We start from the raw sequence: 137,133 nt of genomic DNA, 5'->3' as shown, positions 1-137,133 counted from the left end.
AGATAGGCAGGAATTGTTTCTGTTAACGAGCGATTGACACTAGGTAAATGACGACCGTGGGATCGCATCTTCCTAGTGCACATCAAAGACGGACATCTGCTTTGGATCCATCACCTCTTCACGGGAGGACAGGTCATAAAACGGACCCGGACCTGTATCTTCTGATTGGATGAACGGCCATAAGATGTTACGTCATTTTCCTATAAAGCTGCACTCATGTTGGTAAACATTAAGTTCTCACTGAAGGAATTATTCCTGACGTGGGGCTTCCGAGCGGCTTGATTAAAGTTCTATTTGCTTTATCTCCACGATTTCTCCACTGATTTCCGAGACGGTTCTACATCTATGTATTCATATCTTCACCATATTTTACTGTTTCCTCAGATTCCCATTTCAGAAATTAGCTCAAATTCAATTTTCAACATTTTATTTTGTATTTCTGGGTTGTAAAATAGTATTTTATTTTTATTTTCTCCTTTAAATGGTTCAATGTTAATTTAGCTCACTTCTTCAATGCTTGTCATTTTATATTTCTATAGTATCCTTCAAATTCGTACCCTTTGACTACTTCACTCATCTTAAATCCAAGGTCTAATTTATTTCAGGTATTTTATGCTGGCCCCAAACATTTTCTGAAAATAAGACTATAATATATCACTATTCTGTTTACATTCTCCTGCCTGGATTTTACATCAGGCTGTCAGGGCTGCACCAGAGTGCTGCTCCTGTGGATGTCAGCCTTTCATTTCCGTTTAATTTGACTTTATAGAATTTGTCCATAATATGATTTTTAACAAACAAATCCTTGTCCTTCTGGGTCTTAGACGACACCATTACTATTTATTTACTTTATTATTACTTTATTTTTATTATTTAGTGTATATTGTGTATTACTTTAACATTATTCTCATAATAGAATATATAATTTATTTATAATTTGTGATGCCTTATGCACTCTATATGCACTCTATATACAGTTAAATGTTTAGATCCAGCCTGGAGCTGAACCTCTGGAGCCACTGGGGAGCTGTTCAGTTGACGGGAGCTCTCTGACTCTATTTTAAATCTATATGTGTTTGTTTGTGGGATTATGTGTATTTGATTACATGTTTTCATTGTTTAAACTTGGTTTTATACAAGTCCTTGCCAATAGTAACAATGTCTTTGCTTTAATTTATGAATTTATGGTTAGACTTAAACATACTGCTATTAATCAGTCTGTGTAACAGGGCCAAGTGAGTGATTGATTGATTGGATTTTGCTGATCCTATTAGCTATATTCCAATCAATTGATCTAAAACAGCAATTAACCCGTTTTTTTTTTTTTTTTTTGGCTTGTTGTGAATTTTGGCTTTACATTGAAGAGTTTGTATTGTGTTCTTTTTTTAGTTGAAATTGCTGTTGGAAGATCGTATTTTTTTTTCGCCACACTGCTCGGCCGCACCACTCGCACTGACTGAATGTTGTGTTGAGGTGTGTGTGCTGCACCAAACGGGAGCACCGGGACAATGTCATCATACGCAGCACATCAACACAACATTCATACTTTTATTCTGTCTTTTTTTTTTTTTTGGCTTGTTGTGAATTTTGGCTTTACATTGAAGAGTTTGTATTGTGTCCTTTTTTAGTTGAAATTGCTGTTGTAATTGTGGTAACTTATATTGGTGTGTTTATTGTATGGTTTATCTGATGTTTATATTGTGGTTTCTTTTCACTTACATTGGTGTTTATTGTATGTTTTTTTTTAGTATTTCTTTAATGAAGGTCAATTGCGGTTTTATTATAATAATTGGTCGTATGTATTTGAGGGAGAAATTAACTTAACTGTTTAATGGATATTGACTTTTTATGGATTGTTTAGTGATACTGTGATTGTTATTCTATTTGCCTAAATTGCACATTGTGTACCCAGCGTATTAAATTGGTTATTAAAAAGACTTGGTTATATACTTCCTCTTGGCTTTTCACTCTCCCTTTACATCACTAATTTTAGCTTCCAGGGTTATTCGACCGGACCGTCCGGTAAACCAAAGGTGGTGGCAGCTACACGCTCCTCTGTCAAATCCAGTTAGGACACGACCTTACTAGGACAGGTTTCGTTTCAGTACATATTGATGATCCTGTACTGTTATCCTAACCAACAAAGGCAGATGTGACAAATTAATGCATAACAATAATATTAGTAAATTGGGTTTGATGTATAAGGTGTTGTAGATTATGCAATAGATCTCAACGTAATTTACTGACAGACATCACTCTTTATCACTTTCACTTTTGAAGGAACTGCTTTGTATTCTGTGTATTGTTTTATTGTAGTGCTGCTTCCTTTCTTGGCCAGGTTTTACTTGCAAACGTGATTTTATTCTCAATGTAAGCTCAAAGTCAAATAGTTTAAATAAGAAAACAATGTATTGAAATGAGAACATCATGAACCTGTGTAATTGTGCTGAAGGACAAGCACTGAAAGCAGAGAGAATTTTGTGTTTGGCATTGAATAGCCTTAAAGAAAACTATGCCGTTTTTGGAAACTTTCATATTTAAGTTGAATGTAGGCAAAAACATTCCAGTCACTCTGAAGAGAGAATACAGTTTACTGTTCGAATAAGTAGCCCCTGAATTGAAGATAAAAATCAAAAGTGCTGTTCGTAATTAGTTTACACTTTTACATCAGATGTCTTGTTTTTGCGTTCCAAATTGAGGAGTTGTGGCATATAATGTAAATGAAGTTACTACACAAGTAGTGCGATTTCTACGTTGTGTATGTGTGTTTGTATATATGAACTCATACATTTTTTAAAGATTGTATTTGGAAAACAAATTCAGGTATAGCACGTGTCCCCCTTTTGAATGGGTTCTATATATAACATTTTAAAACGAATGGTTCTGTGTAGAACGCTATGTTTGGGGGTTCTTCATGTAACCCCTTTGAAGGGGTTCTACATAGAACCATAAAGGGATCCACCAGAGCGATTACTCGAGGAACCCTTTATGGTTCTGTGCAGAACAATATCTTCTAAGAGTGTGGAGTGTCGCCACACAATTTCTCTCAGAGGGCTTTTGACCAATGGCAATCCAATCCTGAATGACATCACCACTATCCTGTTGTACTTTATGCGAGAGATGTATTAAGTAGTTTATAATGAGAAGAATAACAATAATCACCTGTTTTTCATAGTTGCCTATAGGTTTTGTATCCATTGTCTCCTTCATATTAGGAAAGGAAGTTGATCCATAGCCTACTCAGAGACAACTGAGAGTTGGTCTCTGAGCAGCAGCACAAAGGGGTCGAGTCTCTCAATGTCCGTGTGTTGGAGATATTCCACCATATTGGTCCCAGCCTTTAAAACAATGTTAATGAAAGGTACTCACAGTCATTTTAAATATTACATCCTGTAGTGTTTCCTTTCAAAATATAATCTTATTATGACTTGAACTAAATAAATCCTTTGACCCACTAATACCAAATTACAGTTAGGGGGGCCACAGGTGTGATTTGAAAATACGATCTTCCATGTCTTTCTGTTGTGTTTTGACCTGGGGATCTGTAATTGTCCAAGTGGCTACTGCACATGTACTTATTTTATATTAAATGTGTTATTTAATTAGGCTTGGTTCTGGTGAGCATGTACAAGACGTCAGCTTTTTAAATAACTGTGTGTATTGGATCATACACATTTTAGAAATACTCTCTCAAACTTCCCGCATTGGTACCTCACCAGGGAGGTAGAAAAAAGCAATAGCATTGAAAAAGTGTGATTGTAGTTCTGCTCTTCTGCAATATATTTCTACAAGATCAAGAACGGGCTCTGAAAACACTGAGGGTACAGGACGAGGACAGCGAAGCAATGAGCAACACTTGATACAGGATAAGAGCAACGGATACTTAGAATTTATAGGTGTAGGCCCCGTAGTAAAATATTCCCATCCGTTTTCATGGTACAATACTTTGATAATGACCCCCAATAGTCTTTCAAATGCCTGAATATCTGAAAAACATTTTTTTTTTCTGAATTGAAAACCCTAGCTGGCTATGCATTCGTTTGGCACCATCTAACATTTCGGAATCTGTGCATTCTTTACCCTTCCACAGGCGGTACACACTGGCAGCAAAACATAAATTGTTACCTTGGTTTATGTCTATTATTTTACAAAATAAAATACCTTTTAAGCGCCTCCGCGCACCACCACCACCTTGCATATTTCTAATCACAGTGACCGTTATTCGCAAACTCAAATGTGATAGAATTTTGTTGTGACTTTGTAGTAAATTAGCTATGCTCTCTAAGAAATCTGCAGCGTCCAGCTCCCCCACATTTCGACTCCTCGATTAGAAAGGATTATGTAATGACCCCGAGCTCGGTCTCAGCTGTACAAAATCATTAGGACCCACATTGTGTGATATTTCATTTAGCAATCCTTGCACAGCTCCATGCACAATACGGACAGCATTCATATAAGATTGTACCAGATCCAGGTTCACAAACCTGAATTCTTCATAAAACTCCATACCCCGAAACCTATTAATTTCTCGGTCATAGCGACGAATAATCTCCAAAAACCCCCGAGGAGGGTCCCCGCCAACGCCACCCTCAGCCATTTGTTCATCATTTTCATTATTCATCTCTAACATTGCAGCATCACCACCCCCGATCTGATTATCATTGTTATTAGCTACCGATGCTAGTTCCTTAGATACATCCTGATCTATATATTCCTGAATTTCCAAGTTTACCGGATGGCCTCCCGTCTGGAGAGTGTGCAACAGTGTCTGTGACCGTGCTAATTGTGACACATTTGTTCTAAATTTAAGCCTACGCAGCATTCTTTTCGCAGCATTAATTTTATTTCGCATTACCCCCCTAATTACACAAGCAGACTGACAGATTTTGTGCTTCTCCTTTTTCATTGTTTGTCAATTGTTGTTTTCAGAATTGGTTGTTTTTTGTAACAACCCTTCTCGATCTTGCAGAGACTGATTGATTCACAGTGTGAATTACAGATTCATCAAACTCTCATCAGAAACGGGGCAATTCCCTATTTGTTTTAACAAATTTGTCAAAACATGTATTATGCACTGAGCGGTGTTTAACGCCTCCACAAGCTGACTGCATATCTTGCTAAACACCAGGGCCCTACAATCACCAGGGGTCTGTATGTCAACACAGGGTGATTGATCACATTTCATCTCAGTATCCCCACTAGTGGTGGCTTTAACCGTGCTTTTACCCCGTTTACCTCTTTTTACAGTAGCGGAGCTCGGTCGGTTCACTTTCACACATTGCACCCCCACATCGGTGGTGTCGTGTGCCACCCGGTTTGTCTTACTCAGGGCTTTTCTGGGCGCTGTGTTTCCCCTTTGTGTGACTGGTGGCTGTCTCCCCCGCTGTAGAACGGACCTCCCTTTATCAGCACGATCGGATCTCTTCACCTGTTTTCCACTTGACAAGCCTCTCAAGCAGGGCAATGCAGGCTGTGCCGCATTTTTAGCTATAATAAAACAAACATGTCAATTACACTTTATACAGTGACTTTTCACTACATTTCGAACAAATACAAAATATATTATTATTATTATTATTATTATTATTATTATTAATAACATTGGTAAAAACGGTGAATGTTACACACCTCCATTCAAAGTTTGCTCTGTGACTTGGGGTGGGTGGGGGAGTGCTTAGTTATGTGGGTTAAACAACTGTCAAATCAAAAAACAAACATTGGTCCCATAAATGTACACAATATAATGTTTTAGAAGATGTAATTAATTTATAATATGTAACAACTTGTTCTATGGCATACCATGAAATCTGAATAAAACTGGCCATTAAACACATTGCTTTGGCCCACCTTCAGAACACGTGTCTCCTGCGGTTTGGAAGGCGCTGTTCGGGACGTAGGCATTGGGGGTTGCGAGTTCCACTCTCCGTGGTCCCCTGCGGGGTGCTCGGCCCGACAGTCTCGGCTCTGTTATTCTGTGCTGTAATATCTCGGTTCTCTCTCACCTTAAATTATACAAACCATGAACTATGCATGATATACTAACACTTTTAAACCCAACTCTATTACTATAAAAAACATTCTTACCATCAATACATGATAACGCATTTACTAGCTCTTCCTCATCAAATGGACCCCAGTCAGATGCCATTATGAAGAGTGTGTCCCTTCATATATTATATTGGATGTGTAAAATTAACTGCTTGGAGCGGCTTATTTATGGGGGGGCAAAATGGTATTTCATAATTTTTCTAAGAATCACACAAAATTGTATTCCACATAACATACCAGGAAACCGCCAAAAATGTTGTTCTTATTACAGAATTCAGTTGGGGCGGTATGTTGGGGTGTCTATTTCACTCCGATAAAGTTGATCTCCAACAGACATCTGTATCTATGCGTGCTATGGTCATGGTCTCACGTTCAAAACAACGTGTACACACTGGGTGAGGTGACCATTTGGAGAGATAAATTGTTATCACATATTTGTTATGGACACGAGCCTAATGGGTACAAATGACTGTACCCACGTGGCACCCATACACGCACCCAACTCCGCCCACACTCCTCCTCCTCTGTAGAGCCACTGCCCCCCATTTACCCACGTGTCCCCACACACGCCCCCAACCCCACCCACACCACGCCTCCTCTGTAGAGCCGCCGGCCACCATTTACAGTATAAAGAGCATGCTGGTAAACACAGAAAACATGTCACCCGTTCGGGACAGAACAGGTCTGCGGTAACTGGTGGAAACCCCCATAGCGCACTATGGCTACACCAGCTAAGAAGACACCCCCTAGCGACCACGCTGCTGATGAAGATGCGGGGGCACCTAACACAAAATTAAGATGGTCGGAAGACAGGGACCCAAAAGAGGTAACACTTTATTTTACTTTAAAAACGTGTTTAGAATATTATTATTAATTTTAAACGTATGCCGGTGTTTACATGCTGTTAGGCCGTATGTGTGTATATATAAATTTCAATGCAAAGTGAATTTAAATGCATGTTTTCTTCTTTGTATGTTTATCAAAAGAATAGTGTCAGCGCTCCTCCTCCGAGCCCCAGGGATGCTCTCCCAATGTCTGATGAAGACGAAGGTGTCAACACTGGTGATGAGTCTGAAGATGATGACAAGGACCATGAACATGGCAGGGAGGATAAAACCTCAGACACTGATGATGGAGTTGGACCATCAATGGAAAGAGAGGTAAATATAGAGGTCCTACAACTGTGTATAGTTGTGTACTTCTTTACTGACCGACACACATTACAGTTTTAAGTGTTATTTTCTTTTCTCTTCATTAGAATAGTGGAGTACCAGACACCAGTGATATGGATTCCTCTGTCAACTCTTTAAGACCCCGAACAAGATTGAACATTGCATGCTTCTGTTCTTGCCTTGCTAGAACCCACAAGAGTTTTGATTCAGACAGGGAAGTTCCGAGATATAATTGTAAAAACTATGATGATCATGTAACACTAGTGATGACACACACCATAAAGGGCATTATTGCGCTAGTGTTACAACATTGTATTGGCCGTGAATTAGTTGATAAGTGTGAGGCCTGTCTGATAGGTGACCCCAGCCAAGCACAGCATCTCTGTCTAACTTTAGATCACGAGCAAGGGAGTGTCTGGAGTAGTGTCGCTCTTATATGTAACAAAATAAGTGTCACCCACTTTCTAAATGTTGTGTTATGTGTTGCACGTGCCCTATGTGGGCTATGCATCACCAGACAGACTGAGAAAGAAGTGAAATCTCTTTTGCATAGCTTAGAAACATGCACAACGGAATTAATGTTTAGTTCCCCCCCCCCGCTGTACCGAACCCATAACGAACCGAGACTTCAAAACCGAGGTACGTACCGAACTGTCAGTTTTGTGTACCGTAACGTTACACCCCTAACAAATGCTGTTAAACGGCATATTTGAAACAATACATTTTTGGGAAACAGTCGCGGCTATCTAAGTTTATTTATTCAACGTTGCAGAACCTGAAGGGCAGGGAGTCATATCTCAAAGGAGATCTGATAACACTTTATTTTAAGGGGCCAGAAGTATGCATTAGTTAAGCACAAACACACTCGTAATTAATTTTTAACTTTACATATTAGTCATTATTTATTAAACATTTGAAGGATCCACATTCATGCAATGAATAAACATAAACCTAGTAATTAATGATTAACCGAATGCACAGTAAATGCATTTTAGCCATTATTTACAACTTAGCAAACCATATATTATTGTAGTGTTATGTTGGGTGTATTTTGATAAGAGCATTTTAGCTCTGAGCTGAAGCACTGATCTAAAGAAGACTTCTCCCCCCACCAAAAGTTATCAGAGTTCCTTAACTCATCAGCTTGGAACTGGTTTACATCAAAGTGACAGTTTTGGGGAGGATGGCACCGAGAATAGGCCAAATAGTTTGGAATCCTGCTATGAGATAGGAGAAAGGGGCCTGTAGGTAATAAAAACTCTTTGAAGTGGACGAGAGCCGAAATCCCGACATAGAGCTACGAACCCGGGCCAACCGGCATTTCCAAAAGATGGCATGGATTGACATCAGTCATAAATCAAGCCCCCCTCCAATAGGACACTGGGGGCTGAAACCGAAATCCAATCTAAAAAAATCAAGAACCAATCACCTATTGATCTGACAGACTATAAAGAACAGCGCACGGTCTCTCTCTCTTACTCTCTCTCTCACCTGAACCAGAAACTCGCAACCTGTAGCTCTGTTGCCAGAACCGGAACCAGAAACCAACCAAGTCTTTGCCGGCAACAGAAGAATTAAACTGGGAGAAGGAGATTGAGCCGTACGAAGAATTCTTTTAAAGGACTTTATTAAATAAATAACTTTACAGACCCACCTGATCAGTGGAGTTTTACAGCTGGACAATTGACTAAGTCGACTGAATACGAAAGTGTCAGTCATTTAAATAGCTATTTGAGTCTTAAGAAACTTGACCCTTGGAACGAACAGGGCCCTGCTTTCCTCAAAGACTTTGTCTTCAAGTAACTACGGTGGAAACCTGCTTACAAAGAAGATTTTGTGCACAACCTTGGAGCCTTCAAACCAGTGGAAAATCTGTTTGGAAAAGACTCTACATTCGCGAAACCCCAACTTCCAGGTGCATCGACTGAGTGGAAGTTCTTGGACAAAGCCGAACCGGACTGCCTTTGTTCCAAACCACACGGACCTCGTGCCGTGTGCTGTTATCTGAGCCCGAAGCCAGAGAGGCCTCTCTGCGACGAAGTTCAGATAAGTTTAACAGTTTGGAGTTCGTGATTCATGACATTTGAGAAATCAATTAGAAATGTTAATCTGTGATTCATAACTCTAGAATGTGTAATATCATTTAGTTTTCTTAAATATAAATGTGTGTTGCATTCAACTGTTTTGTTGATAATTTTAGAAATAAAATCTGTCAACGCCGAGAAATATCTTCTCATTCCTGTTTAACTGTTTAGTCTGAAATTGACACAAGTTAATAGACACCAGATTATAGGTGGCCCTGGCTATCCTTAATCATTGAATAATAATCAGTTAAGGGAAATTGTGGTAACAAGTAATGATAGGATCTTTCTCTCCACCTAAACGTTAATGAGACTGATATATATATAACGAGAAGTTACCTGACATAAATACTAACCTGCGTAGTTATTTAATGTCTGACTAATAATACTAACGAGAGACTCACCTTCGTCTTACTAACCGGTATTGTAGTCAATGTGTTTATAACCTTTTTTGTTTAACGATTTGTTAAACGGAATGTACGTGCTCTGTGCTGTCATAGCAGTAAGCTGAGAGAGGCTCGTCATGTCATCACTGAGCTGGCTGGCTGGCTGGCTGGCTCTCTGTGTGTGTGTGTGTGTGTGTGTGTGTATGTGTGTCTCTCTGTCTGTCTGTCTGTCTGTCTGTCTCTCTCTCTCTCTCTCTCCCTCTCAATTCAATTCATTTGTATTGTCAAAGCAATTGGACATGCATACATACATACATACATATATATGGAAAATAAACAATATGTGTACATCTCTTTCGGCATTAGTGGTGCCCTCACAGATGTGCAAGTTACATGACAGACAGACAGACAGACACACACACACTTTCACACACAGACAGACAGACAGACACAGACACACACAGACACACACACACATACTTTGACAGACAGACAGACAGACAGACACACGCATATTATGGGTCTTTGTTGGGTAGTGAAATGGGTAGCATCAGTCGCAGTGTGGGTAATGTCAGGGAGCCAATCATAGTCCCCGTTATTTGCATATCGCAAAGCATTCTGGGAAAAGCAACTAAACACGTTTAGTCATGTATTTGTCCATAGTTTACACATGAGATGAAAGAGACAGTATGACGTATTGAGCACCTGGGATTCCTCATGTGTATGTGAGGGGCAGAGGAACCGGATCCCAAGTGTGCGTCCCAGGTGCTATAGGTTTCAAAGCATGCAGGGGAATAGGCACCCCACCCTGACACCTATAGAAGACTGGATAGGGAGATATAAATAGCAATGGGGAGACTCTTGTACTTGGTGTGGCTCTATCCATATAGTGGGGCCAGCAGCCACTTAGCAGGTGTAGCAATAGAAGCTCAGCCTGGGGAGACTGGATTTAGCATTTCCTCTCCATTTTGATAACTATCCATAATCATTTCTGCAAAATACTTCTATGATACCTATGTATGTTTTTTACTTGTACTATATTATACTATCAAGTATCAGTGTACACATACAATGTGACCTGTTACATTAATACAGAGGCCACGGAAGGCCAGATCACTAATAGCCACTGTCCCCTGATATTACACTTTTTTACAATCACTTTGGCACTCATTTCAGAACCTTGATGTCATTTTTCAAAACTCTAGACACTAAACTCACACCCGATGATCAAAATGCACATTTTTCAAAACTCTAACACTTTTTTACAATTGCTTGGATACAATACACATCAACCTCAGATCATTTGTTCATTGAACTAAAATGACACAACTTAACATCAAAGTATTACCATTTCAAAATGCAATTCACACATTACATCTGAGATCACTGTCTATTCATTTCATTACAAAGATCTAACTATCAATTGATACAGCTGCTCAAAATGATAAGTGACTGTTGCATTACTCTTAATGCATAGTTTTATGGAAACTGACAAACAGTATTCCATGTTTCGATCATGAAAGTTTCAGGATAATGAGATCCATTGACACCAATAACCGAGGAGCATGGTTTCTTAGGGTTACCATAGACTTGACTGTGTCTTCTTGTTTGTGAAGGAACAGGACTGTGTTTTCCTGTCTGGGTTCCCGCAGGCTTAAGTGTGTTTGTAAACTGCAGCGTAGGTTTGACCTACTATTAGAAAAAAAAAAAAAAAGGAGCGCTAATTAATTGTTCAATATCTGATACGCCGGTGATAATATAAAATAACGTGTTTATAGTTTATAGAAGTTTATAGTGTTTATGGTAAATGAAGAAAAGTCATTAAGTTATATACAAGTTCTATAAATGCAAACATTGAAAAGCATGTTTGTTGTTATTCCTATATAGGATTTAGTATTATTTGTGTTTTCTTGTTTTTTGCTATGTTTTCTCCCCTGTCGTTTATTGTTATTTTGCGGGCTTGCACGCCTTGGTTGTTGTGTACAAAACGATACATAGAAAATGGGAAAACGTGTTACTGTGTGGGAACAGCTCTAGTAAGACGGGCGACCCGCCACTTAAAGGTACACATGTAAGGTACATGTATGATAACTATGGAGTGAAGCGGTGCGTTTGACTGGACAATAGGTGACAGAAAATTAAGGTTTCCAGAAGATGGGACTTTTGATTCAGATAGACTTGAGCACCTAAAAACGGTTTTGCAAAATAGGAATACAAAGCATTAAGAAATGAGAAACCAAAGCTAGCTATCTTAAAACATTTGTTAGAGAAAAGAAAGAAAAGACAACAGGCATAATTCAATCTGAATGCCCCGAAGACAAATTAAAAATATATATATATGTTTTTCAGTATAAATGACAGTCCTCAAGATACTGAAGGAAAATTACTAGATAAGTAATAAATAAGGGTAGTTTGAGACACTGCAGGTCAATATAACATGCCAACCAAAACCATGGTATCTGAATTTACTATGGATATAAATTAATATGTGTCTCTTTGTATGTTTGTACGTTTTCAGTTTGCGCAAGGTAAATGTCCATATTTTGACTTTTTCATGTACTGTATAGTCCAGAATATGACTAAGAGAGTCATAAGTCACAAATAGTTACAGAATGATAGCTAAAAAACGCCAGTTAAATATGTTGTAATAACAGACCTACAAGAAAGTCAGCATTTAACTGTACACAGAATGCTATTGCAAACAGAAATAATAATACAAAATTAAGTTATTTAAATAGGTCTTACGAATACAGAAGTTAAAAGTAACATGTTAGAAATGGAATTAGAGCCAAATTTAGAAATAGGAATCCGAGGCAACCACAAACATTCGGTGAAGGTTTCTTACATATTGATAAATAGATAACCAGATACTCCAGGAAATTAACGATGTGCTCATTTGGAAGCTATGAGTTCCACAATGAAGAGTTTTTAAATCCCTAGAAATAGATCCCTAAATACAATGTGTAGGTAAGAAATTAACTATTGATCAGTTCAATCTGGATTCGGGAACAGTTCTTCTGAACCTGTACTGGTGTAGATTGGACTTCAATAGGAGGAAGTGACACAATAAAGACATGAGCCGTGCAGGAGGACAGTCTTAGTGCCCACGCAGGTTCTTAGTTGGGGAAATCATTGACTGGACACATTTTTTGAAAATGTGCTTTCCTGAAGTACCTGGACATCATTATTGAGATCAATGAAAAGGCTTATTTTCCAAAGATTAAATACATTCATTAACTACAATAATGTAGTGAAATGTATATAAATAGTAATAATACAAATCGATCAAATATAACTTGCATTTTCTTGTAAGAAATTAGGAATAGGAGAAAGAACAGCTGTTGGGATGCAGTGCGATGTTATCCAAAATTGAAAGCGGTTGAGAAAGGAGAGTTTGTTCTGTGTGAGACAAATGTACTGCCACGAGAGACTCTGATGGTGATTGACTGGAATATGAGGGAAAATAATGAAGTTACTACAGGTATAACTAAAGGTGTAACATAACTAATTTAATGAAACATAGTCATGGCAAGTTATAAAACTGTTTGGAAATAGTCCTTTCACAAACAGAAATACCCTATCAATTAGGAAGAGGGGGGCAGGGGGCAAGGGCCGTATGTGCTCCTCTGCTCCCCCTGTTCGCCTGAGCAGACAAGCAGCCTGAGATGAGAGAGAGAGAGAGAGAGAGAGAGAGAGAGAGAGAAGTCAGAGACAAGGCAGAGACTGTAAGTACGTGTAAGGGTTCATAACTTATTACAAACAGAGCAAGAGTGTAATGAATGGTAATTTACACTGCTTGTATTAATAATGATAATAATATTGATGTTGATACAGACGAATACATCCCATACTAGATGACAACCGCATAAAACTAATAATAATGAAAATAGGAATAATAGGAGTATGGAAATAATTTCAAATTATGGTTTATTGGTAAAAAATGAATTGAGAAACAAAGATTAATAACTGCCATCATTTACCCAACTACTATTAACTATGGTGTTGAAGGAGCTGCTGTAATAGTTATTGTAATGTTCTCAGGTATTTAAGTTAGATAAAAGGACAAAGATAAGCACATTGTTTTGAAACTTTGACAACTCCACACAAAAAGAGTATCTACACTAGGAAGTAAAGCTGATTCAATAAACACAGGAGATATGATGCTGCTGACGACAGCTGAGTGCTGTACTGAAATAATTTGATAAATGAGATAAATTGGAATCAAGATTATTATTATTTTGAATTGTCCCTTTACTAGAAACCTTATAGATTGTGCGAATGTCAACTAATGTGATAGAGATGCCTTTTATAAGGACGATCTCTGATGTTGTGTGAACCACACATTGTGTCTTCAGACTGATTTATTCCACATGGCAGATATGCATATTATGAATCGTGTCCTGAAGGAACCGATGTCTGACCCATATGGAGAAGATGCTGGTGTTCTTGTTGAGACACAGTAGGCCGAGGGCGCGGCTTTAAAGACAGCCTCACAGCAACTTGAACAGACCAATGCTGAGGTCCACTACGCTGAAGTGATGCTTGACTCAGTGGAGAAATAAGTTAAAATACTATAATTAAAGGTTTTCCAGATTATAGGAATCTACAATATATTGTGAAACTGCTCAGATGACGTCCGCAGTAGCACATATTCTTCTATTGATAGTTTAATTTATAATGTACTATTAGTGGAGATGTCACATTATTCAAATGAATAGAATGACAGCCATGAAGTCAGAATCAGTCCATTGCCCTTCACTTAAGATTTGTACAATGTATAATGTTTATAAATCAAAACGCAACAAATATATGTACAATACAGTTTACAAACTGAATTTGTAAAAAAGAATGTTTTGCTGACTTTTGTATTCTCTTTGAAGCAACAAAATGTATGTGTTATGTATGTCGTAACTAGGGTTTGACTTTTATGACCTGGGGCTGGATGAAATTTAATTTGAGATGCACTGTAAAAGCTCCAGGAAATTGCAACTGGCCACTGCACCTTCCATAAGAGAGCTCAAACATTTGCTAATGCATTGGTTGCCTCACAGGCACTCTTTCCCTGGTTTGCCCATGTGGCGCATGGTGTTGGCCACACGGGCAAAGGGGGGATGTGTGCATCAGTCTTTTAAATTGGTTTGCCCCAGGTTTTATAGTAACAGCTTAGCAATATTGTAGAACTTGCCACATTTGTCAAGCTCATAATCCTGCAATATGCAAATAGATTGTGTTCAAAAGCTTAAATGTTGTGGATATGAATATATACTTGTAATAATATATAGGTGTTCTAAATGGGTTGAAGCCTATCCCGTAGGAAGGCTGAAGTAGTAAAAGTAGCAAAAATACAGTTAAGGGATGTTATATGTAGATTTCGCATTCCAGGGAAATTTCCAGTGATAGGAACACTCACTTCACTGGGACAATAGTGCAGGAACTATGCAAAGCCCTGCGAGGTAAACAACATTTTCACTGCCCCATCAGGCTCAGTCAGCTGGAGCAGTGGAGAAACAAAATGGGATATTAAAGAATAAGCTGTCTAATATATGCAAACAAACAGGACTCAAACGTCCAGATCCCCTTCCTATAGTCCTAATGACAATGAAATCGTCAGCAAATTGAGAAAAACAGGTCTTTCTCCGTGTGAGATTATTATGGGATGACTTATGAGACTCTCCATCACTCCTCCATTGTCTGTAAGGGAAATGGACATCCACTTGATGGATGATGCTATGTTGTCTTTTTGTATGGGACTAACACGTGCTTTCGAAGCTGTCCATTCACAGATGAAAGCCGCCCAGACTGAACCATCCCAGCAGGTTTACCACCCCTTCCAGCAAGGTGACTGTGTATATCAAAGCACACAAGAGAAAGTCCTCCCAACAGCCCAGGTGGACAGGGCCCTACCAGGTGCTCCTGACCACCCACACAGCTGTGAAGTGCCTAGGAACGACGACATGGATCCACTCCTCACACTGCAAACTTGCCAATCGAGGCGAACAGCACAACCCTGGTGGAGAACAGAGGGATAAAGGAATTGTTCTTCCACATCAGATTTGACATTACTGTATGTATGCAGGCCCTTGTAATTGCTTTTCCAATACTGCCAACTGGTTATTGATGATTGATTTCACATTGTGGTACGAGTATCGAGTGAAATGAGTGCTATCCACCTCAACAACACAGCGATAACATGGAGCCGGCAGGTGATCCAGGTCACAATAGAGGTCAAGCAGTGGGAGGAGGAAGACGTGGTGGTCAAAGGTGTAGCGTAAGGTACACTTATAAAATTCAATTAAAGAAGTGAATTTATAGTATCACCTTATCACGAATCCTGGAATCTTGTAGAACTCAATTTCTGTAATAATTGGACGCAGACACCAATTCCAAAGATATAAATTGTCAAATTTATTCAAAAACAAAGACTAAATGTAGCACTACATTAATTATACAAAAGGGAAAAACTAATTAAAATTCAACTCTAGATCAACAAATCAAAGACAAATCACTTCCGTGACCAAATCAAAGACCATGGGATCGCATATGATAACACACAAATCATTAAACAAAAAAGGTTATAAACACATTGACTACAATACCGGTTAGTAAGACGAAGGTGAGTCTCTCATTAGTATTGTTAGTCAGACATTCAATAACTATGCAGGTTAGTATTTATGTCAGGTAACTTCTCGTTATATATATATCAGTCTCATTAACGTTTAGGTGGAGAGAAAGATCCTATCATTACTTGTTACCACAATTTCCCTTAACTGATTATTATTCAATGATTAAGGATAGCCAGGGCCACCTATAATCTGGTGTCTATTAACTTGTGTCAATTTCAGACTAAACAGTTAAACAGGAATGAGAAGATATTTCTCGGCGTTGACAGATTTTATTTCTAAAATTATCAACAAAACAGTTGAATGCAACACACATTTATATTTAAGAAAACTAAATGATATAACACATTCTAGAGTTATGAATCACAGATTAACATTTCTAATTGATTTCTCAAATGTCATGAATCACAAACTCCAAACTGTTAAACTTATGTGAACTTCGTCACAGAGAGGCCTCTCTGGCTTCGGGCTCAGATAACAGCACACGGCACGAGGTCCGTGTGGTTTGGAACAAAGGCAGTCCGGTTCGGCTTTGTCCAAGAACTTCCACTCAGTCGATGCACCTGGAAGTTGGGGTTTCGCGAATGTAGAGTCTTTTCCAAACAGATTTTCCACTGGTTTGAAGGCTCCAAGGTTGTGCACAAAATCTTCTTTGTAAGCAGGGTTCCACCGTAGTTACTTGAAGACAAAGTCTTTGAGGAAAGCAGGGCCCTGTTCGTTCCAAGGGTCAAGTTTCTTAAGACTCAAATAGCTATTTAAATGACTTTCGTATTCAGTCGACTTAGTCAATTGTCCAGCTGGATGGCTGGGCACAGGCGGGCAGCGCAGTCTGTAAAGTTCTTTATTTAATAAAGTCCTTTAAAAGAATTCTTCGTACGGCTCAATCTCCTTCTCCCAGTTTAACACCTTCTGTTGCTGGTAAAGACTTAGTTGGTTTCTGGTTCCGGTTCTGGCAACAGAGATACAAGTTGAGCTGTGGCAGCGAGTTACTGGTTTAGGTGAGAGAGAGAGAGAGATGCCGTGCGTTACCCTTTATACGCCTGTCAGATCAATAGGTGATTGGTTCTTTAGTTTGTGAGATTGGATTTCGGCTTCAGCCCCCAGTGTCCTATTGGAGGGGGGCTTGATTTATGACTGATGTCAATCCATGCCATCTTTTGGAAATGCCGGTTGGCACGGGTTCGTAGCTCTGTGTCGGGATTTCGGCTCTCGTCCATTTCAAAGAGTTTTTATTTCCTACAGGCCCCCTTCCCCAGACATCTCACAGCAGGGATTCCAAGCTATTTGGCCCATTCTTGGTGCCATCCTCCCAAGACTGTCACTTTGATGTAAACCAGTTCACATGCTGATGAGTTAAGGAAATCTGATAAATTTGGGGGGGAGAGGTCTTCTTTAGATCAGTGCTTCAGCTCAGAGCTAAAATGCTCTTATCAGAATACACCCAACATAACGCTACACTGGTTAATTCTGTTCTGGGAAAACCACAATCCTGCAGGTTTAATAAGTCTCTCTACACATCAGTCCCTGAGTACCTTCAACCAATGGTCATTTTGACCAATTAAGCCCAAGAATTGAGTCAATTAAGTTGTCATGGACTACCCAGTGAAGACGTGAACTCACGACTAGGTCACACTGTGAGCTCACCAGAGCAGACATTACACTGAGCTCACTGTGAGCTCACTTAGCGCTTTTCCAGCGACATGGTGCCGGTGCTGGAGCCGGAGCTGCTGCTCGGCCTGGGATCCAGCTGATCTTTTTTGAACCGGCCCGCTTTTCCACCGGTTTTGACGTCACTGGATGTGGGCGTTCCCAAGCATGGAGTAGAAGTGGAGAAACACAGCAATAGTAATCAGCACCGAGGCGACTGCGTCTTTAAACCCCATTTAACATCACAATCAAACTCATTCCGCGTCTATGGCAAATCGTAACCCTAATGTTACAAATGTTCCCTAAACACCTATTTTGCAGGATCAATAAAAAATTATTAGGATTTTTTTAACTTTTACTGACACACATAGTTAATAGCAATGTGTTATAACTTTACCGAAAATAATAATCTGTATATCTTTAATTGTTTAGACGTTATTAAGATATAATGCATCTTTCACATAGGGAACATTTGTAACATGTTAGGAAAAACAAACAAATGATTTGAAAATATTCATAATTACAGCATACAATTTGTCAGGCTTCATAACAATGGTATTTATAACATACTCTGTAAAAATCAAGCAAATAGCATTTGTGGTTCACGAGAAAATATGTATATATAATCAAAGCTATCAGACTATAGCAGCCGGTGTATGAAGACACATACGATTATACAGCATTATTTGGCAGCTTCGCAAGACCTAATTTGAAACGTTGTTGGTAAGTTAGATAATTAGTGGGGACCCGCTATTTGCAGTTCTTCCCCTCCATAATTGCTAAAATAAAGTTTTACTGACATTTTATTGACCCTACCACTGCATAGGGCACATCTGTAACATGAACGCTACTGAATGGCACATACATTGAAAACTACGGAGAACTGAGACAAATCCACTTTACACTTCATAAATAATCTTAAAACGTTTCCAACCAAGGCAACACCCACTTGAAATACGTTCATTCTCATTTTTGGTAAACAAAAAGAGAGATTGTTACATATGTTCCCTATGATGCATCTACAGAGAGAGAGAGACAGACAGACACTAACTCTCTCTCTCTCTCAGCTGGGAGTGTGTGGGAGGGGTCTGCAGTGAGCGGGAGTGCTGCTGAGAGCTCTGTCCTTTGGCTGCGTTTTTTTGTTGCTTTACTTTTTTCAGTTTGTTTATTTTGTCTTCTGTTTTCAGTGCTTTTCTTATTGTGGGGGAACAGGGGAGGGGAGGGGGGAGTACCGGTAGTTCTTCCCGGGTCGGGGGGTCGGACCCCCTGAATGCGTCTTTTGAAAAACTGACCCGACGCCATGGAGTCAAGATCGCTCCGGTGCAGTTCTGCCCCCTAGAGCAGTGTGTGTTAGCGGTTGGGGAGGTAGCAGGGTGTGAAAATATCAAGTCTGCTGCCATTGTTATCTTCTTAAAAACCACTGATCTGCTCAATCAGCTAGTGGCTAATGGCACAGTGTTAGACGACACTTTCACCCCGGTGTTGCCGCTCGCTGCTCCTGCCCGGAAGGTAACGCTGTCTAACGTCCCTCCGTTCATCCGCACCGGCTCGGGCAGCTGATGTCCGGCATTAAGAGGGTCCCGCTGGGCTGCAAAGCCCCGCAACTGAAACACGTCGTGTCCTTCCGAAGGCAGCTGTATATGATCCTCAATAACATCAATGAGGATCTTAATGTCTCCGAAGTTGGATCTCTCTTGCTGCCACCACCACGAAGATTGCTCTTTAGTAATGTTGGAAAGTCAAAGACAGCAACCGTCAGGGTTCTTGCATATGACGTATTCGTGCTGCACCTCTCTGCAAGGATCCAGGACAGTTTGTCAATGTAAACTCCAGTGCCTGGGAATATTTCCACCTAAAAGACAATGGTAAATAAAAAACAAGTTTATCCCCAAACTATTCTTATATTATGTTAAGTGGAATACATTATCAGTAAGGCTGTGATTTTGTTACAGAAATGTGTTATTAAAGACCACAGTATGTCTCAATTCTAAGTTTATTAATTTACAGACATAATAAAGTCAGTGAATCTGTGACACCCATAATTCAATTACATTCTTATTATCAACTATAACTATGAATATAACTGATAATGTAGCATCATTAGATTGTTTACAACCAATATTTGTTTTCAATATATATATTTTTACCTTGTCTTTGTAATATTGTAGACCAAGAGTGTTATACCTGTTTTGGTGATTCTTTGTCAGATTCAGAACAATTTGCTGTGGGGCTGTCAGAACCACTTGATGGTGACACACTTTTGTCTTCATTGCTGATAAATGTGGCTTTTGTTACAATTTTTTTCAGATTGTCCAAAAGGTCTGGAATCTCTGGAGAAAAAAACCTTAGTATTAAATGATAATAATTTCTAGTAATATATTTAATACAAAGTGAAAACAAAACCATCAATGCCTGCAATTATACTTGAGAGACTTGCTCTATGTTATTGGCAAACTGACCTTTTTGTGGGTCATTAACATTAGCTACGAAAAAAATAAAAAAGATAAAATACAAGAATTACCAGGTCTAATGTAATGCATATAGTCATTAATGTAGGATTATGAAGTTATGTTGAAAAACTTTATTTAATAATCAGTATTATTAAACTATTAGACAGTGCACATTAAGAGTCTGTATTGTGGTTCTAGATTACTTCAGTATGATCAACTATAATACATTACTCTGGAATCTAAATTACTGAAGAATAACATTTATCAAGGTAAGGAATTATTTGCTATAAATAAAAAAACTTACCATCAACCATACGGTTTCGAAGACATTGGTTTTCATTTTTAAGTCTTGTGTTTTCCTTTTCGAGCTGCTTAACTTTTTGCTGTAGCTCAACTTCACTGGACTCTTTAAATGTCTGTAGAATATGACGGGATCTAATTCTTGAAGCTCCATCGGTTTTCTTTCTTATTTTGTGCTGTATTCAGAGAGGAAAAGAGTTTAAAATGAAAATATATATATATATGAATATGATTAAAAAAAAACAATCCTGCAATACATTTATTTAATATTTGCAGTAATTATCTCACCGGTAACTGTGGTTCATCAAGGTCACTATCATCTGAAATTTGAAGTTTTTTGTTTGGTTTAGGTACTCTCTTCATTTTAGGACAGGGCATTTTTGTTAGGTCATTAAGTTTTCTTCTTAGTTCGCCTTCTTTTCCTAAAATAAAAATAAAATAAATAAAACCCTGCATTATGTCCACAGATATTTGGGGATTATATTTATTTGTCATAAAAATACTGTGCTTTGACCATACAAATTAAGATGAACAGCCAACACTGAATCAAAACTGAAGTTAAATTATATCTGGTTTAATTTATTTTGTGATTTGGGGGATTTTATTGTAAAGCACAACACACAATAAATCGTTCTTACAAATGCCAGTCAAGTATGACGAGTTTTTAGCGCCCTCACCACCACCTACCATGTTATAAGAGTATGTTAGAAGTACAACACATTAATAACTTAAACATTCATTTCAAATATACTGTGATTGTATATATCAAATAGCATGTAAAGACTTTAATGTTTTTTTTTTAAATAAACATTGTTACCAGTCATAATGATCTGCGCTTCATGGACAGGCCATCCACCTTTTGGAGGTTTGTTCGTGTCTCTCCACTCTGCTCTGAAGTTTCGAGTCGTCTCTTCGTCATCATCAGCAATGCTGAATAAATCAAAATTGCGAAAGCAAGCAGTGGGAATCACGCTGTAAGAGTCTTTGTCGACCCCGCTTTCCCACTTCACCAACGCGTGCATCACCGCCATACTACCTTCACCTTCTCGTCCGTTTTTTCTGCGCCTTTTTCCCCCGACAAGTCACGGCACAAAAAACAGTCCCGCTCTGCATTCTGGTACTTGGCGTTCTTAATTACACCCTGTTGGTGTTATCGCATAGACCACTCGAGTATAAAGTACTACATATCCCATCAGTTACAGTTTTTTTTCATCTTCTGAAACTGCAATTTAGCACTTTCAACTGTTTCTTAGTGATTCCTAGAATTACTAACCGGTATTGTAGTCAATGTGTTTATAACCTTTTTTGTTTAACGATTTGTGTGTTATCCTATGGGATCCCATGGTCTTTGATTTGGTCACGGAAGTGATTTGTCTTTGATTTGTTGATCTAGAGTTGAATTTTAATTAGTTTTTCCCTTTTGTATAATTAGTGTAGTGCTACATTTAGTCTTTGTTTTTAAATAAATTTGACAATTTATATCTTTGGAATTGGTGTCTGCGTCCAATTATTACAGAAATTGAGTTCTACAAGATTCCAGGATTCGTGATAAGGTGATACTATAAATTCACTTCTTTAATTGAATTTTATAAGTGTACCTTACGCTACACCTTTGACCACCACGTCTTCCTCCTCCCACTGCTTGACCTCTATTGTGACCTGGATCACCTGCCGGCTCCATGTTATCGCTGTGTTGTTGAGGTGGATAGCTCCAGGATTCGTGATAAGGTGATACTATGAATTCACTTCTTTAATTGAAATGTATAAGTGTACCTTACGCTACATATATGTATGTATGTATGTATGTATGTCCAATTGCTTTGACAATACAAATGAATTGAATTGAGAGGGAGAGAGAGAGAGAGAGAGAGAGAGAGAGAGAGAGAGAGACAGACAGACAGACAGACTGACAAACAGAAAAACAGACAGACACAGACACACACACACACAGAGCCAGCCAGCCAGCCAGCTCAGCGATGACATCACGAGCCTCTCTCAGCTGACTGCTATGACATCACAGAGCACGTACATTCCGTTGCTTGCCGTCTGTCAACCACTCAGTCACTGCCAGCCAGACTGGCTGGCTGGCTGGATGGGGGGGCTGCTTGCTGCTGCTGCGTACCTTAGCAAGCTTATTTGCTTGACCGGCCTTCCTACTCCTCTGCCCACATGCCCACCTATGCCCGATCTGCTGTTCACCTGGATCACAGCTCCGCCCCAACAAGGCAGAGCCCCCCAAGAATGGTACAAACTCACCCACGATCCCCTCCACAGAAAGCTTTAGCAAAAGGCAAAAGCGTTATACGTAATGAAGAGGAACCCGAGTCCAAGACGCATCCGACCAGCCATACATATTTGTGTGTATTAAAGATCACATTTTCTTACATTTAGTTTTTCTGTACTTTATTACATCTTATTGTGATTTATAAAAGTATTGTTTCTTTTCCATATGTATGTATGTATGTGTGTGTGTCTGTACGTGTGTGTGCCTGTCTCTGTGTGAAAGTGTGTGTGTGTGTGTGTGTGTGTGTATATGTCTCTCTGTGAAAGTGTGTGTGTGGGTGTGACAGTGTGTGTGAGTGTCTGTCTGTCTGTCTGTCATGTAACTCGCACATCTGTGAGGGCACCATTTTTGCAGAAGAGATGTACACATTTTGGAGCAACATATGCTGCCATCCAGACATCGTCTTTTCCAGGGACGTACCTGCATTTTTCAGCAGGATAACGCCAAACCACATTCTGCCCAGATTTCAAGCGCATGGTTGCATAGGCAGAGAGTGCGGGTGCTAGCATGGCCTGCCTGCAGTCCTGACCTGTCTCCGAATTGAGAATGTGTGGCGCACTATGAAGTGCAAATTAAGACAACGAAGGCCCTGTGCAGTTGCGCAGCTGAGGAAATGCATAATGGATGAATGGGGGAAAATCCCGCTTGCTAAACTTAACCAAGTGGTGTCTTCAGTGCCCAAGTGCTTAATAAGTGTTATTAAAAGAAAAGGTGATGTTACATAGTGGTAAACAGTCGACTGTCCCAACTTTCTTGGTTTCTTTTCACTGCTAATGAGATGCTGTAGAGTGAGTTAGTTATATTGCTTTCAGGAGCTCTAATCGTATTGATGAGTTCATGCAGCATTTGTAATTGAATTTCAAAAAGAAATCTTTGCTGTCTGGCCTGTGTGTATGAGATGTACTCTGTCAATCTTTGGCTAACAACTGAAACATTGGTAGAACAGAAATGGCAACATAAAAAAGAAAAGTACATTTTAAAAGAGCACATTAAATAGGATGAATATACAGTTTTTTACAATCACTTTGTCACTAATTTCAGAACCTTGATGTCATTTTTCAAAACTCTAGACACAAAACTCAAAACGGTCATCACTTGTAACACAGGCTGTCCAATGTTCAAAACATTGCATTGTGCATTCATATCTTTAAAGAAACCTAGCACTTGCAGACTTGTTGGTTCAAATAACTCATTTATCATGAAATACCATAGTAACATAGTAACACAGAAGATACCGATAGTTTCACTGTGTAGTTGTTCGTACAATCATTAAATATTGTAGTACAAAATATGTGATACATGTTTCATTATGGTACTACACATAAATACATCACTGTAAAAGGACTAGTAGAGAGAATACTACAGACACAGTGGAATCATTGAACAAAATCTGAAATGTATTGATGCAATACAATCAAATCACACCATAGGTTTCTTTGAATCCATGCAAAAATAATTAGCTACAAAAACGAACAAAACTACAGTAAAATGTCAACTGCAGTGTTCCTCACCTGGCTTAGTGTAAAAAGCAAAACAAAGGATTGATTACTGTACTTCTAAATTTCCATCAGCCCTGTGTTCAGGTTCAGGTTCTCACAACCATTTTTCACAAGAGGCATCTTGAAACTGAACATACCTGAACATACTCAGTCATCAGCTGCTTCACTCTGTCTGCATTTCTTTCAAAAGGCACACTATACTCTGTGCTACACATTGGTATGCAGTATACAGTCATTTGACAATTGAGAGTAGCCTAATGTTTAGTGCATGCTGAAGACTTGCCGCTTCTCAGTACGGACATTTCTGATGATTGAGGCCACAGTTGATCCTGAGTTGATTCTGAGGTTTGATTGAATCATTGTAGCTGCCTCAGTCATGGTCATGCCATGATTTACAACATGTTCTACAACTATTTCTCGGATTTCACTGGACACTATTTGCTGTTGCTGCCGCTGTCTGGTCCGTGGCCTTGTCCTCTACCACGTTCCCCCAACACCTCTCAAATGAGGCCCATGGCTGCCTCTCTGGTGAGGCCTAAGCCCTCCTCTATGACGAGGCCCACGACCACCTCTCAGAAGGGGTGCATGTCCCCTTCCATTCCTTTGACCACCACGTCTTCCTCCTCCCACTGCTTGACCTCTATTGTGACCTGGATGACCTGCCGGCTCCATGTTATCACTGTGTTGCTCGGGTGGATAGCACTCATTTCACTCGATACTCGTACCACAATGTGAAATCAATCATCAATAACCAGTTGGCAGTATTGGAAAAGCAATTACAAGGGCCTGCATACATACAGTAATGTCAAATCTGATGTGGAAGAACAATCATCTTCAACCAGGTTGGAGCGTTAGTTGCAATGCCTTTAATACACGCAGCGTGGAGAGGAACAGTGACTCAAGAAGATCCCAAAGTCGCTCTGCCTTCATTTTAACAGTCAGAGCTTTTATACACAAAAATCAAAGAGCTGGTTATAATCAGAAAGTCATTACTATGTTATCTTAAAAGTTAGCTAAGCAGAATTTATATCATTATAGGACAGAGTTCATAGATCAACACATGGATTAGGGAGCAGGCACTTCAATCATACTGTTTGACATTGTCTCCAAGATTCTCATCGTAAATAACAAGCAGAAATCAAACTACCTTCTGGCCTGACCTTCTAGCTTGACCTTATCTTTCTTAAGTATACAAGAGAGAAAAACAGGTATTAGAGAAAGAATTTCTAACTTTCCTTCCACACTGAAAACATGGTGTGGAAAAGTGCTACATGATGATGAATGATGATGAAATATTACATCCATAGATAATGTAGTCCAACTGGTTCATGCTCCTCGGTTATTGGTGTCAATGGATCTCATTATCCTGAAACTTTCATGATCGAAACATGGAATACTGTTCGTCAGTTTCCATAAAACTATGAATTAAGAGTAATGCAACAGTCACTTATCATTTGGGCAGCTGTATCAATTGATAGTTAGATCTTTGTAATGAAATGAATAGACAGTGATCTCAGATGTAATGTGTGAATTGCATTTTGAAATGGTAATACTTTGATGTTAAGTTGTATCATTTTAGTTCAATGAACAAATGATCTGAGGTTGATGTGTATTGTATCCAAGCAATTGAAAAATGTGCATTTTGATCATCGGGTGTGAGTTTTGTGTCTAGAGTTTTGAAAAATGACATCAAGGTTCTGAAATGAGTGCCAAAGTGATTGTAAAAAAGTGTAATATCAGGGGACAGTGGCTATTAGTGATCTGGCCTTCCGTGGCCTCTGTATTAATGTAACAGGTCACATTGTATGTGTACACTGATACTTGATAGTATAATATAGTACAAGTAAAAAACATACATAGGTATCATAGAAGTATTTTGCAGAAATGATTAAGGATACTTATCAAAATGGAGAGGAAATGCTAAATCCAGTCTCCCCAGGCTGAGCTTCTATTGCTACACCTGCTAAGTGGCTGCTGGCCCCACTATATGGATAGAGCCACACCAAGTACAAGAGTCTCCCCATTGCTATTTATATCTCCCTATCCAGTCTTCTATACGTGTCAGGTATACAAGTGTGTGTGTGTGTGTGTGTGTGTGTGTCTGTCTGTCTGTCTGTCTGTGAAAGTGTGTGTGTGTGTGTGTGTGTGAAAGTGTGTGTGAGTGTCTGTCTGTCTGTCTGTCATGTAACTTGCACATCTGTTAGGGCACCATTAATGCAGAGATGTACACATATTGTTTATTTTCCATATATATGTATGTATGTATGTATGCATGTCCAATTGCTTTGACAATACAAATGCACTGAATTGAGACAGAGAGAGAGAGAGAGAGAGAGAGAGAGGTGCTAAGGCACATTTGTAACATAAATTAGGGAACATTTGAAACATGCTTAGGGAACATTCATAAGAACATAAGAACATAAGAACATAAGAAAGTTTACAAACGAGAGGAGGCCATTCGACCCATCATGCTCGTTTGGTGTCCATTAATATCTAAGTGATCCATGGATCCTATCCAGTCTATTTTTAAATGTTCCCAAACTTTCAGCTTCTACCACTTTCCATCTTGAATGCCTTGAAGCCCAATTTCCATTTGTTGTCCCCTGGTGCGTGTGTCCCTGCTGATCTGGAAAAGCTCCTCTGGTTTGAGGAACCTTTCATGATTTTGAAGACTTGGATCAAGTCCCCACGTAATCTCCTCTGTTCCAGGGTGAAAAGGTTCAGTTCCCTCAGTCTCTCCGAGTAGGACTTTCCCTTCAGACCTGGAATAGGTCTGGTTGCTCTCCTCTGAACTGTCTCTAAAGCAGCAATATCCTTCTTGAAGTGTGGTGCCCAGAACTGTACACAGTATTCCAGATGAGGTCTAGCGCATTGTACAGTCTTAACATTACTTAAATTCTACACTTTTGACGATATACCCTAGCATTCTGTATGCCTTTTGTATTGCTTCCCCACATTGTTTGGATGGAGAAAGTGAATCCACATAGATTCCTAGGTCTTTCTCATGCATTACTTCATCTAGATCTGTACCTCCCATAGTGTAATTATAGTGGACATTTTTGTTTTACTGCATGTATTACCTTGCACTTGTCCACATTGAATTTCATTTGCCAGGTGTCAGCCCACAACTGAATTTATCTAAGTTCCTCTGAATAGCATGTGCTGCCAAGATTGTATCTGCTAAGCCACCTATTTTAGTATCATCTGCAAATTTGACAAGGTTGCTAAGTATCCCAGAGTCCAGATCATTAATATAGATTAGTAAAAGCAAAGGCCCTAGTACTGATCCCTGTGGAACTCCACTAACAACCTCACTCCAGTTAGAAGTGACTCCTCTAATCTGTTTCCTATACATCAACAAGTTCATAATCCATCTACTTACATGACCCTGAATGCCTACAGCTTCCAATTTGAGGATCAGTCTTTGGTGTGGAACCTTATCAAAAGCTTTTTGGAAATCTAAGTATATCATATCATATGCTTTCACGTGATCTACAGCTGCAGTTGCATGTTCAAAAAAATGTATTAAGTTAGTAAGACATGATCTGCCTCGTCTAAACCCATGTTGACTATCTCCAAGAATATGGTTTTCATTGAGATGCTCCTCTATTTTCTGTCTAATCATTTTTTCCAACATTTTACAGGTGATGCAGGTGAGACTGATTGGTCTGTAATTTCCTGGCTCAGTTTTGTCCCCTTTCTTGTGGATTGGTATGAAATTTGCTGTCTTCCAGTCAGTGGGAACATCCCCTGTTCTAAGTGTCATTTGAAATAATCGAGTTAACGGCCTATACATAATTTCCCTCATTTCTTTAAGTACTGTTGGAAATATCCCATCTGGCCCAGGTGATTTGTTTGATTTTAATTCTGCTAGTCCCTTTAGTACCTCCTCCTCATTTATCCTGATCTCTCTTAGGGTTTGACTGGATTGATTGTCAACCTGTGGCATGTCATCTGTTTTTTCTTTTGTAAAAACCTCTGTGAAATACTCATTTAGAATATTTGCCACATCTTGTTCGTTTTCCAAGATACCTCCATTTTTGCCCTTTATCTGTTTCACCTCCTCCTTAATTGACCGCTTGCTGTTGTAATTTTGAAAAAAGCTCATTGCATTGGTTGTAGCTCCAAGAGCTATGTTTCTTTCTATTTCCCTCTTTGCTTTCCTGATCCCTTTCTTAAGATCTCTTTGCAGCTCAACATATTCTATGTATTTTGTTTCATCACCATCCCTTTTGTATGTGCTATACAACATTTTCTTCCTCTTTATATTTTTTTGCATGCCTCTGGTTTGTATGTATGTATGTATGTATGTATGTATGTATGTGTGGAAGGAAAGTTAGAAATTCTTTTCTCACAACTGTTTTTCTCTCTTGTATACTTAAGAAAGATAAGGTCAAGCTAGAAGGTCAGGAGGCCATAAGGTAGTTTGATTTCTCTTTGTTATTTACAATGAGAACCTTGGAGACAATGTCAAACAGAATGACCTACGTGCCTGTTCCCTAATACCATGTATAGACCTATGAACTCTGTTCGATAATGATATATGTTCTGCTTAGTTAGCCTTTAAGATAACATAGTAATGACTTTCTAGCATGTATGTATGTATGTATGTATATATATATATATATATATATATATATATATATATATATGTATGAATGTATGTATGTATGTCCAATTGCTTTTGACAATACAAATGAATTGAGAGGGAGAGAGAGAGAGAGACAGACAGACAGACAGACTGACAAACAGAAAAACAGACACACACACAAACACACACACACACAGAGCCAGCCAGCACGCCAGCCAGCCAGCCAGCCAGCCAGCTCAGCGATGACATCACGAGCCTCTCTCAGCTGACTGCTATGACATCACAGAGCACGTACATTCCGTTGCTTGCCGTCTGTCAACCACTCAGTCACTGCCAGCCAGACTGGCTGGCTGGCTGGATGTGGGGGCTGCTTGCTGCTGCTGCGTACCTTAGCAAGCTTATTTGCTTGACCGGCCTTCCTACTCCTCTGCCCACATGCCCACCTATGCCTCTACTCCAAGATACTTATACAATAGAAAAACTATGGTAATAATAATATAGCCCAAGACAAAAAATATTAATCTTTCTAGACTGTATTAAAGTTCAGCACTTCGGAAAAATAGAATTATTTTGTATTTCAATAAAACAAAAATTATTACTGGTATCCACACACCCAACCAATGTAAATGTCACGGACGGTGTTAATTAGCTCCTTAATCACCATTACTTATTATATTTATATTTCACTTCACTTTATGCAATATGGCTTGTGTATTTTGTTTGGTTCTATATTGCCATTATTTTGTGTGTTGATTATCTTTCACTTTATTGTTTAATTTGTTATTCACTTAGTATTATTTTGATTGTTTGCACGCGTGCCTTATTATTTTTGTTTCTTCTTTCTTTCACAACTCACCTGGGTCCACCTGCACTCTTCACACGCGTCCCCACTTAATCACCCTGCCCTGGGAGAGGAGAGGATTATCTGCTGTAGTCCACTTTCCAATGTGGGAGGTCTCTGCGGCTCATATCTCATTCAATTATTTATTCATTTATCCTACATCAAGTTTATTTATTTTCCCACGTTTCATTCAATCACCATCAGAAGCTCTCTGTGCTAAAAGTGGCAGCACATTTGTCTCACACACATCAAACTCACCTTTTCCTGCTTCCCAAGCCTTATCAACTTACTCAGACCCTCGTCAACTTACTCAAACCCTCTTCAACTTTGGTTAACATTGCTCTGCATTCTAACAGCTATTCTTTCTCCTATTCTTAATTTCTTACAAGAAATGTATTCAGGTTTTTTTATCAATATGTTTTATTTATATTTATACAGATGTCACTCCATTATTCGTTTATTGAAGTCATATATGTACCTAACAAAATATTAGCCAATAGGCCATTGATCTCAATAATGATTCCCATAATCCTAGGACACCTTCTCTTTTACTCTTCCTTTCCATTCTTACTTTTCTCCTGTAAAGCATTTTATATTACTTGAGCTTACTTATTCTATAGTTGTAATCTTATACTTCTGCGGTATCTTACCCTTTTCCTACATCACTCATCTTAAAACCATGGTCTACTTTGACTTTCATTTCAGGTATTATATGCTAGGCACCAATAACCAAACATTTTCTGAAAGACTGTAACATGTCACCAGACTGTTTACATTCTCCTGCTTTCACAGGCTGTCAGGGCTGCACCAGGCTCTCTTCTAGCCTTTCGTTTCCTTGAATTTGACTTTTGACAGAGCTTGTCCATAACATGATGTTTAACAAACAAATTCTGGTTCTTCTTGTGGAGACACCATGACTATTTATGTATTACTATTATTATCCATCTGTTTATTCAATGTATATTTTGGATTACTTTTCTTATAATAGTCTTTCTCTCTGATTTCTGATGCTTGAGGCACTCTGTATAGAGCCAAAGATCCTCATGAATATGATAAATCTGTTGTTACATTTTTAAATATAATTCTAAAATGATTGCCAAAACATAGACATTTACCTTATATCACCTTCAAACTATACATATACATAAACACACAAAGCACATACACATTGATATCTAAAGATAATTCAGATATCCGATCTGTGGCATGTTTTATTGACCCTGCAGTGTCTCAAACAGCCCTTATAACTTATTATTTAAGCTTATGATTATTTAGAATAAAATGTCAAATAATCCCACTCGATTATTTCATTATTTCACTATCTCAGTTTTCTTGATCCATTGTGAAAAAGTTCTGTTATTTCCTCCTCATCTGTAGAGGCTACATTAGCCCACTCCCCGGTCTGATATTCTCGTAGTAACTGTATCCAAATGTTGGGCGGACATTTAGCCTTCACGATGATGTGTACATCGTGCGGGTGAAGGAGGTGAATAACCATCTTTTCATCTAGAATATCCCAAAAAGTTGTGTTACCCTGGTTTGGTTTTAATTTTGGGAGGGACGCCCATATCATTTCTTTTTCTCCTGGGGAGAAGGGGACATGGGTTTTAGTCGTATAGACTATTGATTGACCTTCCTCTTTACTCTGTCTAGTTTTGACTTGCATGGGTGCAGCTGGGACCGTTTTCAGAGCGGTCAGATCTGGATACAATGTATTATTATAACCAAAATCAGTGATTGATTTATATTCCGGATTATATGGCGGAGGAGCGCTAGCAAAACCTCCTTTTTCATATTCCCATGCTTTGCGATCTAAATCATCCCAATCGGGCCTGTCGTCCTCGGAGTGATCTGTGTCGCGATGCGCTCCTAACACGGCAGCACATCGCGCACCTACACCTTCACCTTTTCTGACCACTTTTCTTGCCCTTCTAATTTGCCTTGTAGTTCTATTAATTCTATCGTATTTTTCACAACTTCTTCTCTCAATTCACATTACTGTTTATGATGATCTTCCATTTCTGTTATTTTCTTTTCTTGATTCTCACCAACCTGACACAATATCACAATTCCTTTCTCTGTCTTATCTGGTTGTTGTTGCTTCCACCAGTCCCGGTGCTCCTTCGGAGACCAGTCTTTCTCCCAACTTCCTTCCAACATTTTCTTCTCTACATTCTGTTTTTTTATTTCTCAAAAAACCAATAATGCTGGTGTCACTCACTGTGACGATTTATCTGAAATATTACATTATTATATATTATATTATGTATATATATTATAATAAAAACAAACACTCCAGTAAGGTACGGACACCCGTACATGACACTGGCTAAGGTAAGGGAACCCATAAACAACCATAAGCACCCCCGGACCTAGGACAGACTGTAACTTGCTAACTTGCTAACTTGCTAACTGTTTTGTTTGCTTCACATCGTTTGCTGCTAGTTGCATGCCAAACGAGTTCGTTCTGTCCAAAATATAAGCTTTTTTTCTTCTAATAAACTCAATAAAAATACAGTGCACTAGCAACTATTTCCCTTTCAAAAGTTGTAGTCCCGTTTCAGTTAAAACAAAATGTGTTCTTCAAACAAAGAAAATACTTGTGTTTCTTTTCCCTCTTTACCTGCTCTTATCACAAAGCTTCTCAACACAATCTCAGGTGCAGGTGCACTCTGCGCTATCCTTTGCCCGAGCTTTGTCCAGGAAAACTCACTGTAGCCATCTTAGTTCAACACGGGCTCTCCTTACCTGCGAGTCACACGGGTCCAGTTCACTTTGCAAGTGAACAGTCTCTTCTCAGAAACAATAAGGAAACTTGGAAAGAAACACAATCCCAGGTCGGTGTTAAAAAAAAGTTCTTTGTTTTCATATTAAAAGAAAACATTTGTATTTTCTCTGCACACTTCACAGCTCCAATTAGCACACTCAACTAATCCCTGCCCCCCTCAGAACCGTCACTAAAGAAAGGTACTCACAGTCATTTTAAATATGACATCCTGTAGTGTTTGTTTTCAAAATATGATCTTATTATCACTTGAACCAAATAAATCCTTTGACCCACTAATACCAAATTACAGTTAGGGGGGCCACAGATGTGATTTGAAAATACGATCTTCCATGTCTTTCTGTTGTGTTTTGACCTGGGGATCTGTAATTGTCCAAGTGGCTACTGCACATGTACTTATTTAATATTAAATGTGTTATTTAATTAGGCTTGGTTCTGGTGAGCATGTACAAGACGTCAGCTTTTTAAATAACTGTGTGTATTGGATCATACACATTTTAGAAATACTCTCTCAAACTTCCCGCATTGGTACCTCACCAGGGAGGTAGAAAACAGCAATAGCATTGAAAAAGTGTGATTGTAGTTCTGCTCTTCTGCAATATATTTCTACAATATCTTTAACATCTTCTTTAACATTGTTTTAAAGGCTGGGACCAATATGGTGGAATATCTCCAACACACGGACATTGAGAGACTCGACCCCTTTGTGCTGCTGCTCAGAGACCAACTCTCAGTTGTCTCTGAGTAGGCTATGGATCAACTTCCTTTCCTAATATGAAGGAGACCATGGATACAAAACCTATGAAAAACAGGTGATTATTGTTATTCTTCTCATTATAAACTACTTAATACATCTCTCCCATAAAGTACAACAGGATAGTGGTGACGTCATTCAGGATTGGATTGCCATTGGTCAAAAGCCCTCTGAGAGAAATTGTGTGGCAACACTCCACACTCTTAGAAGAAATTGTTCTGCACAGAACCATAAAGGGTTCCTCGAGTAATCGCTCTGGTGGATCCCTTTATGGTTCTATGTAGAACCCCTTCAAAGGGGTTACATGAAGAACCCCCAAACATAGCGTTCTACACAGAACCATTCGTTTTAAAATGTTATATATAGAACCCATTCAAAAGGGGGACACGTGCTATACCTGAATTTGTTTTCCAAATACAATCTTTAAAAAATGTATGAGTTCATATATACAAACACACATACACAACGTAGAAATCGCACTACTAGTGAAGTAACTTCATTTACATTATATGCCACAACTCCTCAATTTGGAACGCAAAAACAAGACATCTGATGTAAAAGTGTAAACTAATTACGAACAGCACTTTTGATTTTTATCTTCAATTCAGGGGCTACTTATTCGCACAGTAAACTGTATTCTCTCTTCAGAGTGACTGGAATGTTTTTGCCTACATTCAACTTAAATATGAAAGTTTCCAAAAACGGCATAGTTTTCTTTAAGGCTATTCAATGCCAAACACAAAATTCTCTCTGCTTTCAGTGCTTGTCCTTCAGCACAATTACACAGGTTCATGATGTTCTCATTTCAATACATTGTTTTCTTATTTAAACTATTTGACTTTGAGCTTACATTGAGAATAAAATCACTTTTGCAAGTAAAACCTGGCCAAGAAAGGAAGCAGCACTACAATAAAACAATACACAGAATACAAAGCAGTTCCTTCAAAAGTGAAAGTGATAAAGAGTGATGTCTGTCAGTAAATTACGTTGAGATACATATTGGTTATTTTGAATTAGGAGTCCAACTTCAATAACTTCTATTAACAAGCCAAAATACAGATCAGAATTACGGCTAATTGAAAATAATATGTAGCGCCTAGGTAAGCTTGGATGTGTTCAGAGAAACACTAAAAACGGACCTTCCTCACACCCGTCTTGTTGAGGTGGACGTGGTCATACAGGTGATGTGGCTGGATGTCTCAGTGGTGTGCCAGGTGGACGTTGGGGAGGAGGGCACATCTTCGGGATACTTCTGCGTTGATGGCCTGGATGATGTGCAGGGGCACGTCTGTGCGGGGCAGCAGTGTGGAGATGGTGATTTTGGCAGTTTGGAATTCCTCTGTGGCTTTCTTTGCCACCTGTCTCAGGGCTGAGGCCACATCGCCCCTGCGGGCACTCAGGTCGTTAGTGCCGGTGTGGATGAGGATGTGTTTGACCTGGCACAGCCTCCTCTTGGAGAGCAGCTCCAGGGCTCTCTGTGCTGTCGGGCACCAAAGCTTTTTCACTTTTCGCCCAGGGAAGAGGCGCCTCTCATCCAGGAACTTCCCATTGGAGTCGCTCAGAATGATCACCTCTGTGTTGACCTGCCACTCCGGGTTTTGCGTCGGGAGTGGTGGGGGCAGCGGGTGTGTTTTAGGGGAGTGGCGTTTCAGGGGTTTGTGTATTAGTGGCAGGTCTGGTGATAGTGGGGGTGTCAGGAGTGGTGGGGAGTGTGGGTGGATCAGTGGGTGCGTCAGTGGGTGCGTCAGGGGTTGTAGGTGTTGTGGGGTCAGTGCAGTGCAGTCTCTGTGCTCCTCTCTTAGCTTCTCCAGCTGGCTCTGCAGGCTCCTCAGCTGGCTGTGCTGGGGTGTCCTGGTCAGCTCCTCCCTCGCTCTGTGCAGCTCCGTCCTCAGGGTTTGGCTCTGCTCCTCCTGGTCTCTCACTGCTGCTCTCAGCTTATGGATCTTAGCCTTGTGGTGCATCTTTAGTCCCTGAACTCCGCAAACTTCAGCTCCAGCACTGATAGGCATTCCTTTAGTGTTTTAATGTTGCTGGAGAGTTTTGGGGAGACAGGGGGGCAGTCTGTGGGAGATGGGGCACTGTCTGGCTCCGTGTGGCTGGGGGCAGACTGCAGGGTGGCCGGCTCTGGCTCGTGTTTCTCTACCTCAGTCTGCTGCTTTGAGGTGTGGAAGCCGAGAGATAATTGGTCCAGGCTGCTCTCGCTGTCCTGCACCATGATGGTCCCGTTGTGGTATACATTAAAAGTGAGCATCACACTGTCTGTGTCTTTCTCTACCAGCACTGAGATCTGCCTGCCTCTGCTAATGCCCCTCTTGTTGTTATTGGGGTATGTCTGGCACAGGGTTTTGTGAAAGGCGGTGGGGTACTGAGTGTAGAACAGTAGATTGTTCTTGACCCTGTTTTCTCCTTTACCGGTGTAGTCTAGGATGAGGGTCTCAGGAGATGCTCTCATCACAGCTTGTTTGTAGTCCTTCTTAGCCTGTGCAGAGCGAATGTCTTCAGGGTATCGGATTTCAAAAGGCAGCTCTGCAGTCAGACTGCTGTTCGATAGATTTCTATCAGTCTCAGTGGCAGTTGGGCTCTCTCCTACTGTCACTCTATTCAAATCGGAGCTCTGCATTTTCATTGGCTGAGTCAACTACTGAGAATGCTTATTTATTTTATTAATACATATTTTTTTGTTTAATTATTTGTCTCTTACCTCCAATTCTTGTCTTCAGCTTTTCTTTTCTGACTTTTCTTCCTGAACTGTCTCTCTGCTTTCTTCTTTTTGTGTTTCTCTTAAAATTATTATTTTTTGAATACTTTTTCTTCTGAATTTCTATTCCATGTCTTCTGTGTATGTTTATAGTGCTATATATTCATTTGTAAATCACAAATTAAATCCGCTTATGTATAAAAACAAATGTTTTTTAGGAGCTCATATTCCTCTCTCTCTCTCTCTCTCTCTCTCTCTCTCTCTCTCTCTCTCTCTATCTCTCTCTCTTTCTCTCTCTCCCTCTCAATTCAATTCATTTGTATTGTCAAAGCAATTGGACATACATACATATACATACATACATACATACATACATACATACATACATACATCTACACGGAAAATAAATAATAGAATTATGAATCACAATAAGATGTAATGAAGTACAGAAAAAGAAAATGTAATAAAATGTGATCTTTAATACATACAAATAAAGAAAATAGGTATACCATTTCCAGATTCCTTTTTTGAAATACAATGACATGCATTACAAACGAGTATTTACATTATATTTACAGCCGGTGCTCGTGTGTCACTGTGTCCCTCAGGCTGTGGTTGGCGCTGACATATTGGGCAGAATGTGTCCCTTATTTTGGGCTAAAGCTTTCTGTGGAGGGGAACGTGGATCAGTTTGTACCATTTTTGGGAGGATCTGCCTTGTTGGGGCGGAGCTGTGATCCAGGTGAACAGCAGATCGGGCTTAGGTGGGCATGTGGGCAGAGGAGTAGGAAGGCCGGTCAAGCAAATAAGCTTGCTAAGGTACACAGCAGCAGCAAGCAGCCCCCCCATCCAGCCAGCCAGCCAGTCTGGCTGGCAGTGACTGAGTGGTTGACAGACGGCAAGCAACGGAATGTTCATGCTCTGTGATGTCATAGCAGTCAGCTGAGAGAGGCTTGTGATGTCATTGCTGAGCTGGCTGGCTGGCTGGCTGGCTGGCTGTGTGTGTGTCTGTGTGTGTGTGTGTGTGTGTGTGTGTGTGTGTCTGTTTGTGTTTGTCAGTCTGTCTGTCTGTCTGTCTGTCTCTCTCTCTCTCTCTCTCTCTCTCTCTCTCCCTCTCAATTCAATTCATTTGTATTGTCAAAGCAATTGGACATACATACATACATACATACATGCTAGAAAATCATTACTATGTTATCTTAAAGGCTAACTAAGCAGAACATATTTCATTATAGAACAGAGTTCATAGATCTACACATGGTTTTAAGGAACAGGCACGTAGGTCATACCGTTTGACATTGTCTCCAAGGTTCTCATCGTAAATAACAAACAGAAATCAAACTACCTTATGGCCTCCTGACCTTCTAGCTTGACCTTATCTTTCTTAAGTATACAAGAGAGAAAAACATGTTTGAGAAAATCATTTCTAACTTTCCTTCCATACAATAATACATACATACATACATACGGAAAATAAATAATAGAATTATGAATCTCAATATAATGTAATGAAGTACAGAAAAAGAAAATGTAATAAAATGTGATCTTTAATACATTCAAATAAAGAAAATAGGTTTACTATTTCCAGATTCCTTTTTGAAATACAATGACATGCATTACAAACGAGGCTTAGGTGGGCATTTGGGTATAGGAGTAGGAAGGCCGGTCAGGCAAATTAGCTTGCTAAGATACGCAGCAGCAGCAAGCAGCCCCCCCATCCAGCCAGCCAGCCAGTCTGGCTGGCAGTGACTGAGTGGTTGACAGACGGCAAGCAACGGAATGTACGTGCTCTGTGATGTCATAGCAGTCAGCTGAGAGAGGCTCGTGATGTCATGGCTGAGCTGGCTGGCTGTCTGGCTGGCTGGCTCTGTGTGTGTGTGTGTGTGTGTGTGTGTGTGCGTGTGTCTGTCTGTCTGTCAATTCATTTCAATTCAATTCAAAGGTGCTTTATTGGCATGATCTATCACAATATTGCCAAAGCAGATACAAATGTTCTATCAATCAAGACAAAACATTGCAATACAAGATTCAGTGGAACAAATATAGTACACATTGAAATAAAATTAAGTAGGATATAAACCATATTTGTTGTTTGTATCAAAATTTGTGTCATGACATCAGATAAATCACTGTTTTTATTTTGTTTTGCTAATGGAGTGCCACAGGCTGGTGTCTACACACTGTCTCGCAGGCTGTGGCAGGTGGATACATATTGCGCTGCTAAGAAGGCAGTGCGCTCCTCCTCTCCCAGCAGGACGGGGAGTTTGCAGCAATCGGGGATCATGCTGAACTCAGGGATATGCATTTTTAATATTTTAAAGTATGTCTCCCTGATTTTTGTGTATTTAGGGCAGGACAGCAGGAAATGTGCCTGTGTTTCGACCTCCCCTAGGTCACACTGGCTGCACAGCCGCTCTTCTCTGGCAACCCAGAATTTTCTGTAGCGGCCTTTTTCAATGGCGAGGCTGTGGTCACTGAGCCTGTATTTAGTTAGATTTTGTCTCTCTTTTATATTTTGGATTTTTAAGTATTCAGCCAATGTAATGTTTCTATTCAGGGCCCGGTAGCATTCCAATTTGTTTTGTAATTCTAATTCGTGTCTCTAATCTTTTGTGTATTTGCTTTTCAGGTACATGTCAATTTTCCCAATTGTTGTTGTTTTGGTCATTGTGTGTTCGGGCTCTGTGAGCCTCAGAGCCGTGGGGGCGTTTCTGTGTACGTGTAAGATGTTTTTATTAAATTCTAGGTGGAATATTTCCATGGGGCTTTTGTCCCAATTGTTGTTATTGAGGTTCATGAGGGGACCCCACACTTCGCTCCCATATAGCAGGATTGGTTGGATGATGGAGTTTAATATTTTAATCCAAATAGTTATTGGTATTGTTGTTTTCCCAAATTGTGTCTTTATGGCATAAAATGCCCGGCGTGCCTTGTCTTTTAATGCGTTTATAGCCAGGCTGAAGCTCCCTGACGCACTGATGGTCAGGCCAAGGTAGTTGTATCTGGTGCAGTGCTCTAATCCAGTGCTGCCCAGAGTGAAGCGGTACCTGTTTCCCTGAGATGGGGCTTTTTTCTGGAAAACCATAACTCTGGTCTTGTCCAGATTGACTGCCAGGGCCCATTTCTGACAGTACTGCTCTAGCAGCGCCAGGTTCTGCTGAAGCCCCTGCTCTGTGGGCGACAGCAGCACCAGGTCGTCTGCATAGAGCAGGAACTTGATCTCTGTGTCATGGAGAGTTAGGCTGCGGGCGTCAGACTGCTCCAACACTGTGGCCAACTCGATGATGTAGATGTTGAACAGTGTTGGACTCAGACTGCAGCCCTGTCTCACTCCCCGCCCCTGAGTGAAGAACTCTGTTCTTGAGTTGCCAATTTGAACTCCGCATTTGTTTTCAGAATACATTGATTTAATGATGTCATAAACTTTACCCCCTACACCACTCTGTAGAAGTTTATAAAATAATCCCTTGTGCCAGATTGAGTCAAATGCCTTTCTAAAGTCTACAAAACAGGCAAATATTTTTCCTTTATTGTTTTGGGTATATTTATTTATGAGGGTGTGTAGAGTGTAAATATGATCGGTTGTGCGGTGTTTTGGTAGGAAGCCAATCTGACTCTTTTTCAGGACACTGTGCTTGGTAAGGAAGGCCAGTATCTGGGCGTTGATGATACTGCAGAACACCTTCCCCAGGTTACTGCTCACACAGCTGCCCCAGTAGTTATTGGGGTCTAATTTGTCTCCACTTTTAAAAATCGGGGTGATCAATCCTTGATTCCCGACCTCAGGGAAACACCCGGCTCTCAGCACCAGGTTAAAGAGTTTGAGCAGAGCCTCCTGCAGCTGCGGGCTGCTGTGCTTCAGCATCTCAGGGCTGATGCTGTCGGGGCCGCTGGCTTTCCTGGGTTTGAGGATTTTGAGTTGATGTTTTAGTTCCTGTATTGTAAATGGGTTATCTAAGGGATTTTGGTTATTCTTAATGATTTCTTCCAATTTATTTAGGTTTTTTAATATTTTAACCTGTTCTGGCTTTGGATTGTTTTCAACATTTTGGTAAAGTTTTTCAAAGTGTGTTTTCCAGATTTCTCCATTTTGAATTGGTATTTCATTTTTTGTTTTTGGGGTATTTATTCTGCCCATATAGTGGTCTTTTTTCTTCCTGAGGAGTTGCTTGTAGTGCCGCAGGGCCTGGCAGTAGCTGAGGCGAGCCTCCTGGTTGTCGGGCTCTCTGTGTTTAGTGTTGGAGAGATGTCTCAGGTGTTTCCTAGAAGTTTCACACTCCTGGTCACACCACTGTTCTTTTTTTCTTTTAGACGATTTCATATTTTGGTTTTTAATTGTTTTAATGTTTGATTTTAAAGCCAGTCTCTCAAATATTTCATTCAGTGTTTTGGTGGCTGAGTTTATTCCGTTTTGGTTTATTTGATAGTGTGAGGATTGATATCTGTCTAACATGTTTTCAATCTCATCACTATTCAGGGCTCTTGTGTAGTTCTCTGTCCTGGGCTCTGACCATCTCTAACTGGGTGGCAGGGAGACCTGTTTTGTGGGAAGTTTGGCTCTGACTTGTGGCTGCGCTGATCTTTTTAGGTAAAGTGTTATTTGGCTGTGGTCTGATAGTGGAGATTGTTGTCTGACTATAAACGCATTGTTGGCTTGTGGGTCCAGGTCAGTTATGGCGTAGTCCACCACACTGCTGCCCAGAGCCGAGCAGTATGTGAATCTCCCCAGAGAGTACCCCCTGGTCCTGCCATTGATGATATATAGACCCAGGCTTTTACATAGGCGCACTACCTGCTTCCTGCTCTTGTTTACCACGCTGTCGTGGCTGTGTCAGTGTGGAGGTGTGTGTGTGGCACAGCGGGGAGTCTCCGAACAGGTGTGTGTTCCCCTCTGTATTGATGTAGTCCATCTCTCTGCCAGTCCTGGCATTGAGATCGCCACACAGCAGTACAGAGCCCAGGGTCTGGAAGTGGCAGATTTCGTTTTGAAGCTCATGAAAGCCTTCCTCATTATAGTAGGGGGAGTCTGCGGGTGGCATATAAATTGCACATAGGTATATATCTGTGTTATTTTGTAGGGTGTCTTTTCTGATTTTCATCCACAGGTGTGTGTCTCCTCTCTGTACTGGGCATAGGGCTGCTCGGAGCTCCTCCCTGTACCACACGATAATCCCCCACGAGGCCCTGCCACACCTGACTTTGGGTTTTTTATAGGAGGGCACAATCAGCTCCCTGTATCCATTGTATCCATCCAGTGTATAGACATATCTGCACAGCACCAAGTCTCTACAAGAATGAAAACATCTGAACTATTTACAGTGTTGATCAGTTCAGGGCCTGTGCTCTTCATTCCAAAAGTTGAGGAGCGTAAACCCTGCATATTCCAACTGCTTATTTTAAAGGACATGTTAATATATTTTATTATACTTGTCTCTTCTACATAAGAAAGTTTAATTTGTGGTCTACAACTGATATTATATTACTATTAATAATTATATATGGATATACATAATAATCACTCAAAGATTTTATCTTTGCATCAAAATATCAGAATAATTAAATCACATTTTTTCTTACTCTCCATCTCCACAACCATATATATGTGTGTTGAGGCTCAGTTAACTCAGCAGTGTGGTACAGATGACACTGAGGAGTTGCCTTATCTGGGCCAGCTGGGCAGCATCGGGCCTCCAGGCTCTGGAAGCCGCTGCTGCGTGGCTGTGTGGCTGTGCTGGTCCCCGGCTGTCCGCTCTGCTGTGCTGGACGGGCCCTCTGGGGATGGGGGGGTGGGGAATGGGGCCGCGGGGTCTCAGGGGCTGGGGCTGGGGTGGAGCCGGTGGCTGGGGATGTGGCCGGGGGCTGGGGGGTTTGCTCCTGGTCTCGAGGTGGGGGTGTGTGGGGTTTCGGCCCAGGGTTGTGTCCTTGAGGACCTTTGAGATGATCCTCACACCCGTCTTGTTGAGGTGGACGTGGTCATACAGGTGATGTGGCTGGATGTCTCAGTGGTGTGCCAGGTGGACGTTGGGGAGGAGGGCACATCTTCGGGACACTTCTGCGTTGATGGCCTGGATGATGTGCAGGGGCACGTCTGTGCGGGGCAGCAGTGTGGAGATGGAAATTTTGGCAGTTGGGAATTCCTCTGTGGCTTTCGTTGCTACCTGTCTCAGGGCTGAGGCCACATCGCCCCTGCGGGCACTCAGGTCGTTAGTGCCGGTGTGGATGAGGATGTGTTTGACTTGGCAAAGCCTCCTCTTGGAGAGCAGCTCCAGGGCTCTCTGTGCTGTGGAGCACCAAAGCTTTTTCACTTTTCGCCCAGGGAAGAGGCGCCTCTCAACCAGGAACTTCCCATTGGATTCGCTCAGAATGACCACCTCTGCGTTGACCTGCCACTCCGGGTTTGCGTCGGGAGTGGTGGGGGCAGCGGGTGTGTTTTGGGGGAGTGGCGTTTCAGGGGGTTGTGTATTAGTGGCAGGTCTGGTGATAGTGGGTGTGTCAGGAGTGGTGGGGAGTGTGGGTGGATCAGTGGGTGCGTCAGGGGTTGGAGGTGTTGTGGGGTCAGTGCAGTGCAGTCTCTGTGCTCCAGTGATGTGTAGCTCCTCTCTTAGCTCCTCCAGCTGGCTCTGCAGGCTCCTCAGCTAGCTGTGCTGGGGTGTCCAGGTCAGCTCCTCCCTCGCTCTGCGCAGCTCCGTCCTCAGGGTTTGGCTCTGCTCCTCCAGGTCTCTCACTGCTGCTCTCAGCTCATGGATCTCAGCCTTGTGCTGCATCTTTAGTCTGTGCATCTCATCCCGGAGCTGATCGCACAAGGAGGTCTGGGCCAGGGTGCTCAAGGTCTGCTCCCTGAACTCCGCAAACTCCAGCTCCAGCACTGATAGGCATTCCTTTAGTGTTTTAATGTTGCTGGAGAGTTTTGGGGAGACAGGGGGGCAGTCTGTGGGAGATGGGGCACTGTCTGGCTCCGTGTGGCTGGGGGCAGACTGCAGGGTGGCCGGCTCTGGCTCTTGTTTCTCTACCTCAGTCTGCTGCTTTGAGGTGTGGAAGCCGAGAGCTAATTGGTCCAGGCTGCTCTCGCTGCCCTGCACCATGATGGTCCCGTTGTGGTATACATTAAAAGTGAGCATCACACTGTCTGTGTCTTTCTCTACCAGCACTGAGATCTGCCTGCCTCTGCTAATGCCCCTCTTGTTGTTATTGGGGTATGTCTGGCACAGGGTTTTGTGAAAGGCGCTGTAGAACAGTAGATTGTTCTTGACCCTGTTTTCTCCTTTACCGGTGTAGTCTAGGATGAGGGTCTCAGGAGATGCTCTCATCACAGCTTGTTTGTAGTCCTTCTTAGCCTGTGCAGGGCGAATGTCTTCAGGGTATCGGATTTCAAAAGGCAGCTCTGCAGTCAGACTGCTGTTCGATAGATTTCTATCAGTCTCAGTGGCAGTTGGGCTCTCTCCTACTGTCACTCTATTCAAATCGGAGCTCTGCATTTTCATTGGCTGAGTCAACTACTGAGAATGCTTATTTATTTTATTAATACATATTTTTTTGTTTAATTATTTGTCTCTTACCTCCAATTCTTGTCTTCAGCTTTTCTTTTCTGACTTTTCTTCCTGAACTGTCTCTCTGCTTTCTTCTTTTTGTGTTTCTCTTAAAATTATTATTTTTTGAATACTTTTTCTTCTGAATTTCTATTCCATGTCTTCTGTGTATGTTTATAGTGCTATATATTCATTTGTAAATGACAAATTAAATTCGCTTATGTATAAAAACAAATGTTTTTTAGGAGCTCATATTCCTCTCTCTCTCTCTCTCTCTCTCTCTCTCTCTCTCTCTCTCTCTCTCTCTCTTTCTCTCTCTCCCTCTCAATTCAATTCATTTGTATTGTCAAAGCAATTGGACATACATACATATACATACATACATACATACATACATACATACATCTACACGGAAAATAAATAATTGAATTATGAATCACAATAAGATGTAATGAAGTACAGAAAATGAAAATGTAAAAAAATTTCCAGATTCCTTTTTTGAAATACAATGACATGCATAGCAAACGAGTATTTACATTATATTTACAGCCGGTGCTCGTGTGTCACTGTGTCCCTCAGGCTGTGGTAGGCGCTGACATATTGGGCAGCCAGGGTGGCTGTGTGTCCCTCCCCCAGGAGGACTGGCGTTTTTCTTTTTTCTCAGTTTTGTCACAGGTTGGGTGGGCATCCATTATGTTGTTACAGAATTTGTCCATTATTTTGGGCTAAAGCTCTCCGTGGAGGGGAACGTGGATCAGTTTGTACCATTTTTGGGAGAATCTGCCTTGTTGGGGCGGAGCTGTGACCAGGTGAACAGCAGATCGGGCATAGGTGGGCATGTGGGCAGAGGAGTTGGAAGGCCGGTCAAGCAAATAAGCTTGCTAAGGTACGCAGCAGCAGCAAGCATCCCCCACATCCAGCCAGCCAGCCAGTCTGGCTGGCAGTGACTGAGTGGTTGTCAGACGGCAAGCAACGGAATGTACGTGCTCTGTGATGTCATAGCAGTCAGCTGAGAGAGGCTCGTGATGTCATCGCTGAGCTGGCTGGCTGGCTGGCTCTGTGTGTGTGTGTGTATGTCTGTGTGTGTGTGTGTGTGTCTGTTTGTCTGTTTTTCAGTCTGTCTGTCTCTCTCTCTCTCTCTCTCTCTCTCTCTCTCTCCCTCTCAATTCAATTCATTTGTATTGTCAAAGCAATTGGACATACATACATTCATACATACAAATATATATATATATATATATATATATATATATATATATATATATATATACATACATACATGCATACATGCTAGAAAGTCATTACTATGTTATCTTAAAGGCTAACTAAGCAGAACATATATCATTATAGAACAGAGTTCATAGATCTACACATGGTTTTAGGTAACAGGCACGTAGGTCATACCGTTTGACATTGTTTCCAAGGTTCTCATTGTAAATAACAAACAGAAATCAAACTAGCTTCTGGCCTGACCTTCTAGCTTGACTCTATCTTTCCGCCTTATATACTTGGTGAATAATTGAGGAAGTAGCACCAAGTGACCACATTAGGCTGCCTGAGGGTTTCTGGGGAGTGTAGTTGTCTAGGGTCGGTTTTCTTCCCTAGAGTGCAGACCTTGCAGCAGACCTGGCCTGACATATCTGCCATGTATGACCCTGCCCCTTGGTTTGTCCCACATCCTCCCCCCCAGCTGCGACCCCATAGGTCGAGCGACAGCCGCAAAAAAGCATGCACCCGGGACAGCCCATCAACATTCCCCATGGCCTTCCCTGGCCTGTGCTGCAGGGTGAAATGAAAATGTTGGAGACTCAAAAACCACCTCATCACACGGGCATTCCTGTCTTTCGAACGATGCATCCAAGTGAGGGGGGCATGGTCAGTGATCAGGGTGAAGTGCCTGCCCAACAAATAGTATCGAAGACTGTCCAAAGCCCACTTCACTGCCAAACATTCTTTTTCAACTACCAAATAATTTATTTCATTGGATTCCAACTTTCTGCTAAGGAACAACACCGGGTGTTCGTGATCACCCATTCTTTGGGACAAAACCACTCCGATCCCCACCTCAGAGGCGTCCGTCTGGACTATAAATTCTTTCTGAAAGTCAGGTACCATTAAAACGGGGTTGCGGCAGAGCGCCTCCTGTAGGCTCCGGAAAGCCCGGTTTGCTGTATCACCCCATCTAACCATATTGGGTTCTGTAGCCTTAGTCATATCAGTCAGAGGGGCCGCTAAGGTAGCATAGTTGGGAATAAACCTCCGGTAATACCCAGTTAACCCTAAAAATGCCCTAACCTGCTTTCTATTGACAGGCCTAGGCCAAGAGTTTATGGCTTCAACCTTGGATATTTGGGGTTTCACCATACCCCTCCCTACTGTATAGCCCAAGTATTTGGCCTCTTCCAACCCCAAATTGCATTTGGTTGGATTAGCCATCAGGCCTGCTGCATGTATTGAATCCAATACCGCTTGGAGCTGAGACAAATGTGATTCCCAATCTGGACTGTGAATGACCACATCATCTAAATATGCTGCCGCATACGTCCTGTGTGGTCTAAGTATGTGGTCCATCAACCTTTGAAAGGTGGCAGGAGCACCATGCAGGCCAAAGGGCATCACTGTGTAGTGAAACAGACCATCTGGGGTTGCAAAGGCTGTTTTTTCTTTGGCACTCGGGGTCAAGGGAATCTGCCAGTAGCCCTTGGCTAAGTCAATAGTTGAAATATAGCGAGCATTCCCAATATTCTCTAACAATTCATCTACTCGGGGCATTGGGTATGCATCAAACTTTGAAATTTCATTAACCTTTCTAAAATCATTACAGAATCTCCAGGAGCCATCAGGTTTGGAAACCATGACTATAGGGCTGGACCACTCACTGTGGGATTCTTCAATAACCCCTGCCTCCAGCATTTCCTTAACCTCATTTCTAATAGTGTTCCTGCGAGCTTCTGGTACCCTGTAAGGCCTCATATTTACCTTCTTTCCTGGGAGAGACACAATGTTGTGAGAGACTAAATGGGTACGCCCCGGTATGCCTGAGAAAACTTCCCTATTACGTATTATCAAGTCGTTCACCTCCTTCAACTGGTCAGGTGACAAGGCAGCTGCAATATTCACCTTCGGTGTCCCTAGTGGCTGAGGGGGGTAAGTCAACATCAACACTTCCCTGTCCTTCCAGGCTTTTATTAAGTTGACATGATATATTTGTTCTGGGGGTCGGCGGCCGGGTTGCTGAACCTTATAGTTCACTTCCCGTATTCGCTCTATAATCTCATAAGGTCCCATCCACGTAGCCAGAAATTTACATTCTACAGTGGGAACCAACACCAACACCCTATCACCAGGCTGGAACACCCTCAGTGTAGCCTGACGATTATAGGCGAATTGTTGGTGTTCCTGTGCCTGCCTTAGGTGCTCTCTCACAATGGGAGTGACTGTGGCTATTCTCTCTTGCATAGCATTGATGTGCTCGACTACACTCCGGAAAGGAGTGGACTCGTGTTCCCACGTTTCACGGGCTATGTCTAATATCCCCCTGGGGTGCCTCCCATATAACAGTTCAAAAGGCGAAAAGCCCAGGGAAGCCTGTGGGACTTCCCTAATGGCAGACATCAAGTAGGGCAGCATGAATTCCCAATTTTTCCCATCCTTATCGATTACCTTTCTTAGCATGGACTTCAGGGTCCTATTAAATCTCTCAACCAACCCATCTGTTTGTGGGTGGTAGACTGATGTTCTCAACTGCTTAACCTGCAACAATTTACACAGATCGGTCATAACCTTAGACATAAAGGGTGTGCCCTGATCTGTTAATATCTCCCTCGGTATCCCCACCCTACTACACATCAACATTAGCTCTTTTGCAATACCTTTTGAAGCCATGGTCCGCAGTGGAATGGCTTCTGGGTACCTGGTGGCATAATCCAAAATAACCAGTATATACTGATGCCCTCTGGCTGATTTCGGGAGAGGTCCCACCACATCCATAGCTATCCTAGCAAAGGGGGTCTCTATGATGGGCAAAGGGACCAGTGGGCTTCTGAAGGCTGGTTTAGGAGCATGTAGTTGACATTCAGGACATGAGCTACAATGTTCTGTCACGTCTGCATGTAAGCCTGGCCAGTAAAACCTCCTCAGGAGTTTATCCTTGGTTTTGTCCATCCCCAGATGTCCCCCCAGGATATGCCCATGTGCCAGATTGAGAACTGTTCGTCTGAATGGGGTGGGAACTAGCAATTGCTCCACAATGTCCACCCCTATCTTATTTACACGGTACAATAGGTCATTTTTTACCATAAAATAAGGATAAGCTGTTGGCGGGTCTGCAGTAGTCATAGGGGTCCCATTTACTACCTTCACATTTTCTTTAGCATAGTGTAGAGTGAGATCTCGCACCTGTGCGCTGCCAAAATCAGTGGGGAGTCCCTCTAACACTGACACTTCTACATTGTCAGCTTCAGGGGTCTCTATGAATGGATTCTCACCCACCCTGCTAGTGCTGGGTTCCTCACCCTCCATAGGGTCATCTACGTCACTACATTCCACCCCTATGTTTTCAGTTTAATTTTCCCCAACCAAAACCTTCACTGTCGACTCAACTGGAACCAGGTCTACTTTTAGCTCTAGTTGTGGGATCGAGGCAACTTCTGGCTTACAGTTTTCAGTGTGCATTTCCAATTTACTATGTTTTCTATCTAGTTTTCCAAAATTAGGAAAATATCGTCCCAGTATCACATCATATGGCATGTTGGGTACCACACCGACTTCGTAATCTAGTTTCCCGGCCTCTGTCTGTATGTTTACAAGGGCTGTGGGATAGGGGCGTGTGTCACCATGTGTGCATGTGATACTGAGCTCCTGATGTCTATCCAGCTTGTTGGTCGCTACTAATTTTTCTGTGACCAGTGTAACCATACTGCCAGAGTCGAGTAGAGCAGCCACTTCTTTCTCATCGACTATCACTGTACACATGTGTTTTGGATTAGGTACTCCGCCTATGAAAACATCCGTCCCAACAGGGCAGGCATAAAATACCGGTTTCTCTTTCCCCATATCACACACATTACATTGCATTGGTTCCTCTCTACCTGGGCAGTGGGCCGCAATATGTCCTACTTTGTCACAATTGTAGCAGACAATTGGTTGTGATGGTGACCCCCTATAACCCTTAGTCTCGGCTTTAGGCCCCACCTTTGCCCCCCCCAGTCTTGCTCTTTTCTTCCAACCCAGCGCGTCATGTTTCCCAGAGTACTTTGGAACCATCTTACCCGGTCCGCTGGTTCGTCATGGCCTGGGGAACGAGTTTTTAACCTCCGGTACATGCTCTGCTGCTCCGGCTGTATAGAACCGCTCTACAATGGCCACCAAGGTGTCAGCGGACAGCACCTCATTCTGGCCAACCCAGCGTCGAACGTCCTTGGGCAAACAGCGTTGGTAGTTGTCAAGGACTATGGCCTCCACCACCTCGGCTGATGAATGGACCTCTGGCTGTAGCCATTTCCTGGCCAGATGGATCAGATCAAACATCTGCGTTCGGATTGGTTGTCCTGGTTGGTAGGCCCACTGCTGAAACCGATGTGCCCTCACTGCGGTGGTCACGCCCAATCGGGTCATTATCTCCGCTTTCAATTTATCATAGTCCTGGGCGTCCTTCAGCTCCAGATCAAAGTACGCTTTCTGTGCATCCCCTGCCAGATAAGGTGCCACAAGCCCTGCCCAGGAATCTTTTGGCCATCCCTCTCTCCGCTGTCCTCTCAAAGGTCATAAGGAAGGCCTCAACATCGTCCTGTTTTGTCATTTTCTGCAGAAAGTGATTGGTGCGGGGAGTGGAATGGGTTGCAGCCCCCTGTGGCCCAATCCTGGTTGCAAGTGCTTCAACACTCTCTTTCAGCTCTTTAGTCACCTTTTCCTGCTGTTCTCTAAACATTTTATTTGTATCATGCTGGACCTGCAGTGCTTCCTGATGCATCCGCATAGCATCCTGGTGAGCCACCTGCTGCACCCTGGTCGCTTCCTGTTGGGCTATTACAGCCTGTAGTTTTTTTTTTTTTGGATAAAAAAATTCACTCAGCCAGTCTGGGTTTCATGAGGTGCTGCCCGCATTCTACACCAAATGTGACAAAACGCCTTGGCTATAAACATGTGCGGGTCTTCTCTGTGATCTTCTTAGGAGTAAAAACCAGTCATGACCCAGGGAGGAGGTTGCAAATACAGGGCTGTGCCTGTATGTTTACTTCAAACAAAACAAATCTGAAAACAAAACCTAACTCACACTGGAGTTGTAACTAATCTTACATAATCATTCTATTTTAAACAAAGTCTGGAATAAATAAGTCTTGGCTTTCTCCTTATGAGCTACCTCTGTTTTCCAGATAACTCACCCTATTGTCTCTCACTTCTCTCTCTCTCAGGCCCGCCTTATATACCTGGTGAATAATTGAGGAAGTAACACCAAGTGACCACATTAGGTGCTAGAATGGCTGCCTGAGGGTTTCTGGGGAGTGTAGTTGCCTAGGGTCGGTATTCTACCCTAGAGTACACACCTTGCAGCAGACCTGGCCTGACATATCTGCCATGTATGACCCTGCCCCTTGGTTTGTCACAATACATACATACATACATATACACGGAAAATAAATAATAGAATTATGAATCACAATAAGATGTAATGAAGTACAGAAAAAGAAAATGTAATAAAATGTGATCTTTAATACATACAAATAAAGAAAATAGGTATACCATTTCCAGATTCCTTTTTTGAAATACAATGACATGCATTACAAACGAGTATTTACATTATATTTACAGCCGGTGCTCGTGTGTCACTGTGTCCCTCAGGCTGTGGTTGGCGCTGACATATTGGGCAGAATGTGTCCCTTATTTTGGGCTAAAGCTTTCTGTGGAGGGGAACGTGGATCAGTTTGTACCATTTTTGGGAGGATCTGCCTTGTTGGGGCGGAGCTGTGATCCAGGTGAACAGCAGATCGGGCATAGGTGGGCATGTGGGCAGAGGAGTAGGAAGGCCGGTCAAGCAAATAAGCTTGCTAAGGTACACAGCAGCAGCAAGCAGCCCCCCCATCCAGCCAGCCAGCCAGTCTGGCTGGCAGTGACTGAGTGGTTGACAGACGGCAAGCAACGGAATGTTCATGCTCTGTGATGTCATAGCAGTCAGCTGAGAGAGGCTTGTGATGTCATCGCTGAGCTGGCTGGCTGGCTGGCTGGCTGGCTGTGTGTGTGTCTGTGTGTGTGTGTGTGTGTGTGTCTGTTTGTGTTTGTCAGTCTGTCTGTCTGTCTGTCTCTCTCTCTCTCTCTCTCTCTCTCTCTCTCTCTCCCTCTCAATTCAATTCATTTGTATTGTCAAAGCAATTGGACATACATACATACATACATACATGCTAGAAAATCATTACTATGTTATCTTAAAGGCTAACTAAGCAGAACATATTTCATTATAGAACAGAGTTCATAGATCTACACATGGTTTTAAGGAACAGGCACGTAGGTCATACCGTTTGACATTGTCTCCAAGGTTCTCATCGTAAATAACAAACAGAAATCAAACTACCTTATGGCCTCCTGACCTTCTAGCTTGACCTTATCTTTCTTAAGTATACAAGAGAGAAAAACAGGTTTGAGAAAATCATTTCTAACTTTCCTTCCATACAATAATACATACATACATACATACGGAAAATAAATAATAGAATTATGAATCTCAATATAATGTAATGAAGTACAGAAAAAGAAAATGTAATAAAATGTGATCTTTAATACATTCAAATAAAGAAAATAGGTTTACTATTTCCAGATTCCTTTTTGAAATACAATGACATGCATTACAAACGAGTATTTACATTATATTTACAGCCGGTGCTCGTGTGTCACTGTGTCCCTCAGGCTGTGGTAGGCGCTGACATATTGGGCAGCCAGGGTGGCTGTGTGTCCCTCCACCAGGAGGACTGAGCGTTTTTCTTTTTTCTCAGTTTTGTCACAGGTTGGGTGGGCATTCGTTATGTTGTTACAGAATGTGTCCCTTATTTTGGGCTAAAGCTTTCCGTGGAGGGGAACGTGGATCAGTTTGTACCATTTTTGGGAGGATCTGCCTTGTTGGGGCGGAGCTGTGATCCAGGTGAACAGCAGATCGGGCTTAGGTGGGCATTTGGGCATAGGAGTAGGAAGGCCGGTCAGGAAAATTAGCTTGCTAAGATACGCAGCAGCAGCAAGCAGCCCCCCCATCCAGCCAGCCAGCCAGTCTGGCTGGCAGTGACTGAGTGGTTGACAGACGGCAAGCAACGGAATGTACGTGCTCTGTGATGTCATAGCAGTCAGCTGAGAGAGGCTCGTGATGTCATGGCTGAGCTGGCTGGCTGTCTGGCTGGCTGGCTCTGTGTGTGTGTGTGTGTGTGTGTGTGTGTGCGTGTGTGCGTGTGTCTGTCTGTCTGTCAATTCATTTCAATTCAATTCAAAGGTGCTTTATTGGCATGATCTATCACAATATTGCCAAAGCAGATACAAATGTTCTATCAATCAAGACAAAACATTGCAATACAAGATTCAGTGGAACAAATATAGTACACATTGAAATAATATTAAGTAGGATATAAACCATATTTGTTGTTTGTATCAAAATTTGTGTCATGACATCAGAAAAATCACTGTTTTTATTTTGTTTTGCAAATGGAGTGCCACAGGCTGGTGTCTACACACTGTCTCGCAGGCTGTGGCAGGTGGATACATATTGCGCTGCTAAGAAGGCAGTGCGCTCCTCCTCTCCCAGCAGGACGGGGAGTTTGCAGCAATCGGGGATCATGCTGAACTCAGGGATATGCATTTTTAATATTTTAAAGTATGTCTCCCTGATTTTTGTGTATTTAGGGCAGGACAGCAGGAAATGCGCCTGTGTTTCGACCTCCCCTAGGTCACACTGGCTGCACAGCCGCTCTTCTCTGGCAACCCAGAATTTTCTGTAGCGGCCTTTTTCAATGGCGAGGCTGTGGTCACTGAGCCTGTATTTAGTTAGATTTTGTCTCTCTTTTATATTTTGGATTTTTAAGTATTCAGCCAATGTAATGTTTCTATTCAGGGCCCGGTAGCATTCCAATTTGTTTTGTAATTCTAATTCGTGTCTCTAATCTTTTGTGTATTTGCTTTTCAGGTACATGTCAATTTTCCCAATTGTTGTTGTTTTGGTCATTGTGTGTTCGGGCTCTGTGAGCCTCAGAGCCGTGGGGGCGTTTCTGTGTACGTGTAAGATGTTTTTATTAAATTCTAGGTGGAATATTTCCATGGGGCTTTTGTCCCAATTGTTGTTATTGAGGTTCATGAGGGGACCCCACACTTCGCTCCCATATAGCAGGATTGGTTGGATGATGGAGTTTAATATTTTAATCCAAATAGTTATTGGTATTGTTGTTTTCCCAAATTGTGTCTTTATGGCATAAAATGCCCGGCGTGCCTTGTCTTTTAATGCGTTTATAGCCAGGCTGAAGCTCCCTGACGCACTGATGGTCAGGCCAAGGTAGTTGTATCTGGTGCAGTGCTCTAATCCAGTGCTGCCCAGAGTGAAGCGGTACCTGTTTCCCTGAGATGGGGCTTTTTTCTGGAAAACCATAACTCTGGTCTTGTCCAGATTGACTGCCAGGGCCCATTTCTGACAGTACTGCTCTAGCAGCGCCAGGTTCTGCTGAAGCCCCTGCTCTGTGGGCGACAGCAGCACCAGGTCGTCTGCATAGAGCAGGAACTTGATCTCTGTGTCATGGAGAGTTAGGCTGCGGGCGTCAGACTGCTCCAACACTGTGGCCAACTCGATGATGTAGATGTTGAACAGTGTTGGACTCAGACTGCAGCCCTGTCTCACTCCCCGCCCCTGAGTGAAGAACTCTGTTCTTGAGTTGCCAATTTGAACTCCGCATTTGTTTTCAGAATACATTGATTTAATGATGTCATAAACTTTACCCCCTACACCACTCTGTAGAAGTTTATAAAATAATCCCTTGTGCCAGATTGAGTCAAATGCCTTTCTAAAGTCTACAAAACAGGCAAATATTTTTCCTTTATTGTTTTGGGTATATTTATTTATGAGGGTGTGTAGAGTGTAAATATGATCGGTTGTGCTGTGTTTTGGTAGGAAGCCAATCTGACTCTTATTCAGGACACTGTGCTTGGTAAGGAAGGCCAGTATCTAGGCGTTGATGATACTGCAGAACACCTTCCCCAGGTTACTGCTCACACAGCTGCCCCAGTAGTTATTGGGGTCTAATTTGTCTCCACTTTTAAAAATCGGGGTGATCAATCCTTGATTCCCGACCTCAGGGAAACACCCGGCTCTCAGCACCAGGTTAAAGAGTTTGAGCAGAGCCTCCTGCAGCTGCGGGCTGCTGTGCTTCAGCATCTCAGGGCTGATGCTGTCGGGGCCGCTGGCTTTCCTGGGTTTGAGGATTTTGAGTTGATGTTTTAGTTCCTGTATTGTAAATGGGTTATCTAAGGGATTTTGGTTATTCTTAATGATTTCTTCCAATTTATTTAGGTTTTTTAATATTTTAACCTGTTCTGGCTTTGGATTGTTTTCAACATTTTGGTAAAGTTTTTCAAAGTGTGTTTTCCAGATTTCTCCATTTTGAATTGGTATTTCATTTTTTGTTTTTGGGGTATTTATTCTGCCCATATAGTGGTCTTTTTTCTTCCTGAGGAGTTGCTTGTAGTGCCGCAGGGCCTGGCAGTAGCTGAGGCGAGCCTCCTGGTTGTCGGGCTCTCTGTGTTTAGTGTTGGAGAGATGTCTCAGGTGTTTCCTAGAAGTTTCACACTCCTGGTCACACCACTGTTCTTTTTTTCTTTTAGACGATTTCATATTTTGGTTTTTAATTGTTTTAATGTTTGATTTTAAAGCCAGTCTCTCAAATATTTCATTCAGTGTTTTGGTGGCTGAGTTTATTCCGTTTTGGTTTATTTGATAGTGTGAGGATTGATATCTGTCTAACATGTTTTCAATCTCATCACTATTCAGGGCTCTTGTGTAGTTCTCTGTCCTGGGCTCTGACCATCTCTAACTGGGTGGCAGGGAGACCTGTTTTGTGGGAAGTTTGGCTCTGACTTGTGGCTGCGCTGATCTTTTTAGGTAAAGTGTTATTTGGCTGTGGTCTGATAGTGGAGATTGTTGTCTGACTATAAACGCATTGTTGGCTTGTGGGTCCAGGTCAGTTATGGCGTAGTCCACCACACTGCTGCCCAGAGCCGAGCAGTATGTGAATCTCCCCAGAGAGTACCCCCTGGTCCTGCCATTGATGATATATAGACCCAGGCTTTTACATAGGCGCACTACCTGCTTCCTGCTCTTGTTTACCACGCTGTCGTGGCTGTGTCAGTGTGGAGGTGTGTGTGTGGCACAGCGGGGAGTCTCCGAACAGGTGTGTGTTCCCCTCTGTATTGATGTAGTCCATCTCTCTGCCAGTCCTGGCATTGAGATCGCCACACAGCAGTACAGAGCCCAGGGTCTGGAAGTGGCAGATTTCGTTTTGAAGCTCATGAAAGCCTTCCTCATTATAGTAGGGGGAGTCTGCGGGTGGCATATAAATTGCACATAGGTATATATCTGTGTTATTTTGTAGGGTGTCTTTTCTGATTTTCATCCACAGGTGTGTGTCTCCTCTCTGTACTGGGCATAGGGCTGCTCGGAGCTCCTCCCTGTACCACACGATAATCCCCCACGAGGCCCTGCCACACCTGACTTTGGGTTTTTTATAGGAGGGCACAATCAGCTCCCTGTATCCATTGTATCCATCCAGTGTATAGACATATCTGCACAGCACCAAGTCTCTACAAGAATGAAAACATCTGAACTATTTACAGTGTTGATCAGTTCAGGGCCTGTGCTCTTCATTCCAAAAGTTGAGGAGCGTAAACCCTGCATATTCCAACTGCTTATTTTAAAGGACATGTTAATATATTTTATTATACTTGTCTCTTCTACATAAGAAAGTTTAATTTGTGGTCTACAACTGATATTATATTACTATTAATAATTATATATGGATATACATAATAATCACTCAAAGATTTTATCTTTGCATCAAAATATCAGAATAATTAAATCACATTTTTTCTTACTCTCCATCTCCACAACCATATATATGTGTGTTGAGGCTCAGTTAACTCAGCAGTGTGGTACAGATGACACTGAGGAGTTGCCTTATCTGGGCCAGCTGGGCAGCATCGGGCCTCCAGGCTCTGGAAGCCGCTGCTGCGTGGCTGTGTGGCTGTGCTGGTCCCCGGCTGTCCGCTCTGCTGTGCTGGACGGGCCCTCTGGGGATGGGGGGGTGGGGAATGGGGCCGCGGGGTCTCAGGGGCTGGGGCTGGGGTGGAGCCGGTGGCTGGGGATGTGGCCGGGGGCTGGGGGGTTTGCTCCTGGTCTCGAGGTGGGGGTGTGTGGGGTTTCGGCCCAGGGTTGTGTCCTTGAGGACCTTTGAGATGATCCTCACACCCGTCTTGTTGAGGTGGACGTGGTCATACAGGTGATGTGGCTGGATGTCTCAGTGGTGTGCCAGGTGGACGTTGGGGAGGAGGGCACATCTTCGGGACACTTCTGCGTTGATGGCCTGGATGATGTGCAGGGGCACGTCTGTGCGGGGCAGCAGTGTGGAGATGGAAATTTTGGCAGTTGGGAATTCCTCTGTGGCTTTCGTTGCTACCTGTCTCAGGGCTGAGGCCACATCGCCCCTGCGGGCACTCAGGTCGTTAGTGCCGGTGTGGATGAGGATGTGTTTGACTTGGCAAAGCCTCCTCTTGGAGAGCAGCTCCAGGGCTCTCTGTGCTGTGGAGCACCAAAGCTTTTTCACTTTTCGCCCAGGGAAGAGGCGCCTCTCAACCAGGAACTTCCCATTGGATTCGCTCAGAATGACCACCTCTGCGTTGACCTGCCACTCCGGGTTTGCGTCGGGAGTGGTGGGGGCAGCGGGTGTGTTTTGGGGGAGTGGCGTTTCAGGGGGTTGTGTATTAGTGGCAGGTCTGGTGATAGTGGGTGTGTCAGGAGTGGTGGGGAGTGTGGGTGGATCAGTGGGTGCGTCAGGGTTTGGAGGTGTTGTGGGGTCAGTGCAGTGCAGTCTCTGTGCTCCAGTGATGTGTAGCTCCTCTCTTAGCTCCTCCAGCTGGCTCTGCAGGCTCCTCAGCTAGCTGTGCTGGGGTGTCCTGGTCAGCTCCTCCCTCGCTCTGCGCAGCTCCGTCCTCAGGGTTTGGCTCTGCTCCTCCAGGTCTCTCACTGCTGCTCTCAGCTCATGGATCTCAGCCTTGTGCTGCATCTTTAGTCTGTGCATCTCATCCCGGAGCTGATCGCACAAGGAGGTCTGGGCCAGGGTGCTCAAGGTCTGCCCCCTGAACTCCGCAAACTCCAGCTCCAGCACTGATAGGCATTCCTTTAGTGTTTTAATGTTGCTGGAGAGTTTTGGGGAGACAGGGGGGCAGTCTGTGGGAGATGGGGCACTGTCTGGCTCCGTGTGGCTGGGGGCAGACTGCAGGGTGGCCGGCTCTGGCTCTTGTTTCTCTACCTCAGTCTGCTGCTTTGAGGTGTGGAAGCCGAGAGCTAATTGGTCCAGGCTGCTCTCGCTGCCCTGCACCATGATGGTCCCGTTGTGGTATACATTAAAAGTGAGCATCACACTGTCTGTGTCTTTCTCTACCAGCACTGAGATCTGCCTGCCTCTGCTAATGCCCCTCTTGTTGTTATTGGGGTATGTCTGGCACAGGGTTTTGTGAAAGGCGGTGTAGAACAGTAGATTGTTCTTGACCCTGTTTTCTCCTTTACCGGTGTAGTCTAGGATGAGGGTCTCAGGAGATGCTCTCATCACAGCTTGTTTGTAGTCCTTCTTAGCCTGTGCAGAGCGAATGTCTTCAGGGTATCGGATTTCAAAAGGCAGCTCTGCAGTCAGACTGCTGTTCGATAGATTTCTATCAGTCTCAGTGGCAATTGGGCTCTCTCCTACTGTCACTCTATTCAAATCGGAGCTCTGCATTTTCATTGGCTGAGTCAACTACTGAGAATGCTTATTTATTTTATTAATACATATTTTTTTGTTTAATTATTTGTCTCTTACCTCCAATTCTTGTCTTCAGCTTTTCTTTTCTGACTTTTCTTCCTGAACTGTCTCTCTGCTTTCTTCTTTTTGTGTTTCTCTTAAAATTATTATTTTTTGAATACTTTTTCTTCTGAATTTCTATTCCATGTCTTCTGTGTATGTTTATAGTGCTATATATTCATTTGTAAATGACAAATTAAATCCGCTTATGTATAAAAACAAATGTTTTTTAGGAGCTCATATTCCTCTCTCTCTCTCTCTCTCTCTCTCTCTCTCTCTCTCTCTCTCTCTCTCTCTTTCTCTCTCTCCCTCTCAATTCAATTCATTTGTATTGTCAAAGCAATTGGACATACATACATATACATACATACATACATACATACATACATACATCTACACGGAAAATAAATAATAGAATTATGAATCACAATAAGATGTAATGAAGTACAGAAAATGAAAATGTAAAAAAAATTCCAGATTCCTTTTTTGAAATACAATGACATGCATAACAAACGAGTATTTACATTATATTTACAGCCGGTGCTCGTGTGTCACTGTGTCCCTCAGGCTGTGGTAGGCGCTGACATATTGGGCAGCCAGGGTGGCTGTGTGTCCCTCCCCCAGGAGGACTGGCGTTTTTCTTTTATCTCAGTTTTGTCACAGGTTGGGTGGGCATCCATTATGTTGTTACAGAATTTGTCCCTTATTTTGGGCTAAAGCTTTCCGTGGAGGGGAACGTGGATCAGTTTGTACCATTTTTGGGAGAATCTGCCTTGTTGGGGCGGAGCTGTGACCAGGTGAACAGCAGATCGGGCATAGGTGGGCATGTGGGCAGAGGAGTTGGAAGGCCGGTCAAGCAAATAAGCTTGCTAAGGTACGCAGCAGCAGCAAGCATCCCCCACATCCAGCCAGCCAGCCAGTCTGGCTGGCAGTGACTGAGTGGTTGTCAGACGGCAAGCAACGGAATGTACGTGCTCTGTGATGTCATAGCAGTCAGCTGAGAGAGGCTCGTGATGTCATCGCTGAGCTGGCTGGCTGGCTGGCTCTGTGTGTGTGTGTGTATGTCTGTGTGTGTGTGTGTGTGTCTGTTTGTCTGTTTTTCAGTCTGTCTGTCTCTCTCTCTCTCTCTCTCTCTCTCTCTCCCTCTCAATTCAATTCATTTGTATTGTCAAAGCAATTGGACATACATACATTCATACATACAAAAAAATATATATATATATATATATATATATATATATATACATACATACATGCATACATGCTAGAAAGTCATTACTATGTTATCTTAAAGGCTAACTAAGCAGAACATATATCATTATAGAACAGAGTCCATAGGTCTACACATGGTTTTAGGGAACAGGCACGTAGGTCATACCGTTTGACATTGTTTCCAAGGTTCTCATCGTAAATAACAAACAGAAATCAAACTAGCTTCTGGCCTGACCTTCTAGCTTGACTCTATCTTTCTGCCTTATATACTTGGTGAATAATTGAGGAAGTAGCACCAAGTGACCACATTAGGCTGCCTGAGGGTTTCTGGGGAGTGTAGTTGTCTAGGGTCGGTTTTCTTCCCTAGAGTGCAGACCTTGCAGCAGACCTGGCCTGACATATCTGCCATGTATGACCCTGCCCCTTGGTTTGTCCCACATCCTCCCCCCCAGCTGCGACCCCATAGGTCGAGCGACAGCCGCAAAAAAGCATGCACCCGGGACAGCCCATCAACATTCCCCATGGCCTTCCCTGGCCTGTGCTGCAGGGTGAAATGAAAATGTTGGAGACTCAAAAACCACCTCATCACACAGGCATTCCTGTCTTTCGAACGATGCATCCAAGTGAGGGGGGCATGGTCAGTGATCAGGGTGAAGTGCCTGCCCAACAAATAGTATCGAAGACTGTCCAAAGCCCACTTCACTGCCAAACATTCTTTTTCAACTACCAAATAATTTATTTCATTGGATTCCAACTTTCTGCTAAGGAACAACACCGGGTGTTCGTGATCACCCATTCTTTGGGACAAAACCATTCCGATCCCCACCTCAGAGGCGTCCGTCTGGACTATAAATTCTTTCTGAAAGTCAGGTACCATTAAAACGGGGTTGCGGCAGAGCGCCTCCTGTAGGCTCCGGAAAGCCCGGTTTGCTGTATCACCCCATCTAACCATATTGGGTTCTGTAGCCTTAGTCATATCAGTCAGAGGGGCCACTAAGGTAGCATAGTTGGGAATAAACCTCCGGTAATACCCAGTTAACCCTAAAAATGCCCTAACCTGCTTTTTATTGACAGGCCTAGGCCAAGAGTTTATGGCTTCAACCTTGGATATTTGGGGTTTCACCATAACCCTCCCTACTGTATAGCCCAAGTATTTGGCCTCTTCCAACCCCAAATTGCATTTGGTTGGATTAGCCATCAGGCCTGCTGCATGTATTGAATCCAATACCGCTTGGAGCTGAGACAAATGTGATTCCCAATCTGGACTGTGAATGACCACATCATCTAAATATGCTGCCGCATACGTCCTGTGTGGTCTAAGTATGTGGTCCATCAACCTTTGAAAGGTGGCAGGAGCACCATGCAGGCCAAAGGGCATCACTGTGTAGTGAAACAGACCATCTGGGGTTGCAAAGGCTGTTTTTTCTTTGGCACCCGGGGTCAAGGGAATCTGCCAGTAGCCCTTGGCTAAGTCAATAGTTGAAATATAGCGAGCATTCCCAATATTCTCTAACAATTCATCTACTCGGGGCATTGGGTATGCATCAAACTTTGAAATTTCATTAACCTTTCTAAAATCATTACAGAATCTCCAGGAGCCATCAGGTTTGGAAACCATGACTATAGGGCTGGACCACTCACTGTGGGATTCTTCAATAACCCCTGCCTCCAGCATTTCTTAACCTCATTTCTAATAGTGTTCCTGCGAGCTTCTGGTACCCTGTAAGGCCTCATATTTACCTTCTTTCCTGGGAGAGACACAATGTTGTGAGAGACTAAATGGGTACGCCCCGGTATGCCTGAGAAAACTTCCCTATTACGTATTATCAAGTCGTTCACCTCCTTCAACTGGTCAGGTGACAAGGCAGCTGCAATATTCACCTTCGGTGTCCCTAGTGGCTGAGGGGGGTAAGTCAACATCAACACTTCCCTGTCCTTCCAGGCTTTTATTAAGTTGACATGATATATTTGTTCTGGGGGTCGGCGGCCGGGTTGCTGAACCTTATAGTTCACTTCCCGTATTCGCTCTATAATCTCATAAGGTCCCATCCACGTAGCCAGAAATTTACATTCTACAGTGGGAACCAACACCAACACCCTATCACCAGGCTGGAACACCCTCAGTGTAGCCTGACGATTATAGGCGAATTGTTGGTGTTCCTGTGCCTGCCTTAGGTGCTCTCTCACAATGGGAGTGACTGTGGCTATTCTCTCTTGCATAGCATTGATGTGCTCGACTACACTCCGGAAAGGAGTGGACTCGTGTTCCCACGTTTCACGGGCTATGTCTAATATCCCCCTGGGGTGCCTCCCATATAACAGTTCAAAAGGCGAAAAGCCCAGGGAAGCCTGTGGGACTTCCCTAATGGCAGACATCAAGTAGGGCAGCATGAATTCCCAATTTTTCCCATCCTTATCGATTACCTTTCTTAGCATGGACTTCAGGGTCCTATTAAATCTCTCAACCAACCCATCTGTTTGTGGGTGGTAGACTGATGTTCTCAACTGCTTAACCTGCAACAATTTACACAGATCGGTCATAACCTTAGACATAAAGGGTGTGCCCTGATCTGTTAATATCTCCCTCGGTATCCCCACCCTACTACACATCAACATTAGCTCTTTTGCAATACCTTTTGAAGCCATGGTCCGCAGTGGAATGGCTTCTGGGTACCTGGTGGCATAATCCAAAATAACCAGTATATACTGATGCCCTCTGGCTGATTTCGGGAGAGGTCCCACCACATCCATAGCTATCCTAGCAAAGGGGGTCTCTATGATGGGCAAAGGGACCAGTGGGCTTCTGAAGGCTGGTTTAGGAGCATGTAGTTGACATTCAGGACATGAGCTACAATGTTCTGTCACGTCTGCATGTACGCCTGGCCAGTAAAACCTCCTCAGGAGTCTATCCTTGGTTTTGTCCATCCCCAGATGTCCCCCCAGGATATGCCCATGTGCCAGATTGAGAACTGTTCGTCTGAATGGGGTGGGAACTAGCAATTGCTCCACAATGTCCACCCCTATCTTATTTACACGGTACAATAGGTCATTTTTTACCATAAAATAAGGATAAGCTGTTGGCGGGTCTGCAGTAGTCATAGGGGTCCCATTTACTACCTTCACATTTTCTTTAGCATAGTGTAGAGTGAGATCTCGCACCTGTGCGCTGCCAAAATCAGTGGGGAGTCCCTCTAACACTGACACTTCAGCTTCAGGGGTCTCTATGAATGGATTCTCACCCACCCTGCTAGTGCTGGGTTCCTCACCCTCCATAGGGTCATCTACGTCACTACATTCCACCCCTATGTTTTCAGTTTAATTTTCCCCAACCAAAACCTTCACTGTCGACTCAACTGGAACCAGGTCTACTTTTAGCTCTAGTTGTGGGATCGAGGCAACTTCTGGCTTACAGTTTTCAGTGTGCATTTCCAATTTACTATGTTTTCTATCTAGTTTTCCAAAATTAGGAAAATATCGTCCCAGTATCACATCATATGGCATGTTGGGTACCACACCGACTTCGTAATCTAGTTTCCCGGCCTCTGTCTGTATGTTTACAAGGGCTGTGGGATAGGGGCGTGTGTCACCATGTGTGCATGTGATACTGAGCTCCTGATGTCTATCCAGCTTGTTGGTCGCTACTAATTTTTCTGTGACCAGTGTAACCATACTGCCAGAGTCGAGTAGAGCAGCCACTTCTTTCTCATCGACTATCACTGTACACATGTGTTTTGGATTAGGTACTCCGCCTATGAAAACATCCGTCCCAACAGGGCAGGCATAAAATACCGGTTTCTCTTTCCCCATATCACACACATTACATTGCATTGGTTCCTCTCTACCTGGGCAGTGGGCCGCAATATGTCCTACTTTGTCACAATTGTAGCAGACAATTGGTTGTGATGGTGACCCCCTATAACCCTTAGTCTCGGCTTTAGGCCCCACCTTTGCCCCCCCCAGTCTTGCTCTTTTCTTCCAACCCAGCGCGTCATGTTTCCCAGAGTACTTTGGAACCATCTTACCCGGTCCGCTGGTTCGTCATGGCCTGGGGAACGAGTTTTTAACCTCCGGTACATGCTCTGCTGCTCCGGCTCTATAGAACCGCTCTACAATGGCCACCAAGGTGTCAGCGGACAGCACCTCATTCTGGCCAACCCAGCGTCGAACGTCCTTGGGCAAACAGCGTTGGTAGTTGTCAAGGACTATGGCCTCCACCACCTCGGCTGATGAATGGACCTCTGGCTGTAGCCATTTCCTGGCCAGATGGATCAGATCAAACATCTGCGTTCGGATTGGTTGTCCTGGTTGGTAGGCCCACTGCTGAAACCGATGTGCCCTCACTGCGGTGGTCACGCCCAATCGGGTCATTATCTCCGCTTTCAATTTATCATAGTCCTGGGCGTCCTTCAGCTCCAGATCAAAGTACGCTTTCTGTGCATCCCCTGCCAGATAAGGTGCCACAAGCCCTGCCCAGGAATCTTTTGGCCATCCCTCTCTCCGCTGTCCTCTCAAAGGTCATAAGGAAGGCCTCAACATCGTCCTGTTTTGTCATTTTCTGCAGAAAGTGATTGGTGCGGGGAGTGGAATGGGTTGCAGCCCCCTGTGGCCCAATCCTGGTTGCAAGTGCTTCAACACTCTCTTTCAGCTCTTTAGTCACCTTTTCCTGCTGTTCTCTAAACATTTTATTTGTATCATGCTGGACCTGCAGTGCTTCCTGATGCATCCGCATAGCATCCTGGTGAGCCACCTGCTGCACCCTGGTCGCTTCCTGTTGGGCTATTACAGCCTGTAGTTTTTTTTTTTTTGGATAAAAAAATTCACTCAGCCAGTCTGGGTTTCATGAGGTGCTGCCCGCATTCTACACCAAATGTGACAAAACGCCTTGGCTATAAACATGTGCGGGTCTTCTCTGTGATCTTCTTAGGAGTAAAAACCAGTCATGACCCAGGGAGGAGGTTGCAAATACAGGGCTGTGCCTGTATGTTTACTTCAAACAAAACAAATCTGAAAACAAAACCTAACTCACACTGGAGTTGTAACTAATCTTACATAATCATTCTATTTTAAACAAAGTCTGGAATAAATAAGTCTTGGCTTTCTCCTTATGAGCTACCTCTGTTTTCCAGATAACTCACCCTATTGTCTCTCACTTCTCTCTCTCTCAGGCCCGCCTTATATACCTGGTGAATAATTGAGGAAGTAACACCAAGTGACCACATTAGGTGCTAGAATGGCTGCCTGAGGGTTTCTGGGGAGTGTAGTTGCCTAGGGTCGGTATTCTACCCTAGAGTACACACCTTGCAGCAGACCTGGCCTGACATATCTGCCATGTATGACCCTGCCCCTTGGTTTGTCACAATACATACATACATACATATACACGGAAAATAAATAATAGAATTATGAATCACAATAAGATGTAATGAAGTACAGAAAAAGAAAATGTAATAAAATGTGATCTTTAATACATACAAATAAAGAAAATAGGTATACCATTTCCAGATTCCTTTTTTGAAATACAATGACATGCATTACAAACGAGTATTTACATTATATTTACAGCCGGTGCTCGTGTGTCACTGTGTCCCTCAGGCTGTGGTTGGCGCTGACATATTGGGCAGAATGTGTCCCTTATTTTGGGCTAAAGCTTTCTGTGGAGGGGAACGTGGATCAGTTTGTACCATTTTTGGGAGGATCTGCCTTGTTGGGGCGGAGCTGTGATCCAGGTGAACAGCAGATCGGGCATAGGTGGGCATGTGGGCAGAGGAGTAGGAAGGCCGGTCAAGCAAATAAGCTTGCTAAGGTACACAGCAGCAGCAAGCAGCCCCCCCATCCAGCCAGCCAGCCAGTCTGGCTGGCAGTGACTGAGTGGTTGACAGACGGCAAGCAACGGAATGTTCATGCTCTGTGATGTCATAGCAGTCAGCTGAGAGAGGCTTGTGATGTCATCGCTGAGCTGGCTGGCTGGCTGGCTGGCTGGCTGTGTGTGTGTGTGTGTGTGTGTGTGTGTGTGTGTGTGTCTGTTTGTGTTTGTCAGTCTGTCTGTCTGTCTGTCTCTCTCTCTCTCTCTCTCTCTCTCTCTCTCTCAATTCATTTCATTTGTATTGTCAAAGCAATTGGACATACATACACATACATACATATACACTCACCTAAAGGATTATTAGGAACACCTGTTCAATTTCTCATTAATGCAATTATCTAATCAACCAATCACATGGCAGTTGCTTCAATGCATTTAGGGGTGTGGTCCTGGTCAAGACAATCTCCTGAACTCCAAACTGAATGTCTGAATGGGAATGAAAGGTGATTTAAGCAATTTTGAGCGTGGCATGGTTGTTGGTGCCAGACGGGCCGGTCTGAGTATTTCACAATCTGCTCAGTTACTGGGATTTTCACGCACAACCATTTCTAGGGTTTACAAAGAATGGTGTGAAAAGGGAAAAACATCCAGTATGCGGCAGTCCTGTGGGCGAAAATGCCTTGTTGATGCTAGAGGTCAGAGGAGAATGGGCCGACTGATTCAAGCTGATAGAAGAGCAACTTTGACTGAAATAACCACTCGTTACAAACGAGGTATGCAGCAAAGCATTTGTGAAGCCACAACACGTACAACCTTGAGGCGGATGGGCTACAACAGCAGAAGACCCCACCGGGTACCACTCATCTCCACTACAAATAGGAAAAAGAGGTGAGACATTCAGATGGTAGAGTCAGAATTTGGCGTAAACAGAATGAGAACATGGATCCATCATGTCTTGTTACCACTGTGCAGGCTGGTGGTGGTGGTGTAATGGTGTGGGGGATGTCTTCTTGGCACACTTTAGGCCCCTTAGTGCCAATTGGGCATCGTTTAAATGCTACGGCCTACCTGAGCATTGTTTCTGACCATGTCCATCCCTTTTTGACCACCATGTACCCATCCTCTGATGGCTACTTCCAGCAGGATAATGCACCATGTCACAAAGGTCGAATCATTTCAAATTGGTTTCTTGAACATGACAATGAGTTCACTGTACTAAACTGGCCCCCACAGTCACCAGATCTCAACCCAATAGAGCATCTTTGGGATGTGGTGGAACGGGAGCTTCGTGCCCTGGATGTGCATCCCACAAATCTCCATCAACTGCAAGATGCTATCCTATCAATATGGGCCAACATTTCTAAAGAATGCTTTCAGCACCTTGTTGAAGCAATGCCACGTAGAATTAAAGCAGTTCTGAAGGCGAAAGGGGGTCAAACACAGTATTAGTATGGTGTTCCTAATAATCCTTCAGGTGAGTTCATCGTAGCTCTTAATACTCTCTTTCTGTCTGGAGGAGATATAATTGAAGTATTGTACACGTACCCGGCTACTTTCAACACCCATTGCTGCACTGATATTTTTCCCTCCATTTTTCTTTATCCATTTTTTTTTTGCTGGAAGTTCCGTCAATACCCACCAGCCTTTAAGAGACATCATGCAGCCAGGCTTTTTGGCTTGCAGCCACACCGTCCTGAACGCGCCCGATCTCGTCAGATCTCGGAAAATAAACGGGGCAGGGCCTGGTCAGTACTTGGATGGGTGACCTCCTGGAAATTCCAGGTGCAGCAAGCTTTTTCGTCTCCTGGGTAACTTCATCGTAGCTCTTAGTACTCTCTTTCAGTCTGGAGGAGATATTATTGAAGAATTGTACACATACCCGGCTACTTTCAACACCCTTTGCTGCACTGATATTTTTCCCTCCATTTTTTTTTTTTTTTTTTTTTTTTTTGCTGGAAGTTCCGTCAATACCCTCCAGCCTTTAAGAGACATCATGCAGCCAGGCCTCTCGGCTTGCGGACACAAAGTCCTGAACGCGCCCGATCTCGTCAGATCTCGGAAACTAAACGGGGCAGGGCCTGGTCAGTACTTCGATGGGAGATCTCCTGGAAATACCAGGTGCTGCCAGCTTTTTACGTCTCCTGGGGAACTTCATCGTAGCTCTTAATACTCTCTTTCTGTCTGGAGAAGACATAATTGAAGAATTGTACACGTACCCGGCTACTTTCAACACCCTTTCCTGCACTGATATTTTTCCCTCCATTTTTCTATTTTTTTTTTTTTTTTTTTTTCTGGAAATTCCGTCAATAACCGCCAGCCTTTAAGAGACATCATGCAGCCAGACATCTCGGCTTGCGGCCACACCGTCCTGAACGCGCCCGATCTCGTCAGATCTCGGAAGCTAAACGGGGCAGGACCTGGTCAGTACTTGAATGTGAGACCTCCTGGAAATACCTGGTGCTGCAAGCTTTTACGTCTCCTGGGTAACTTCAGCGTAGCTCTTAATACTCTCATTCAGTCTGGAGGAGATATAATTGAAGAATTGTACATGTACCCGGCTACTTTCAACACCCTGTCCTGCACTGATATTTTTCCCTCCATTTTTCTATTTATTTATTTTTTATTTTTTGCTGGAAGTTCCGTCAATACCCGCCAGCCTTTAAGAGACATCATGCAGCCAGGCCTCTTGGCTTGCGGCCACACCGTCCTGAACACGCCCGATTTCGTCAGATCTCGGAAGCTAAACGGGGCAGGGCCTGGTCAGTACTTGGATGGGAGACCTCCAGGAAATACCAGGTGCTGCTAGCTTTTTCGTCTCCTGGGTAACTTCATCGTAGCTCTTAATACTCTCTTTCTGTCTGGAGGAGATATAATTGAAGTATTGTACACGTACCCAGCTACTGTCAACACCCTTTGCTGCACTGATATTATTCCATCCATTTTTCTTTTTTTTTTTTTTTTTTTTTGCTGGAAGTTCCGTCAATACCCTCCAGCCTTTAAGAGACATCATGCAGCCAGGCCTCTCGGCTTGTGGCCACACTGTCCTGAATGCGCCCGATCTCGTCTGATCTCGGAAGCTAAACGGGGAAGGGCCTGGTCAGTACTTTGATGGGAGACCTCCTAGAAATACCAGGTGCTGCAAGCTTTTACGTCTCCTGGGTAACTTTATCGTAGCTCTTAATACTCTCTATCTGTCTGGAGGAGATATAATTGAAGAATTGTACATGTACCCGGCTACTTTCAACACCCTTTGCTGCACTGATATTTTTCCATCCATTTTTCTTTTTTTTTTTTTTGCTGGAAGTTCCGTCAATACCCGCCAACCTTTAAGAGACATCATGCAGCCAGGCCTCTCGGCTTGCGGACACAAAGTCCTGAACGCGCCCGATCTCGTCAGATCTCGGAAACTAAACGGGGCAGGGCCTGGTCAGTACTTCGATGGGAGATCTCCTGGAAATACCAGGTGCTGCCAGCTTTTTACGTCTCCTGGGGAACTTCATCGTAGCTCTTAATACTCTCTTTCTGTCTGGAGAAGACATAATTGAAGAATTGTACACGTACCCGGCTACTTTCAACACCCTTTCCTGCACTGATATTTTTCCCTCCATTTTTCTATTTTTTTTTTTTTTTTTTTTTGCTGGAAATTCCGTCAATAACCGCCAGCCTTTAAGAGACATCATGCAGCCAGACATCTCGGCTTGCGGCCACACCGTCCTGAACGCGCCCGATCTCGTCAGATCTCGGAAGCTAAACGGGGCAGGACCTGGTCAGTACTTGAATGTGAGACCTCCTGGAAATACCTGGTGCTGCAAGCTTTTACGTCTCCTGGGTAACTTCAGCGTAGCTCTTAATACTCTCATTCAGTCTGGAGGAGATATAATTGAAGAATTGTACATGTACCCGGCTACTTTCAACACCCTGTCCTGCACTGATATTTTTCCCTCCATTTTTCTATTTATTTATTTTTTATTTTTTGCTGGAAGTTCCGTCAATACCCGCCAGCCTTTAAGAGACATCATGCAGCCAGGCCTCTTGGCTTGCGGCCACACCGTCCTGAACACGCCCGATCTCGTCAGATCTCGGAAGCTAAACAGGGCAGGGCCTGGTCAGTACTTGGATGGGAGACCTCCAGGAAATACCTGGTGCTGCAAGCTTTTACGTCTCCTGGGAAACTTCATCGTAGCTCTTAATACTCTCTATCTGTCTGGAGGAGATATAATTGAAGTATTGTACACGTACCCGGCTACTTTCAACAGCCTTTGCTGCACTGATATTTTTCCCTCCATTTTCCATTTTTTTTTTTTTTTTTTTTTGCTGGAAGTTCCGTCAATACCCGCCAGCCTTTAAGAGACATCATGCAGCCAGGTCTTTTGGCTTGCGGCCACATTGTCCTGAACGCGCCTGATCTCGTTAGATCTCGGAATCTAAACAGGGCAGGGCCTGATCAGTACTTGGATGGGAGACCTCCTGGAAATACCAGGTGCTGCAAGCTTTTTACGTCTCCTGGGTAACTTCATCGTAGCTCTTAATACTCTCTTTCTGTCTCCAGGAGATATAATTGAAGAATTGTACACGTACCCGGCTACTTTCACCACCCTTTCCTGCACTGATATTTTTCCCTCCATTTTTCTATTTTTTTTTTTTTTTTTTTGCTGGAAATTCCGTCAATACCCGCCAGCCTTTAAGAGACATCATGCAGCCAGGCATCTCGGCTTGCGGCCACACCATCTTGAACGCGCCCGATCTCGTCAGATCTCGGAAGCTAAACGGGGCAGGACCTGGTCAGTACATGAATGTGAGACTTCCTGGAAATACCTGGTGCTGCAAGCTTTTACGTCTCCTGGGTAACTTCATCGTAGCTCTTAATACTCTCTTTCAGTCTGCAGGAGATATAATTGAAGAATTGTACATGTACCCGGCTACTTTCAACACCCTTTGCTGCACTGATATTTTTCCATCCATTTTTCTTTTTTTTTTTTTTGCTGGAAGTTCCGTCAATACCCGCCAACCTTTAAGAGACATCATGCAGCCAGGCCTCTCGGCTTGCGGACACAAAGTCCTGAACGCGCCCGATCTCGTCAGATCTCGGAAACTAAACGGGGCAGGGCCTGGTCAGTACTTCGATGGGAGATCTCCTGGAAATACCAGGTGCTGCCAGCTTTTTACGTCTCCTGGGGAACTTCATCGTAGCTCTTAATACTCTCTTTCTGTCTGGAGAAGACATAATTGAAGAATTGTACACGTACCCGGCTACTTTCAACACCCTTTCCTGCACTGATATTTTTCCCTCCATTTTTCTATTTTTTTTTTTTTTTTTTTTTGCTGGAAATTCCGTCAATAACCGCCAGCCTTTAAGAGACATCATGCAGCCAGACATCTCGGCTTGCGGCCACACCGTCCTGAACGCGCCCGATCTCGTCAGATCTCGGAAGCTAAACGGGGCAGGACCTGGTCAGTACTTGAATGTGAGACCTCCTGGAAATACCTGGTGCTGCAAGCTTTTACGTCTCCTGGGTAACTTCAGCGTAGCTCTTAATACTCTCATTCAGTCTGGAGGAGATATAATTGAAGAATTGTACATGTACCCGGCTACTTTCAACACCCTGTCCTGCACTGATATTTTTCCCTCCATTTTTCTATTTATTTATTTTTTATTTTTTGCTGGAAGTTCCGTCAATACCCGCCAGCCTTTAAGAGACATCATGCAGCCAGGCCTCTTGGCTTGCGGCCACACCGTCCTGAACACGCCCGATCTCGTCAGATCTCGGAAGCTAAACGGGGCAGGGCCTGGTCAGTACTTGGATGGGAGACCTCCAGGAAATACCTGGTGCTGCAAGCTTTTACGTCTCCTGGTAAACTTCATCGTAGCTCTTAATACTCTCTATCTGTCTGGAGGAGATATAATTGAAGTATTGTACACGTACCCGGCTACTTTCAACACCCTTTCCTGCACTGATATTTTTCCCTCCATTTTTCTATTTTTTTTTTTTTTTTTTTTGCTGGAAGTTCCGTCAATACCCGCCAACCTTTAAGAGACATCATGCAGCCAGGCCTTTCGGCTTGTGGCCACACCGTCCTGAATGCGCCCGATCTCGTCAGATCTCGGAAGCTAAACGGGGCAGGGCCTGGTCAGTACTTGGATGGGAGACCTCCTAGAAATACCAGGTGCTGCAAGCTTTTTACTTCTCCTGGGTAACTTCATCGTAGCTCTTAATACTCTCTTTCTGTCTCCAGGAGATATAATTGAAGAATTGTACACGTACCCGGCTACTTTCAACACCCTTTCCTGCACTGATATTTTTCCCTCCATTTTTCTATTTTTTTTTTTTTTTTTTTGCTGGAAATTCCGTCAATACCCGCCAGCCTTTAAGAGACATCATGCAGCCAGGCATCTCGGCTTGCGGCCACACCATCTTGAACACGCCCGATCTCGTCAGATCTCGGAAGCTAAACGGGGCAGGACCTGGTCAGTACTTGAATGTGAGACCTCCTGGAAATACCTGGTGCTGCAAGCTTTTACGTCTCCTGGGTAACTTTATCGTAGCTCTTAATACTCTCTATCTGTCTGGAGGAGATATAATTGAAGTATTGTACACGTACCCAGCTACTGTCAACACCATTTGCTGCACTGATATTTTTCCATCCATTTTTCTTTTTTTTTTTTTTTTTTTTTGCTGGAAGTTCCGTCAATACCCGCCAACCTTTAAGAGACATCATGCAGCCAGGCCTCTCGGCTTGCGGCCACACCGTCCTGAATGCGCCCGATCTCGTCAGATCTCGGAAGCTAAACGGGGCAGGGCCTCGTCAGTACTTGGATGGGAGACCTCCTAGAAATACCAGGTGCTGCAAGCTTTTACGTCTCCTGGGTAACTTTATCGTAGCTCTTAATACTCTCTCTCTGTCTGGAGGAGATACAATTGAAGTATTGTACATATATCCAGCTACTGTCAACACCCTTTCCTGCACTGATATATTTCCCTCTATTTTTCTTTTTTTTTTTTGCTGGAAGTTCCGTCAATACCCGCCAGCCTTTAAGAGACATCATGCAGCCAGGCATCTCGGCTTGCGGCCACACCATCCTGAACGCTCCCGATCTCGTCAGATCTCGGAAGCTAAACAGGGCAGGACCTGGTCAGTACATGAATGTGTGACCTCCTGGAAATACCTAGTGCTGCAAGCTTTTACGTGTCCTGGGTAACTTTATCGTAGCTCTTAATACTCTCTCTCTGTCTGGAGGAGATATAATTGAAGTATTGTACACGTATCCAGCTACTGTCAACACCCTTTGCTGCACTGATATTTTTCCATCCATTTTTCTTTTTTCTTTTTTTCTTTTTCTTTTTTGCTGGAAGTTCCGTCAATACCCGCCAACCTTTAAGAGACATCATGCAGCCAGGCCTTTCGGCTTGTGGCCACACCGTCCTGAATGCGCCCGATCTCGTCAGATCTCGGAAGCTAAACGGGGCAGGGCCTGGTCAGTACTTGGATGGTAGACCTCCTAGAAATACCAGGTGCTGTAAGCTTTTACGTGTCCTGGGTAACTTTATCGTAGCTCTTAATTCTCTCTTTCTGTCTGCAGGAGATTTAATTGAAGAATTGTACACGTACCCAGCTACTGTCAACACCCTTTGCTGCACTGATATTTTTCCATCCATTTTTCTTTTTTTTTTTTTTGCTGGAAGTTCCGTCAATACCCGCCAACCTTTAAGAGACATCATGCAGCCAGGCCTTTCGGCTTGTGGCCACACCGTCCTGAATGCGCCCGATCTCGTCAGATCTCGGAAGCTAAACGGGGCAGGGCCTGGTCAGTACTTGGATGGGAGACCTCCTAGAAATACCAGGTGCTGCAAGCTTTTTACGTCTCCTGGGTGACTTCATCGTAGCTCTTAATACTCTCTTTCTGTCTCCAGGAGATATAATTGAAGAATTGTACACGTACCCGGCTACTTTCAACACCCTTTGCTGCACTGGTATAATTCCCTCTATTTTTCTTTTTTTTTTTTGCTGGAAGTTCCGTCAATACCCGCCAGCCTTTAAGAGACATCATGCAGCCAGGCATCTCGGCTTGCGGCCACACCATCCTGAACGCGCCCGATCTCGTCAGATCTCGGAAGCTAAACGGGGCAGGACCTGGTCAGTACATGAATGTGAGACCTCCTGGAAATACCTAGTGCTGCAAGCTTTTACGTCTCCTGGGTAACTTTATCGTAGCTCTTAATACTCTCTCTCTGTCTGGAGGAGATTTATTTGAAGAATTGTACACCTACTAGGCTACTTTCAACACCCTTTGCTGCACTGATATTTTTCCCTCCATTTTTCTTTTTATTTTATTTTTTTGCTGGAAGTTCCGTCAATATCCGCCAGCCTTTAAGAGACATCATGCAGCCAGGCCTCTTGGCTTGTAGTCACACCGTCCTGAATGCGCCCGATCATATCAGATTTCGGAAGCTAAACGGGGCAGGGCCTGGTCAGTACATGGATGTGTGACCTCCTGGAAATACCAGGTGCTGCAAGCTTTTTACGTCTCCTGGGTAACTTCATCGTAGCTCTTAATACTCTCTTTCTGTCTCCAGGAGATATAATTGAAGAATTGTACACGTACCCGGCTACTTTCAACACCCTTTGCTGCACTGGTATATTTCCCTTTATTTTTCTTTTTTTTTTTTGCTGTCAGTTCCGTCAATACCCGCCAGCCTTTAAGAGACATCATGCAGCCAGGCATCTCGGCTTGCGGCCACACCATCCTGAACGCGCCCGATCTTGTTAGATCTCGGAAGCTAAACGGGGCAGGGCCTGGTCAGTACTTGGATGGGAGACCTCCTAGAAATACCAGGTGCTGCAAGCTTTTTACGTCTCCTGGGTAACTTCATCGTAGCTCTTAATACTCTCTTTCTGTCTCCAGGAGATATAATTGAAGAATTGTACACGTACCCGGCTACTTTCAACACCCTTTCCTGCACTGATATTTTTCCCTCCATTTTTCTATTTTTTTTTTTTTTTTTTTTGCTGGAAGTTCCGTCAATACCCGCCAACCTTTAAGAGACATCATGCAGCCAGGCCTTTCGGCTTGTGGCCACACCGTCCTGAATGCGCCCGATCGCGTAAGATCTCGGAAGCTGAACGGGGCAGGGTCTGGTCAGTACTTGGATGGGAGACCTCCTAGAAATACCAGGTGCTGCAAGCTTTTTACGTCTCCTGGGTAACTTCATCGTAGCTCTTAATACTCTCTTTCTGTCTCCAGGAGATATAATTGAAGAATTGTACACGTACCCGGCTACTTTCAACACCCTTTGCTGCACTGGTATATTTCCCTCTATTTTTCTTTTTTTTTTTTGCTGGAAGTTCCGTCAATACCCGCCAGCCTTTAAGAGACATCATGCAGCCAGGCATCTCGGCTTGCGGCCACACCATCCTGAACGCTCCCGATGTCGTCAGATCTCGGAAGCTAAACGGGGCAGGACCTGGTCAGTACATGAATGTGAGACCTCCTGGAAATACCTAGTGCTGCAAGCTTTTACGTGTCCTGGGTAACTTTATCGTAGCTCTTAATACTCTCTCTCTGTCTGGAGGAGATATAATTGAAGTATTGTACACGTATCCAGCTACTGTCAACACCCTTTGCTGCACTGATATTTTTCCATCCATTTTTCTTTTTTCTTTTTTTCTTTTTCTTTTTTGCTGGAAGTTCCGTCAATACCCGCCAACCTTTAAGAGACATCATGCAGCCAGGCCTTTCGGCTTGTGGCCACACCGTCCTGAATGCGCCCGATCTCGTCAGATCTCGGAAGCTAAACGGGGCAGGGCCTGGTCAGTACTTGGATGGTAGACCTCCTAGAAATACCAGGTGCTGTAAGCTTTTACGTGTCCTGGGTAACTTTATCGTAGCTCTTAATTCTCTCTTTCTGTCTGCAGGAGATTTAATTGAAGAATTGTACACGTACCCAGCTACTGTCAACACCCTTTGCTGCACTGATATTTTTCCATCCATTTTTCTTTTTTTTTTTTTTGCTGGAAGTTCCGTCAATACCCGCCAACCTTTAAGAGACATCATGCAGCCAGGCCTTTCGGCTTGTGGCCACACCGTCCTGAATGCGCCCGATCTCGTCAGATCTCGGAAGCTAAACGGGGCAGGGCCTGGTCAGTACTTGGATGGGAGACCTCCTAGAAATACCAGGTGCTGCAAGCTTTTTACGTCTCCTGGGTGACTTCATCGTAGCTCTTAATACTCTCTTTCTGTCTCCAGGAGATATAATTGAAGAATTGTACACGTACCCGGCTACTTTCAACACCCTTTGCTGCACTGGTATATTTCCCTCTATTTTTCTTTTTTTTTTTTGCTGGAAGTTCCGTCAATACCCGCCAGCCTTTAAGAGACATCATGCAGCCAGGCATCTCGGCTTGCGGCCACACCATCCTGAACGCGCCCGATCTCGTCAGATCTCGGAAGCTAAACGGGGCAGGACCTTGTCAGTACATGAATGTGAGACCTCCTGGAAATACCTAGTGCTGCAAGCTTTTACGTCTCCTGGGTAACTTTATCGTAGCTCTTAATACTCTCTCTCTGTCTGGAGGAGATTTAATTGAAGAATTGTACACCTACTAGGCTACTTTCAACACCCTTTGCTGCACTGATATTTTTCCCTCCATTTTTCTTTTTATTTTATTTTTTTGCTGGAAGTTCCGTCAATATCCGCCAGCCTTTAAGAGACATCATGCAGCCAGGCCTCTTGGCTTGTAGTCACACCGTCCTGAATGCGCCCGATCATATCAGATTTCGGAAGCTAAACGGGGCAGGGCCTGGTCAGTACATGGATGTGTGACCTCCTGGAAATACCAGGTGCTGCAAGCTTTTTACGTCTCCTGGGTAACTTCATCGTAGCTCTTAATACTCTCTTTCTGTCTCCAGGAGATATAATTGAAGAATTGTACACGTACCCGGCTACTATCAACACCCTTTGCTGCACTGGTATATTTCCCTTTATTTTTCTTTTTTTTTTTTGCTGTCAGTTCCGTCAATACCCGCCAGCCTTTAAGAGACATCATGCAGCCAGGCATCTCGGCTTGCGGCCACACCATCCTGAACGCGCCCGATCTTGTTAGATCTCGGAAGCTAAACGGGGCAGGGCCTGGTCAGTACTTGGATGGGAGACCTCCTAGAAATACCAGGTGCTGCAAGCTTTTTACGTCTCCTGGGTAACTTCATCGTAGCTCTTAATACTCTCTTTCTGTCTCCAGGAGATATAATTGAAGAATTGTACACGTACCCGGCTACTTTCAACACCCTTTGCTGCACTGGTATATTTCCCTCTATTTTTCTTTTTTTTTTTTGCTGGCAGTTCCGTCAATACCCGCCAGCCTTTAAGAGACATCATGCAGCCAGGCATCTCGGCTTGAGACCACAACATCCTGAACGTGCCCGATCTCGTCAGATCTCGGAAGCTAAACGGGGCAGGACCTGGTCAGTACATGAATGTGAGACCTCCTGGAAGTACCTGGTGCTGCTAGCTTTTACGTCTCCTGGGTAACTTTATCGTAGCTCTTAATACTCTCTATCTGTCTGGAGGAGATATAATTGAAGTATTGTACACGTACCCAGCTACTGTCAACACCCTTTGCTGCACTGATATTTTTCCATCCATTTTTCTTTTTTTTTTTTTTTTTTTTTTTTTTTTTTTGCTGGAAGTTCCGTCAATACCCGCCAACCTTTAAGAGACATCATGCAGCCAGGCCTCTCGGCTTGCGGCCACACCGTCCTGAACGCGCCCGATCGCATAAGATCTCGGAAGCTAAACGGGGCAGGACCTGGTCAGTACTTGGATGGGAGACCTCCTGGAAATACCTGGTGCTGCAAGCTTTTACGTGTCCTGGGTAACTTTATCGTAGCTCTTAATTCTCTCTTTCTGTCTGCAGGAGATTTAATTGAAGAATTGTACATGTATCCAGCTACTGTCAACACCCTTTGCTGCACTGATATTTTTCCATCCATTTTTCTTTTTTTTTTTTTTTTTTTTTTTTGCTGGAAGTTCCGTCAATACCCGCCAACCTTTAAGAGACATCATTCAGCCAGGCCTCTCGGCTTGCGGCCACACCGTCCTGAATGCGCCCAATCTCGTCAGATCTCGGAAGCTAAACGGGGCAGGGCCTGGTCAGTACTTGGATGGGAGACCTCCTAGAAATACCAGGTGCTGCAAGCCTTTTACGTCTCCTGGGTAACTTCATCGTAGCTCTTAATACTCTCTTTCTGTCTCCAGGAGATATAATTGAAGAATTGTACACGTACTAGGCTACTTTCAACACCCTTTGCTGCACTGATATTTTTCCCTCCATTTTTCTTTTTATTTTATTTTTTTGCTGGAAGTTCCGTCAATATCCGCCAGCCTTTAAGAGACATCATGCAGCCAGGCCTCTTGGCTTGTAGTCACACCGTCCTGAATGCGCCCGATCATATCAGATTTCGGAAGCTAAACGGGGCAGGGCCTGGTCAGTACATGGATGTGTGACCTCCTGGAAATACCAGGTGCTGCAAGCTTTTTACGTCTCCTGGGTAACTTCATCGTAGCTCTTAATACTCTCTTTCTGTCTCCAGGAGATATAATTGAAGAATTGTACACGTACACGGCTACTTTCAACACCCTTTGCTGCACTGATATTTTTCCCTCCATTTTTCTATTTTTTTTTTTTTTTTTTTTTGCTGGACGTTCCGTCAATACCCGCCAGCCTTTAAGAGACATCATGCAGCCAGGCATCTCGGCTTGCGGCCACACCATCCTGAACGCGCCCGATCTCGTCAGATCTCGGAAGCTAAACGGGGCAGGACCTGGTCAGTACATGAATGTGAGACCTCCTGGAAATACCTAGTGCTGCAAGCTTTTACGTCTCCTGGGTAACTTTATCGTAGCTCTTAATACTCTCTCTCTGTCTGGAGGAGATATAATTGAAGTATTGTACACGTATCCAGCTACTGTCAACACCCTTTGCTGCACTGATATTTTTCCATCCATTTTTCTTTTTTATTTTTTTATTTTTATTTTTTGCTGGAAGTTCCGTCAATACCCGCCATCCTTTAAGAGACATCATGCAGCCAGGCCTTTTGGCTTGTGGCCACACCGTCCTGAATGCGCCCGATCTCGTCAGATCTCGGAAGCTAAACGGGGCAGGGCCTGGTCAGTACTTGGATGGTAGACCTCCTAGAAATACCAGGTGCTGCAAGCTTTTTACGTCTCCTGGGTAACTTCATCGTAGCTCTTAATACTCTCTTTCTGTCTCCAGGAGATATAATTGAAGAATTGTACACGTACCCGGCTACTTTCAACACCCTTTCCTGCACTGATATTTTTCCCTCCATTTTTCTATTTTTTTTTTTTTTTTTTTTTGCTGGAAGTTCCGTCAATACCCGCCAACCTTTAAGAGGCATCATGCAGCCAGGCCTTTCGGCTTGTGGCCACACCGTCCTGAATGCGCCCGATCTCGTCAGATCTCGGAAGCTAAACGGGGCAGGGCCTGGTCAGTACTTGGATGGGAGACCTCCTAGAAATACCAGGTGCTGCAAGCTTTTTACGTCTCCTGGGTAACTTCATCGTAGCTCTTAATACTCTCTTTCTGTCTCCAGGAGATATAATTGAAGAATTGTACACGTACCCGGCTACTTTCAACACCCTTTGCTGCACTGGTATATTTCCCTCTATTTTTCTTTTTTTTTTTGCTGGCAGTTCCGTCAATACCCGCCAGCCTTTAAGAGACATCATGCAGCCAGGCATCTCGGCTTGCGGCCACACCATCCTGAACGCGCCCGATCTCGTCAGATCTCGGAAGCTAAACGGGGCAGGACCTGGTCAGTACATGAATGTGAGACCTCCTGGAAAACCTGGTGCTGCTAGCTTTTACGTCTCCTGGGTAACTTTATCGTAGCTCTTAATACTCTCTATCTGTCTGGAGGAGATATAATTGAAGTATTGTACACGTACCCAGCTACTGTCAACACCCTTTGCTGCACTGATATTTTTCCATCCATTTTTCTTTTTTTTTTTTTTTTTTTTTTTTTTGCTGGAAGTTCCGTCAATACCCGCCAACCTTTAAGAGACATCATGCAGCCAGGCCTCTCGGCTTGCGGCCACACCGTCCTGAACGCGCCCGATCGCGTAAGATTTCGGAAGCTAAACGGGGCAGGACCTGGTCAGTACTTGGATGGGAGACCTCCTGGAAATACCTGGTGCTGCAAGCTTTTACGTGTCCTGGGTAACTTTATCGTAGCTCTTAATTCTCTCTTTCTGTCTGCAGGAGATATAATTGAAGAATTGTACACGTACTACGCTACTTTCAACACCCTTTGCTGCACTGATATTTTTCCCTCCATTTTTCTTTTTATTTTATTTTTTTGCTGGAAGTTCCGTCAATATCCGCCAGCCTTTAAGAGACATCATGCAGCCAGGCCTCTTGGCTTGTAGTCACACCGTCCTGAATGCGCCCGATCATATCAGATTTCGGAAGCTAAACGGGGCAGGGCCTGGTCAGTACATGGATGTGTGACCTCCTGGAAATACCAGGTGCTGCAAGCTTTTTACGTCTCCTGGGTAACTTCATCGTAGCTCTTAATACTCTCTTTCTGTCTCCAGGAGATATAATTGAAGAATTGTACACGTACCCGGCTACTTTCAACACCCTTTGCTGCACTGATATTTTTCCCTCCATTTTTCTATTTTTTTTTTTTTTTTTTTTTGCTGGAAGTTCCGTCAATACCCGCCAGCCTTTAAGAGACATCATGCAGCCAGGCATCTCGGCTTGCGGCCACACCATCCTGAACGCGCCCGATCTCGTCAGATCTCGGAAGCTAAACGGGGCAGGACCTGGTCAGTACATGAATGTGAGACCTCCTGGAAATACCTAGTGCTGCAAGCTTTTACGTCTCCTGGGTAACTTTATCGTAGCTCTTAATACTCTCTCTCTGTCTGGAGGAGATATAATTGAAGTATTGTACACGTATCCAGCTACTGTCAACACCCTTTGCTGCACTGATATTTTTCCATCCATTTTTCTTTTTTATTTTTTTATTTTTATTTTTTGCTGGAAGTTCCGTCAATACCCGCCAACCTTTAAGAGACATCATGCAGCCAGGCCTTTCGGCTTGTGGCCACACCGTCCTGAATGCGCCCGATCTCGTCAGATCTCGGAAGCTAAACGGGGCAGGACCTGGTCAGTACTTGGATGGGAGACCTCCTGGAAATACCTGGTGCTGCAAGCTTTTACGTCTCCTGGGTAACTTTATCGTAGCTCTTAATTCTCTCTTTCTGTCTGGAGGAGATATAATTGAAGAATTGTACACGTACCCGGCTACTTTCAACACCCTTTGCTGCACTGATATTTTTCCCTCCATTTTTCTATTTTTTTTTTTTTTTTTTTTTGCTGGAAGTTCCGTCAATACCCGCCAGCCTTTAAGAGACATCATGCAGCCAGGCATCTCGGCTTGCGGCCACACCATCCTGAACGCGCCCGATCTCGTCAGATCTCGGAAGCTAAACGGGGCAGGACCTGGTCAGTACATGAATGTGAGACCTCCTGGAAATACCTAGTGCTGCAAGCTTTTACGTCTCCTGGGTAACTTTATCGTAGCTCTTAATACTCTCTCTCTGTCTGGAGGAGATATATTTGAAGTATTGTACACGTATCCAGCTACTGTCAACACCCTTTGCTGCACTGATATTTTTCCATCCATTTTTCTTTTTTCTTTTTTTATTTTTATTTTTTGCTGGAAGTTCCGTCAATACCCGCCAACCTTTAAGAGACATCATGCAGCCAGGCCTTTCGGCTTGTGGCCACACCGTCTTGAATGCGCCCGATCTCGTCAGATCTCGGAAGCTAAACGGGGCAGGGCCTGGTCAGTACTTGGATGGTAGACCTCCTAGAAATACCAGGTGCTGCAAGCTTTTTACGTCTCCTGGGTAACTTCATCGTAGCTCTTAATACTCTCTTTCTGTCTCCAGGAGATATAATTGAAGAATTGTACACGTACCCGGCTACTTTCAACACCCTTTCCTGCACTGATATTTTTCCCTCCATTTCTCTATTTTTTTTTTTTTTTTTTTTGCTGGAAGTTCCGTCAATACCCGCCAACCTTTAAGAGACATCATGCAGCCAGGCCTTTCGGCTTGTGGCCACACCGTCCTCAATGCGCCCGATCTCGTCAGATCTCGGAAGCTAAACGGGGCAGGGCCTGGTCAGTACTTGGATGGGAGACCTCCTAGAAATACCAGGTGCTGCAAGCTTTTTACGTCTCCTGGGTAACTTCATTGTAGCTCTTAATACTCTCTTTCTGTCTCCAGGAGATATAATTGAAGAATTGTACACGTACCCGGCTACTTTCAACACCCTTTGCTGCACTGGTATATTTCCCTCTATTTTTCTTTTTTTTTTTTGCTGGCAGTTCCGTCAATACCCGCCAGCCTTTAAGAGACATCATGCAGCCAGGCATCTTGGCTTGCGGCCACACCATCCTGAACGCGCCCGATCTCGTCAGATCTCGGAAGCTAAACGGGGCAGGACCTGGTCAGTACATGAATGTGAGACCTCCTGGAAGTACCTGGTGCTGCTAGCTTTTACGTCTCCTGGGTAACTTTATCGTAGCTCTTAATACTCTCTATCTGTCTGGAGGAGATATAATTGAAGTATTGTACACGTACCCAGCTACTGTCAACACCCTTTGCTGCACTGATATTTTTCCATCCATTTTTCTTTTTTTTTTTTTTTTTTTTTTTTTTTTTGCTGGAAGTTCCGTCAATACCCGCCAACCTTTAAGAGACATCATGCAGCCAGGCCTTTCGGATTGTGGCCACTCCGTCCTGAATGCGCCCGATCTCGTCAGATCTCGGAAGCTAAACGGGGCAGGGCCTGTTCAGTACTTGGATGGGAGACCTCCTAGAAATACCAGGTGCTGCAAGCTGTTTACGTCTCCTGGGTAACTTCATCGTAGCTCTTAATACTCTCTCTCTGTCTGGAGGAGATATAATTGAAGTATTGTACACGTATCCAGCTACTGTCAACACCCTTTGCTGCACTGATATTTTTCCATCCATTTTTCTTTTTTATTTTTTTATTTTTATTTTTTGCTGGAAGTTCCGTCAATACCCGCCAACCTTTAAGAGACATCATGCAGCCAGGCCTTTCGGCTTGTGGCCACACCGTCCTGAATGCGCCCGATCTCGTCAGATCTCGGAAGCTAAACGGGGCAGGACCTGGTCAGTACTTGGATGGGAGACCTCCTGGAAATACCTGGTGCTGCAAGCTTTTACGTCTCCTGGGTAACTTTATCGTAGCTCTTAATTCTCTCTTTCTGTCTGGAGGAGATATAATTGAAGAATTGTACACGTACCCGGCTACTTTCAACACCCTTTGCTGCACTGATATTTTTCCCTCCATTTTTCTATTTTTTTTTTTTTTTTTTTTTGCTGGAAGTTCCGTCAATACCCGCCAGCCTTTAAGAGACATCATGCAGCCAGGCATCTCGGCTTGCGGCCACACCATCCTGAACGCGCCCGATCTCGTCAGATCTCGGAAGCTAAACGGGGCAGGACCTGGTCAGTACATGAATGTGAGACCTCCTGGAAATACCTAGTGCTGCAAGCTTTTACGTCTCCTGGGTAACTTTATCGTAGCTCTTAATACTCTCTCTCTGTCTGGAGGAGATATAATTGAAGTATTGTACACGTATCCAGCTACTGTCAACACCCTTTGCTGCACTGATATTTTTCCATCCATTTTTCTTTTTTCTTTTTTTATTTTTATTTTTTGCTGGAAGTTCCGTCAATACCCGCCAACCTTTAAGAGACATCATGCAGCCAGGCCTTTCGGCTTGTGGCCACACCGTCTTGAATGCGCCCGATCTCGTCAGATCTCGGAAGCTAAACGGGGCAGGGCCTGGTCAGTACTTGGATGGTAGACCTCCTAGAAATACCAGGTGCTGCAAGCTTTTTACGTCTCCTGGGTAACTTCATCGTAGCTCTTAATACTCTCTTTCTGTCTCCAGGAGATATAATTGAAGAATTGTACACGTACCCGGCTACTTTCAACACCCTTTCCTGCACTGATATTTTTCCCTCCATTTTTCTATTTTTTTTTTTTTTTTTTTTGCTGGAAGTTCCGTCAATACCCGCCAACCTTTAAGAGACATCATGCAGCCAGGCCTTTCGGCTTGTGGCCACACCGTCCTGAATGCGCCCGATCTCGTCAGATCTCGGAAGCTAAACGGGGCAGGGCCTGGTCAGTACTTGGATGGGAGACCTCCTAGAAATACCAGGTGCTGCAAGCTTTTTACGTCTCCTGGGTAACTTCATTGTAGCTCTTAATACTCTCTTTCTGTCTCCAGGAGATATAATTGAAGAATTGTACACGTACCCGGCTACTTTCAACACCCTTTGCTGCACTGGTATATTTCCCTCTATTTTTCTTTTTTTTTTTTGCTGGCAGTTCCGTCAATACCCGCCAGCCTTTAAGAGACATCATGCAGCCAGGCATCTTGGCTTGCGGCCACACCATCCTGAACGCGCCCGATCTCGTCAGATCTCGGAAGCTAAACGGGGCAGGACCTGGTCAGTACATGAATGTGAGACCTCCTGGAAGTACCTGGTGCTGCTAGCTTTTACGTCTCCTGGGTAACTTTATCGTAGCTCTTAATACTCTCTATCTGTCTGGAGGAGATATAATTGAAGTATTGTACACGTACCCAGCTACTGTCAACACCCTTTGCTGCACTGATATTTTTCCATCCATTTTTCTTTTTTTTTTTTTTTTTTTTTTTTTTTTTTTTGCTGGAAGTTCCGTCAATACCCGCCAACCTTTAAGAGACATCATGCAGCCAGGCCTTTCGGATTGTGGCCACTCCGTCCTGAATGCGCCCGATCTCGTCAGATCTCGGAAGCTAAACGGGGCAGGGCCTGTTCAGTACTTGGATGGGAGACCTCCTAGAAATACCAGGTGCTGCAAGCTGTTTACGTCTCCTGGGTAACTTCATCGTAGCTCTTAATACTCTCTTTCTGTCTGCAGGAGATATAATTGAAGAATTGTACACGTACCCAGCTACTTTCAACACCCTTTCCTGCACAGATATTTTTCCCTCCATTTTTCTATTTTTTTTTTTTTTTTTTTTGCTGGAAATTCCGTCAATACCCGCCAACCTTTAAGAGTCATCATTCAGCCAGGTCTCTCGGCTTGCGGCCACACCGTCCTGAATGCGCCCAATCTCGTCAGATTTCGGAAGCTAAACGGGGCAGGGCCTGGTCAGTACTTGGATGGGAGACCTCCTAGAAATACCAGGTGCTGCAAGCCTTTTACGTCTCCTGGGTAACTTCATCGTAGCTCTTAATACTCTCTTTCTGTCTCCAGGAGATATAATTGAAGAATTGTACACGTACCCGGCTACTTTCAACACCCTTTCCTGCACTGATATTTTTCCCTCCATTTTTCTATTTTTTTTTTTTTTTTTTTTGCTGGAAGTTCCGTCAATACCCGCCAACCTTTAAGAGACATCATGCAGCCAGGCCTTTCGGCTTGTGGCCACACCGTCCTGAATGCGCCCGATCTCGTCAGATCTCGGAAGCTAAACGGGGCAGGGCCTGGTCAGTACTTGGATGGGAGACCTCCTAGAAATACCAGGTGCTGCAAGCTTTTTACGTCTCCTGGGTAACTTCATCGTAGCTCTTAATACTCTCTTTCTATCTCCAGGAGATATAATTGAAGAATTGTACACGTACCCGGCTACTTTCAACACCCTTTGCTGCACTGGTATATTTCCCTCTATTTTTCTTTTTTTTTTTTGCTGGCAGTTCCGTCAATACCCGCCAGCCTTTAAGAGACATCATGCAGCCAGGCATCTTGGCTTGCGGCCACACCATCCTGAACGCGCCCGATCTCGTCAGATCTCGGAAGCTAAACGGGGCAGGACCTGGTCAGTACATGAATGTGAGACCTCCTGGAAGTACCTGGTGCTGCTAGCTTTTACGTCTCCTGGGTAACTTTATCGTAGCTCTTAATACTCTCTATCTGTCTGGAGGAGATATAATTGAAGTATTGTACACGTACCCAGCTACTGTCAACACCCTTTGCTGCACTGATATTTTTCCATCCATTTTTCTTTTTTTTTTTTTTGCTGGAAGTTCCGTCAATACCCGCCAACCTTTAAGAGACATCATGCAGCCAGGCCTTTCGGCTTGTGGCCACACCGTCCTGAATGCGCCCGATCATATCAGATTTCGGAAGCTAAACGGGGCAGGGCCTGGTCAGTACATGGATGTGTGACCTCCTGGAAATACCAGGTGCTGCAAGCTTTTTACGTCTCCTGGGTAACTGCATCGTAGCTCTTAATTCTCTCTTTCTGTCTGGAGGAGATATAATTGAAGAATTGTACACGTACCCGGCTACTTTCAACACCCTTTGCTGCACTGATATTTTTCCCTCTATTTTTCTTTTTTTTTTTTGCTGGAAATTCCGTCAATACCCGCCATCCTTTAAGAGACATCATGCAGCCAGGCATCTCGGCTTGCGGCCACACCATACTGAACGCGCCCGATCTCGTCAGATCTCGGAAGCTAAACGGGGCAGGACATGGTTAGTACATGAATGTGAGACCGACTGGAAATACCTAGTGCTGCAAGCTTTTACGTCTCCTGGGTAACTTTATCGTAGCTCTTAATACTCTCTTTCAGTCTGGAGGAGATATAATTAAAGAATTGTACACGTACCCGGCTACTTTCAACACACTTTGCTGCACTGATATGTTTCCCACCATTTTTCTTTTTTCTTTTTTTTTTTTGCTGGAAGTTCCGTCAATACCCGCCAACCTTTAAGAGACATCATGCAGCCAGGCGTCTCGGCTTGTGGCCACACCGTCCTGAATGCGCCCGATCTCGTCAGATCTCGGAAGCTAAACGGGGCAGGGCCTGGTCAGTACTTGGATGGGTGACCTCCTGGAAATACCAGGTGCTGCAAGCTTTTTACTTCTCCTGGGTAACTTTATCGTAGCTCTTAATACTCTCTTTCTGTCTGGAGGAGATATAATTGAAGAATTGTACACGTACCCGGCTACTTTCAACACCCTTTCCTGCACTGATATTTTTCCCTCCATTTTTCTATTTTTTTTTTTTTTTTTATGCTGGAAATTCCGTCAATACCCGCCAGCCTTTAAGAGACATCATGCAGCCAGGCGTCTCGGCTTGTGGCCACACCGTCCTGAACGCGCCCGATCTCGTCAGATCTCAGAAACTAAACGGGGCAGGACCTGGTCAGTACTTGGATGGGAGACCTCCTGGAAGTACCAGGTGCTGCAAGCTTTTTACGTCACCTGGGGAACTTCGTCGTAGCTTTTAATACTCTCTTTCTGTCTGGAGGAGATTTAATTGAAGAATTGTACACGTACCCGGCTACTTTCAACACCCTTTACTGCACAGATATTTTTCCCTCCATTTTTTTTTTTTCTTTTTTTTTTTTGCTGGAAGTTCCGTCAATACCCGCCAACCTTTAAGAGACATCATGCAGCCAGGCCTTTCGGCTTGTGGCCACACCGTCCTGAATGCGCCCGATCGCGTAAGATCTCGGAAGCTGAACGGGGCAGGGTCTGGTCAGTACTTGGATGGGAGACCTCCTAGAAATACCAGTGCTGCAAGCTTTTTACGTCTCCTGGGTAACTTCATCGTAGCTCTTAATACTCTCTTTCTGTCTCCAGGAGATATAATTGAAGAATTGTACACGTACCCGGCTACTTTCAACACCCTTTGCTGCACTGGTATATTTCCCTGTATTTTTCTTTTTTTTTTTGCTGGCAGTTCCGTCAATACCCGCCAGCCTTTAAGAGACATCATGCAGCCAGGCATCTCGGCTTGCGGCCACACCATCCTGAACGCGCCCGATCTCGTCAGATCTCGGAAGCTAAACGGGGCAGGACCTTGTCAGTACATGAATGTGAGACCTCCTGGAAATACCTAGTGCTGCAAGCTTTTACGTCTCCTGGGGAACTTTATCGTAGCTCTTAATACTCTCTTTCTGTCTCCAGGAGATATAATTGAAGAATTGTACACGTACCCGGCTACTTTCAACACCCTTTCCTGCACTGATATTTTTCCCTCCATTTTTCTATTTTTTTTTTTTTTTTTTTTGCTGGAAGTTCCGTCAATACCCGCCAACCTTTAAGAGACATCATGCAGCCAGGCCTATCGGCTTGTGGCCACACCGTCCTGAATGCGCCCGATCGCGTAAGATCTCGGAAGCTGAACGGGGCAGGGTCTGGTCAGTACTTGGATGGGAGACCTCCTAGAAATACCAGTGCTGCAAGCTTTTTACGTCTCCTGGGTAACTTCATCGTAGCTCTTAATACTCTCTTTCTGTCTCCAGGAGATATAATTGAAGAATTGTACACGTACCCGGCTACTTTCAACACCCTTTGCTGCACTGGTATATTTCCCTGTATTTTTCTTTTTTTTTTTGCTGGCAGTTCCGTCAATACCCGCCAGCCTTTAAGAGACATCATGTAGCCAGGCATCTCGGCTTGCGGCCACACCATCCTGAACGCTCCCGATCTCGTCAGATCTCGGAAGCTAAACGGGGCAGGACCTGGTCAGTACATGAATGTGAGACCTCCTGGAAATACCTAGTGCTGCAAGCTTTTACGTCTCCTGGGTAACTTTATCGTAGCTCTTAATACTCTCTCTCTGTCTGGTGGAGATATAATTGAAGTATTGTACACGTATCCAGCTACTGTCAACACCCTTTGCTGCACTGATATTTTTCCATCCATTTTTCTTTTTCATTTTTTTATTTTTATTTTTTGCTGGAAGTTCCGTCAATACCCGCCAACCTTTAAGAGACATCATGCAGCCAGGCCTTTCGGCTTGTGGCAACACCGTCCTGAATGCGCCCGATCGCGTAAGATCTCGGAAGCTGAACGGGGCAGGGTCTGGTCAGTACTTGGATGGGAGACCTCCTAGAAATACCAGGTGCTGCAAGCTTTTTACGTCTCCTGGGTAACTTCATCGTAGCTCTTAATACTCTCTTTCAGTCTGTAGGAGATATTATTGAAGAATTGTACACGTACCCGGCTACTTTCAAAACCCTTTGCTGCACTGATATTTTTCCCTCCATTTTTCTTTTTTCTTTTTTTTTTTGCTGGAAGTTCCGTCAATACCCGCCAGCCTTAAAGAGACATCATGCAGCCGGGCCTCTCGGCTTTCGGCCACACCGTCCTGAATGCGCATGATATCGTCAGATCTCGGAAGCTAAACGGGGCAGGACCTGGTCAGTACTTGAATGTGAGACCTCCTGGAAATACCAGGTGCTGCAAGCTTTTACGTCTCCTGGGTAACTTTATCGTAGCTCTTAATACTCTCTCTCAGTCTGCAGGAGATATAATTGAAGAATTGTACACGTACCCGGCTACTTTCAACCCCCTTTCCTGCACTGATATTTTTCCCTCCAATTTTCTATTTTTTTTTTTTTTTTCTTTTGCTGGAAGTTCCGTCAATACCCGCCAACCTTTAAGAGACATCATGCAGCCAGGCCTTTCGGCTTGTGGCCACACCGTCCTGAATGCGCCCGATCTCGTCAGATCTCGGAAGCTGAACGGGGCAGGGTCTGGTCAGTACTTGGATGGGAGACCTCCTAGAAATACCAGTGCTGCAAGCTTTTTACGTCTCCTGGGTAACTTCATCGTAGCTCTTAATACTCTCTTTCTGTCTCCAGGAGATATAATTGAAGAATTGTACACGTACCCGGCTACTTTCAACACCCTTTGCTGCACTGGTATATTTCCCTGTATTTTTCTTTTTTTTTTTGCTGGCAGTTCCGTCAATACCCGCCAGCCTTTAAGAGACATCATGTAGCCAGGCATCTCGGCTTGCGGCCACACCATCCTGAACGCGCCCGATCTCGTCAGATCTCGGAAGCTAAACGGGGCAGGACCTGGTCAGTACATGAATGTGAGACCTCCTGGAAATACCTAGTGCTGCAAGCTTTTACGTCTCCTGGGTAACTTTATCGTAGCTCTTAATACTCTCTCTCTGTCTGGTGGAGATATAATTGAAGTATTGTACACGTATCCAGCTACTGTCAACACCCTTTGCTGCACTGATATTTTTCCATCCATTTTTCTTTTTCATTTTTTTATTTTTATTTTTTGCTGGAAGTTCCGTCAATACCCGCCAACCTTTAAGAGACATCATGCAGCCAGGCCTTTCGGCTTGTGGCAACACCGTCCTGAATGCGCCCGATCGCGTAAGATCTCGGAAGCTGAACGGGGCAGGGTCTGGTCAGTACTTGGATGGGAGACCTCCTAGAAATACCAGGTGCTGCAAGCTTTTTACGTCTCCTGGGTAACTTCATCGTAGCTCTTAATACTCTCTTTCAGTCTGTAGGAGATATCATTGAAGAATTGTACACGTACCCGGCTACTTTCAAAACCCTTTGCTGCACTGATATTTTTCCCTCCATTTTTCTTTTTTCTTTTTTTTTTTGCTGGAAGTTCCGTCAATACCCGCCAGCCTTAAAGAGACATCATGCAGCCGGGCCTCTCGGCTTTCGGCCACACCGTCCTGAATGCGCATGATATCGTCAGATCTCGGAAGCTAAACGGGGCAGGACCTGGTCAGTACTTGAATGTGAGACCTCCTGGAAATACCAGGTGCTGCAAGCTTTTACGTCTCCTGGGTAACTTTATCGTAGCTCTTAATACTCTCTCTCAGTCTGCAGGAGATATAATTGAAGAATTGTACACGTACCCGGCTACTTTCAACCCCCTTTCCTGCACTGATATTTTTCCCTCCAATTTTCTATTTTTTTTTTTTTTTTCTTTTGCTGGAAGTTCCGTCAATACCCGCCAACCTTTAAGAGACATCATGCAGCCAGGCCTTTCGGCTTGTGGCCACACCGTCCTGAATGCGCCCGATCTCGTCAGATCTCGGAAGCTGAACGGGGCAGGGTCTGGTCAGTACTTGGATGGGAGACCTCCTAGAAATACCAGTGCTGCAAGCTTTTTACGTCTCCTGGGTAACTTCATCGTAGCTCTTAATACTCTCTTTCTGTCTCCAGGAGATATAATTGAAGAATTGTACACGTACCCGGCTACTTTCAACACCCTTTGCTGCACTGGTATATTTCCCTGTATTTTTCTTTTTTTTTTTTGCTGGCAGTTCCGTCAATACCCGCCAGCCTTTAAGAGACATCATGTAGCCAGGCATCTCGGCTTGCGGCCACACCATCCTGAATGCGCCCGATCTCGTCAGATCTCGGAAGCTAAACGGGGCAGGACCTTTTCAGTACATGAATGTGAGACCTCCTGGAAATACCTAGTGCTGCAAGCTTTTACGTCTCCTGGGGAACTTTATCGTAGCTCTTAATACTCTCTCTCTGTCTGGTGGAGATATAATTGAAGTATTGTACACGTATCCAGCTACTGTCAACACCCTTTGCTGCACTGATATTTTTCCATCCATTTTTCTTTTTTATTTTTTTATTTTTATTTTTTGCTGGAAGTTCCGTCAATACCCGCCAACCTTTAAGAGACATCATGCAGCCAGGCCTTTCGGCTTGTGGCCACACCGTCCTGAACGCGCCCGATCTCGTCAGATCTCGGAAGCTGAACGGGGCAGGGTCTGGTCAGTACTTGGATGGGAGACCTCCTAGAAATACCAGGTGCTGCAAGCTTTTTACGTCTCCTGGGTAACTTCATCGTAGCTCTTAATACTCTCTTTCTGTCTCCAGGAGATATAATTGAAGAATTGTACACGTACCCGGCTACTTTCAACACCCTTTGCTGCACTGGTATATTTCCCTCTATTTTTCTTTTTTTTTTTTGCTGGAAGTTCCGTCAATACCCGCCAGCCTTTAAGAGACATCATGCAGCCAGGCATCTCGGCTTGCGGCCACACCATCCTGAACGCTCCCGATCTCGTCAGATCTCGGAAGCTAAACGGGGCAGGACCTGGTCAGTACATGAATGTGAGACCTCCTGGAAATACCTAGTGCTGCAAGCTTTTACGTGTCCTGGGTAACTTTATCGTAGCTCTTAATACTCTCTCTCTGTCTGGAGGAGATATAATTGAAGTATTGTACACGTATCCAGCTACTGTCAACACCCTTTGCTGCACTGATATTTTTCCATCCATTTTTCTTTTTTCTTTTTTTCTTTTTCTTTTTTGCTGGAAGTTCCGTCAATACCCGCCAACCTTTAAGAGACATCATGCAGCCAGGCCTTTCGGCTTTTGGCCACACCGTCCTGAATGCGCCCGATCTCGTCAGATCTCGGAAGCTAAACGGGGCAGGGCCTGGTCAGTACTTGGATGGTAGACCTCCTAGAAATACCAGGTGCTGTAAGCTTTTACGTGTCCTGGGTAACTTTATCGTAGCTCTTAATTCTCTCTTTCTGTCTGCAGGAGATTTAATTGAAGAATTGTACACGTACCCAGCTACTGTCAACACCCTTTGCTGCACTGATATTTTTCCATCCATTTTTCTTTTTTTTTTTTTTGCTGGAAGTTCCGTCAATACCCGCCAACCTTTAAGAGACATCATGCAGCCAGGCCTTTCGGCTTGTGGCCACACCGTCCTGAATGCGCCCGATCTCGTCAGATCTCGGAAGCTAAACGGGGCAGGGCCTGGTCAGTACTTGGATGGGAGACCTCCTAGAAATACCAGGTGCTGCAAGCTTTTTACGTCTCCTGGGTGACTTCATCGTAGCTCTTAATACTCTCTTTCTGTCTCCAGGAGATATAATTGAAGAATTGTACACGTACCCGGCTACTTTCAACACCCTTTGCTGCACTGGTATAATTCCCTCTATTTTTCTTTTTTTTTTTTGCTGGAAGTTCCGTCAATACCCGCCAGCCTTTAAGAGACATCATGCAGCCAGGCATCTCGGCTTGCGGCCACACCATCCTGAACGCGCCCGATCTCGTCAGATCTCGGAAGCTAAACGGGGCAGGACCTGGTCAGTACATGAATGTGAGACCTCCTGGAAATACCTAGTGCTGCAAGCTTTTACGTCTCCTGGGTAACTTTATCGTAGCTCTTAATACTCTCTCTCTGTCTGGAGGAGATTTAATTGAAGAATTGTACACCTACTAGGCTACTTTCAACACCCTTTGCTGCACTGATATTTTTCCCTCCATTTTTCTTTTTATTTTATTTTTTTGCTGGAAGTTCCGTCAATATCCGCCAGCCTTTAAGAGACATCATGCAGCCAGGCCTCTTGGCTTGTAGTCACACCGTCCTGAATGCGCCCGATCATATCAGATTTCGGAAGCTAAACGGGGCAGGGCCTGGTCAGTACATGGATGTGTGACCTCCTGGAAATACCAGGTGCTGCAAGCTTTTTACGTCTCCTGGGTAACTTCATCGTAGCTCTTAATACTCTCTTTCTGTCTCCAGGAGATATAATTGAAGAATTGTACACGTACCCGGCTACTTTCAACACCCTTTGCTGCACTGGTATATTTCCCTTTATTTTTCTTTTTTTTTTTTGCTGTCAGTTCCGTCAATACCCGCCAGCCTTTAAGAGACATCATGCAGCCAGGCATCTCGGCTTGCGGCCACACCATCCTGAACGCGCCCGATCTTGTTAGATCTCGGAAGCTAAACGGGGCAGGACCTGGTCAGTACTTGGATGGGAGACCTCCTGGAAATACCTGGTGCTGCAAGCTTTTACGTGTCCTGGGTAACTTTATCGTAGCTCTTAATTCTCTCTTTCTGTCTGCAGGAGATTTAATTGAAGAATTGTACACGTATCCAGCTACTGTCAACACCCTTTGCTGCACTGATATTTTTCCATCCATTTTTCTTTTTTTTTTTTTTCTTTTTTTTTTGCTGGAAGTTCCGTCAATACCCGCCAACCTTTAAGAGACATCATTCAGCCAGGCCTCTCGGCTTGCGGCCACACCGTCCTGAATGCGCCCAATCTCGTCAGATCTCGGAAGCTAAACGGGGCAGGGCCTGGTCAGTACTTGGATGGGAGACCTCCTAGAAATACCAGGTGCTGCAAGCCTTTTACGTCTCCTGGGTAACTTCATCGTAGCTCTTAATACTCTCTTTCTGTCTCCAGGAGATATAATTGAAGAATTGTACACGTACTAGGCTACTTTCAACACCCTTTGCTGCACTGATATTTTTCCCTCCATTTTTCTTTTTATTTTATTTTTTTGCTGGAAGTTCCGTCAATATCCGCCAGCCTTTAAGAGACATCATGCAGCCAGGCCTCTTGGCTTGTAGTCACACCGTCCTGAATGCGCCCGATCATATCAGATTTCGGAAGCTAAACGGGGCAGGGCCTGGTCAGTACATGGATGTGTGACCTCCTGGAAATACCAGGTGCTGCAAGCTTTTTACGTCTCCTGGGTAACTTCATCGTAGCTCTTAATACTCTCTTTCTGTCTCCAGGAGATATAATTGAAGAATTGTACACGTACACGGCTACTTTCAACACCCTTTGCTGCACTGATATTTTTCCCTCCATTTTTCTATTTTTTTTTTTTTTTTTTTTTGCTGGACGTTCCGTCAATACCCGCCAGCCTTTAAGAGACATCATGCAGCCAGGCATCTCGGCTTGCGGCCACACCATCCTGAACGCGCCCGATCTCGTCAGATCTCGGAAGCTAAACGGGGCAGGACCTGGTCAGTACATGAATGTGAGACCTCCTGGAAATACCTAGTGCTGCAAGCTTTTACGTCTCCTGGGTAACTTTATCGTAGCTCTTAATACTCTCTCTCTGTCTGGAGGAGATATAATTGAAGTATTGTACACGTATCCAGCTACTGTCAACACCCTTTGCTGCACTGATATTTTTCCATCCATTTTTCTTTTTTATTTTTTTATTTTTATTTTTTGCTGGAAGTTCCGTCAATACCCGCCATCCTTTAAGAGACATCATGCAGCCAGGCCTTTTGGCTTGTGGCCACACCGTCCTGAATGCGCCCGATCTCGTCAGATCTCGGAAGCTAAACGGGGCAGGGCCTGGTCAGTACTTGGATGGTAGACCTCCTAGAAATACCAGGTGCTGCAAGCTTTTTACGTCTCCTGGGTAACTTCATCGTAGCTCTTAATACTCTCTTTCTGTCTCCAGGAGATATAATTGAAGAATTGTACACGTACCCGGCTACTTTCAACACCCTTTCCTGCACTGATATTTTTCCCTCCATTTTTCTATTTTTTTTTTTTTTTTTTTTTGCTGGAAGTTCCGTCAATACCCGCCAACCTTTAAGAGGCATCATGCAGCCAGGCCTTTCGGCTTGTGGCCACACCGTCCTGAATGCGCCCGATCTCGTCAGATCTCGGAAGCTAAACGGGGCAGGGCCTGGTCAGTACTTGGATGGGAGACCTCCTAGAAATACCAGGTGCTGCAAGCTTTTTACGTCTCCTGGGTAACTTCATCGTAGCTCTTAATACTCTCTTTCTGTCTCCAGGAGATATAATTGAAGAATTGTACACGTACCCGGCTACTTTCAACACCCTTTGCTGCACTGGTATATTTCCCTCTATTTTTCTTTTTTTTTTTGCTGGCAGTTCCGTCAATACCCGCCAGCCTTTAAGAGACATCATGCAGCCAGGCATCTTGGCTTGCGGCCACACCATCCTGAACGCGCCCGATCTCGTCAGATCTCGGAAGCTAAACGGGGCAGGACCTGGTCAGTATATGAATGTGAGACCTCCTGGAAAACCTGGTGCTGCTAGCTTTTACGTCTCCTGGGTAACTTTATCGTAGCTCTTAATACTCTCTATCTGTCTGGAGGAGATATAATTGAAGTATTGTACACGTACCCAGCTACTGTCAACACCCTTTGCTGCACTGATATTTTTCCATCCATTTTTCTTTTTTTTTTTTTTTTTTTTTTTTTTGCTGGAAGTTCCGTCAATACCCGCCAACCTTTAAGAGACATCATGCAGCCAGGCCTCTCGGCTTGCGGCCACACCGTCCTGAACGCGCCCGATCGCGTAAGATTTCGGAAGCTAAACGGGGCAGGACCTGGTCAGTACTTGGATGGGAGACCTCCTGGAAATACCTGGTGCTGCAAGCTTTTACGTGTCCTGGGTAACTTTATCGTAGCTCTTAATTCTCTCTTTCTGTCTGCAGGAGATATAATTGAAGAATTGTACACGTACTACGCTACTTTCAACACCCTTTGCTGCACTGATATTTTTCCCTCCATTTTTCTTTTTATTTTATTTTTTTGCTGGAAGTTCCGTCAATATCCGCCAGCCTTTAAGAGACATCATGCAGCCAGGCCTCTTGGCTTGTAGTCACACCGTCCTGAATGCGCCCGATCATATCAGATTTCGGAAGCTAAACGGGGCAGGGCCTGGTCACTACATGGATGTGTGACCTCCTGGAAATACCAGGTGCTGCAAGCTTTTTACGTCTCCTGGGTAACTTCATCGTAGCTCTTAATACTCTCTTTCTGTCTCCAGGAGATATAATTGAAGAATTGTACACGTACCCGGCTACTTTCAACACCCTTTGCTGCACTGATATTTTTCCCTCCATTTTTCTATTTATTTTTTTTTTTTTTTTGCTGGAAGTTCCGTCAATACCCGCCAGCCTTTAAGAGACATCATGCAGCCAGGCATCTCGGCTTGCGGCCACACCATCCTGAACGCGCCCGATCTCGTCAGATCTCGGAAGCTAAACGGGGCAGGACCTGGTCAGTACATGAATGTGAGACCTCCTGGAAATACCTAGTGCTGCAAGCTTTTACGTCTCCTGGGTAACTTTATCGTAGCTCTTAATACTCTCTCTCTGTCTGGAGGAGATATAATTGAAGTATTGTACACGTATCCAGCTACTGTCAACACCCTTTGCTGCACTGATATTTTTCCATCCATTTTTCTTTTTTATTTTTTTATTTTTATTTTTTGCTGGAAGTTCCGTCAATACCCGCCAACCTTTAAGAGACATCATGCAGCCAGGCCTTTCGGCTTGTGGCCACACCGTCCTGAATGCGCCCGATCTCGTCAGATCTCGGAAGCTAAACGGGGCAGGACCTGGTCAGTACTTGGATGGGAGACCTCCTGGAAATACCTGGTGCTGCAAGCTTTTACGTCTCCTGGGTAACTTTATCGTAGCTCTTAATTCTCTCTTTCTGTCTGGAGGAGATATAATTGAAGAATTGTACACGTACCCGGCTACTTTCAACACCCTTTGCTGCACTGATATTTTTCCCTCCATTTTTCTATTTTTTTTTTTTTTTTTTTTTTGCTGGAAGTTCCGTCAATACCCGCCAGCCTTTAAGAGACATCATGCAGCCAGGCATCTCGGCTTGCGGCCACACCATCCTGAACGCGCCCGATCTCGTCAGATCTCGGAAGCTAAACGGGGCAGGACCTGGTCAGTACATGAATGTGAGACCTCCTGGAAATACCTAGTGCTGCAAGCTTTTACGTCTCCTGGGTAACTTTATCGTAGCTCTTAATACTCTCTCTCTGTCTGGAGGAGATATAATTGAAGTATTGTACACGTATCCAGCTACTGTCAACACCCTTTGCTGCACTGATATTTTTCCATCCATTTTTCTTTTTTCTTTTTTAATTTTTATTTTTTGCTGGAAGTTCCGTCAATACCCGCCAACCTTTAAGAGACATCATGCAGCCAGGCCTTTCGGCTTGTGGCCACACCATCTTGAATGCGCCCGATCTCGTCAGATCTCGGAAGCTAAACGGGGCAGGGCCTGGTCAGTACTTGGATGGTAGACCTCCTAGAAATACCAGGTGCTGCAAGCTTTTTACGTCTCCTGGGTAACTTCATCGTAGCTCTTAATACTCTCTTTCTGTCTCCAGGAGATATAATTGAAGAATTGTACACGTACCCGGCTACTTTCAACACCCTTTCCTGCACTGATATTTTTCCCTCCATTTTTCTATTTTTTTTTTTTTTTTTTTTGCTGGAAGTTCCGTCAATACCCGCCAACCTTTAAGAGACATCATGCAGCCAGGCCTTTCGGCTTGTGGCCACACCGTCCTGAATGCGCCCGATCTCGTCAGATCTCGGAAGCTAAACGGGGCAGGGCCTGGTCAGTACTTGGATGGGAGACCTCCTAGAAATACCAGGTGCTGCAAGCTTTTTACGTCTCCTGGGTAACTTCATTGTAGCTCTTAATACTCTCTTTCTGTCTCCAGGAGATATAATTGAAGAATTGTACACGTACCCGGCTACTTTCAACACCCTTTGCTGCACTGGTATATTTCCCTCTATTTTTCTTTTTTTTTTTTGCTGGCAGTTCCGTCAATACCCGCCAGCCTTTAAGAGACATCATGCAGCCAGGCATCTTGGCTTGCGGCCACACCATCCTGAACGCGCCCGATCTCGTCAGATCTCGGAAGCTAAACGGGGCAGGACCTGGTCAGTACATGAATGTGAGACCTCCTGGAAGTACCTGGTGCTGCTAGCTTTTACGTCTCCTGGGTAACTTTATCGTAGCTCTTAATACTCTCTATCTGTCTGGAGGAGATATAATTGAAGTATTGTACACGTACCCAGCTACTGTCAACACCCTTTGCTGCACTGATATTTTTCCATCAATTTTTCTTTTTTTTTTTTTTTTTTTTTTTTTTTTTTGCTGGAAGTTCCGTCAATACCCGCCAACCTTTAAGAGACATCATGCAGCCAGGCCTTTCGGATTGTGGCCACTCCGTCCTGAATGCGCCCGATCTCGTCAGATCTCGGAAGCTAAACGGGGCAGGGCCTGTTCAGTACTTGGATGGGAGACCTCCTAGAAATACCAGGTGCTGCAAGCTGTTTACGTCTCCTGGGTAACTTCATCGTAGCTCTTAATACTCTCTTTCTGTCTGCAGGAGATATAATTGAAGAATTGTACACGTACCCAGCTACTTTCAACACCCTTTCCTGCACAGATATTTTTCCCTCCATTTTTCTATTTTTTTTTTTTTTTTTTTTGCTGGAAATTCCGTCAATACCCGCCAACCTTTAAGAGTCATCATTCAGCCAGGTCTCTCGGCTTGCGGCCACACCGTCCTGAATGCGCCCAATCTCGTCAGATTTCGGAAGCTAAACGGGGCAGGGCCTGGTCAGTACTTGGATGGGAGACCTCCTAGAAATACCAGGTGCTGCAAGCCTTTTACGTCTCCTGGGTAACTTCATCGTAGCTCTTAATACTCTCTTTCTGTCTCCAGGAGATATAATTGAAGAATTGTACACGTACCCGGCTACTTTCAACACCCTTTCCTGCACTGATATTTTTCCCTCCATTTTTCTATTTTTTTTTTTTTTTTTTTTGCTGGAAGTTCCGTCAATACCCGCCAACCTTTAAGAGACATCATGCAGCCAGGCCTTTCGGCTTGTGGCCACACCGTCCTGAATGCGCCCGATCTCGTCAGATCTCGGAAGCTAAACGGGGCAGGACCTGGTCAGTACATGAATGTGAGACCTCCTGGAAGTACCTGGTGCTGCTAGCTTTTACGTCTCCTGGGTAACTTTATCGTAGCTCTTAATACTCTCTATCTGTCTGGAGGAGATATAATTGAAGTATTGTACACGTACCCAGCTACTGTCAACACCCTTTGCTGCACTGATATTTTTCCATCCATTTTTCTTTTTTTTTTTTTTGCTGGAAGTTCCGTCAATACCCGCCAACCTTTAAGAGACATCATGCAGCCAGGCCTTTCGGCTTGTGGCCACACCGTCCTGAATGCGCCCGATCTCGTCAGATCTCGGAAGCTAAACGGGGCAGGACCTGGTCAGTACTTGGATGGGAGACCTCCTAGAAATACCAGGTGCTGCAAGCTGTTTACGTCTCCTGGGTAACTTCATCGTAGCTCTTAATACTCTCTTTCCGTCTGCAGGAGATATAATTGAAGAATTGTACACGTACCCAGCTACTTTCAACACCCTTTCCTGCACAGATATTTTTCCCTCCATTTTTCTATTTTTTTTTTTGCTGGAAATTCCGTCAATACCCGCCAACCTTTAAGAGTCATCATTCAGGCAGGTCTCTCGGCTTGCGGCCACACCGTCCTGAATGCGCCCAATCTCGTCAGATTTGGGAAGCTAAACGGGGCAGGGCCTGGTCAGTACTTGGATGGGAGACCTCCTAGAAATACCAGGTGCTGCAAGCCTTTTACGTCTCCTGGGTAACTTCATCATAGCTCTTAATACTCTCTTTCTGTCTCCAGGAGATATAATTGAAGAATTGTACACGTACTAGGCTACTTTCAACACCCTTTGCTGCACTGATATTTTTCCCTCCATTTTTCTTTTTATTTTATTTTTTTGCTGGAAGTTCCGTCAATATCCGCCAGCCTTTAAGAGACATCATGCAGCCAGGCCTCTTGGCTTGTAGTCACACCGTCCTGAATGCGCCCGATCATATCAGATTTCGGAAGCTAAACGGGGCAGGGCCTGGTCAGTACATGGATGTGTGACCTCCTGGAAATACCAGGTGCTGCAAGCTTTTTACGTCTCCTGGGTAACTGCATCGTAGCTCTTAATTCTCTCTTTCCGTCTGCAGGAGATATAATTGAAGAATTGTACACGTACCCAGCTACTTTCAACACCCTTTCCTGCACTGATATTTTTCCCTCCATTTTTCTATTTTTTTTTTTTTTTTTATGCTGGAAATTCCGTCAATACCCGCCAGCCTTTAAGAGACATCATGCAGCCAGGCGTCTCGGCTTGTGGCCACACCGTCCTGAACGCGCCCGATCTCGTCAGATCTCAGAAACTAAACGGGGCAGGACCTGGTCAGTACTTGGATGGGAGACCTCCTGGAAGTACCAGGTGCTGCAAGCTTTTTACGTCACCTGGGGAACTTCGTCGTAGCTTTTAATACTCTCTTTCTGTCTGGAGGAGATTTAATTGAAGAATTGTACACGTACCCGGCTACTTTCAACACCCTTTACTGCACAGATATTTTTCCCTCCATTTTTTTTTTTTCTTTTTTTTTTTTGCTGGAAGTTCCGTCAATACCCTCCAGCCTTTAAGAGACATCATGCAGCCAGGCTGCTTGGCTTGCGGCCACACCGTCCTGAACGCGGTCGATCTCATCAGATCTCGGAAGCTAAACGGTGCAGGGCCTCGTCAGTACTTGGATGGGTGACCTCCTGGAAATACCAGGTGCTGCAAGCTTTTTCGTCTCCTGGGTAACTTCATCGTAGCTTTTAATACTCTATTTCTGTCTGGAGGAGATATAATTAAAGAATTGTACACGTACCCGGCTACTTTTAACACCCTTTGCTGCACTGATATTTTTCCCGCCATTTTTCTTTTTCTTTTTTATTTTTTCTGGAAGTTCCATCAATATCCGCCAGCCTTTAAGAGACATCATGCAACCAGGCATCTCGGCTTGCGGACACACAGACCTGAACGCGCCCGATCTCATCAGATCTCGGAAACGAAACGGGGCAGGACCTGGTCAGTACTTGAATGTGAGACCTCCTAGAAAAACCTGGTGCTACAAGCTTTTACGTCTCCTGGGTAACTTCATCGTAGCTCTTTATACTCTTTTTCTGTCTGGAGGAGATATAATTGAAGTATTGTACACGTACCCGGCTACTTTTAACACCCTTTGCTGCACTGATATTTTTCCCTCCATTTTTCTTTTTTTTTTTTTTTGCTGGAAGTTCCGTCAATACCCGCCAACCATTAAGAGACATCATGCAACCAGGCCTCTCGGCTTGTGTCCACACCGTCCTGAACGCGCCCGATCTCGTCAGACCTTGGAAACTAAACGGGGCAGGGCCTGGTTAGTACTTGGATGGGTGACCTCCTGGAAATACCAGGTGATGCAAGCTTTTTACGTATCCTGTGTAACTTCATCGTAGCTCTTAATACTCTCTTTCAGTCTGGAGGAGATATAATTGAAGAATTGTACACGTACCCGGCTACTTTCAACACCCTTTGCTGCACTGATATTTTTCCCTCCGTTTTTCTTTTTTTTTTTTTTTTTGCTGGAAGTTCCATCAATACCCTCCAGCCTTTAAGAGACATCATACAGCCAGGCCTCTTGGCTTGCAACCACACCGTCCTGAACGCGCCCCATCTCGTCAGATCTCGGAAGCTAAACGGGGCAGGGCCTGGTCATTACTTGAATGTGGGACCTCCTGGAAATACCTGGTTCTGCAAGCTTTTTACGTCTCCTGGGTAACTATATCGTAGCTCTTAATACTCTCTTTCTGTCTGGAGGAGATATAATTGAAGTATTGTACACGTACCTGGCTACTTTCAACATCCTTTGCTGCACTGATATTTTTCCCTCCGTTTTTCTTTTTTTTTTTTTTGCTGGAAGTTCCGTCAATACCCGCCAACCATTAAGAGACATCATGCAACCAGGCCTCTCGGCTTGTGTCCGCACCGTCCTGAACGCGCTCGATCTCGTCAGATCGCGTAAGCTGAACGGGGCAGGTCCTGGTCAGTACTTGGATGGGTGACCTCCTGGAAATACCAGGTGCTGCAAGCTTTATACGTCTCTTGGGTAACTTCATCGTAGCTCGTAATACTCTCTTTCAGTCTGGAGGAGATATAATTGAAGAATTGTACACATACCCGGCTACTTTCAACACCCTTTGCTGCACTGATATTTTTTCCTCCATTTTTCTTTTTTCTTTTTTTTTTTGCCGGAAGTTCCGTCAATACCCTCCAGCCTTTAAGAGACATCATGCAGCCAGGCTGCTTGGCTTGCGGCCACACCGTCCTGAACGCGGTCGATCTCATCACATCTCGGAAGCTAAACGGTGCAGGGCCTCGTCAGTACTTGGATGGGTGACCTCCTGGAAATACCAGGTGCTGCAAGCTTTTTCGTCTCCTGGGTAACTTCATCGTTGCTTTTAATACTCTATTTCTGTCTGGAGGAGATATAATTGAAGAATTGTACACGTACCCGGCTACTTTCAACACCCTTTGCTGCACTGATATTTTTCCCGCCATTTTTCTTTTTATTTTTTCTTTTTTCTGGAAGTTCCATCAATATCCGCCAGCCTTTAAGAGACATCATGCAACCAGGCATCTCGGCTTGCGGACACACAGACCTGAACGCGCCCGATCTCGTCAGATCTCGGAAACGAAACGGGGCAGGACCTGGTCAGTACTTGGATGGGAGATCTCCTGGAAATACCAGGTGCTGCCAGCTTTTTACGTCTGCTGGGTAACTTTATCGTAGCTCTTAATACTCTCTTTCTGTCTGGAGGAGATATAATTGAAGTATTGTACACGTACCTGGCTACTTTCAACATCCTTTGCTGCACTGATATTTTTCCCTCCGTTTTTCTTTTTTTTTTTTTTTGCTGGAAGTTCCGTCAATACCCGCCAACCATTAAGAGACATCATGCAGCCAGGCCTCTCGGCTTGTGTCCACACCGTCCTGAACGCGCTCGATCTCGTCAGATCGCGTAAGCTGAACGGGGCAGGTCCTGGACAGTACTTGGATGGGTGACCTCCTGGAAATACCAGGTGCTGCAAGCTTTATACGTCTCTTGGGTAACTTCATCGTAGCTCGTAATACTCTCTTTCAGTCTGGAGGAGATATAATTGAAGTATTGTACACTTTGTCTTAGGGACAGTCTGGCTAGCAGTGACTGAGTGGTTGACAGACGACAAGCATCGGAATGTACGTGCTCTGTGATGTCATAGCAGTCAGCTGAGAGAGGCTCGTGATGTCATCGCTGAGCTGTCTGTCTGTCTGTCTGTCTGTCTCTCTCTCTCTCTTTCTCTCTCTCTCTCTCTCTCTCTCTTCTCAATTCAATTCATTTGTATTGTCAAAGCAATTGGACATACATACATACATATATATATATATATATATATATATATACATACATATATACATCTATACATGCTAGAAAGTCATTACAATGTTATCTTAAAGGCTAACTAAGCAGAACATATATCATTATAGAACAGAGTTCATAGGTCAACACATGGTTTTAGGGAACAGGCACGTAGGTCATACCGTTTGACAATGTCTCCAAGGTTCTCATCGTAAATAACAAACAGAAATCAAACTATCTTCTGGGCTGACCTTCTAGCTTGACCGTATCTTTCTTAAGTATACAAGAGAGAAAAACAGGTGTAAGAAAATAATTTCTAATTTTCCTTCTACACATATATACATACATACATACATATGTAGCGTTATGTTGGGTGTATTTTGATAAGAGCATTTGGGCTCTGAGCTGAAGCACTGATCTAAAGAAGACCTCTCCCCCCCCAAAGTTATCAGATTTCCTTAGCTCATCAGCTTGGAACTGGTTTGCATCAAAGTGACAGTTTTGGGGAGGATGGCACCGAGAAGAGGCCAAATAGTTTGGAATTCTGCTATGAGATGTCTGGAGAAAGGGGCCTGTTGGTGATAAAAACTCTTTGAAGTGGATGAGAGCCGAAATCCCGACATAGAGCTACGAACCCAGGCCAACCGGCATTTCCAAAAGATGGCATGGATTGACATCAGTCATAAATAAAGCCTCCCTCCAATAGGACACTTGGGGCTGAAACCGAAATCCAATCTCAAGAACTCAGGGACCAATCACCTACTGATCTGACAGACTATAAGGAACAGCGGACAGTCTTTCTCTCTCTCTCTCTCTCACCTGAACCAGAATCTCGCTGCCACAGCTCAACCTGTAGCTCTGTTGCCAGAACCGGAATCAGAAACCAACCAAGTCTTTGCCGGCAACAGAAGAGTTAAACTGGGAGAAGGAGATTGAGCGAAGAATTATTTTAAAGGACTTTATTAAATAAATAACTTCACAGACCCACCTGATCAGTGGAGTTTTACAGCTGGACAATTGACTAAGTCGACTGAATACGAAAGTGTCAGTCACTTAAATAGCTATTTGAGTCTTAAGAAACTTGACCCTTGGAATAAACAGGGCCCTGCTTTCCTCAAAGACTTTGTCTTCAAGTAACTACGGTGGAACCCTGCTTACAAAGAAGATTTTGTGCACTACCTTGGAGCCTTCAAACCAGTGGAAAATCTGTTTGGAAAAAACTCTACATTCGCGAAACCCCAACTTCCAGGTGCATCGACTGAGTGGAAGTTCTTGGACAAAGCCGAACCGGACTGCCTTTGTTCCAAACCACACGGACCTCGTGCCGTGTGCTGTTATCTGAGCCCGAAGCCAGAGAGGCCTCTCTGCGACGAAGTTCACATAAGTTTAACAGTTTGGAGTTCATGATTCATGACATTTGAGAAATCAATTAGAAATGTTAATCTGTGATTCATAACTCTAGAATGTGTAATATCATTTAGTTTTCTTAAATATAAATGTGTGTTGCATTCAACTGTTTTGTTGATAATTTTAGAAATAAAATCTGACAACGCCGAGAAATATCTTCTCATTCCTGTTTAACTGTTTAGTCTGAAATTGACACAAGTTAATAGACACCAGATTATAGGTGGCCCTGCCTATCCTTAATCATTGAATAATAATCAGTTAAGGGAAATTGTGGTAACAAGTAATGATAGGATCTTTCTCTCCACCTAAACGTTAATGAGACTGATATATATATAACGAGAAGTTACCTGACATAAATACTAACCTGCGTAGTTATTGAATGTCTGACTAACAATACTAATGAGAGACTCACCTTCGTCTTACTAACCGGTATTGTAGTCAATGTGTTTATAACCTTTTTTGTTTAATGATTTGTGTGTTATCATATGCGATCCCATGGTCTTTGATTTGGTCACGGAAGTGATTTGTCTTTGATTTGTTGATCTAGAGTTGAATTTTAATTAGTTTTTCCCTTTTGTATAATTAGTGTAGTGCTACATTTAGTCTTTGTTTTTGAATAAATTTGACAATTTATATCTTTGGAATTGGTGTCTGCATCCAATTATTACAGAAAATGAGTTCTACAAGATTCCAGGATTCGTGATAAGGTGATACTATAAATTCACTTCTTTCATTGAATTTTATAAGTGTACCTTACGCTACACCTTTGACCACCACGTCTTCCTCCTCCCACTGCTTGACCTCTATTGTGACCTGGATCACCTGCCGGCTCCATGTTATCGCTGTGTTGTTGAGGTGGATAGCACGCATTTCACTCGATACTCGTACCACAATGTGAAATCAATCATCAATAACCAGTTGGCAGTATTGGAAAAGCAATTACAAGGGCCTGCATACATACAGTAATGTCAAATCTGATGTGGAAGAACAATTCCTTTATCCCTCTGTTCTCCACCAGGGTTGTGCTGATCGCCTCGATTGGCAAGTTTGCAGTGTGAGGAGTGGATCCATGTCGTCGTTCCTAGGCACTTCACAGCTGTGTGGGTGGTCAGGAGCACCTGGTAGGGCCCTGTCCACCTGGGCTGTTGGGAGGACTTTCTCTTGTGTGCTTTGATATACACAGTCATCTTGCTGGAAGGGGTGGTAAACCTGCTGGGATGGTTCAGTCTGGGCGGCTTTCATCTGTGAATGGACAGCTTCGAAAGCACGTGTTAGTCCCATACAAAGAGACAACATAGCATCATCCATCAAGTGGATGTCCATTTCCCTTACAGACAATGGAGGAGTGATGGAGAGTCTCATAAGTCATCCCATAATAATCTCACACGGAGAAAGACCTGTTTTTCTCAATTTGCTGACGATTTCATTGTCATTAGGACTATAGGAAGGGGATCTGGACGTTTGAGTCCTGTTTGTTTGCATATATTAGACAGCTTATTCTTTAATATCCCATTTTGTTTCTCCACTGCTCCAGCTGACTGAGCCTGATGGGGCAGTGAAAATGTTGTTTACCTCGCAGGGCTTTGCATAGTTCCTGCACTATTGTCCCAGTGAAGTGAGTGTTCCTATCACTGGAAATTTCCCTGGAATGCGAAATCTACATATAACATCCCTTAACTGTATTTTTGCTACTTTTACTACTTCAGCCTTCCTACGGGATAGGCTTCAACCCATTTAGAACACCTATATATTATTACAAGTATATATTCATATCCACAACATTTAAGCTTTTGAACACAATCTATTTGCATATTGCAGGATTATGAGCTTGACAAATGTGGCAAGTTCTACAATATTGCTAAGCTGTTACTATAAAACCTGGGGCAAACCAATTTAAAAGACTGATGCACACATCCCCCCTTTGCCCGTGTGGCCAACACCATGCGCCACATGGGCAAACCAGGGAAAGAGTGCCTGTGAGGCAACCAATGCATTAGCAAATGTTTGAGCTCTCTTATGGAAGGTGCAGTGGCCAGTTGCAATTTCCTGGAGCTTTTACAGTGCATCTCAAATTAAATTTCATCCAGCCCCAGGTCATAAAAGTCAAACCCTAGTTACGACATACATAACACATACATTTTGTTGCTTCAAAGAGAATACAAAAGTCAGCAAAACATTCTTTTTTACAAATTCAGTTTGTAAACTGTATTGTACATATATTTGTTGCGTTTTGATTTATAAACATTATACATTGTACAAATCTTAAGTGAAGGGCAATGGACTGATTCTGACTTCATGGCTGTCATTCTATTCATTTGAATAATGTGACATCTCCACTAATAGTACATTATAAATTAAACTATCAATAGAAGAATATGTGCTACTGCGGACGTCATCTGAGCAGTTTCACAATATATTGTAGATTCCTATAATCTGGAAAACCTTTAATTATAGTATTTTAACTTATTTCTCCACTGAGTCAAGCATCACTTCAGCGTAGTGGACCTCAGCATTGGTCTGTTCAAGTTGCTGTGAGGCTGTCTTTAAAGCCGCGCCCTCGGCCTACTGTGTCTCAACAAGAACACCAGCATCTTCTCCATATGGGTCAGACATCGGTTCCTTCAGGACACGATTCATAATATGCATATCTGCCATGTGGAATAAATCAGTCTGAAGACACAATGTGTGGTTCACACAACATCAGAGATCGTCCTTATAAAAGGCATCTCTATCACATTAGTTGACATTCGCACAATCTATAAGGTTTCTAGTAAAGGGACAATTCAAAATAATAATAATCTTGATTCCAATTTATCTCATTTATCAAATTATTTCAGTACAGCACTCAGCTGTCGTCAGCAGCATCATATCTCCTGTGTTTATTGAATCAGCTTTACTTCCTAGTGTAGATACTCTTTTTGTGTGGAGTTGTCAAAGTTTCAAAACAATGTGCTTATCTTTGTCCTTTTATCTAACTTAAATACCTGAGAACATTACAATAACTATTACAGCAGCTCCTTCAACACCATAGTTAATAGTAGTTGGGTAAATGATGGCAGTTATTAATCTTTGTTTCTCAATTCATTTTTTACCAATAAACCATAATTTGAAATTATTTCCATACTCCTATTATTCCTATTTTCATTATTATTAGTTTTATGCGGTTGTCATCTAGTATGTGATGTATTCGTCTGTATCAACATCAATATTATTATCATTATTAATACAAGCAGTGTAAATTACCATTCATTACACTCTTGCTCTGTTTGTAATAAGTTATGAACCCTTACACGTACTTACAGTCTCTGCCTTGTCTCTGACTTCTCTCTCTCTCTCTCTCTCTCTCATCTCAGGCTGCTTGTCTGCTCAGGCGAACAGGGGGAGCAGAGGAGCACATACGGCCCTTGCCCCCTGCCCCCCTCTTCCTAATTGATAGGGTATTTCTGTTTGTGAAAGGACTATTTCCAAACAGTTTTATAACTTGCCATGACTATGTTTCATTAAATTAGTTATGTTACACCTTTAGTTATACCTGTAGTAACTTCATTATTTTCCCTCATATTCCAGTCAATCACCATCAGAGTCTCTCGTGGCAGTACATTTGTCTCACACAGAACAAACTCTCCTTTCTCAACCGCTTTCAATTTTGGATAACATCGCACTGCATCCCAACAGCTGTTCTTTCTCCTATTCCTAATTTCTTACAAGAAAATGCAAGTTATATTTGATCGATTTGTATTATTACTATTTATATACATTTCACTACATTATTGTAGTTAATGAATGTATTTAATCTTTGGAAAATAAGCCTTTTCATTGATCTGAATAATGATGTCCAGGTACTTCAGGAAAGCACATTTTCAAAAAATGTGTCCAGTCAATGATTTCCCCAACTAAGAACCTGCGTGGGCACTAAGACTGTCCTCCTGCGCGGCTCATGTCTTTATTGTGTCACTTCCTCCTATTGAAGTCCAATCTACACCAGTACAGGTTCAGAAGAACTGTTCCCGAATCCAGATTGAACTGATCAATAGTTAATTTCTTACCTACACATTGTATTTAGGGATCTATTTCTAGGGATTTAAAAACTCTTCATTGTGGAACTCATAGCTTCCAAATGAGCACATCGTTAATTTCCTGGAGTATCTGGTTATCTATTTATCAATATGTAAGAAACCTTCACCGAATGTTTGTGGTTGCCTCGGATTCCTATTTCTAAATTTGGCTCTAATTCCATTTCTAACATGTTACTTTTAACTTCTGTATTCGTAAGACCTATTTAAATAACTTAATTTTGTATTATTATTTCTGTTTGCAATAGCATTCTGTGTACAGTTAAATGCTGACTTTCTTGTAGGTCTGTTATTACAACATATTTAACTGGCGTTTTTTAGCTATCATTCTGTAACTATTTGTGACTTATGACTCTCTTAGTCATATTCTGGACTATACAGTACATGAGAAAGTCAAAATATGGACATTTACCTTGCGCAAACTGAAAACGTACAAACATACAAAGAGACACATATTAATTTATATCCATAGTAAATTCAGATACCATGGTTTTGGTTGGCATGTCATATTGACCTGCAGTGTCTCAAACTACCCTTATTTATTACTTATCTAGTAATTTTCCTTCAGTATCTTGAGGACTGCATTTATACTGAAAAACATATATATATATATATTTTTAATTTGTCTTCGGGGCATTCAGATTGAATTATGCCTGTTGTCTTTTCTTTCTTTTCTCTAACAAATGTTTTAAGATAGCTAGCTTTGGTTTCTCATTTCTTAATGCTTTGTATTCCTATTTTGCAGAACCGTTTTTAGGTGCTCAAGTCTATCTGAATCAAAAGTCCCATCTTCTGGAAACCTTAATTTTCTGTCACCTATTGTCCAGTCAAACGCACCGCTTCACTCCATAGTTATCATACATGTACCTTACATGTGTACCTTTAAGTGGCGGGTCGCCCGTCTTACTAGAGCTGTTCCCACACAGTAACACGTTTTCCCATTTTCTATGTATCGTTTTGTACACAACAACCAAGGCGTGCAAGCCCGCAAAATAACAATAAACGACAGGGGAGAAAACATAGCAAAAAACAAGAAAACACAAATAATACTAAATCCTATATAGGAATAACAACAAACATGCTTTTCAATGTTTGCATTTATAGAACTTGTATATAACTTAATGACTTTTCTTCATTTACCATAAACACTATAAACTTCTATGAACTATAAACACGTTATTTTATATTATCACCGGCGTATCAGATATTGAACAATTAATTAGCGCTCCTTTTTTTTTTTTTTTTTTCTAATAGTAGGTCAAACCCACTTAAGCCTGCGGGAACCCAGACAGGAAAACACAGTCCTGTTCCTTCACAAACAAGAAGACACAGTCAAGTCTATGGTAACCCTAAGAAACCATGCTCCTCGGTTATTGGTGTCAATGGATCTCATTATCCTGAAACTTTCATGATCGAAACATGGAATACTGTTTGTCAGTTTCCATAAAACTATGCATTAAGAGTAATGCAACAGTCACTTATCATTTTGAGCAGCTGTATCAATTGATAGTTAGATCTCTGTAATGAAATGAATAGACAGTGATCTCAGATGTAATGTGTGAATTGCATTTTGAAATGGTAATACTTTGATGTAAGTTGTGTCATTTTAGTTCAATGAACAAATGATCTGAGGTTGATGTGTATTGTATCCAAGCAATTGTAAAAAAGTGTTAGAGTTTTGAAAAATGTGCATTTTGATCATCGGGTGTGAGTTTAGTGTCTAGAGTTTTGAAAAATGACATCAAGGTTCTGAAATGAGTGCCAAAGTGATTGTGAAAAAGTGTAATATCAGGGGACAGTGGCTATTAGTGATCTGGCCTTCCGTGGCCTCTGTATTAATGTAACAGGTCACATTGTATGTGTACACTGATACTTGATAGTATAATATAGTACAAGTAAAAAACATACATAGGTATCATAGAAGTATTTTGCAGAAATGATTATGGATAGTTATCAAAATGGAGAGGAAATGCTAAATCCAGTCTCCCCAGGCTGAGCTTCTATTGCTGCACCTGCTAAGTGGCTGCTGGCCCCACTATATGGATAGAGCCACACCAAGTACAAGAGTCTCCCCATTGCTATTTATATCTCCCTATCCAGTCTTCTGTAGGTGTCAGGGTGGGGTGCCTATTCCCCTGCATGCTTTGAAACCTATAGCACCTGGGACGCACACTTGGGATCCGGTTCCTCTGCCCCTCACATACACATGAGGAATCCTAGGTGCTCAATACGTCATACTGTCTCTTTCATCTCATGTGTAAACTATGGACAAATACATGACTAAACGTGTTTAGTTGCTTTTCCCAGAATGCTTTGCGCCACGATATGCAAATAACGGGGACTATGATTGGCTCCCTGACATTACCCACACTGCGACTGATGCTACCCATTTCACTACCCAACAAAGACCCATAATATGCGTGTGTCTGTCTGTCTGTCTGTCTGTCTGTGTGTGAAAGTGTGTGTGTGTCTGTCTGTCTGTCTGTCATGTAACTTGCACATCTGTGAGGGCACCACTAATGCCGAAAGAGATGTACACATATTGTTTATTTTCCATATATATGTATGTATGTATGTATGCATGTCCAATTGCTTTGACAATACAAATGAATTGAATTGAGAGGGAGAGAGAGAGAGAGAGAGACAGACAGACAGACAGACAGAGAGACACACATACACACACACACACACACAGAGAGCCAGCCAGCCAGCCAGCCAGCTCAGCGATGACATGACGAGCCTCTCTCAGCTTACTGCTATGACAGCACAGAGCACGTACATTCCGTTTAACAAATCGTTAAACAAAAAAGGTTATAAACACATTGACTACAATACCGGTTAGTAAGACGAAGGTGAGTCTCTCGTTAGTATTATTAGTCAGACATTAAATAACTACGCAGGTTAGTTTTTATGTCGGGTAACTTCTCGTTATATATATATCAGTCTCATTTACGTTTAGGTGCCGAGAAAGATCCTATTTGTTACCACAATTTCCCTTAACTGATTATTATTCAATGATTAAGGATAGGCAGGGCCACCAATAATCTAATGTCTATTAACTTGTGTCAATTTCAGACTAAACAGTTAAACAGGAATGAGAAGATATTTCTCGGGGTTGACAGATTTTATTTCTAAAATTATCAACAAAACAGTTTAATGCAACACACATTTATATTTAAGAAAACTAAATGATATTACACATTCTAGAGTTATGAATCACAGATTAACATTTCTAATTGATTTCTCAAATGTCATGAATCACAAACTCCAAACTGTTAAACTTATGTGAACTTCGTCGCAGAGAGGCCTCTCTGCCTTCGGGCTCAGATAACAGCACTCGGCACGAGGTCTGTGTGGTTTGGAACAAAGGCAGTCTGGTTCGGCTTTGTCCAAGAACTTCCACTCAGTCGATGCACCTGTAAGTTGGGGTTTCGGGAATGTAGAGTCTTTTCCAAACAGATTTTCCATTGGTTTGAAGGCTCCAAGGTTGTGCACAAAATCTTCTTTGTAAGCAGGGTTCCACCGTAGTTACTTGAAGACAAAGTCTTTGAGGAAAGCAGGGCCCTATTCGTTCCAAGGGTCAAGTTTCTTAAGACTCAAATAGCTATTTAAGTGACTGACACTTTCGTATTCAGTCGACTTAGTCAATTGTCCAGCTGTAAAACTCCACTGATCAGGTGGGTCTGTAAAGTTATTTATTTAATAAAGTCCTTTAAAAGAATTCTTCGTACGGCTCAATCTCCTTCTCCCAGTTTAACTCTTCTGTTGCCGGCAAAGACTTGGTTGGTTTCTGATTCCGGTTCTGGCAACAGAGCTACAGGTTGAGCTGTGGCAGCGAGTTTCTGGTTCAGGTGAGAGAAAGAGAGAGAGAAAGACTGTCCGCTGTTCCTTAAAGTCTGTCAGATCAGTAGGTGATTGGTCCCTGAGTTCTTGAGATTGGATTTCGGTTTCAGCCCCCAGTGTCCTATTGGAGGGGGGCTTGATTTATGACTGATGTCAATCCATGCCATCTTTTGGAAATGCCGGTTGGCCCGGGTTCGTAGCTCTATGTCGGGATTTCGGCTCTCATCCACTTCAAAGAGTTTTTATCACCTACAGGCCCCTTTCTCCAGACATCTCATAGCAGAATTCCAAACTATTTGGCCTCTTCTCGGTGCCATCCTCCCCAAAACTGTCACTTTGATGCAAACCAGTTCCAAGCTGATGAGCTAAGGAAATCTGATAACTTTGGGGGGGGGAGAGGTCTTCTTTAGATCCGTGCTTCAGCTCAGAGCCCAAATGCTCTTATCCAAATACACCCAACATAACGCTACATATGTATGTATGTATGTATATATGTGTAGAAGGAAAATTAGAAATTATTTTCTTACACCTGTTTTTCTCTCTTGTATACTTAAGAAAGATACGGTCAAACTAGAAGATCAGCCCAGAAGATAGTTTGATTTCTGTTTGTTATTTACGATGAGAACCTTGGAGACAATGTCAAACGGTATGACCTACGAGCCTGTTCCCTAAAACCATGTGTTGACCTATGAACTCTGTTCTATAATGATATATGTTCTGCTTAGTTAGCCTTTAAGATAACATAGTAATGACTTTCTAGCATGTATGGATGTTTGTATGTATGTATGTCCAATTGCTTTGACAATACAAATGAATTGAATTGAGAGGAAGAGAGAGAGAGAGAGAGAGAGAGAGAGAGAGAGACAGACAGACAGACAGACAGCTCAGCGATGACATCACGAGCCTCTCTCAGCTGACTGCTATGACATCACAGAGCACGTACATTCCGTTGCTTGCCGTCTGTCAACCACTCAGTCACTGCTAGCCAGACTGGCTGGCTGGCTGGATGGGGGGGCTGCTTGCTGCTGCTGCGTACCTTAGCAAGCTTATTTGCTTGACCGGCCTTCCTACTCCTCTGCCCACATGCCCACCTATGCCCGATCTGCTGTTCACCTGGATCACAGCTCCGCCCCAACAAGGCAGATCTTCCCAAAAATGGTACAAACTGATCCACGTTCCCCTCCACGGAAAGCTTTAGCCCAAAATAAGGGACACATTCTGTAACAACATAATGGATGCCCACCCAACCTGTGACAAAACTTAGAAAAAAGAAAAACGGTCAGTCCTCCTGGGGGAGGGACACACAGCCACCCTGGCTGCCCAATATGTCAGCGCCTACCACAGCCTGAGGGACACAGTGACACACGAGCACCGGCTGTAAATATAATGTAAATACTCATTTGTAATGCATGTCATTGTATTTCAAAAAAGGAATCTGGAAATAGTAAACCAATTTTCTTTATTTGTATGTATTTAAGATCACATTTTATTACATTTTCTTTTTCTGTACTTGATAACATCTTATTGTGATTCAAAATTCTATTATTTATTTTCCGTATGTATGTATGTATGTATGTATGTATGTATGTATGGAAGGAAAGTTAGAAATTCTTTTCTCACACCTGTTTTTCTCTCTTGTATACTTAAGAAAGATTAGGTCAAGCTAGAAGGTCAGGCCAGAAGGTAGTTTGAATTTTGTTTGTTATTCACGATGAGAACCTTGGAGACAATGTCAAACGGTATGATGGCAGCATCACTTACAATTTTGACAGCCGGAAGTCCCGCCCTCCCTACGTACCATAGACCGGAAGGCCCACCTCACCTTCCGGTTACCCCCACCTTTGAACCGGAACTTCTCTCTCCTTCCCATCACCCCCAGGGTTACCCTTTTACCCTCCCTTGTCAGCCATCTTGGATGATATCGGCCATATTGGATGTCAGCCATTTGTAAGGTCATAGGTCATCTGGTAAGATGGGAGCCATTTTGTTACCATTTGTAAGGTCATAGGTCATTTGGTAAGATGGTAGCCATTTTGCTAGGGTGACATCCATCATGGTGAGGGTCCGAGTGTACCTCACCCTGCTTGTGTGGAGGTGTAATGTTTTATAGCATAAACTGTGTTTTTAAGGTTATATTGTCTTATGATACTGTTTTAGTAAATTAAAAAATACAAGTTTTAAATACACACATATATATTGGACTTGGTCATGATAGGGATGGTGTTTCCAAAAGAACTCTGGAGAACTTTTTGAACAGCTGTAAAAGCAGGTACACCAGGACGTGGATCTTTATACAGCATTCTCTTGAGCATGTTGGGGAGGGCATCCACTGTTTTCACAATATCCTCAACCAGCAATGTCACATTAGGATTACTAGTGTCATACAAATCACCAAACTTGTGAGCTATTAGAGTGAGGATGGCATCTTCAAGCAGAGATTCCTCAAACATACGTATACATAAACCCACGGCAGCAGGAGTTTTCTTTCTCTGGAAAAAATATATATAATGTCTTATTGCAAAACAAATTTGTAAAACATCTTATAAGGCTTGTTATTTATAACCTTCTCAATTAATTGTATCACTTACTCATCTACACTTTCCAACAAGTCACTTAACCATCTCGAAGGTAGAGTGCATGTTTCTAAGCTATGCAAAAGAGATTTCACTTCTTTCTCAGTCTGTCTGGTGATGCATAGCCCACATAGGGCACGTGCAACACATAACACAACATTTAGAAAGTGGGTGACACTTATTTTGTTACATATAAGAGCGACACTACTCCAGACACTCCCTTGCTCGTGATCTAAAGTTAGACAGAGATGCTGTGCTTGGCTGGGGTCACCTATCAGACAGGCCTCACACTTATCAACTAATTCACGGCCAATACAATGTTGTAACACTAGCGCAATAATGCCCTTTATGGTGTGTGTCATCACTAGTGTTACATGATCATCATAGTTTTTACAATTATATCTCGGAACTTCCCTGTCTGAATCAAAACTCTTGTGGGTTCTAGCAAGGCAAGAACAGAAGCATGCAATGTTCAATCTTGTTCGGGGTCTTAAAGAGTTGACAGAGGAATCCATATCACTGGTGTCTGGTACTCCACTATTCTAATGAAGAGAAAAGAAAATAACACTTAAAACTGTAATGTGTGTCGGTCAGTAAAGAAGTACACAACTATACACAGTTGTAGGACCTCTATATTTACCTCTCTTTCCATTGATGGTCCAACTCCATCATCAGTGTCTGAGGTTTTATCCTCCCTGCCATGTTCATGGTCCTTGTCATCATCTTCAGACTCATCACCAGTGTTGACACCTTCGTCTTCATCAGACATTGGGAGAGCATCCCTGGGGCTCGGAGGAGGAGCGCTGACACTATTCTTTTGATAAACATACAAAGAAGAAAACATGCATTTAAATTCACTTTGCATTGAAATTTATATATACACACATACGGCCTAACAGCATGTAAACACCGGCATACGTTTAAAATTAATAATAATATTCTAAACACGTTTTTAAAGTAAAATAAAGTGTTACCTCTTTTGGGTCCCTGTCTTCCGACCATCTTAATTTTGTGTTAGGTGCCCCCGCATCTTCATCAGCAGCGTGGTCGCTAGGGGGTGTCTTCTTAGCTGGTGTAGCCATAGTGCGCTATGGGGGTTTCCACCAGTTACCGCAGACCTGTTCTGTCCCGAACGGGTGACATGTTTTCTGTGTTTACCAGCATGCTCTTTATACTGTAAATGGTGGCCGGCGGCTCTACAGAGGAGGCGTGGTGTGGGTGGGGTTGGGGGCGTGTGTGGGGACACGTGGGTAAATGGGGGGCAGTGGCTCTACAGAGGAGGAGGAGTGTGGGCGGAGTTGGGTGCGTGTATGGGTGCCACGTGGGTACAGTCATTTGTACCCATTAGGCTCGTGTCCATAACAAATATGTGATAACAATTTATCTCTCCAAATGGTCACCTCACCCAGTGTGTACACGTTGTTTTGAACGTGAGACCATGACCATAGCACGCATAGATACAGATGTCTGTTGGAGATCAACTTTATCGGAGTGAAATAGACACCCCAACATACCGCCCCAACTGAATTCTGTAATAAGAACAACATTTTTGGCGGTTTCCTGGTATGTTATGTGGAATACAATTTTGTGTGATTCTTAGAAAAATTATGAAATACCATTTTGCCCCCCCATAAATAAGCCGCTCCAAGCAGTTAATTTTACACATCCAATATAATATATGAAGGGACACACTCTTCATAATGGCATCTGACTGGGGTCCATTTGATGAGGAAGAGCTAGTAAATGCGTTATCATGTATTGATGGTAAGAATGTTTTTTATAGTAATAGAGTTGGGTTTAAAAGTGTTAGTATATCATGCATAGTTCATGGTTTGTATAATTTAAGGTGAGAGAGAACCGAGATATTACAGCACAGAATAACAGAGCCGAGACTGTCGGGCCGAGCACCCCGCAGGGGACCACGGAGAGTGGAACTCGCAAACCCCAATGCCTACGTCCCGAACAGCGCCTTCCAAACCGCAGGAGACACGTGTTCTGAAGGTGGGCCAAAGCAATGTGTTTAATGGCCAGTTTTATTCAGATTTCATGGTATGCCATAGAACAAGTTGTTACATATTATAAATTAATTACATCTTCTAAAACATTATATTGTGTACATTTATGGGACCAATGTTTGTTTTTTGATTTGACAGTTGTTTAACCCACATAACTAAGCACTCCCCCACCCACCCCAAGTCACAGAGCAAACTTTGAATGGAGGTGTGTAACATTCACCGTTTTTACCAATGTTATTAATAATAATAATAATAATAATAATAATAATATATTTTGTATTTGTTCGAAATGTAGTGAAAAGTCACTGTATAAAGTGTAATTGACATGTTTGTTTTATTATAGCTAAAAATGCGGCACAGCCTGCATTGCCCTGCTTGAGAGGCTTGTCAAGTGGAAAACAGGTGAAGAGATCCGATCGTGCTGATAAAGGGAGGTCCGTTCTACAGCGGGGGAGACAGCCACCAGTCACACAAAGGGGAAACACAGCGCCCAGAAAAGCCCTGAGTAAGACAAACCGGGTGGCACACGACACCACCGATGTGGGGGTGCAATGTGTGAAAGTGAACCGACCGAGCTCCGCTACTGTAAAAAGAGGTAAACGGGGTAAAAGCACGGTTAAAGCCACCACTAGTGGGGATACTGAGATGAAATGTGATCAATCACCCTGTGTTGACATACAGACCCCTGGTGATTGTAGGGCCCTGGTGTTTAGCAAGATATGCAGTCAGCTTGTGGAGGCGTTAAACACCGCTCAGTGCATAATACATGTTTTGACAAATTTGTTAAAACAAATAGGGAATTGCCCCGTTTCTGATGAGAGTTTGATGAATCTGTAATTCACACTGTGAATCAATCAGTCTCTGCAAGATCGAGAAGGGTTGTTACAAAAAACAACCAATTCTGAAAACAACAATTGACAAACAATGAAAAAGGAGAAGCACAAAATCTGTCAGTCTGCTTGTGTAATTAGGGGGGTAATGCGAAATAAAATTAATGCTGCGAAAAGAATGCTGCGTAGGCTTAAATTTAGAACAAATGTGTCACAATTAGCACGGTCACAGACACTGTTGCACACTCTCCAGACGGGAGGCCATCCGGTAAACTTGGAAATTCAGGAATATATAGATCAGGATGTATCTAAGGAACTAGCATCGGTAGCTAATAACAATGATAATCAGATCGGGGGTGGTGATGCTGCAATGTTAGAGATGAATAATGAAAATGATGAACAAATGGCTGAGGGTGGCGTTGGCGGGGACCCTCCTCGGGGGTTTTTGGAGATTATTCGTCGCTATGACCGAGAAATTAATAGGTTTCGGGGTATGGAGTTTTATGAAGAATTCAGGTTTGTGAACCTGGATCTGGTACAATCTTATATGAATGCTGTCCGTATTGTGCATGGAGCTGTGCAAGGATTGCTAAATGAAATATCACACAATGTGGGTCCTAATGATTTTGTACAGCTGAGACCGAGCTCGGGGTCATTACATAATCCTTTCTAATCGAGGAGTCGAAATGTGGGGGAGCTGGACGCTGCAGATTTCTTAGAGAGCATAGCTAATTTACTACAAAGTCACAACAAAATTCTATCACATTTGAGTTTGCGAATAACGGTCACTGTGATTAGAAATATGCAAGGTGGTGGTGGTGCGCGGAGGCGCTTAAAAGGTATTTTATTTTGTAAAATAATAGACATAAACCAAGGTAACAATTTATGTTTTGCTGCCAGTGTGTACCGCCTGTGGAAGGGTAAAGAATGCACAGATTCCGAAATGTTAGATGGTGCCAAACGAATGCATAGCCAGCTAGGGTTTTCAATTCAGAAAAAAAAAATGTTTTTCAGATATTCAGGCATTTGAAAGACTATTGGGGGTCATTATCAAAGTATTGTACCATGAAAACGGATGGGAATATTTTACTACGGGGCCTACACCTATAAATTCTAAGTATCCGTTGCTCTTATCCTGTATCAAGTGTTGCTCATTGCTTCGCTGTCCTCGTCCTGTACCCTCAGTGTTTTCAGAGCCCGTTCTTGATCTTGTAGAAATATATTGCAGAAGAGCAGAACTACAATCACACTTTTTCAATGCTATTGCTTTTTTCTACCTCCCTGGTGAGGTACCAATGCGGGAAGTTTGAGAGAGTATTTCTAAAATGTGTATGATCCAATACACACAGTTATTTAAAAAGCTGACGTCTTGTACATGCTCACCAGAACCAAGCCTAATTAAATAACACATTTAATATAAAATAAGTACATGTGCAGTAGCCACTTGGACAATTACAGATCCCCAGGTCAAAACACAACAGAAAGACATGGAAGATCGTATTTTCAAATCACACCTGTGGCCCCCCTAACTGTAATTTGGTATTAGTGGGTCAAAGGATTTATTTAGTTCAAGTCATAATAAGATTATATTTTGAAAGGAAACACTACAGGATGTAATATTTAAAATGACTGTGAGTACCTTTCATTAACATTGTTTTAAAGGCTGGGACCAATATGGTGGAATATCTCCAACACACGGACATTGAGAGACTCGACCCCTTTGTGCTGCTGCTCAGAGACCAACTCTCAGTTGTCTCTGAGTAGGCTATGGATCAACTTCCTTTCCTAATATGAAGGAGACAATGGATACAAAACCTATAGGCAACTATGAAAAACAGGTGATTATTGTTATTCTTCTCATTATAAACTACTTAATACATCTCTCGCATAAAGTACAACAGGATAGTGGTGATGTCATTCAGGATTGGATTGCCATTGGTCAAAAGCCCTCTGAGAGAAATTGTGTGGCGACACTCCACACTCTTAGAAGATATTGTTCTGCACAGAACCATAAAGGGTTCCTCGAGTAATCGCTCTGGTGGATCCCTTTATGGTTCTATGTAGAACCCCTTCAAAGGGGTTACATGAAGAACCCCCAAACATAGCGTTCTACACAGAACCATTCGTTTTAAAATGTTATATATAGAACCCATTCAAAAGGGGGACACGTGCTATACCTGAATTTGTTTTCCAAATACAATCTTTAAAAAATGTATGAGTTCATATATACAAACACACATACACAACGTAGAAATCGCACTACTAGTGAAGTAACTTCATTTACATTATATGCCACAACTCCTCAATTTGGAACGCAAAAACAAGACATCTGATGTAAAAGTGTAAACTAATTACGAACAGCACTTTTGATTTTTATCTTCAATTCAGGGGCTACTTATTCGCACAGTAAACTGTATTCTCTCTTCAGAGTGACTGGAATGTTTTTGCCTACATTCAACTTAAATATGAAAGTTTCCAAAAACGGCATAGTTTTCTTTAAGGCTATTCAATGCCAAACACAAAATTCTCTCTGCTTTCAGTGCTTGTCCTTCAGCACAATTACACAGGTTCATGATGTTCTCATTTCAATACATTGTTTTCTTATTTAAACTATTTGACTTTGAGCTTACATTGAGAATAAAATCACGTTTGCAAGTAAAACCTGGCCAAGAAAGGAAGCAGCACTACAATAAAACAATACACAGAATACAAAGCAGTTCCTTCAAAAGTGAAAGTGATAAAGAGTGATGTCTGTCAGTAAATTACGTTGAGATCTATTGCATAATCTACAACACCTTATACATCAAACCCAATTTACTAATATTATTGTTATGCATTAATTTGTCACATCTGCCTTTGTTGGTTAGGATAACAGTACAGGATCATCAATATGTACTGAAACGAAACCTGTCCTAGTAAGGTCGTGTCCTAACTGGATTTGACAGAGGAGCGTGTAGCTGCCACCACCTTTGGTTTACCGGACGGTCCGGTCCAATAACCCTGGAAGCTAAAATTAGTGATGTAAAGGGAGAGTGAAAAGCCAAGAGGAAGTATATAACCAAGTCTTTTTAATAACCAATTTAATACGCTGGGTACACAATGTGCAATTTAGGCAAATAGAATAACAATCACAGTATCACTAAACAATCCATAAAAAGTCAATATCCATTAAACAGTTAATTTCTCCCTCAAATACATACGACCAATTATTATAATAAAACCGCAATTGACCTTCATTAAAGAAATACTAAAAAAAAACATACAATAAACACCAATGTAAGTGAAAAGAAACCACAATATAAACATCAGATAAACCATACAATAAACACACCAATATAAGTTACCACAATTACAACAGCAATTTCAACTAAAAAAGGACACAATACAAACTCTTCAATGTAAAGCCAAAATTCACAACAAGCCAAAAAAAAAAAAAAGACAGAATAAAAGTATGAATGTTGTGTTGATGTGCTGCGTATGATGACATTGTCCCGGTGCTCCCGTTTGGTGCAGCACACACACCTCAACACAACATTCAGTCAGTGCGAGTGGTGCGGCCGAGCAGTGTGGCGAAAAAAAAATACGATCTTCCAACCGCAATTTCAACTACAAAAGAACACAATACAAACTCTTCAATGTAAAGCCAAAATTCACAACAAGCCAAAAAAAAACAAAAAAAAAACGGGTTAATTGCTGTTTTAGATCAATTGATTGGAATATAGCTAATAGGATCAGCAAAATCCAATCAATCAATCACTCACTTGGCCCTGTTACACAGACTGATTAATAGCAGTATGTTTAAGTCTAACCATAAATTCATAAATTAAAGCAAAGACATTGTTACTATTGGCAAGGACTTGTATAAAACCAAGTTTAAACAATGAAAACATGTAATCAAATACACATAATCCCACAAACAAACACATATAGATTTAAAATAGAGTCAGAGAGCTCCCGTCAACTGAACAGCTCCCCAGTGGCTCCAGAGGTTCAGCTCCAGGCTGGATCTAAACATTTAACTGTATATAGAGTGCATATAGAGTGCATAAGGCATCACAAATTATAAATAAATTATATATTCTATTATGAGAATAATGTTAAAGTAATACACAATATACACTAAATAATAAAAATAAAGTAATAATAAAGTAAATAAATAGTAATGGTGTCGTCTAAGACCCAGAAGGACAAGGATTTGTTTGTTAAAAATCATATTATGGACAAATTCTATAAAGTCAAATTAAACGGAAATGAAAGGCTGAAATCCACAGGAGCAGCACTCTGGTGCAGCCCTGACAGCCTGATGTAAAATCCAGGCAGGAGAATGTAAACAGAATAGTGATATATTATAGTCTTATTTTCAGAAAATGTTTGGGGCCAGCATAAAATACCTGAAATAAATTAGACCTTGGATTTAAGATGAGTGAAGTAGTCAAAGGGTACGAATTTGAAGGATACAATAGAAATATAAAATGACAAGCATTGAAGAAGTGAGCTAAATTAACATTGAACCATTTAAAGGAGAAAATAAAAATAAAATACTATTTTACAACCCAGAAATACAAAATAAAATGTTGAAAATTGAATTTGAGCTAATTTCTGAAATGGGAATCTGAGGAAACAGTAAAATATGGTGAAGATATGAATACATAGATGTAGAACCGTCTCGGAAATAAGTGGAGAAATCGTGGAGATAAAGCAAATAGAACTTTAATCGAGCCGCTCGGAAGCCCCACGTCAGGAATAATTCCTTCAGTGAGAACTTAATGTTTACCAACATGAGTGCAGCTTTATAGGAAAATGACGTAACATCTTATGGCCGTTCATCCAATCAGAAGATACAGGTCCGGGTCCGTTTTATGATCTGTCCTCCCGTGAAGAGGTGATGGATCCAAAGCAGATGTCCGTCTTTGATGTGCACTAGGAAGATGCGATCCCACGGTCGTCATTTACCTAGTGTCAATCGCTCGTTAACAGAAACAATTCCTGCCTATCTGGAGAAACGATTAAGTCATAAACAAATTCTCAGCAGACATCTGTAGGCTATTTCGGCACTGGGTGATCTTTCATTTCTGACAGGAGTTTCTAACAAACCAACCTTGTTGACCCTTTACTTGTGCTGCTAAATCTAATCTGCTCAGTCTGTATACAAACTACTTCTAATGCTAGTATTAATATAAAACATTATATAATTATCACAAAACACTTTCTTCAACTTCCTATACAGAGTCTTCAATAGATAACCAGATACTCCAGGAAATTAAAGGGTCGTTTGGTAGCTGTGAGTTCCACAATGAAGAGTTTTTGAAATTCCCAGATATAAGATCCCTAAATACAATGTGTAGGTAAGAAATTAACTATTGATCAGTTCAACCTAGTTTCGGGAACAGTTCTTCTGAACATGTACCGGTGTAGATTGGACTTCAATAGGAGGAAGTTGACACAATAAGGACATATGAGCCGCGCAGGTGGACAGTCTTAGTGCCCACGCAAACTCTTCATTGGGGAAATCATTGACTGGACACATTTTTTGAAACTTTGTTTTCCTGAGGTACCTGGGAATCATTATTGAAATCAATTAAAAGGCTTATTTTCTAAAAGATATTTTGTTAAGTAAATATTTTAGTTAAAATAATGGAGTGAAATGTGTGTATAAATAGTAATAATACATGTCAATAAATATAACTTGAATTTTCTTGTAAGAAATTAGGAAAAGGAGAAAGAACAGCTGTTAGGATACAGAGCAATTTAGTGGGTCTGAGCGATGTTGAGGAAGGTTTGAGGAAGTTGACGACGGGTTTAAGAGTTAATAAGGCTTGGGAAGCTGGAAAAAGGGAGTTTGATATGTGTGAAAGACATGTGCTGCCACTTTCAGCATGAGAGTTGTGATGGTGGTTGAATGGAATATGAGGGAAAATAAGGAAGTTACTGAAGGTATAACTTAATGTAAAATAAATAAATCATTGAATGAGATATAGTTTAAAGTCTAAAGTCATGAAATTGTATGGAAATAGTCCTTTCACTAACAGAAATACCCTATCAATTAGGAAGGGATTCACCCCCCAGGAAGGAGGGGGGGGTCAGTGAAAGTGTCTGTGAGCTCAGCTGGGAAATTGAGAATAGTTACATTACTAATGCTAATAATATTGATGTTGATAGTCTTTGGCAAGATGGGCAAGATGGGCACTGCCTGTGGTATCTGTTCCAACAGAGCTCTCGATTGCTTAATTGAACCTTAATCAGAGCATTTTCAATATTTTTAACTGTAGAGGGTTTAAGTTAAGCATAGAATTGTATGAATAACATATTAAAGAACCAACTCTTTTTTACACAATTTGAAAAGTACAATCTAAGCCGGTTGTTCATTCAATGGAGTCATTGAGTGTCCGGTTGAACAGAAAGCAGCAGGTCGGGGCCTAACTGATGAGCCGCTGCCCTCTGCTCAAACCTGCAGCTCGCCAGGCAGGCGAGCAGATCCAACACGATTCATATTAAAGATGCGACTCGGGTCCGAGACCGGCAGCAGCCAATGAGAGTCGAGCACATCCACGAAAACAAGTTACATTATTTTGAGTTTTTGATTTTGACTTTCATAAGTATTGATTCAAATACCTCAAATAACAATAGTTGTTTTGGGGCATCATGATGCAAAAGACCTAAATTCCGTGAAATCCTGCCTGTCGTTAAATGTGAGCAGCCCACCATTTTAAATATCGTCTGGGATTTAAAGAATCGCGTTAGCGTGGGTCTAGCTTTAATTTCAACACTTGTCAAGACACTTTTGGACTTTTGCACTTTTTTTACACAACATGAAATGAAAGCTTTTACTTTGCAGAACAATCTGAAGCAGAGTGACCATGATTTCACTTCGCTGTAAAATCATGGTTGCTCTGCGTCAGATTGTTGTGCAGAGTAAAAGTGTGGAAGTGGAAACAGTGTAGCTCATTGCCAGAGCCAGGGATCGGACCTGGGGCTTCATACCTTCAGTCTGACGCGCTCCCGACTGAGCTACTCGGGCAACTCCGGAAAGACCCGGAAGAGCGCTATTAACTGTGCGCTGTTTCTGCTGTCACTCATCTCCTGCAACAGGCCCGTAGCCAGCCTAGTGGAAGGGGGGTTCTTTTTTTCAAAAAGTGGACCTTTTTGCAGTTTTTCCCCTCATTTTGTATTCAATTATGAGGTTTAAATACTTCATTTTGGTTACTTTTTATGCACTAATTTGTGCTGGATTAGCTTGTCTGCTGGTATCTTAACGAGGACGCTTTTTGATGCACCGAAAATATTTACTACAATGTTGTCAAATTGCTTACCAAGATCATGTACCACCTTTTTCAGTCCAAACACACGCATGCACGCACGCAGACACACAGACACACGCACACACACACACACACACACACACACACGTGAATGGAGCGCCGACACATCACACATATTCAGGGTAAAAATCTTCTGAATCGGTCACTGTAGCTAGCTAGTCCCACTGGATGGATAATGGTCAGAATTTACTGTGTTCTTCCTTGACCCATGCTACACCCCTCCACTGAGTTTCGTGAAAATCGGTCTTGTAGTTTTTGTGTAATCTGACAGACACAGACACACACGAGTAAAAACATTAGCTACCTTCTGCGTGGAGTTGACGACTGTTTGCTAGCACGTAGTTAGCGTTATCTATCTCAACTGTTAGATTAGGTAGTAAATATAACAACCTTACCCTGTTTGGCAGTGTTTTTGAACATATGTTCAATATTCTGCGACAATGACGCTGCTGCCTGCTTTCTCTCCCGTCTCTCCTGCTCTTTTCACCCCATACTCACTATCCAGCTTGATGTCGTTTGCATAACGTCAGTTGCTGCGCACAGGGCCAATTTGGTGCCCTAGGCAAGATTTTAAGTGGTGCCCCCTGCATCGCAGGGTCATTGTGTTCATACACTCACAGACTGCATAGCTTTATGTCTTTGAGATCTTCTTTATTTTAGAAACAAAACCCCCACACAAACAGTATAAAAACAGTATTAAAGAAACAAGTGACATAAAATGAATTATAAATACAGTATTATAAAAGTATTGCACGAAAAAACGATATTACAGACACCTTAGTGCAATATGCATAATGTAGCAATGTTCTACAGCAGGGGTAGTCAATTATGTTGTGTCAGGGTCCACATTTCTTGGTCAAGGTATAATCAAGGTCCAGACATGGACTAAATCTGTGAATTAGTCATTTACCCCGTTGCTTATATTTAGTACATTCATTTCACAAAGTACAAAAATCAACTGGTTAAATAAATGTATATATTTGTATTAAAACGGTTTCAGACCACTTACATTTTAATTTGTTAAAGATTATTGTAGTCATATAGATAAACATAATAGAAACTTTCAAGCATTTTGTGTCTTATTAGATTAAAGTCTGTACCATTTCCCTTTGTCCCACTGTGCACTGCACAAAATTAGTGTTGAAAAATGAGGGCGAAGACGATTGAGTAATTCAGGGTGCGGGTTCTGGGGAAGATGTTAACAACTGGAGACAAGTCAAAAAACAGCTCAAAATCTCCATGAAATCAGGCAGATTTGGACTCAAACATATCTTTGCTTCACAACCACACATCAGCAGCGGAAAATCCCATATCAAGCAACATTATATATGCAAACTGGACGCGGTGCCGGTGGGTGTGATGGAAACGTGTCGCTGCTGAAACGCGTCTGCACTGAAATCCGCTGCGTCCGCCGCTGCCGGACGAGTTTCTAGGTGAACACAAGCTATGGCACCGTGACCCCCGGTCGTGTGCGCACTTTTATATTTTAGAGGCGAGGTTGACAATGTCCAATTTTAGCTGCTTATGTATAGAAATCAGCAAAACCCAATAGCTGTGTTTGTGTTGTTTTTGACAGTACAAAGTGCCGCTGTTGCCCAGTGCAACTCACTGACTGACTCCCTAACAGCAGCTCTATACAGGACATCCCATATTAACACTCACATCCTATTGGCTAATAACCAGGAATTGCTGTGACTTGGTTCCACACAATAACAAGCACTGAGTGCAACAAACCTCCGTACAAATGTTCACTCTTTCGGGCGCCCCTAGCATTTGCCTATTCCGATAGGGCCGGCCTTGGCTTCGCATGTAATACTCCTGTAAAGGATCATTTTAATGAAGACAAAAAAACGGACTTTGGCTACAGGCATGTGCAATGCCGTGTTTATGTGAGAGCTGTGACGCGCTGTAGCAGCAACTACATGTTTTCTACATCTCATCTCTAATGTGAGACAATAAATACATGCATGTGCAAATAGTGCTACATGTTCAATGAATCGCCAACATTGGAATCGGCAGGGACATGTATCTATGTATTTAATAATGGTTTAGTTATTTATTCCTGTAGTGTAAAATAAAAACCGCAAGAGTAGAAAAAGCATTTTTGCACGACCACGGTGTATTTCTGCGCTCGATCATTGTAGCAGTGAATGACGTCATACAAGCCCGCTGTGTCAATCACAGCCAGTGGGCGGTGTCCAGTGCGCTTATTGGCCGACATTATACTTCAGCGTTTAGTGTCACCGTCTCACAAACACTGAAACCCCAGAGGAGATGAGATGTAGTAAACCTGTAGTTGCTGCTACAGCGCGTCACAGCTCTCACATAAACACGGCATTGCAGGAGGTGAGTGACGGCAGAAACAGCGCACAGTTAATAGCGCCCTTCCGCGCCGATGCTCCGTTGCCGGAGTAGCTCAGCTGGAGAGCAGCAGGGTGACGATCCGGAGGATCCGGGTTCGAGGTCTGGCCCGGCAATGTGTGACTTGACATCCAGCCAATGTTTTTTTATTTGCAGGACGATGTCAAGCAGCGACCATGATTGCACTGCGCTGTATAAGTCATGCTCGCACTGTCCCGGGCCTTTGCTTTTGTATGCAGGATAATCCATGCCAGAATTAAAAATGAATACACAGAGAAAATCATCAATGAATCAATACATGTTGAAATAAATAAATGAATACATCAATAAATAAATAGACATTTAGACAATAGACATAGGTCAATATGCAGCGGCTCGTTTGGAAAACCGAGCTCAACATCCTTCCCCAACAAATAGGCCACGACTTGCCGCAGCCCTGTAGACGGGGCGTCCATTTTCCACATGAATTTACTAGCTAAGAGTTGTATTGTTGTGCAGAAGCTATTTTTGACTTTGTTCTGAATCGCACTGTCTGTTACACGTGGCTCGAAGCCCAATGTTTGCGCTACAATGTTAACGTTCATATTTCACACTTTCTATTTTTGTCTTTTTTTTAGCCCAAGTGTCCAGGCTTTTCGCGCATGTAGACGATGTGCAAAAAGAAGCGCACTTTCCCGCTCCAGCGCCGCGCTGTTATGTCATGCTGTAAATATAGTAGTACTGTGATGAGCCAGTCGGCTCTGTCACTGATTGAATTGGCTCTTATTAACCCTAATTGGACTGAGCATTGCGACCAATCACGGGATGTCATACCGGGAGCAGATGGGGATATAAGCAGTGCTCAGAAGACACAAGAGAGACTCTTTCTACGGCTAGCATTGCTTGTGTTGGTTTGTGTGCAGATAATAGGGGGCTGCTTGTTTTTACATGTGCAGTGTGCAGTGTGCAGTGTGCAGTGTGCAGTGTGCAGTGTGCAGTGTGCAGTGTGCAGTGTGCGCCAAATGCTGGGGAGCTGTTCAGTTGACGGGAGCTCTCTGACTCTATTTTAAATCTATATGTGTTTGTTTGTGGGATTATGTGTATTTGATTACATGTTTTCATTGGGCAAGGACTTGTATAAAACCAAGTTTAAACATAGTAACAGTTTCTTTGCTCTAATTTATGAATTTATGGTTAGACTTAAACATACTGCTATTAATCAGTCTGTGTAACGGGGCCAAGTGAGTGATTGATTGATTGGATTGTGCTGATCCTATTAGCTATATTCCAATCAATTGATCTAAAACAGCAATTAACCCGTTTTTTTTTTTTTTTTTGGCTTTACATTGAAGAGTTTGTATTTTGCTTTTATAGTTGAAATTGCTGTTGTAATTGTGGTAACTTATATTGGTGTGTTTATTGTATGGTTTATCTGATGTTTATATTGTGGTTTCTTTTCACTTACATTGGTGTTTATTGTATGGTTTATTTTAGTATTTCTTTAATGAAGGTCAATTGCGGTTTTATTATATTAATTGGTCGTATGTATTTGAGGGAGAAATTAACTTAACTGTTTAATGGATATTTACTTTTTATGGATTGTTTAGTGATACTGTGATTGTTATTCTATTTGCCTAAATTGCACATTGTGTACCCAGCGTATTAAATTGGTTATTAAAAAGACTTGGTTATATACTTCCTCTTGGCTTTTCACTCTCCCTTTAACATCACTAATTTTAGCTTCCAGGGTTATTCGACCGGACCGTCCGGTAAACCAAAGGTGGTGGCAGCTACACGCTCCTCTGTCAAATCCAGTTAGGACACGACCTTACTAGGACAGGTTTCGTTTCAGTACATATTGATGATCCTGTACTGTTATCCTTACCAGCAAAGGCAGATGTGACAAATGAATGCATAACAATAATATTAGTAAATTGGGTTTGATGTATAAGGTGTTGTAGATTATGCAATAGAGGGCGGTGACGTGCACTAGGAGACTATACTATTTTGTGCATATGGCTCTCCTAATATTTTCGGTCAGCTTATTACCCAAAATATCAAATACTCTTCAGGATTGCATTCCACAAATAAAGCCAATCCGTTTTTAGTGTTTCTCTGAACACATCCAAGCTTACCTAGGCGCTACATATTCTTTTCAATTACCCGTAATTCTGATCTGTATTTTGGCTTGTTAATAGAAGTTATTGAAGTTGGACTCCTAATTCAAAATAACCAATATGTATCTCAACGTAATTTACTGACAGACATCACTCTTTATCACTTTCACTTTTGAAGGAACTGCTTTGTATTCTGTGTATTGTTTTATTGTAGTGCTGCTTCCTTTCTTGGCCAGGTTTTACTTGCAAAAGTGATTTTATTCTCAATGTAAGCTCAAAGTCAAATAGTTTAAATAAGAAAACAATGTATTGAAATGAGAACATCATGAACCTGTGTAATTGTGCTGAAGGACAAGCACTGAAAGCAGAGAGAATTTTGTGTTTGGCATTGAATAGCCTTAAAGAAAACTATGCCGTTTTTGGAAACTTTCATATTTAAGTTGAATGTAGGCAAAAACATTCCAGTCACTCTGAAGAGAGAATACAGTTTACTGTGCGAATAAGTAGCCCCTGAATTGAAGATAAAAATCAAAAGTGCTGTTCGTAATTAGTTTACACTTTTACATCAGATGTCTTGTTTTTGCTTTCCAAATTGAGGAGTTGTGGCATATAATGTAAATGAAGTTACTTCACTAGTAGTGCGATTTCTACGTTGTGTATGTGTGTTTGTATATATGAACTCATACATTTTTTAAAGATTGTATTTGGAAAACAAATTCAGGTATAGCACGTGTCCCCCTTTTGAATGGGTTCTTTATATAACATTTTAAAACGAATGGTTCTGTGTAGAACGCTATGTTTGGGGGTTCTTCATGTAACCCCTTTGAAGGGGTTCTACATAGAACCATAAAGGGATCCACCAGAGCGATTACTCGAGGAACCCTTTATGGTTCTGTGCAGAACAATTTCTTCTAAGAGTGTGGAGTGTCGCCACACAATTTCTCTCAGAGGGCTTTTGACCAATGGCAATCCAATCCTGAATGACGTCACCACTATCCTGTTGTATTTTATGCGAGAGATGTATTAAGTAGTTTATAATGAGAAGAATAACAATAATCGCCTGTTTTTCATAGGTTTTGTATCCATTGTCTCCTTCATATTAGGAAAGGAAGTTGATCCATAGCCTACTCAGAGACAACTGAGAGTTGGTCTCTGAGCAGCAGCACAAAGGGGTCGAGTCTCTCAATGTCCGTGTGTTGGAGATATTCCACCATATTGGTCCCAGCCTTTAAAACAATGTTAAAGAAGATGTTAAAGATCTTGTAGAAATATATTGCAGAAGAGCAGAACTACAATCACACTTTTTCAATGCTATTGCTGTTTTCTACCTTTCTACCTAGTATTTCTAAAATGTGTATGATCCAATACACACAGTTATTTAAAAAGCTGACGTCTTGTACATGCTCACCAGAACCAAGCCTAATTAAATAACACATTTAATATTAAATAAGTACATGTGCAGTAGCCACTTGGACAATTACAGATCCCCAGGTCAAAACACAACAGAAAGACATGGAAGATCGTATTTTCAAATCACACCTGTGGCCCCCCTAACTGTAATTTGGTATTAGTGGGTCAAAGGATTTATTTGGTTCAAGTGATAATAAGATCATATTTTGAAATGAAACACTACAGGATGTCATATTTAAAATGACTGTGAGTACCTTTCTTTAGTGACGGTTCTGAGGGGGGCAGGGATTAGTTGAGTGTGCTAATTGGAGCTGTGAAGTGTGCAGAGAAAATACAAATGTTTTCTTTTAATATGAAAACAAAGAACTTTTTTTTAACACCGACCTGGGATTGTGTTTCTTTCCAAGTTTCCTTATTGTTTCTGAGAAGAGACTGTTCACTTGCAAAGTGAACTGGACCCGTGTGACTCGCAGGTAAGGAGAGCCCGTGTTGAACTAAGATGGCTACAGTGAGTTTTCCTGGACAAAGCTCGGGCAAAGGATAGCGCAGAGTGCACCTGCACCTGAGATTGTGTTGAGAAGCTTTGTGATAAGAGCAGGTAAAGAGGGAAAAGAAACACAAGTCAGCAGCAATAGTATTTTCTTTCTTTGAAGCACACATTTTGTTTTAACTGAAACGGGACTACAACTTTTGAAAGGGAAATAGTTGCTAGTGCACTGTATTTGTATTGAGTTTATTAGAAGAAAAAAAGCTTATATTTTGGACAGAACGAACTCGTTTGGCATGCAACTAGCAGCAAACGATGAGAAGCAAACAAAACAGCAAGTTAGCAAGTTACAGGCTGTCCTAGGTCCGGGGGTGCTTATGGTTGTTTATGGGTTCCCTTACCTTAGCCAGTGTCATGTACGGGTGTCCGTACCTTACTAGAGTGTTTGTTTTTATTATAATATATATATATATATATAATATATAATAATGTAATATTTCAGATAAATCGTCACAATGAGTGACACCAGCATTATTGGTTTTTTGAGAAATAAAAAAACAGAATGTAGAGAAGAAAATGTTGGAAGGAAGTTGGGAGAAAGACTGGTCTTCGAAGGAGCACCGGGACTGGTGGAAGCAACAACAACCAGATAAGACAGAGAAAGGAATTGTGATATTGTGTCAGGTTGGTGAGAATCAAGAAAAGAAAATAACAGAAATGGAAGATCATCATAAACAGTAATGTGAATTGAGAGCAGAAGTTGTGAAAAATACGATAGAATTAATAGAACTACAAGGCAAATTAGAAGGGCAAGAAAAGTGGTCAGAAAAGGTGAAGGTGTAGGTGCGCGATGTGCTGCCGTGTTAGGAGCGCGTCGCGACACAGATCACTCCGAGGACGACAGGCCCGATTGGGATGATTTAGATCGCAAAGCATGGGAATATGAAAAAGGAGGTTTTGCTAGCGCTCCTCCCCCATATAATCCGGAATATAAATCAATCACTGATTTTGGTTATAATAATACATTGTATCCAGATCTGACCGCTCTGAAAACGGTCCCAGCTGCACCCATGCAAGTCAAAACTAGACAGAGTAAAGAGGAAGGTCAATCAATAGTCTATACGACTAAAACCCATGTCCCCTTCTCCCCAGGAGAAAAAGAAATGATATGGGCGTCCCTCCTAAAATTAAAACCAAACCAGGGTAACACAACTTTTTGGGATATTCTAGATGAAAAGATGGTTATTCACCTCCTTCACCCGCACGATGTACACATCATCGTGAAGGCTAAATGTCCGCCCAACATTTGGATACAGTTACTACGAGAATATCAGACCGGGGAGTGGGCTAATGTAGCCTCTACAGATGAGGAGGAAATAACAGAACTTTTTCACAATGGATCAAGAAAACTGAGATAGTGAAATAATGAAATAATCGAGTGGGATTATTTGACATTTTATTCTAAATAATCATAAGCTTAAATAATAAGTTATAAGGGCTGTTTGAGACACTGCAGGGTCAATAAAACATGCCACAGATCGGATATCTGAATTATCTTTAGATATCAATGTGTATGTGCTTTGTGTGTTTATGAATATGTATAGTTTGAAGGTGATATAAGGTAAATGTCTATGTTTTGGCAATCATTTTAGAATTATATTTAAAAATGTAACAACAGATTTATCATATTCATGAGGATCTTTGGCTCTATACAGAGTGCCTCAAGCATCAGAAATCAGAAAGAAAGACTATTATAAGAAAAGTAATCCAAAATATACATTGAATAAACAGATGGATAATAATAGTAATACATAAATAGTCATGGTGTCTCCACAAGAAGAACCAGAATTTGTTTGTTAAACATCATGTTATGGACAAGCTCTGTCAAAAGTCAAATTCAAGGAAACGAAAGGCTAGAAGAGAGCCTGGTGCAGCCCTGACAGCCTGTGAAAGCAGGAGAATGTAAACAGTCTGGTGACATGTTACAGTCTTTCAGAAAATGTTTGGTTATTGGTGCCTAGCATATAATACCTGAAATGAAAGTCAAAGTAGACCATGGTTTTAAGATGAGTGATGTAGGAAAAGGGTAAGATACCGCAGAAGTATAAGATTACAACTATAGAATAAGTAAGCTCAAGTAATATAAAATGCTTTACAGGAGAAAAGTAAGAATGGAAAGGAAGAGTAAAAGAGAAGGTGTCCTAGGATTATGGGAATCATTATTGAGATCAATGGCCTATTGGCTAATATTTTGTTAGGTACATATATGACTTCAATAAACGAATAATGGAGTGACATCTGTATAAATATAAATAAAACATATTGATAAAAAAACCTGAATACATTTCTTGTAAGAAATTAAGAATAGGAGAAAGAATAGCTGTTAGAATGCAGAGCAATGTTGACCAAAGTTGAAGAGGGTTTGAGTAAGTTGACGAGGGTCTGAGTAAGTTGATAAGGCTTGGGAAGCAGGAAAAGGCGAGTTTGATGTGTGTGAGACAAATGTGCTGCCACTTTTAGCACAGAGAGCTTCTGATGGTGATTGAATGAAACGTGGGAAAATACGGACGTTACTGAAGATATAACTTGATGTAGAATAAATGAATAAATAATTGAATGAGATATGAGTTAGTTTAAAGTCTAATGTCATGAAACTTTGACTGTATGGAAATAGTTCTTTCACAAACAGTAATACCCTATCAATTAGGAAGGAAGTCCATAAATAAACCAGTGTAAGGGATTGAGATTAGGGAACTGCCTTATGAGTAAATGCAAGTGTTCTACTACAAACGGTGCAACAGTGTCTATAAACTAATGTCCTGGGATATAAGGAATGGTTACATTACTAGACGCAACACCACTTTTGCAACAGGGCCTAACCATCCTCACTGCTCCCTGGACAAGTCGGTGGCTCCCCCTGTCCAGTCCACGGTCCCTGTCACCCCCTGTGTCTGGACCGGACGGACCCCCACTTCTACCATGTCTGGATATCGGAACTGGAATGTCGCCTCATCCTCAGTGATAATGTCCTGCTGGTCTATACGGGAGAGTCTAGCCAGTGGGCAGCGCTGGGGCACATCTACAGGGTAGGGGAAAAGATTTAACACTGGCAACGGGACCCTACCCTGGCATACCCACGTGATGGTCCGTGCCACCTGCCGCTCTCGCTCCTCATCCCAAGCCTCGATCAGGACACAGTATTCCGCTATGTGGGGGAACTCTGGCACCTGTGCCCACAGCACCATCTCACTGCAGGGCGGAATCTGGACAGTGGACTGCCGGGTCAGCCTCGTTAACGTTAATGTTAACCCTCTTCTCGCTTTCTCTGTTTGCCGGTTTCCCTGTTTGCTGGTTTCCAGCTGCCCTGCCCACTGCATGGAGGAATACCCAAGCAACACAGCGCCCAGGTTAGTAGGTCCAGTATGTAAACAGACACTGTAATGTTCAATGTCTTTCCTCGATCGCTTATAATCCAAGGAGGGGAGAGGGGTGGGCACAGCAGGAAATCACTCGCAGCTTGGCGTCTTAAACTTCTCTACGTTTCCACACTCCATGGAAATCAGCGAAACCAAAGGTGCACTCACTGTAGCCTCCAGAGGAATCCATCTCTCTCTGCTTCTGTCCTAGTGATGGGAATTCCGGCTGGTTTCAGTGAGCCAGACCATTTGGCTCAATTCAGCAATAAGAGCCGGCTCTTTCGGCTCCCAAATGGCTCTTCATTTAGTACCACTTCTGGCTTTTATAATTCAGGCAAATTTAGCAATGTTTGGACCTATGATTGGTATGTGTGCACATACATCACTTATTCAATGTAATTATACTTAATCTTATAATTTCCAGAATACCATAATTTACATGTTTTGTATTAAAAAAAAAACGTAAATCATGTGAAAACATCAAACCCTATTACACGTGTATTGAACGTTTTATTTATATTGAACTATCCAAAACACAAACCATTCCAAGCAAACCACACTCAAAATGGAACCATATAACAAATAAAAAATGAATTACAATGCGCATAACGGCAGCATCCAACAGTTCTAGATGTATATATTACCAGTGACCTTGTCTTTAGTGCAGACTGGCATTAAGAAAGTCTAAGTGCCTCATCTTACAGGGGCTGATCCGGTTTCTGTTATTATCTGCCCTGTTTTGGAGAAGATTCTTTCTGAAGGGACTGATGTTGCTACGATGCAGAGTCTCCCTGCCATCACCTTGACCAGTCGTGGGTAGACTGAAGCCTCGGTCTCCCACCAGCTCAGTGGGTCTGTGGCTCTTTGGATAAGGGGCTCTTCAAGATAGGATCTTACTTCCAGTATAGCATCTGCTGTGGGATTCCTTCTTGCAGTGTCTCCTGTTGCTCTTTCATCAAAGAACCTCCAAACAGCAGACGTTTGTGGCTCCACTTCTAGTGCCCCTGCTCCCTCTTCTCCCTCTTGGCCTCCTAGTGGTGTAGCCTGCCGGCTGCTGGGGCTGCATCTTGCTGCTGCTGTTACTCTTTGAGGTGCCTCATCAACAGCTCTGTTGTCATTGAAGGACAGCTGTTTGAACCTTGGGTCCAGTATGGTGGTTTCTGAGAGAACAGTATTGTATTCCATTCTGTGGAACTTTCTTTCCATAGATGCACAGAGAGCAGTCACCAACTCTCTCTCTTTCCCTTTGGTTACTGTTCCTCCTGTCTGGTGGTGGGCTGTTATTCTCTGCAGACCCTTGCACAGGAGTAGCATTTTGGAGGCTGTCACGTAGCTGAAAAAAAAGAGAAAACTCAGAATTATGCTTTGTTTTATTATGTGGTATATGGACTTTGTTCAGTTTATTCTTGTCTATTATTACTGCCATTCCCCTCTAATATGCACCTCAAATATGCAATTATGTAATACTAATGTAAAAACAGTTGTCCATTGTACCTGTCTGCACTGATCTCCACAGTGACTGCTCAAAGGGTTCCTGAACAGTGCATGTCTCTCGCACTTCCTCCCACTCTTCTTGGCTCAGAGCATCAACAGGTGCATTGATAATGGCCAAGGTAGAGATGATTGCATCCTTGGACTCCAGAACCCGTTTCAGCATATGAAATGTTGAATTCCACCTTCTTGTTTGGACCTCAGCTCAGGCATACCCATCTGGCGTTGAGAAGACTTCAGCTTCTCTGTGGCTCGTGTGCTCTTATGGAAGAATTCCCGCATCGCCTTCACTTTGTTCACAGTGGGCTTCATCACCTTCAGGGCATCTCTTACAACCAGGTTGATTGTGTGCACGAGACATGGGTGGTGGGTCCATTTCAAGATGTTAAAAAGCTTTGGTGATGTTAGCTGCGTTGTCAGTAACACAGCAATCCACTTTGTTTTCTACTTGCCACCCTTTTTTTGCACTCTTAGCAGTCCCTCTGCCAAGTTATCTGAAGTGTGTCTGCCACTAAACTCAAAACAGTCCAGAAGATTGGACACCATTTTTTATAATTTTCAATGAAGTGACATGTAGCAGACATGAAGGAAGTGGTGGCTCTGGATGTCCAGCAGTCAGTTGTCAGGCAAACTGCTGTAGCCTTTTTAACCCTTTCTTGCAGTGAAGCACATTGTCTGTCATACAGTCTTGGAATAGTTGTTTGGGAGAGTGTTTTCCTGCTTGGAAGAACATACATTGGATTGAGAGCATGGGTGTAGCTTCTAAATCCCTTGTCCTCCACGACTGAGAATGGTTGGAATTCCCTTGCAATAATTTTAGCCAATACCTCATCAATTGTGTTTGGTCTTGCTGGGGTCATGGCCTTCGGCATAAATTGGCTTATAGAACTATGGGTTGCAATAGGTCGCAGTACCTGATGCCTGAGGGGTGGCTGTGAGCACTGCAGCAGCAATGGTTCCAGTAATCGCACAGGTATTTTCATTTTCAGTAGCAGGCATGCTAGCTTGCCTGTTTTCTTCCAACTGCATTGATGGATTTATAATTCTAATGTGTCTGTGAAGGTTGTTAGTAGACCCTGCTTGATATGATACTTTACAATTTTTACATTTTGCCTTTGTTGTTTATATTATCAAAATGCATCCAAATGCTACTTCGTTTGTGCCTGTCACTCATCTTGTTTTCTGACCCGTAATTAAAGATGAACTTTTCGCCACACTGCTCGGCCGCACCACTCGCACTGACTGAATGTTGTGTTGAGGTGTGTGTGCTGCACCAAACGGGAGCACCGGGACAATGTCATCATACGCAGCACATCA

The 137,133-nt window shown here is 42.8% G+C and overlaps 30 non-coding genes and 76 pseudogenes across 30 annotated transcripts; 105 read left to right on the top strand and 1 right to left on the bottom strand.

Moving 5' to 3' along the window:
* Positions 1-22,917: 22,917 nt before the first annotated feature.
* Positions 22,918-23,032, bottom strand: LOC136732703 (U5 spliceosomal RNA). The gene has a single exon (XR_010809986.1). It is a non-coding gene; the product is annotated as a U5 spliceosomal RNA (small nuclear RNA).
* Positions 23,033-66,438: 43,406 nt separating this feature from the next.
* On the top strand, positions 66,439-66,557 carry LOC136732841 (uncharacterized; annotated as a pseudogene).
* A 217-nt stretch (positions 66,558-66,774) lies between these two features.
* On the top strand, positions 66,775-66,893 carry LOC136733148 (uncharacterized; annotated as a pseudogene).
* A 220-nt stretch (positions 66,894-67,113) lies between these two features.
* Positions 67,114-67,232, top strand: LOC136732828 (uncharacterized; annotated as a pseudogene).
* A 220-nt stretch (positions 67,233-67,452) lies between these two features.
* On the top strand, positions 67,453-67,571 carry LOC136732786 (uncharacterized; annotated as a pseudogene).
* A 218-nt stretch (positions 67,572-67,789) lies between these two features.
* LOC136732772 (5S ribosomal RNA) lies at positions 67,790-67,908 on the top strand. Its single transcript, XR_010810052.1, has one exon. It is a non-coding gene; the product is annotated as a 5S ribosomal RNA (ribosomal RNA).
* A 211-nt stretch (positions 67,909-68,119) lies between these two features.
* Positions 68,120-68,238, top strand: LOC136733147 (uncharacterized; annotated as a pseudogene).
* A 221-nt stretch (positions 68,239-68,459) lies between these two features.
* On the top strand, positions 68,460-68,578 carry LOC136732827 (uncharacterized; annotated as a pseudogene).
* Positions 68,579-68,798: 220 nt separating this feature from the next.
* On the top strand, positions 68,799-68,917 carry LOC136732768 (5S ribosomal RNA). Its single transcript, XR_010810048.1, has one exon. It is a non-coding gene; the product is annotated as a 5S ribosomal RNA (ribosomal RNA).
* Positions 68,918-69,136: 219 nt separating this feature from the next.
* On the top strand, positions 69,137-69,255 carry LOC136732907 (uncharacterized; annotated as a pseudogene).
* Positions 69,256-69,474: 219 nt separating this feature from the next.
* LOC136733019 (uncharacterized) lies at positions 69,475-69,593 on the top strand (annotated as a pseudogene).
* A 211-nt stretch (positions 69,594-69,804) lies between these two features.
* On the top strand, positions 69,805-69,923 carry LOC136733146 (uncharacterized; annotated as a pseudogene).
* Positions 69,924-70,144: 221 nt separating this feature from the next.
* Positions 70,145-70,263, top strand: LOC136732825 (uncharacterized; annotated as a pseudogene).
* Positions 70,264-70,483: 220 nt separating this feature from the next.
* LOC136732920 (5S ribosomal RNA) lies at positions 70,484-70,602 on the top strand. The gene has a single exon (XR_010810074.1). It is a non-coding gene; the product is annotated as a 5S ribosomal RNA (ribosomal RNA).
* Positions 70,603-70,821: 219 nt separating this feature from the next.
* On the top strand, positions 70,822-70,940 carry LOC136732697 (5S ribosomal RNA). Its single transcript, XR_010809981.1, has one exon. It is a non-coding gene; the product is annotated as a 5S ribosomal RNA (ribosomal RNA).
* A 219-nt stretch (positions 70,941-71,159) lies between these two features.
* Positions 71,160-71,278, top strand: LOC136732871 (uncharacterized; annotated as a pseudogene).
* A 218-nt stretch (positions 71,279-71,496) lies between these two features.
* On the top strand, positions 71,497-71,615 carry LOC136732784 (uncharacterized; annotated as a pseudogene).
* Positions 71,616-71,824: 209 nt separating this feature from the next.
* Positions 71,825-71,943, top strand: LOC136732949 (uncharacterized; annotated as a pseudogene).
* A 224-nt stretch (positions 71,944-72,167) lies between these two features.
* Positions 72,168-72,286, top strand: LOC136732814 (uncharacterized; annotated as a pseudogene).
* Positions 72,287-72,497: 211 nt separating this feature from the next.
* LOC136733198 (5S ribosomal RNA) lies at positions 72,498-72,616 on the top strand. Its single transcript, XR_010810103.1, has one exon. It is a non-coding gene; the product is annotated as a 5S ribosomal RNA (ribosomal RNA).
* A 210-nt stretch (positions 72,617-72,826) lies between these two features.
* Positions 72,827-72,945, top strand: LOC136732999 (uncharacterized; annotated as a pseudogene).
* Positions 72,946-73,160: 215 nt separating this feature from the next.
* LOC136733037 (uncharacterized) lies at positions 73,161-73,279 on the top strand (annotated as a pseudogene).
* Positions 73,280-73,489: 210 nt separating this feature from the next.
* Positions 73,490-73,608, top strand: LOC136732759 (5S ribosomal RNA). Its single transcript, XR_010810039.1, has one exon. It is a non-coding gene; the product is annotated as a 5S ribosomal RNA (ribosomal RNA).
* Positions 73,609-73,828: 220 nt separating this feature from the next.
* LOC136732945 (uncharacterized) lies at positions 73,829-73,947 on the top strand (annotated as a pseudogene).
* A 210-nt stretch (positions 73,948-74,157) lies between these two features.
* Positions 74,158-74,276, top strand: LOC136733126 (uncharacterized; annotated as a pseudogene).
* Positions 74,277-74,500: 224 nt separating this feature from the next.
* LOC136732812 (uncharacterized) lies at positions 74,501-74,619 on the top strand (annotated as a pseudogene).
* A 211-nt stretch (positions 74,620-74,830) lies between these two features.
* On the top strand, positions 74,831-74,949 carry LOC136733197 (5S ribosomal RNA). Its single transcript, XR_010810102.1, has one exon. It is a non-coding gene; the product is annotated as a 5S ribosomal RNA (ribosomal RNA).
* A 210-nt stretch (positions 74,950-75,159) lies between these two features.
* LOC136733102 (uncharacterized) lies at positions 75,160-75,278 on the top strand (annotated as a pseudogene).
* Positions 75,279-75,493: 215 nt separating this feature from the next.
* On the top strand, positions 75,494-75,612 carry LOC136733034 (uncharacterized; annotated as a pseudogene).
* Positions 75,613-75,822: 210 nt separating this feature from the next.
* LOC136732758 (5S ribosomal RNA) lies at positions 75,823-75,941 on the top strand. Its single transcript, XR_010810038.1, has one exon. It is a non-coding gene; the product is annotated as a 5S ribosomal RNA (ribosomal RNA).
* A 557-nt stretch (positions 75,942-76,498) lies between these two features.
* On the top strand, positions 76,499-76,617 carry LOC136732726 (5S ribosomal RNA). The gene has a single exon (XR_010810007.1). It is a non-coding gene; the product is annotated as a 5S ribosomal RNA (ribosomal RNA).
* Positions 76,618-76,838: 221 nt separating this feature from the next.
* Positions 76,839-76,957, top strand: LOC136732751 (5S ribosomal RNA). The gene has a single exon (XR_010810031.1). It is a non-coding gene; the product is annotated as a 5S ribosomal RNA (ribosomal RNA).
* Positions 76,958-77,173: 216 nt separating this feature from the next.
* Positions 77,174-77,292, top strand: LOC136733033 (uncharacterized; annotated as a pseudogene).
* Positions 77,293-77,513: 221 nt separating this feature from the next.
* Positions 77,514-77,632, top strand: LOC136732998 (uncharacterized; annotated as a pseudogene).
* Positions 77,633-77,856: 224 nt separating this feature from the next.
* Positions 77,857-77,975, top strand: LOC136732748 (5S ribosomal RNA). Its single transcript, XR_010810028.1, has one exon. It is a non-coding gene; the product is annotated as a 5S ribosomal RNA (ribosomal RNA).
* A 221-nt stretch (positions 77,976-78,196) lies between these two features.
* On the top strand, positions 78,197-78,315 carry LOC136733196 (5S ribosomal RNA). Its single transcript, XR_010810101.1, has one exon. It is a non-coding gene; the product is annotated as a 5S ribosomal RNA (ribosomal RNA).
* A 209-nt stretch (positions 78,316-78,524) lies between these two features.
* Positions 78,525-78,642, top strand: LOC136732962 (uncharacterized; annotated as a pseudogene).
* A 223-nt stretch (positions 78,643-78,865) lies between these two features.
* Positions 78,866-78,984, top strand: LOC136732817 (uncharacterized; annotated as a pseudogene).
* A 215-nt stretch (positions 78,985-79,199) lies between these two features.
* Positions 79,200-79,318, top strand: LOC136733032 (uncharacterized; annotated as a pseudogene).
* Positions 79,319-79,539: 221 nt separating this feature from the next.
* On the top strand, positions 79,540-79,658 carry LOC136732997 (uncharacterized; annotated as a pseudogene).
* Positions 79,659-79,882: 224 nt separating this feature from the next.
* On the top strand, positions 79,883-80,001 carry LOC136733013 (5S ribosomal RNA). The gene has a single exon (XR_010810083.1). It is a non-coding gene; the product is annotated as a 5S ribosomal RNA (ribosomal RNA).
* A 220-nt stretch (positions 80,002-80,221) lies between these two features.
* LOC136732996 (uncharacterized) lies at positions 80,222-80,340 on the top strand (annotated as a pseudogene).
* Positions 80,341-80,564: 224 nt separating this feature from the next.
* LOC136732780 (5S ribosomal RNA) lies at positions 80,565-80,683 on the top strand. The gene has a single exon (XR_010810060.1). It is a non-coding gene; the product is annotated as a 5S ribosomal RNA (ribosomal RNA).
* Positions 80,684-80,903: 220 nt separating this feature from the next.
* Positions 80,904-81,022, top strand: LOC136732765 (5S ribosomal RNA). The gene has a single exon (XR_010810045.1). It is a non-coding gene; the product is annotated as a 5S ribosomal RNA (ribosomal RNA).
* Positions 81,023-81,232: 210 nt separating this feature from the next.
* LOC136732981 (uncharacterized) lies at positions 81,233-81,351 on the top strand (annotated as a pseudogene).
* Positions 81,352-81,577: 226 nt separating this feature from the next.
* LOC136732860 (uncharacterized) lies at positions 81,578-81,696 on the top strand (annotated as a pseudogene).
* A 225-nt stretch (positions 81,697-81,921) lies between these two features.
* Positions 81,922-82,040, top strand: LOC136733002 (5S ribosomal RNA). Its single transcript, XR_010810082.1, has one exon. It is a non-coding gene; the product is annotated as a 5S ribosomal RNA (ribosomal RNA).
* A 220-nt stretch (positions 82,041-82,260) lies between these two features.
* Positions 82,261-82,379, top strand: LOC136732995 (uncharacterized; annotated as a pseudogene).
* Positions 82,380-82,603: 224 nt separating this feature from the next.
* Positions 82,604-82,722, top strand: LOC136732778 (5S ribosomal RNA). Its single transcript, XR_010810058.1, has one exon. It is a non-coding gene; the product is annotated as a 5S ribosomal RNA (ribosomal RNA).
* A 220-nt stretch (positions 82,723-82,942) lies between these two features.
* Positions 82,943-83,061, top strand: LOC136733188 (5S ribosomal RNA). The gene has a single exon (XR_010810100.1). It is a non-coding gene; the product is annotated as a 5S ribosomal RNA (ribosomal RNA).
* Positions 83,062-83,271: 210 nt separating this feature from the next.
* LOC136732980 (uncharacterized) lies at positions 83,272-83,390 on the top strand (annotated as a pseudogene).
* A 229-nt stretch (positions 83,391-83,619) lies between these two features.
* On the top strand, positions 83,620-83,738 carry LOC136732859 (uncharacterized; annotated as a pseudogene).
* A 220-nt stretch (positions 83,739-83,958) lies between these two features.
* On the top strand, positions 83,959-84,077 carry LOC136732837 (uncharacterized; annotated as a pseudogene).
* A 220-nt stretch (positions 84,078-84,297) lies between these two features.
* On the top strand, positions 84,298-84,416 carry LOC136733176 (5S ribosomal RNA). Its single transcript, XR_010810099.1, has one exon. It is a non-coding gene; the product is annotated as a 5S ribosomal RNA (ribosomal RNA).
* A 210-nt stretch (positions 84,417-84,626) lies between these two features.
* On the top strand, positions 84,627-84,745 carry LOC136732978 (uncharacterized; annotated as a pseudogene).
* A 211-nt stretch (positions 84,746-84,956) lies between these two features.
* Positions 84,957-85,075, top strand: LOC136732969 (uncharacterized; annotated as a pseudogene).
* A 210-nt stretch (positions 85,076-85,285) lies between these two features.
* LOC136733097 (uncharacterized) lies at positions 85,286-85,404 on the top strand (annotated as a pseudogene).
* A 216-nt stretch (positions 85,405-85,620) lies between these two features.
* On the top strand, positions 85,621-85,739 carry LOC136732710 (5S ribosomal RNA). Its single transcript, XR_010809993.1, has one exon. It is a non-coding gene; the product is annotated as a 5S ribosomal RNA (ribosomal RNA).
* A 219-nt stretch (positions 85,740-85,958) lies between these two features.
* On the top strand, positions 85,959-86,077 carry LOC136732917 (uncharacterized; annotated as a pseudogene).
* Positions 86,078-86,294: 217 nt separating this feature from the next.
* LOC136733094 (uncharacterized) lies at positions 86,295-86,412 on the top strand (annotated as a pseudogene).
* A 209-nt stretch (positions 86,413-86,621) lies between these two features.
* On the top strand, positions 86,622-86,740 carry LOC136733101 (uncharacterized; annotated as a pseudogene).
* Positions 86,741-86,959: 219 nt separating this feature from the next.
* Positions 86,960-87,077, top strand: LOC136733093 (uncharacterized; annotated as a pseudogene).
* Positions 87,078-87,286: 209 nt separating this feature from the next.
* On the top strand, positions 87,287-87,405 carry LOC136733009 (uncharacterized; annotated as a pseudogene).
* Positions 87,406-87,629: 224 nt separating this feature from the next.
* LOC136733014 (uncharacterized) lies at positions 87,630-87,748 on the top strand (annotated as a pseudogene).
* Positions 87,749-87,964: 216 nt separating this feature from the next.
* LOC136733174 (uncharacterized) lies at positions 87,965-88,083 on the top strand (annotated as a pseudogene).
* A 220-nt stretch (positions 88,084-88,303) lies between these two features.
* LOC136733041 (uncharacterized) lies at positions 88,304-88,421 on the top strand (annotated as a pseudogene).
* Positions 88,422-88,630: 209 nt separating this feature from the next.
* Positions 88,631-88,749, top strand: LOC136732994 (uncharacterized; annotated as a pseudogene).
* Positions 88,750-88,973: 224 nt separating this feature from the next.
* On the top strand, positions 88,974-89,092 carry LOC136733012 (uncharacterized; annotated as a pseudogene).
* A 216-nt stretch (positions 89,093-89,308) lies between these two features.
* Positions 89,309-89,427, top strand: LOC136733173 (uncharacterized; annotated as a pseudogene).
* Positions 89,428-89,647: 220 nt separating this feature from the next.
* Positions 89,648-89,765, top strand: LOC136733040 (uncharacterized; annotated as a pseudogene).
* Positions 89,766-89,975: 210 nt separating this feature from the next.
* On the top strand, positions 89,976-90,094 carry LOC136733127 (uncharacterized; annotated as a pseudogene).
* A 224-nt stretch (positions 90,095-90,318) lies between these two features.
* LOC136732874 (uncharacterized) lies at positions 90,319-90,437 on the top strand (annotated as a pseudogene).
* Positions 90,438-90,647: 210 nt separating this feature from the next.
* Positions 90,648-90,766, top strand: LOC136733008 (uncharacterized; annotated as a pseudogene).
* Positions 90,767-90,990: 224 nt separating this feature from the next.
* On the top strand, positions 90,991-91,109 carry LOC136732849 (uncharacterized; annotated as a pseudogene).
* A 211-nt stretch (positions 91,110-91,320) lies between these two features.
* Positions 91,321-91,439, top strand: LOC136733163 (5S ribosomal RNA). Its single transcript, XR_010810097.1, has one exon. It is a non-coding gene; the product is annotated as a 5S ribosomal RNA (ribosomal RNA).
* A 210-nt stretch (positions 91,440-91,649) lies between these two features.
* On the top strand, positions 91,650-91,768 carry LOC136732993 (uncharacterized; annotated as a pseudogene).
* A 215-nt stretch (positions 91,769-91,983) lies between these two features.
* Positions 91,984-92,102, top strand: LOC136733031 (uncharacterized; annotated as a pseudogene).
* Positions 92,103-92,312: 210 nt separating this feature from the next.
* Positions 92,313-92,431, top strand: LOC136732755 (5S ribosomal RNA). The gene has a single exon (XR_010810035.1). It is a non-coding gene; the product is annotated as a 5S ribosomal RNA (ribosomal RNA).
* A 222-nt stretch (positions 92,432-92,653) lies between these two features.
* Positions 92,654-92,772, top strand: LOC136732750 (5S ribosomal RNA). The gene has a single exon (XR_010810030.1). It is a non-coding gene; the product is annotated as a 5S ribosomal RNA (ribosomal RNA).
* A 216-nt stretch (positions 92,773-92,988) lies between these two features.
* On the top strand, positions 92,989-93,107 carry LOC136733030 (uncharacterized; annotated as a pseudogene).
* Positions 93,108-93,328: 221 nt separating this feature from the next.
* On the top strand, positions 93,329-93,447 carry LOC136732992 (uncharacterized; annotated as a pseudogene).
* Positions 93,448-93,671: 224 nt separating this feature from the next.
* LOC136732747 (5S ribosomal RNA) lies at positions 93,672-93,790 on the top strand. The gene has a single exon (XR_010810027.1). It is a non-coding gene; the product is annotated as a 5S ribosomal RNA (ribosomal RNA).
* A 221-nt stretch (positions 93,791-94,011) lies between these two features.
* LOC136733152 (5S ribosomal RNA) lies at positions 94,012-94,130 on the top strand. The gene has a single exon (XR_010810096.1). It is a non-coding gene; the product is annotated as a 5S ribosomal RNA (ribosomal RNA).
* Positions 94,131-94,339: 209 nt separating this feature from the next.
* Positions 94,340-94,457, top strand: LOC136732939 (uncharacterized; annotated as a pseudogene).
* Positions 94,458-94,680: 223 nt separating this feature from the next.
* LOC136732816 (uncharacterized) lies at positions 94,681-94,799 on the top strand (annotated as a pseudogene).
* A 215-nt stretch (positions 94,800-95,014) lies between these two features.
* LOC136733099 (uncharacterized) lies at positions 95,015-95,133 on the top strand (annotated as a pseudogene).
* Positions 95,134-95,353: 220 nt separating this feature from the next.
* LOC136732989 (uncharacterized) lies at positions 95,354-95,472 on the top strand (annotated as a pseudogene).
* Positions 95,473-95,696: 224 nt separating this feature from the next.
* LOC136732991 (5S ribosomal RNA) lies at positions 95,697-95,815 on the top strand. The gene has a single exon (XR_010810081.1). It is a non-coding gene; the product is annotated as a 5S ribosomal RNA (ribosomal RNA).
* A 221-nt stretch (positions 95,816-96,036) lies between these two features.
* On the top strand, positions 96,037-96,155 carry LOC136732988 (uncharacterized; annotated as a pseudogene).
* A 224-nt stretch (positions 96,156-96,379) lies between these two features.
* LOC136732770 (5S ribosomal RNA) lies at positions 96,380-96,498 on the top strand. The gene has a single exon (XR_010810050.1). It is a non-coding gene; the product is annotated as a 5S ribosomal RNA (ribosomal RNA).
* A 220-nt stretch (positions 96,499-96,718) lies between these two features.
* On the top strand, positions 96,719-96,837 carry LOC136733140 (5S ribosomal RNA). Its single transcript, XR_010810095.1, has one exon. It is a non-coding gene; the product is annotated as a 5S ribosomal RNA (ribosomal RNA).
* Positions 96,838-97,047: 210 nt separating this feature from the next.
* Positions 97,048-97,166, top strand: LOC136732977 (uncharacterized; annotated as a pseudogene).
* Positions 97,167-97,393: 227 nt separating this feature from the next.
* On the top strand, positions 97,394-97,512 carry LOC136732858 (uncharacterized; annotated as a pseudogene).
* A 220-nt stretch (positions 97,513-97,732) lies between these two features.
* LOC136732836 (uncharacterized) lies at positions 97,733-97,851 on the top strand (annotated as a pseudogene).
* A 220-nt stretch (positions 97,852-98,071) lies between these two features.
* On the top strand, positions 98,072-98,190 carry LOC136733051 (uncharacterized; annotated as a pseudogene).
* A 211-nt stretch (positions 98,191-98,401) lies between these two features.
* LOC136732734 (5S ribosomal RNA) lies at positions 98,402-98,520 on the top strand. Its single transcript, XR_010810014.1, has one exon. It is a non-coding gene; the product is annotated as a 5S ribosomal RNA (ribosomal RNA).
* A 211-nt stretch (positions 98,521-98,731) lies between these two features.
* Positions 98,732-98,850, top strand: LOC136732866 (uncharacterized; annotated as a pseudogene).
* A 216-nt stretch (positions 98,851-99,066) lies between these two features.
* LOC136733029 (uncharacterized) lies at positions 99,067-99,185 on the top strand (annotated as a pseudogene).
* Positions 99,186-99,404: 219 nt separating this feature from the next.
* On the top strand, positions 99,405-99,523 carry LOC136732916 (uncharacterized; annotated as a pseudogene).
* Positions 99,524-99,740: 217 nt separating this feature from the next.
* On the top strand, positions 99,741-99,859 carry LOC136732936 (uncharacterized; annotated as a pseudogene).
* Positions 99,860-100,405: 546 nt separating this feature from the next.
* LOC136732793 (uncharacterized) lies at positions 100,406-100,524 on the top strand (annotated as a pseudogene).
* Positions 100,525-100,739: 215 nt separating this feature from the next.
* Positions 100,740-100,858, top strand: LOC136733168 (uncharacterized; annotated as a pseudogene).
* Positions 100,859-101,070: 212 nt separating this feature from the next.
* Positions 101,071-101,189, top strand: LOC136733132 (uncharacterized; annotated as a pseudogene).
* Positions 101,190-101,405: 216 nt separating this feature from the next.
* Positions 101,406-101,524, top strand: LOC136733110 (uncharacterized; annotated as a pseudogene).
* A 215-nt stretch (positions 101,525-101,739) lies between these two features.
* On the top strand, positions 101,740-101,858 carry LOC136733141 (uncharacterized; annotated as a pseudogene).
* Positions 101,859-102,071: 213 nt separating this feature from the next.
* Positions 102,072-102,190, top strand: LOC136733106 (uncharacterized; annotated as a pseudogene).
* Positions 102,191-137,133: the final 34,943 nt, after the last annotated feature.

Source organism: Amia ocellicauda, unplaced genomic scaffold (genome assembly GCF_036373705.1).
Source record: "Amia ocellicauda isolate fAmiCal2 unplaced genomic scaffold, fAmiCal2.hap1 HAP1_SCAFFOLD_35, whole genome shotgun sequence".
NCBI classification, from domain to species: Eukaryota; Metazoa; Chordata; class Actinopteri; order Amiiformes; family Amiidae; genus Amia; species Amia ocellicauda.
Note: the sequence above shows the minus strand (reverse complement) of the source record. Positions and strands in the feature narration are given on the sequence as shown.